Source organism: Bombina bombina, chromosome 5 (assembly GCF_027579735.1).
Source record: "Bombina bombina isolate aBomBom1 chromosome 5, aBomBom1.pri, whole genome shotgun sequence".
Classification (NCBI taxonomy): Eukaryota; Metazoa; Chordata; class Amphibia; order Anura; family Bombinatoridae; genus Bombina; species Bombina bombina.
Genome location: NC_069503.1, coordinates 512979684 through 513123862, shown reverse-complemented (window position 1 = coordinate 513123862; position 144179 = coordinate 512979684). Strand labels below are relative to the sequence as shown.

Sequence of the window (144179 nt, the reverse complement as noted above, 5' to 3'; positions counted from 1 at the left end):
TTTTGTCCTTTCTCCAGGAAGGTCTGGAGAAAGTTATTGTCAGTCAGTACTCTGAAGGGTTAGATTTCTGCATTATCTTTTTGCTGCATAAGCATCTGGCAGATGTGCAATCTTTTTGTCAGGCCTTGGTCAGAATCTGGCCTGTGTTTAAGTCTGACAATATTGCTATTGGCTTGCTTTTAAGGATCACTGTATATAGCCCTGGTTTGCAGTGGTATAATAATAAAGGACTTTGTTTTACCATATCATTGCCCGCATATCCTTAAGGAGTGAGTGTCACTACCATACCGCCGAAGTGGGGAGAGTGAGAACCGGAGAGAGCCAGCTGGTTAGCTCTAATAACCAGCCTGTGTCAACAAGCACATTGGTGTGCTCTTCAAAATTGTGAGTACCCTGCGCATAGATTACGGCTGTGCTAGTTGGAAATATCGCTACAGATACACACATTGGGCGCCTCTTTGTGTTTGAATTTTTGCAGATCCGCCATTCAGAGGTAGCACACAAGGACTCAGGCAGCACTCTCCCCTCTTCTATTAACATCATTTTGGAGACACTTTATCATGTCATCCTTACTATGAACTTTTAGATTTAAACTGGACATTAATTTTGAATTGTATTATTTTGGATTTATTATTTTTTAATGAGGTCCTACCATCCATCTATATATCAATGTCTAATGTTGATTGGTTAAAAATAGTTTTTTTCAAGGTTATATATGAAATGACACCAATTAATTATTTTGTGTTTATTTTATTTTTTGAATACTAGCGCCCTCTAGTGTCCATTCACAATTTCTAGCTGTGTTTAAGTCTGTTGCTCCTCCTGGGAGCCTTAACCTTGTTCTTAAAGTTTTGCAGCAGGCTCCGTTTGAGCCATTGCATTCCATAGATCAGTGCTGTGTGTCGTAACACATTAGTGTGTCAGCGGCAATGTGTAGGTGTGTCCGTGCTTCAGCACAAATTTTTTTCAATTTTGTTTTGGTTTCCGACATTCCGCCTGCCTGCTATACATATCACATGGTTGACACGTGATTGATACCTAGTGGATCACAGATCATCTTAACCTACTGGCGCAGCTCAGTGGGAACTGAAACTATTCGCTTTGGCGGCACATTGGCTCCTGACTGCACGTGTAGTCTCCTCAATCTACTGGTGACTGCATGTGTGGTCAGTGAGTGAGATAGCAGTGTGTTTGCAGCGTCGGCAGTAGTCAGTCGGACTTGCAGAGCTCTGAGGGCGGCAGCTTAAACACTGAGCTGAAGTCAGAAGTTAAAGTGTTGGGTTTTTTTGCAGCTAGCTCCCAGAAGTGCTCAATCCTATTGGCTGATTGGAACAGTCAATAGGATTTTAGCAGCTCTAATCCTATTGGTTGATTGAAATCTTTCAGCCAATAGGAATGCAAGGGACGCCATATTGGATGACGTCACTTGCATTGAATTTCCAGTTTACGGCGGCGACCATATGAAGAGGATGCTCTGCGCTGGATATGTTCAGGATGGACCCGCTCCGCGCCAGATGGATGAAGATAAAAGATGCCATCTGGATGAAGAATTCTCCGGCTGGATGAAGATGGAAGAAGCCGCCCGGATGATGACTTCGCCAGCTGGATGGATCCTTCAAGCGGGACTTCAATAACTGTAAGTGGATCGTAAAGTATAATTAAATAATTTTAGTAGGGTTAGGTTTTTATAATATATAATTTAGTTTATTTAGTTGCTAGTTTAATTAATTGTAGTATAATAGTTAGGGAAGGTTAATTAATAGTTTAAAATTAATTTAATTCTACAGGTAAGTTTAAATTTATTTCTCCAACATAGGTGTGTCCGGTCCACGGCGTCATCCTTACTTGTGGGATATTCTCTTCCCCAACAGGAAATGGCAAAGAGCCCAGCAAAGCTGGTCACATGATCCCTCCTAGGCTCCGCCTACCCCAGTCATTCTCTTTGCCGTTGTACAGGCAACATCTCCACGGAGATGGCTTAGAGTTTTTTAGTGTTTAACTGTAGTTTTTCATTATTCAATCAAGAGTTTGTTATTTTCAAATAGTGCTGGTACGTACTATTTACTCAGAAACAGAAAAGAGATGAAGAATTCTGTTTGTATGAGGAAAATGATTTTAGCAACCGTAACTAAAATCCATGGCTGTTCCACACAGGACTGTTGAGAGCAATTAACTTCAGTTGGGGGAACAGTTTGCAGTCCTTTGCTGCTTGAGGTATGACACATTCTAACAAGACGATGTAATGCTGGAAGCTGTCATTTTCCCTATGGGATCCGGTAAGCCATGTTTATTACGATTGTAAATAAGGGCTTCACAAGGGCTTATTTAGACTGTAGACCTTTTTTGGGCTAAATCGATTGATATTAACACTTATTTAGCCTTGAGGAATCATTTATTCTGGGTATTTTGATATAATAATATCGGCAGGCACTGTTTTAGACACCTTATTCTTTAGGGGCTTTCCCAAAGCATAGGCAGAGTCTCATTTTCGCGCCGGTGTTGCGCACTTGTTTTTGAGAGGCATGGCATGCAGTCGCATGTGAGAGGAGCTCTGATACTTATAAAAGACTTCTGAAGGCGTCATTTGGTATCGTATTCCCCTTTGGGTTTGGTTGGGTCTCAGCAAAGCAGATACCAGGGACTGTAAAGGGGTTAAAGCTTAAAACGGCTCCGGTTCCGTTATTTTAAGGGTTAAAGCTTCCAAAATTGGTGTGCAATATTTTCAAGGCTTTAAGACACTGTGGTGAAAGTTTGGTGAATTTTGAACAATTCCTTCATGTTTTTTCGCAATTGCAGTAATAAAGTGTGTTCAGTTTAAAATTTAAAGTGACAGTAACGGTTTTATTTCAAAACGTTTTTTGTACTTTCTTATCAAGTTTATGCCTGTTTAACATGTCTGAACTACCAGATAGACTGTGTTCTGAATGTGGGGAAGCCAGAATTCCTATTCATTTAAATAAATGTGATTTATGTGATAATGACAATGATGCCCAAGATGATTCCTCAAGTGAGGGGAGTAAGCATGGTACTGCATCATTCCCTCCTTCGTCTACACGAGTCTTGCCCACTCAGGAGGCCCCTAGTACATCTAGCGCGCCAATACTCCTTACTATGCAACAATTAACGGCTGTAATGGATAATTCTGTCAAAAACATTTTAGCCAAAATGAACCCTTGTCAGCGTAAGCGTGGATGCTCTGTTTTAGTTACTGAAGAGCATGACGACGCTGATATTAATATCTCTGAAGGGCCCCTAACCCAATCTGAGGGGGCCAGGGAGGTTTTGTCTGAGGGAGAAATTACTGATTTAGGGAACATTTCTCAGCAGGCTGAATCTGATGTGATTACTTTTAAATTTAAATTGGAACATCTCCGCATTTTGCTTAAGGAGGTATTATCCACTCTGGATGATTGTGAAAATTTGGTCATCCCAGAGAAACTATGTAAAATGGACAAGTTCCTAGAGGTGCCGGGGCTCCCAGAAGCTTTTCCTATACCCAAGCGGGTGGCGGACATTGTTAATAAAGAATGGGAAAGGCCCGGTATTCCTTTCGTCCCTCCCCCCATATTTAAAAAATTGTTTCCGATGATCGACCCCAGAAAGGACTTATGGCAGTCAGTCCCCAAGGTCGAGGGAGCGGTTTCTACTTTAAACAAACGCACCACTATTCCCATAGAGGATAGTTGTGCTTTCAAAGATCCTATGGATAAAAAATTAGAAGGTTTGCTTAAAAAGATGTTTGTTCAGCAGGGTTACCTTCTACAACCCATTTCATGCATTGTCCCTGTCACTACAGCCGCATATTTCTGGTTTGATGAACTGATTAAGGTGCTCGATAGTGACTCTCCTCCTTATGAGGAGATTATGGACAGAGTCAATGCTCTCAAATTGGCTAATTCTTTCACTCTAGACGCCTCTTTGCAATTGGCTAAGTTAGCGGCTAAGAATTCTGGGTTTGCTATTGTGGCGCGCAGAGCGCTTTGGTTGAAATCTTGGTCGGCTGATGCGTCTTCCAAGAACAAGCTACTAAACATTCCTTTCAAGGGGAAAACGCTGTTTGGTCCTGACTTGAAAGAGATTATCTCTGATATCACTGGGGGTAAGGGCCATGCCCTTCCTCAGGATCGGCCTTTCAAGGCAAAAAATAGACCTAATTTTCGTCCCTTTCGTAAAAACGGACCAGCCCAAGGTGCTACGTCCTCTAAGCAAGAGGGTAATACTTCTCAGGCCAAGCCAGCTTGGAGACCAATGCAAGGCTGGAACAAGGGAAAGCAGGCCAAGAAACCTGCCACTGCTACCAAGACAGCATGAAATATTGGCCCCCGATCCGGGACCGGATCTGGTGGGGGGCAGACTCTCTCTCTTCGCTCAGGCTTGGGCAAGAGATGTTCTGGATCCTTGGGCGCTAGAAATAGTCTCCCAGGGTTATCTTCTGGAATTCAAGGGACTTCCCCCAAGGGGGAGGTTCCACAGGTCTCAGTTGTCTTCAGACCACATAAAAAGACAGGCGTTCTTACATTGTGTAGAAGACCTGTTAAAAATGGGAGTGATTCATCCTGTTCCATTGAGAGAACAAGGGATGGGGTTCTACTCCAATCTGTTCATAGTTCCCAAAAAAGAGGGAACGTTCAGACCAATCCTAGATCTCAAGATCTTAAACAAATTTCTCAAGGTCCCATCGTTCAAGATGGAAACCATTCGAACTATCCTTCCTTCCATCCAGGAAGGTCAATTCATGACCACGGTGGATTTAAAGGATGCGTATCTACATATTCCTATCCACAAGGAACATCATCGGTTCCTAAGGTTTGCATTCCTAGACAAACATTACCAGTTCGTGGCGCTTCCTTTCGGATTAGCCACTGCTCCAAGGATTTTCACAAAGGTACTAGGGTCCCTTCTAGCGGTGCTAAGACCAAGGGGCATTGCAGTAGTACCTTACCTGGACGACATTCTGATTCAAGCGTCGTCCCTCCCTCGAGCAAAGGCTCACACGGACATCGTCCTGGCCTTTCTCAGATCTCACGGCTGGAAAGTGAACGTGGAAAAGAGTTCTCTATCCCCGTCAACAAGGGTTCCCTTCTTGGGAACAATTATAGACTCCTCAGAAATGAGGATTTTTCTAACAGAGGCCAGAAAGACAAAACTTCTGGACTCTTGTCGAATTCTTCATTCCGTTCCTCTTCCTTCCGTAGCTCAGTGCATGGAAGTGATCGGGTTGATGGTAGCGGCAATGGACATAGTTCCTTTTGCGCGCATTCATCTAAGACCATTACAACTGTGCATGCTCAGTCAGTGGAATGGGGACTATACAGACTTGTCTCCAAAGATACAAGTAAATCAGAGGACCAGAGACTCACTCCGTTGGTGGCTGTCCCTGGACAACCTGTCACGAGGGATGACATTCCGCAGACCAGAGTGGGTCATTGTCACGACCGACGCCAGTCTGATGGGCTGGGGCGCGGTCTGGGGATCCCTGAAAGCTCAGGGTCTTTGGTCTCGGGAAGAATCTCTTCTACCGATAAATATTCTGGAACTGAGAGCGATATTCAATGCTCTCAAGGCTTGGCCTCAGCTAGCGAGGACCAAGTTCATACGGTTTCAATCAGACAACATGACGACTGTTGCGTACATCAACCATCAGGGGGGAACAAGGAGTTCCCTAGCGATGGAAGAAGTGACCAAGATCATTCTATGGGCGGAGTCTCACTCCTGCCACCTGTCTGCTATCCACATCCCGGGAGTGGAAAATTGGGAAGCGGATTTTCTGAGTCGTCAGACATTGCATCCGGGGGAGTGGGAACTCCATCCGGAAATCTTTGCCCAAGTCACTCAACTATGGGGCATTCCAGACATGGATCTGATGGCCTCTCGTCAGAACTTCAAAGTTCCTTGCTACGGGTCCAGATCCAGGGATCCCAAGGCGGCTCTAGTGGATGCACTAGTAGCACCTTGGACCTTCAAACTAGCTTATGTGTTCCCGCCGTTTCCTCTCATCCCCAGGCTGGTAGCCAGGATCAATCAGGAGAGGGCGTCGGTGATCTTGATAGCTCCTGCGTGGCCACGCAGGACTTGGTATGCAGATCTGGTGAATATGTCATCGGCTCCACCTTGGAAGCTACCTTTGAGACGAGACCTTCTTGTTCAGGGTCCGTTCGAACATCCGAATCTGGTTTCACTCCAGCTGACTGCTTGGAGATTGAACGCTTGATTTTATCGAAGCGAGGTTTCTCAGATTCTGTTATCGATACTCTTGTTCAGGCCAGAAAGCCTGTAACTAGAAAGATTTACCACAAAATTTGGAAAAAATATATCTGTTGGTGTGAATCTAAAGGATTCCCTTGGGACAAGGTTAAGATTCCTAGGATTCTATCCTTCCTTCAAGAAGGATTGGAAAAAGGATTATCGGCAAGTTCCCTGAAGGGACAGATTTCTGCCTTGTCGGTGTTACTTCACAAAAAACTGGCAGCTGTGCCAGATGTTCAAGCCTTTGTTCAGGCTCTGGTTAGAATCAAGCCTGTTTACAAACCTTTGACTCCTCCTTGGAGTCTCAATTTAGTTCTTTCAGTTCTTCAGGGGGTTCCGTTTGAACCCTTACATTCCGTTGATATTAAGTTATTATCTTGGAAAGTTTTGTTTTTAGTTGCAATTTCTTCTGCTAGAAGAGTTTCAGAATTATCTGCTCTGCAGTGTTCTCCTCCTTATCTGGTGTTCCATGCAGATAAGGTGGTTTTACGTACTAAACCTGGTTTTCTTCCAAAAGTTGTTTCTAACAAAAACATTAACCAGGAGATTATCGTACCTTCTCTGTGTCCGAAACCAGTTTCAAAGAAGGAACGCTTGTTGCACAATTTGGATGTTGTTCGCGCTCTAAAATTCTATTTAGATGCTACAAAGGATTTTAGACAAACATCTTCCTTGTTTGTTGTTTATTCAGGTAAAAGGAGAGGTCAAAAAGCAACTTCTACCTCTCTCTCTTTTTGGATTAAAAGCATCATCAGATTGGCTTACGAGACTGCCGGACGGCAGCCTCCCGAAAGAATCACAGCTCATTCCACTAGGGCTGTGGCTTCCACATGGGCCTTCAAGAACGAGGCTTCTGTTGATCAGATATGTAGGGCAGCGACTTGGTCTTCACTGCACACTTTTACCAAATTTTACAAGTTTGATACTTTTGCTTCTTCTGAGGCTATTTTTGGGAGAAAGGTTTTGCAAGCCGTGGTGCCTTCCATTTAGGTGACCTGATTTGCTCCCTCCCTTCATCCGTGTCCTAAAGCTTTGGTATTTGTTCCCACAAGTAAGGATGACGCCGTGGACCGGACACACCTATGTTGGAGAAAACAGAATTTATGTTTACCTGATAAATTTCTTTCTCCAACGGTGTGTCCGGTCCACGGCCCGCCCTGGTTTTTTAATCAGGTCTGATAATTTATTTTCTTTAACTACAGTCACCACGGTACCATATGGTTTCTCCTATGCTATTATTCCTCCTTAACGTCGGTCGAATGACTGGGGTAGGCGGAGCCTAGGAGGGATCATGTGACCAGCTTTGCTGGGCTCTTTGCCATTTCCTGTTGGGGAAGAGAATATCCCACAAGTAAGGATGACGCCGTGGACCGGACACACCGTTGGAGAAAGAAATTTATCAGGTAAACATAAATTCTGTTTTTAAGATAGGGATTGTCACGGATACTGGACTGCAGGGTTTGAACCCCTACAACCTCACCCCTGTTGTTTCTCAGTGGTTTTGGGCTCCTCAGAGCAACCACAATCTCCGGAAGCTTTTTGTTTGCTTTTGTTGGCTTGTTTTTGTGTTAAGAGAAGAGCTGGTCTATGACCGGGAAAACCCTCCTAGGCTGGCCGGGCTCCTGGAACTCCCGGTCGGCCACAGGACATCCGCTAACATTACCCCTGGTCACTCCAGCGGCCCTTTGCCCCAGAGCTCCGCTCTTTTGGGGATTGGTAGCCCCTAGGGAGGACAAGAGCTGGGGGAATTATTGGAGGGGAGCTCCTTTGGGAACCAGGGGTTTTCGACACCCCTAACCCCATAACTTCAACGGACTGTAACTCCGGTCCCCAGTAACGAATCATGCTGATTTTTGGACTATGGCATCTGGGGACCGAGAGCTTTAAAATGACAATGGAAGTGCCGCCGCTCCACCGGGATCAACCCGAAACTGCCACCCCTGTGTCCTGGGACTGTAGCTGCTATGGAGGTGCCGGTCCGTCTGGAGGGGCGGGAAAATTGTGGGATTGTCCTTTGTCTTATCAAGATGAGATGTGTGTATAAAAAGAGTGTGTGTTTTCAATAAAATCAGTTCTTATTTCCCCTGAATGCTAGTCTGTCTAGTCATTTAGTTGGGCTCCTGCTAGAATCACTTTCTTGGGCTACATAGCAGCTTGTTCCAGGCAGCGGAAGGACCCGCTTGGCAGAGCTACCGAGCCGGGGTAGCTGGAGATCCGTCACAGGGATGTGGTAATTTTTTTTATTTTTTTTTCCAAAAACAATTTTTATTGTAAAATAAACTTAATAACAACAGCAGGTTCATCAATTTCTGTTACAATCATAGGTCTAATAATGTTCACTTGGTAAATACATCCGTGTCCTAAAGCTTTGGTATTGGTTCCCACAAGTAAGGATGACGCCGTGGACCGGACACACCTATGTTGGAGAAAACAGAATTTATGTTTACCTGATAAATTTCTTTCTCCAACGGTGTGTCCGGTCCACGGCCCGCCCTGGTTTTTTAATCAGGTCTGATAATTTATTTTCTTTAACTACAGTCACCACGGTACCATATGGTTTCTCCTATGCTATTATTCCTCCTTAACGTCGGTCGAATGACTGGGGTAGGCGGAGCCTAGGAGGGATCATGTGACCAGCTTTGCTGGGCTCTTTGCCATTTCCTGTTGGGGAAGAGAATATCCCACAAGTAAGGATGACGCCGTGGACCGGACACACCGTTGGAGAAAGAAATTTATCAGGTAAACATAAATTCTGTTTTTAAGATAGGGATTGTCACGGATACTGGACTGCAGGGTTTGAACCCCTACAACCTCACCCCTGTTGTTTCTCAGTGGTTTTGGGCTCCTCAGAGCAACCACAATCTCCGGAAGCTTTTTGTTTGCTTTTGTTGGCTTGTTTTTGTGTTAAGAGAAGAGCTGGTCTATGACCGGGAAAACCCTCCTAGGCTGGCCGGGCTCCTGGAACTCCCGGTCGGCCACAGGACATCCGCTAACATTACCCCTGGTCACTCCAGCGGCCCTTTGCCCCAGAGCTCCGCTCTTTTGGGGATTGGTAGCCCCTAGGGAGGACAAGAGCTGGGGGAATTATTGGAGGGGAGCTCCTTTGGGAACCAGGGGTTTTCGACACCCCTAACCCCATAACTTCAACGGACTGTAACTCCGGTCCCCAGTAACGAATCATGCTGATTTTTGGACTATGGCATCTGGGGACCGAGAGCTTTAAAATGACAATGGAAGTGCCGCCGCTCCACCGGGATCAACCCGAAACTGCCACCCCTGTGTCCTGGGACTGTAGCTGCTATGGAGGTGCCGGTCCGTCTGGAGGGGCGGGAAAATTGTGGGATTGTCCTTTGTCTTATCAAGATGAGATGTGTGTATAAAAAGAGTGTGTGTTTTCAATAAAATCAGTTCTTATTTCCCCTGAATGCTAGTCTGTCTAGTCATTTAGTTGGGCTCCTGCTAGAATCACTTTCTTGGGCTACATAGCAGCTTGTTCCAGGCAGCGGAAGGACCCGCTTGGCAGAGCTACCGAGCCGGGGTAGCTGGAGATCCGTCACAGGGATGTGGTAATTTTTTTTATTTTTTTTTCCAAAAACAATTTTTATTGTAAAATAAACTTAATAACAACAGCAGGTTCATCAATTTCTGTTACAATCATAGGTCTAATAATGTTCACTTGGTAAATACAATTAGCATGTCTACATGAACAATCAAAAGAGTATGGTATACATACATAAAGTCTCTCTAATTTAAGAGATCTTACAAGGTGAGCAAGAATTATCATATCTTAAATATAAAAATTGGTGTAGTGCAATACTCAAAGATATTAACTAGACCTTATAATGGTATCCATTGGCTGACTTTTCAAAGCCATTTAACATACGTCTTCCAGTAACCCAGCGGGTTAAACATAGTGCTCATCTCCAGGCGGGGAAGTCCGTTCCAGAAGAGGTGAGAGAAGAAAAGGATAAGGGGTGGGGCAGGGGGTAACCGGTCACATAATATAGTGAGGGGGAGGGGGGTAAAGAAGGAGGGGAGGGGGAGCACGTGCCAAAGTTTAAGAATAGGAGGGAGCAGATGGGGGTCCTTAACTAGGCAGCAGATTTGCATAAAATTTTGAAACTAAGCTTCACCGGGGGGGGTGTCTAGGGGTCTCCTCATATCTGCATGCTTGTCTACTGTCCTCCTGATAACTGAACCAGGGTTCCCAAATCTGCCAATAGAGTTCCTCCTTGTCCATACTAAAGTAAAGACTTTGTTCCATCTTGGCGTATACCTGCATTATAGAGGTGACAGCTGTAATATCTGGGGGTTGGGTCTGCTTCCATGCTCTCGCTATCGCCAGCTTCGTGGCTGCGAGAATAAAGATTATCAACTTAGACAAAGGAGTCGGAATATTTTGTGGGAACATGTGTAGTAAAGCTATCTCAGGGGTGAGCCTCTTAGTTCACATTCTCTCCAGCAGAGAGGGGATGCTGTAGGGAACATCTGCGTAGGGGTATAGTACCATTTCAGGAACAATTTCATATATGATTCTAGGGTGTTTGCACAATGTACAGTCTTCTTGGTTAAAGTCATAGCTATATGTAGGTCCTTGTCCGTAATTGGTCTGGATAAGTCTCCCTCCCAGGCCCTAAGTTGCCAGGCTCTATCCTTATTCGTGGACGTCTGTAGTAGATTATAGTGGAATTATATAAGTCTAGGAGTCTTAACATGGACCTGCCACAGTTTTTCTCAGTTGGTCAGGGGGGGATGTGGTAATTTTAATTTAAAGTTAGCGGGTTGTTAGGTTTAGGGGTTAATAGTGGTAGTGATGTGGGAGGCCAGAGGTTTAGGGGTTAATATGTTTATTTAGTGACGCCGGGGTCGGGGAGTGCAGGATAGGGGTTAATAACTTTATGTTGCGGCGGGGTCGGGGAGCGGTGGGATAGGGGTTAAACATTTTAGTATAGTGGCAGTGTTTACTAGTGACGTATAAATAAAGTTGGTAAAAAGCCGAATAGACGCGAGATCGATGACTGCTAGTTAACAACAGTCCAATGCTCATCGCCCCGTACTTTGTGCGCATCTTTTTTATAAATATGGAGAGCGTATTGAGATACGCGGCCGCATTGTTAGGTGAGTGTATTGGTGCCGGGCGAATGCAACAAAGTTGACGGCTTGATAGATATCACCCTAGGTTGTTATCTTGGAAGGTTTTGTTTCTAATTGCTATCTCTTCTGCTCGGAGAGTCTCAGAACTCTCAGCTTTGCAGTGTGATTCGCCTTATCTTATCTTTCATGCTAATGAGGTGGTTCTTCGTACTAAGTTAGGTTCCTTCCTAAAGTGGTTTTAGACAGAAGGAACAACAATTTCCTGATTAATATTTCTATGTCCTAGTCCTTCTTTTCATAAAGAACGTTTGTTGCACAACTTGGAGGTAGTGTATGCTTTAAAATTTTATTTACAGGCGACTAAGGATTTTCGCCAGTCTTCTGCCCTGTTTGTTTCTCTGGGAAACGTAAAGGTCAGAAAGCTTCTGCTACCTCTCTTTCTCTCTGGTTGAGAAGTATAATTTTTTGTGCTTATAAGACTGTGGGTCAGCAGCCTCCTGAGAAAATTACAGCTTATTCTTCAAGAGCTGTGTTCTCTTTTTGGTTTTCAAAAATTAAGCTTTTGTGGAGCAGATTTGCAAAGCTGCAACTTGGTTCTATTTGCATATTTTTTGTCTCTGGCCAGGCGTCTTTTGGGAGTAAGGTTATTTAAGCGGTGGTACCTTCTGTTAAGGTCTGCCTGTCTTGTCCCTCCCTATTCATCTGTGTCCTCTAGCTTGGGTATTGGTTCCCAACAGTAATTGATGAAGCCGTGGACTCACCATATCTTAGGGAAGAAAAGAAAATGTATGCTTACCTGATAAATTTCATTCTTTCCGGATATGGTGAGACCACGGCTCCCCCCTTTATTTCAGGACAGTTATTTTTTACTAAACCTCAGACACCTCTACACCTTGTGTTACTCCTTTTTTCTCCATTTCCCTTTGGTCGAATGACTGGGGATTGGGGGAAGGAAAGTGATACTTAACAGCTTTGCTGTGGTGCTCTTTGCCTCCTCCTGCTGGCCAGGAGTGATATTCCCAACAGTAATTGATGAAGCCGTGGACTCACCATATCCGGAAAGAAAGAAATTTATCAGGTTAGCATACATTTTCTTTTACCAGGGTCTACAATGACAACCAGTGGCGAGTATTGCGACAGTTGCCGGTGCAGCCTCTTATTGGTGTGACTCCTTGTCTGATTTAATTTCGGAGGAGACTAGCATAGAGGAGATCCAGAATATGATCAAGGCATGAAAGCTGACAAATACCTTTATCTGTGATGCCAGCATGCAAGTAGCTCGTTTGGGGGCACAGATTTCTAGCTTTGCCGTTCTATCTCGCAGAGCCCTATGGATAAAGTCTTAGTCGGCTGATATAACATCCAAGTCCAAGCTTCTGTCTCTGCCCTTTAAGGGTAAGACTTTATTTTATCGTGGTCTGGTGGAAATCATTTCCACAGTTACTGGTGGAAAGGGAGCCTTTCTTCCTCAGGGCAAGAAAGGTAGACCCAAGGGTCGCCAAAATTCAAATTTTCGTTCCTTTCGCAACTTCAAGGGACAGAAATCATCTCCTTCCTCTTCCAAGACTGAGCAATGCAAAAATCTCATGGAGGTCTAGTCAGCCATGGAAAAAGGGTAAACAATCCAAGAAACATTCCTCTGAGTCTAAGTCAGCATGAATGGGCTGCCACCAATCCAGTCTTGGATCAAATGGGGGGGCAGGCTTTCCTTCTTTTAGCAGGCTTGGTTTCCCAAAGTCCCGGATCCTTGGGCAGTGGAAGTAGTCTCCCAGGGATACTGGATAGGATTCAAATCTGGTCCCTCCAGGGGCAGATTTCTCCTGTCAAGGTTATCTGCAAACCAGGTAAAGAGAGAAGCTTTCGTAAACTGCGTTAGGGATCTAGCTTCTCTGGGAGTGATTGTCCCAGTTCCTCTGGTGGAACAGGGTCACGGATTCTATTCCAACCTATTTGTGGTTCCCAAGAAAGAGGGAACTTTTCGACCTATTTTAGACAACCAACAATTTTCTCAAGGTTTCGTCCTTCAAAATGGAGACTATCCATTCTATTCTCTTTAGTTCAGGAAGGTCAATTCATGACCACCATGGACCTGTAGGACGTGTACCTTCATGTTCCTATTCACAGGGAACATTTTCAATTCCTGCGGTTTGCTTTTAAAATTTGTGTCCCTTCCATTCAGCCTTGCCACTGCTCCTCAAATCTTTATGAAGATTCTAGGGGCTCTTCTTGCGATGGTCAGATCTCAGGGAAGATTACCTGGTCGATATCTTGGTTCAGTTGCCATCTGTTCATTCAGCAAATTCCCATATGGACTCTCTGTTGTCTTCTGTTGTCTTCTATGTTCCCACGGATGGAAGGTGAATCTGGAAAAGGGACGATCATAGACTTGATCTCCATGAAGATTTTCTTGACGGAGTTCAGAAAATCCAATATTCTTGCTTCTTGTCTGTCTCTTCAGTCCTCTGTCCATCCTTCAGTGGCTCTGTGTATGGAAGTCATTGGTCTAATGGTAGCTGCCATGGACATTATTCCTTTTGCTCGTTTCCATCTGAGACCTCTACAGCTATGCATGCTCAGACAATGGAACGGAGACCACTCAGACCTATCTCAGAGGATAATTCTAGACTCCCAGACGAGAGACTCTCTGTCCTGGTGGATCTCCCAGGATCATCTGTCCCAGGGCACATGCTTCCTGAGACCATCTTGGGAGATTGTAACCACGGATGTCAGCCTTTCGGGCTGGGGAGCAGTTTTGTGTCACTTAAGAGCTCAGGGACTTTGGTCTCAGGAGGAGTCCTTTTCCATACATATCCTAGAGTTGAGAGCCATCTACAATGCTCTAATAGCTTTGCCTCCATTAGCTTTGGTCCAGTTTTTCAGATTCCAATCGGACAACATCACCGGTGGTGTATATCAACCAACAGAGAGGAACTCTGAGCTCATTAGCTATGAAGGAGGTGACTCGCATTCTTCAGTGGGCGGAGTCTCAAAATTGTCACCTTTCTGCCATCACATCCCAGGGGGGGGGAACTGGTAAGTGGATTATCTGAGCAGGCAGACTTTTCATCCAGGGGAGTGGACCCTTCATCCGGAAGTATTCTCAATGATAATCCTCAGGTGGGGAGTTCCGGAGTTGGATCTGATGGCGTCTCATCTAAACGCCAAGCTTCCAAAGTACGGGTCAAGATCAAGAGATCCGCAAGCAGCTCTGATCGACGCTCTGGCGATTCCTTAGGACTTCGGTTTCGTGTACCTGTTTCCTCTGTCCTTGTTCCTTGGGTGATAGCTTGTATCAAACAGGAGCGGGCGTCGGTGATCCTAATCGCTCCAGCCAGGCATTGCAGAATCTGATTCACGGATCTGGTGAAGATGTTGTCCCTTCCCCCTTGGAAGTTGCCTCTGAGGAAGGACCTTCTACTTCAGGGTCCCTTCCTTTATCCAAACCTATATTCTCTGAAGCTGACTGCTTGGAAATTGAACACCTAGTATTGTTTAGGCGTGGTTTTTCGGAAAAGGGTGTGATTCAGGCTCGTAAGCCAGTAACTTGCAGGATTTACCATAAGGTGTGGTGTAAATACCTTTATTGGTGTGAATCTAGGGGTTTCTCTTGTGAGGGTTCCTCACAGGGATCTATTTCATAGGTTCTCTGTTATCGGTCGTAGAGATTCATCTCCTACCTCCCTACTCTCATATGCCATTCCCTCTACTGATAACTGTTTCAGTACTGGTTTGGCTATCTGCTATATGTGGATTATGTGGATGGGTGTCTCTTGGTAAGTATGTTTTTTATTACTTAAGACACTCTCAGCTATGGTTTGGCACTTTATGTATTTATATAAAGTTCTAAATATATATATTGTACCTATATTTGCCATGATTCAGGTTTCAGTATAATTCCTTTTGCAGAATGTCAGTTTCATATCTGGGAAATGCATTTTTTTAGGAAAATGTATTTCTTACCTGGGGTATAGTCTTTTTGCAATTGACTGTCATTTTAAATTCGCGGGCAGAATTTGTCTTGCGAGGGCGCAAAATGCCAAACTATATTGCGTCATTTTTGGCACAAAGTTACGTTTGATGACGCAAATTCATCATTTCCGGCGTCTTTGTCGACGCCGAATCCTTTCACAAGGTTGTGTCTTCAATGACGCGAGTGTGTCATTTCCGGATGTTTTTAGCGCCAAAATTTTTTCTCTGTTTGTGCGTCATTCTTGCCGCCAAATATTTTCATAATTTAAACCCCATTCCTATGTGCCTCTTGCCTTTTTTCTCCCTGAAACTGCCATATAAGGATATTGATCATTTTGCTTTTTTTTTTTTTTTTTTTTTTTTTTAAATGATTTTTATTGAAAATTAGTATAATGAGAAACAAGTGACATAGTTACAGTTCGTTTAGCAACGGTATAACAGCAGTTCACTATAATGATAGTCATCAACAATCAGTGACCTAATTTTCATAAGTATTTTCAATATTGGTTAAAAGTGTGAATGAGTCATAACAAAACATATCTCGTCATAGGGGGAAAAGGGAAAGGTACAGAAGGGTAAAAGAGAGAGAAAAGGGGAATAGTAATGGTAATAGTAACCCATCTGGTCCACCCCAACACAGGTGTAGTGGATCGAAATCATATCTCTAAAGTCTCTGGAAGAGAGTGATACAATGTTTACAGTTTTACGTGGAAGATGTTGGGCGAGCATTTTAGGTGTGAGCATGGGACCCCTGTTCCCATAAAAATTGAACATTGGATATTGTGTCTTGTTTACCTATATAGCAGTAGTGCATCTTTTCCAGCGTGAGGACATGATTCACTTCAGATTTCCATTGGGCAATGGTGGGTGTTTCACGTGTCTTCCATAATCGGGGGATTAATCTCTTAGCACATGAAAGCATTAAAAGCAGCAATTTCTTGCGAAAAGCGCAAGTGATTTTAGGGATAAGATTGAGAAGTATGATTTGCGGAGAAAGTGAAATATGTACGCCTAAGACACCAGCTATGTGCCACTCTATTTGGTTCCAAAAATTGGCTAAGTGTGGGCAAGACCACCATATGTGGACAAGGGTACCGTCCTCTCCACATCTCCTCCAACAGCTGGAGGAGGCGTTTGGGTATATGGTTCTTAAGCGTTCTGGGGTTAGATACCACCGAGCTAGTATTTTATAGTTCAGTTCAGATATAGTCAGAGATAAGGAAGAGGAGTGTGTATAACGGAAGCATCGCCTCCAAGTCTCTGTGTCAAGGTCAATTTGAAATTCGTCTGCCCATCTCATAAGGTATGTGGGTCTTCTCTCTGGGAAGGAGCCCCTGAGGATTTTGTAAGTCAGGGATAGATGTGCTCTGTCTATGTTAGGATTGATACATAGCTGCTCAAAAGTGGTTAAGGGTCTCAATATCGTTTCCTTGTGAGGGCTGTGGTTAATCGCGTGTCTAATTTGTAGGTAGGAATACCAGCAGTGAAAGGGAGGCCCCAACTCTTCGTTAAGCGTAAGTCTGTCTTTGACACCTGAGGTGTCAGCCACTAAGTAGATTGGCAAGGCCGTGAGGAGCTTATTAGCGGGATTGTGAGTAAAGAGATTGTGCTTGAGAAACAGGTGGTATCTGAGAAGAGGGGTTAAGGGAGATATTTGTGTTGAGACTCCTTTTGTGTGGGTGAGTACCTCATCCCATATAGCCAGGGTGGTTTTAACATAATCGCTGTGTTGTATAGAGTGTGGTCTGGTTTCTTTGGGGATCCAGGGTAGGTCTCTCATGTGTTCAACCTGAGAAAGGCAACCCTCCATTTGGATCCAGACTTTCGAGGGGTTGGCGTGGTTCCATGCTACTACCCTAGCCAGATGTGCAGCTCTATAATAATTAGTAAGATTGGGTACACCAAGGCCCCCGTCTTCCTTACTCAGGTACATAGTGTGTTGGGCTATTCTCGGGCGCTTATATGACCAAATAAAAGAATTGATCATTTTTTGTTGTGTTTGGAGAAATGGTTTCGGTATGGCCATGGGTAAGGTTTGGAATAAGTATAAGTATCTGGGAACTATCATCATTTTTACCGTGTTTATTCGCCCCAGCCAGGACAGATGTCCCTGTCTGTGCCATTTCTCTAATGAGGTCCGAACGTTATGTTGTAGGCTGATATAGTTGTCAGGGAGGAGTTTGTGCATATCTTTGGAGATTGTTAATCCTAAGTATTTAAGTTTATCGGATAGTATAAATTTTGTTTGCTGCGATATAGTCAGTGTTTCTTGGGGAGTTAAATTAATCAGCATTAACCCCGACTTCTCCATATTAATGGAGAAGTTGGAGACTTGTTTATATTCTTCCAAGATTTGTATGAGGGCAGGGAGGGAAGCGGATGGGGATCGTAAAGTGAAGATCACGTCGTCCGCAAACAAGAGGCATTTTTGAGTGATATTTCCAAAATTTAGGCCTTGAATATGTTGGCAGTGTCTGATTTGCAATGCCAATATTTCAACTGTAATAGCAAATAGCAGGGGTGAGAGCGGGCATCCTTGACGCGTGCCATTGGAAATGGGGAAAGGTTGGGATATGCTATTATTTACTTTAACTTTTGCGTTCGGGTTATGGTAAAGAGCCTTTATTCTGGCAATAAATAGCTCGGGGAAGCCAAATTTTGACAGAGTGGACCACATAAATTGCCAGTCCACCCTGTCAAATGCTTTCTCGGCATCTGTCGAGAGTAGTGTGAGAGGAGAAAGGTTATGCTGTGCTTGCTGCAATGAGTGGAGTAGTCTGGTGGTGTTATCTTTCGCCTCCCTTCCTTTAATGAAGCCCACCTGATCAGGGTGGATTATGTTGGGTAGTATCATATTCATGCGGTTGGCCAATATTTTGGCGTAGATTTTCATATCAACATTTATAAGCGAGATTGGCCTATAGTTACTGACCAATTCTGTAGCTTTGCCCGGTTTTGGGATGACAGTGATCACTGCTTCTAGGAGGGAGCTAGGAAAAACAACACCACGGTCTATGTCAGTGTAAAGTGATAGAAGTTGGGGGTTTATGTGTTGTTGCAAAAGTTGGTAAAACTTTGTTGTGAGACCGTCTGGGCCCGGGGATTTGCCATTTGGCAGGGATTTTATAACTAGGTTAATGTCTTGGAGGGTAATGGGGGAATCTAGGAATTGCTTGTTTTCTTCTGTAATAGAGGGCGTGTCAACAGTGGCTAAGTAGGATTCTAGTTTTTCTTTCTTATCCTGTGGTGAGGTGCCTGCTATATTGTATAGTTTCGTATAATAGGAAACAAATGAGTTGATAATTTCTTCGTTTTTGTGAGCGGCTTCGCCAGAGGGCTGTCGAATTGTCCTAATGAAATTGGAGAGTCTTTGTTTTTTAAGGGATCTGGCTAATAGTCGGCCTGCCTTATTGCTTTCTACAAAAAACTTGGACTTAGTGGTCAGCGCCCTCATATGGGCTTTTTGTATCAGAAATCTATTAAGGGCTGCTCTTGCGTCCGTCAACTTGGTGAGTTTAGTAATAGAAGATGGGTCTTTTTTAAGTGTGGCTTCACACGTGGCCAGATCTTTAGTCAGGGATGTAAATTGAGCAGTATGTATCTTGCATTGTGTGGCAGTATGCTTTATTATGACCCCCCTTATATAACATTTATAGGCCTCCCAGTTGTTTGCGGACGACGTGTCCTCAGGTTTGTTTAAGGTAAAGAATTCATCTGTGTGTTTTTTAATGTCATCGACTGTTTCCTGGTTAGTCAGTAAATGGTCGTTGAGTCTCCAGTTGTAGGTAGTGCGAGGTTTACTAGCCCATTTAAATTCAGTGGAGACCATACTGTGGTCTGACCAGGAGGTGTGTGTGATTTTCGAATGTACGAGAGTGGAAAGCAGGGTTTGGTCACACAGAATGTAATCTAATCTGGAGTACGTGCGTTGTGGATGTGAAAAAAAGGTGTAGTCTTTCCTATTAGTGTGTACCATGCGCCAAGTATCAAATAAATTAACAGATTGTAAGGCTGCGCAATTAGATCTAAGGGTGTTATTACGTATATAGGATTTTCCACTGGATGTGTCCAATATTGGGTTCATGGGAAAATTAAGATCTCCACCAACGATGATTGGACCTTTAGCCATATCTAATATTGTGTTAATCAGGGGTTTATAAAAATTGGGGGTGGGCCTATTTGGGGCATAGATATTTACCAGGGTAATTGGGGCGCCATAACACAAGCCAACTAGAATTAAGATTCTGCCCTCACTGTCAGAGTATTTTTGCAATAGTTCAAAGGGGAAGCTGCGCCTAAATGAGATGCCAATCCCATTTTTCCTATGTGTACCTGAGCTACAGTAATGTTGGTCAAAGTATCTCTTGGATAGGGTAGGTTCATGCTTTTTCTTAAAGTGTGTTTCCTGAGTCATGATGATATCAATTCCTCGCTTATAGAAATCATGAAACGCAATAGAGCGTTTTTCCGCTGAAAGGAAGCCTTTAACATTTTGTGTGGCAATATGTAGAGTTTCCTCTTTGTGGTGTGGGGTATGTGTCGTCATAATGTCCAGTGCCTAGAGCTGTTTTACTGATGTGTACGGAAGGACCAGATGGGACACTGAAAAGGGTTACGGGGGTTAGTATTGGGAGGGACAGGTGCTAATGAAACAAGCTGTTTAGGCGAGGATAGTCAAGGTGGGAGAGGAAAGAGGGAGAGTTATGACTTTAAAAAACAATATTAGAGCAAATAACAATGATTATTCAAATAGCATTGATATGTAGTACAAAATTTGAACTTAGAAAAAAGTATATAATAAATTTTTAAGTTTTAACTTTTAACTTGGAACTTGGGAGCTATTGTTACAGGCCGGGTGTTGATGTGAGGCAAGATGGTGTATAAGTAGTTTGTATTAGTATGGTGTTAGTCTGGTGCCTTGTGTCAAGGGGTTTGTGTCCCATGTGGGTTGTTTTAGTTTTGAGAACTCGGTCAGCTTTGAAGCACCTTACGTAGTGGTGGGAGGGGGTTAGTAGATAGTGTCAGGTAAATTTCTTACTTGGTTACTTAGTGTGAATGTATTACCGGTAGTGTTAGAATTTACACGTTACTTAGACTAATGGACGTGGGTTAGGGGTTGGAAAATCAAGGTCGTCTCCATGGACAATGCAATGTAGTATTATTCATTACCAGCATAGCCTCTAGTTTCATTAAAGAAAGTCCTTAAAGTGTGTGGATATAGCTCTATAGGGGCCGAATGTATTGATTCTAAGTGGGAGTTGCTAGGTAGTTCAGAGCTAGGTCAACTAGTGTAGCTAAGTATTCAGCGGTAATGCAATAGTATCTTGCGTTGCAATCAGGACTTATAAACAGTATAGAAATATTTGCAAGTGGGTGTAAATTGAGATAATATAAATAATACTATAACCTCAGTGCGTAACATAGCAGAACTTAGTTGGATAAAAGCATAACTTAATAACAACATGGTGTCTTCATATAGTGCAGGAGGTGGAGGATCTATAGGGCTCAAATCAATCCCCTGTCACCCTTAATTACACGGAAGGGAAAGTGGATGAGTTGAGCTCTAGTACAAGTAATCTTAGCACTTTAAATAATATATGGAGAACACCTTGGATAAGGGGTATAAAACCTAACGGACAAAATACATGGAGAAGAAACATTTGGTTAATCATAACTATACGATTTGAAACAGTCATATAAAGGATACTCAGAAGCCCATCTGTTGGGCTTGAAGCCAGCCTTATTGGATAATTGGAGAGAGCAGCAAAAATGAGTAAAAAAGAAAGAGGAAAGTGTCAAAGTAGTCTTAATTACTCATCTGACGGAGTCTGAGTCCATGGTGTCCATGCTGGTGGAGGATATTTGTCTCCTTTTATTCTGTCTGGAGTCGGTATCCGGATCTGGTCTTCGCTGAGACTTGGGGCTGCTTTGTCCATTTTGCTGTCTTTGAGAAGATTGAAGATTGGTTATATCTGGTAGGGAGATATTCAGAATGTTACAAAATCTGTGGATGTCAGACGGTGAAGAGCACTCTGTCTTCTTTCCGTTTTTCATAACTATTACTGAAGTGGGGAATCCCCATCTGTATGGGATATGAAGTGTGCGAAGGTGGGATGTCAAAGGTTGGAAATCCCGCCTCTTTTGTAGCGTTCTAAGGGATAGATCTTGGTAAATTTGAATTCTATGATCTTGGAAATGTATAACTTGCCTTTTCCTGGCAGCGTTGTATATCTCTTCCTTTTGTCTGTAGCTTTGGAAGTGGACTATAATGTCTCTTGGAGGGGAGTCATCTGGGGGTTTTGGGCGTAGGGCTCTATGGGCTCTGTCTAGGGAGACCTCAGTATTTTCAGGGAGATTGTCTCCTAGTATCTCAGTAAATAGAGCCTGGAGATAGTCACGAATATCATTATTTAGTACCGATTCTGGTATCCCCCTGAAGCGCAGGTTTCCCCTTCTGGTGCGATTTTCCAAATCGTCAATTTTGTCTTCTAATTCTGTGATATGTTGGCTTTGTTGTGTTTGGCTGGTTGAGAGATTTGCTAGCTTTTGTGCTACAACGTATTCATGTTCTTCTAGGGTATCCACTCTGTGGCTGAGGTCACTGAGTTCTTTTTTCAGATCAGCGCATTCGTCTTTTATGCATGTTTTAACTTGTTCAATCAGGGTTACTATGGCTTTGTAAGTTATTGGCGTGTCATCATCTTGGACTGTAGTTAAAGTTGTTGCTTCGTTAGTTGAAGATGAACTATTTTCCTGATCTTCTTCTGTATTGGTCAACAAAGGATTCATTCCTCTGGTCGTGGGTGGAGGATCTGTTTGTTTGAAAAAAGTGTGCACTGCAGCCTGGTGAGCTTGTGATAACTTTTGCGGTTTATCTTGGCGTGTGTTCTTTCTTTGTGACATAGTGCCTTGGAGTAAAGGTAGGCTTCTGTAGCTGTCTTGTGATACTTCAGCACACAATACCCCCCGGGGGGTTTACCCTCACAGGGCGATTACGGTGAGGGGAGAATGGGGTATGACCCGCTGCACCTCAGTACAGCGGGAAAGGGAGCAGGGGTACGTGCCTGAGCTGTGATGTAGCTAGAGTCACAATATTAGGAACAGATATATACAAATTGTGTGTTTTCCACCTTGTGGCGCTTGCAGGATGATGCGTCCTTTTAGTACAGGGTGTGTCGTACTTTTATTTTGTGTCTGAAGCCCAGAACTAAAGTATTAATAAAAATCAGGCTCTGGCTGTGCCACTGAAACAGATAGTGATGTTCTAATTTAGGTAATGTTCAATATCCAGAGTCGTGTGGGTATCCAAATGTTTCTTACTGTATTACGGCTACTTGTAAGGGGAAAGCAGCACGGATGGGGCTGCGTTGTTACCTGAGGTAATTTTGCCAATGATGTCGCAGCAGGAGATGTGCACACTTTAGTGTTCACGGCGTTACAAACTAGGACAAGTCCTTTATGCAAATGAAAAGTACATCGCCTTGAGTGACTTTTGACTTCACTTAAATAATATCTTCATATGTGGCTTAGGTGCGAGTGGGTCCCCTGTTAGTTAATAAATACATCTGTCTGTGATAGCCTGTCAGCGTGGTAGGACACAGTAGAACACAAAGCAGCACAGTAGTGAGTTGTTTTTAGCAATTGTCCCAAGTATGTGGCAGCAAAAATATGTAAAGATGTCAAGTGGACGACTTATGATGGTAGTGTGGTTAATCCCTTAAAAGTTTATCTCTTATCTGCCACGCTGCGGTAGCTGTCAGGGTAATATTAGGTAGGAGGCGATGTGTGCAGTGCCTGTATCTTACCGGGCGTTGCTGCGTATGATCTGATTCCGGATGATTCCTCGATCTGCAGGGTTGGTAGTTCTGTGTGCCGTGAGTTATATTAATTACTTTCTTGTGTCGCTTGTATGCGACCTCGGTCTCTGCCCCAGATCCGGTTTAATTCAGGGCTATGTGCGTCAGAGCTAGGATTGCTGTAACGCTTGTTGCGGTGAAGGCCTCATGCCTGAGAGACTGCTCCGGTTGTGCCCTTGGCTGGGGAATGAGCCACCGAGTCTCATAAACAGCTGCTTATGCGTTGTGTGCAGTCTGCGATTGTTTAAGCTGATCATTTTGCTTTTATGTTGTTTTTTCTCTTACATTTTGCAAGATGTCTCAATCTGTTCCTGTCTCAGAAAACACTGTTGGAATCCTGCTGACTGATAACAGTTCTACCAAAGCAAAGTACATTTGTTGTAATTTTATTGAGATTATATCTCCAGCTGTGGTTTGTAATAAATTGTCATGATAAATTTTTACATGCAGAGAATGTGTCCATCAGTAATAATAAATTGCCTGTTGCTGTTCTTTTAACATCTAATGTACAAGATATACCTGTGATATTATAAGAATTTTTTTTTGCTGTTTCTATTCAGAAGGCTTTGTCTGCCATCCCGCCTTCTAATAAATGTAAAGGTCTTTTTTAAACTTCTCATAAAGTTGATGAAATTTGAAATGACTGACAACATACTGAATTATCCTCTTCTGATGAGGATCTATCTGATTCAGAAGATCCTTCCTCAGATATTGACACTAACAAATCTAATTATTTATTTTAAATAGAGTACATTCGTTCTTTGTTGAAGGCGTTTTGATTATATTGGATATTGAGGAGACTAGTCCTCTTGATTTTAACGCTTGTAAACGTTTAAATTCTGTTTATAAACCTGTGGTTATTTCAGAGGTTTTTTTCAGCTCCTGATGCTATTTCTGATATGATTTCTAAGGAATGGAATAGGCCTGGTACTACTTTTATTCCCTTTTTAAGGTTTAAAAAATGGTATCCTTTGCCAGCAATTAGATTGGAGTTTTGGGAAAAGATCCCCAAAATTAATGGCGCTATCTCTACTCTTGCTAAACGTACTACTATTCCTACGGAAGATAGTATTTCTTGTTAAGATCCTTTAGATAGGAAACTTGTTTCTTATCTAAGGAAGGTTTATTTATTTTCAGGTCTTCTTCTTAGGCCTGCAATTTCTTTGGCTGATGTTGCAGCTGCTTCAACTTTTTGGTTGAAAACTTTAGCGCAACAAGTATCGAATCATGATTTGTCTAGCATTGTTAACTTGATTCAACATGTTAATAATTTAATTTTTAATGCCTTTTTTTGTTATCATCAAAATTGATGTTAAATCTCTGTCTTTAGCTATTTTAGCTAAAAGAGCTTTGTGGCTTTAAATCTTGGAATTCTGATGTAACTTCTAAGTCCAGATTGCTATTTCTTTCCTTCCAAGGTAATAAATTATTTGGTTCAGTTGGATTCAATATTTTCAACTGTCACTGGGGGGAAGGGAGGTTTTGTTTGCCTCAAGATAAAATCTAAGGTTAAATTTAGAGCTTCTATCCGTTTTTGTTCTTAAAAAAGGAACAGAAACCTAATTCTTCCCCAAGGAATCTGTTTCTAATTGGAAGCTTTCTTCAAATTGGAATAAATCCAAGCCATTTAAGAAGATCAAAGTCAGACCCTAAGTCTGCATGAAGGTGCGGCTCTTATTCCAGCTCAGCTGGTAGGTGGCAGATTAAGATTTTTCTAAGATGTTTGGATCAATTCGGTCCAAATTCATTGGATTCAGAATATTGTCTCTCAGGGGTACAGAATAGATTCAGAGTAAGACCGCCTGCGAGAAGATATTTTTCTCTCACGCATTCCAGCAAACTCGGTAAAGGCTCAGGCTTTCCTGAAGTGTGTTTCAGACCTGGAGTTATCTGGGGTAATCATGCCAGTTCCGTTTCAGGAACAAGGTCTGGGGTTTTATTCAAATCTATTCATTGTCCCAAAGAAAGTAATTTCATTCAGACCAGTTTTGGATCTAAAAATTTTGAATCGATATGTAAGAGTACCAACTTTCAAAATGGTGACTATAAGGTCTATTCTGCTTTTTGTTCAGCAAGGACATTATATGCCCACAATAGACTTACAGGATGCATATCATCATATTCCAATTCATCTAGATTGCTTTCAATTTCTGAGATTCTCTTTTTTAGACAAGCATTACCAATTTGTTGCTCTTGCTTTTTGGCTTAGCGACAGCTCTAGGAATCTTTTCAAAAGCTCTTAGTGTCCTACTCTCTGTTATCAGAAAGCGGGGTGTTGCGGTGTTTCCTTATTTGGATGATATCTTGGTACTTGCTCAGTCTTTACGTTCTGCAGAATCTCATACGATTCAACTACTGTTGTTTTTTTCAAAGACATGGTTGGAGGATCAATTTACCAAAACGTTCCTTGATTCTTCAGACAAGGGTCACCTTTTTAGGTTTCCAGATAGAGACAGAGTCATGGACACTGAATCTAACAGGCAAGAGACAATTTAAATTGGTTTCAGCTTGTCGAAACCTTCAGTCTCTATTATTCCCTTCAGTAGCTATGTGCATGGAAGTTTTAGGTCTCATGACAGAGCAAAGGAGATTGCGTCCGATGCTGCATTTTCGTATGAGACCTCTCCAGATTTGTATGCTGAATCAATGGTGCAGGGATTATACAAGGATATCACAATTAATATCCTTAAATCCCAGTGTTTGACTATCTCTGACTTGGTGGTTAGATCACCATCGTATAGTTCTAGGGGCCTCTTTGGTTCATCTAACCTGGACTGTGATCACAACAGATGCAAGTCTTTCAGGTTGGGGAGCTGTTTGGGGATCTCTGACAGCGCAAGGGGTTTGGAAATCTCAAGAGGCGAGATTACCAATCAATATTTTGGAAACTCTGTGCGATTCTCAGGGCTCTTCAGTTTTGGCCTCTGTTGAAGAGAGAACCGTTCATTTGTTTCCAGACAGACAATATCACAACAGTGGCATATGTCAATCATCAGGGTGGGACTCACAGTCCTCAAGCTATGAAGAAGTATCTTGGATACTTGTTTGGGCGGAATCAAGCTCCTGTCTAATTTCTGGGGTTCATATCCCAGGTATAGACAATTGGGAAGCGGATTACCTCAGTCGTCAGACTTTTATATCCGGGAAAATGGTCTCTCCACCCAGATGTGTTTTCTCAAATTGTTCAGATGTGGGAGCTTCCAGAAATAGGTCTGATGGCATCTCATCTAAACAAAAAACTTTCCAGGTATCTGTCCAGGTCCAGGGATCCTCAGGCGGAAGCAGTGGATGCATTAACACTTCCTTGGTGTTATCAGTCTGCTTACATTTTCCCGCCTCTAGTTCTTCTTCCAAGATTGATCTCCAAAATCATCATGGAGCAATGGTTTGTGCTGCTGGTAGCTCCAGTCCCTAACCTTGGCCACTTCCATAAAGGCCAGACCTCCTATCTCAAGGTCTGTTTTTTTCCATCAGGATCTCAAATCATTAAATTTGAAGGTATGGAAATTGAATGCTTAGTGCTTAGTCATAGAGGTTTCTCTGACTCAGTGATTAATACTATGTTGCAGGCTCGTAAATCTGTTTCTATAAAGATTTATTATCGAGTTTGGAAGACTTACTTTTGATGGTGTTCTTCTCATAAATTCTCTTGGCATTCTTTTAGAATTCCTAGAATTTTACAGTTTCTTCAGGATGGTTTGGATAAAGGTTTGTCTGCAAGTTCCTTGAAGGACAAATCTCTGCTCTTTCTGTTTTATTTCACAGAAAGATTGCTAGACTTCCTGATATTCTTTGTTTTGTGCAGGCTTTGGTTCGTATCAAGCCTGTTATTAAATCAATCTCTCCTCCTTGGAGTCTTAATTTAGTTTTGAAAGCTTTACATGCTCCTCCGTTTGAGCCTATGCATTCTTTGGTCATTAACTACTTCCTTGGAAAGTGTTGTTTATTTTGGACATCTCTTCTGCTAGAAGAGTTTCTGATTTATCCGCTCTCTCTTGTGAATCTCCTTTTCTGATTTTTCATCAGGATAAGGCGGTTTTGCGGACTTCATTTAAATTCTTACCTAAGGTTGTGAATTCTAACAACATTAATAGAAAAATTGTTATCCCTTCCTTGTGTCCTAATCTTAAGAATTCTTTAGAGAGATCTTTACATTATTTGGATGTGGTGAGAACTCTGAAATATTATGTTGAAGCTACTAAAGATTTCAGGAAGACTTCTAGTCTATTTGTTATCTTTTCTGGTCCTAGGAAAGGCCAGAAGGCTTCTGCTGTTTCCTTGACTTTGTGGTTAAGCTTTTGTTACATCAAGCTTATTTGGAGTTGGGTCAAGCCCCACCTCAGAGAATTACAGCTCATTCTACTAGATCAGTCTCCACTTTGTGGGTTTTTAAGAATGAAGCTTCAGTTGATCAGATTTGCAAAGCAGCAACTTGGTCTTCTTTGCATACATTTTCTAAATTCTACAGTTTTGATGTATTTGCTTCTTCGGAAGCAGTTTTTGGTAGAAAAGTTCTTCAGGCAGCTGTTCCAGTTTGATTCTTCCTTATATTTTAAGTTTTTATTTTCATTTATGAGAATAAACTTATATCTTGGGTTGTGGATTAATTTTTCATTGAAAAATGGCTGTTTTTATTTTATCCCTCCCTCTCTAGTGACTCTTGCGTGGAGTTCCACATCTTGGGTATTGCTATCCCATACGTCACTAGCTCATGGACTCTTGCCAATTACATGAAAGAAAACATAATTTATGTAAGAACTTACCTGATAAATTCATTTCTTTCATATTGGCAAGAGTCCATGAGGCCCGCCCTTTTTGTGGTGGTTATGATTTTTTGTATTTCCAAATTTCCTTTGTTGATGCTTTCTACTCCTTTCTTTATCACCCCACTGCTTGGCTATTCGTTAAACTGAATTGTGGGTGTGGTGAGGGGTGTATTTATAGACATTTTGAGGTTTGGGAAACTTTGCCCCTCCTGGTAGGATTGTATATCCCATACATCACTAGCTCATGGACTCTTGCCAATATGAAAGAAATTAATTTATCAGTTCTTACATAAATTATGGTTTGGTTTTGTTTTATTTTATTTAAAATTATCCCAACAATATACTTGATTCAAGGAGTAAAATGTTATATTATTATATTTAATGTAGAAGTTTTCATCTTTAACAACCAAAAATGATCATTTGGTTGATTTATATTGGACTTATGTTATGGTCTAAGAAGAATCTGGGTGATTCACATTGCTTCTGTATATTCTGTACATTACTATGAACATGTCTGTATTTATTTGGGACTTACTCAAGACACCCTGCAAGGTTTATTTGAGAACGCAAATGTGAACTGCTATTCTGTTTACACTGTTGGAACATAAAGATTTAAAAAAAAAAAAAAAAAAAAAAAAAAAAACAAGAGACATGTCTCTAAAGAATTTTCAGCCCTATAGAGTGCACATCTCACCAACAGTAGTAAGATGTGCTATCACTACAGGCCTCACTCTAGGACAGCGGTCGCCAACCAGTGGTCCATGGACCACTGGTGGTCCCCAAGAAGGGAATTAATCTACTCTGATGGTGTCACCCTCGTCTCGCTGCAACTCCCTACAGTGCTGCTCCCTACATACGTTGCGTAGTACTGTGCAATAGCCTCTCCGTTTCCAACTCAAAAGTTGGCACTCACCCTTCATCTGTCATTTGTAAGTATTCTCTAAGTTCTGTCATTTAGTTAGTTAATTCCCAAAAATTATTCTTAAAAATGTGTAAATATATACATAATGTAAACTTAGCTATGGTTATACTAGTTATGTACAGTGTGTGTGTATATATATATATATATATATATTATATACACATATATACACTGTATATATACACTTATACCTCACTTTACAGCGCTTTGTGGAGCTGAAGTTCAACCTCCAAGGATTTTTAAACAGTGCTGTAATCATTGTGAGATTGCGAGAAAAGTGACTGCACTGTAATGCTGTAAACAAAGTGAACTGCGCATAACAAAATGGTGACAATCTATGGGGCATATGTATCAAGCTCCGAATGGAGCTTGATGCCCCGTGTTTCTGGTGAGCCTGCAGGCTCGCCAGAAACAGCAGTTATGAAGCAGCGGTCACAAAGACCGCTGCTCCATAACCTGTCTGCCTGCTCTGAGCAGGCAGACACACATTGCCGGAAAGCAACCCGATCAAGTACGATCGGGTTGATTGACACCCCCCTGCTGGCGGCCTATTGGCCGCGAGTCAGCAGGGGGCGGCGTTGCACCAGCCCTTAATCAGGTCCGCCAGCCCTTAATAAATAGGGGCCAATGTCGCAATGTTATAGTCTGGCAAATTTTACTACAGTAATTGTCACTATTTTACAGGTACAGTATTAATTGAATACTGTGCTGTGCGAGTGTTAAACTAAACTTAGAGCTATTGCACCCCTAATATATGTTAGTTTAAACATGTTTTCAAGTTTTTAAGCACACTGGCAAGTGAAAAGAAAGCTAAAACCGCCTTGTTTTACTTTGACGGTTTTCACTTTACAGCGTGGCTCCGGTCTCTAACCCGCTGTATGAGCGGAGTATACCTGTATACACATTATAGAGGTTTGTACCTTTTAAAAAAAATCATGTTAGTGGTCCACGGGATTCAAAATTATGAGTTTAGTGGTCCCTGAGGTCCTAAAGGTTGGCGACCCCTGCTCTAGGAGATATTCAGAAATAGTGTGGCCTCACTACTGTTTGCGAGATCCGTGCTGTTAACCCCTTAGAGTGAAATTGACAGCCAACGTACAGGGTATGTTGGCTGTTGTAAAAAAAAAATTAAACACAGTTATATATTAATGAGCTAAATGCACAACAGAGCATCATGTTCCTTAATATTTTTTTTAATTCTACAGTGTATAACAATTTAAATGCATCAAAGAGACATTCAAAATTAAGCTTGTGCCACACTCCCAAGAGAGGCCAAAAGCAAATGCTGTAATCTGCAAATGCTACAAATTAAACAGATGGTAGTCACCAATCAGCAAGCGCGACCCAGGGTTCTGAACCAAAAATGGGCCGACTCCTAAGCTTTACATTCCTGCTTTTTCAAATAAAGATACCAAGAGAATGAAGAAAAATTGATAATATGAATAAATTAGTAAGTTGATTAAAACTGCATCCTCTATCTGATTCATGAAAGAAAAAAATGTGGGTTTCATATCCCTTTAATGCCTCCATTTGTATGGTTTTATTATTTTCTATCAAACACAGACGCTGATACAATTTTGTCTTTATTTTATTTATCAAAATGGATATCTTTGCACTTATAAAATTTCTTAAACATACATGTTAAGTTCCAAACCAGTTAATGTACAGAGCTGAACAAACATATTTAAACAGTTGTAGGAAATGTTAGACATTGCCATGTACGAAATCCAGGACTTGTGTGTTTATAAAAGTGATTTCCTCTGGTCACTACAAATGCAAACATTATTAGCTTAAGCATACTTTTTATGTCTGTATTATATTTTCACAGTCTTTTTTTTTTTTGGAAAATATTCTTCTGCTATGTATAAGGTAAAAAAAAAAAATCTCTTCTTATCTTTCCAGATTCATCATCTTTACGTTTATAAAATCTCAACAACAACGAAAAGATATATAAAAAGGCACAGAAAGGCTTTTCACCAGAACAGTCACATGCCCAATATTAACCTACTTAAAAAATATTTTACGAAAAACAGTTATTTAAAAAGGGCTAGATCACATTCCAGTTGTAAAGTTAAAGGGACACTGAACTCAAATTTTTTCTTTTGTGATTCAGATAGAGCATGACATTTTAAGTAACTTCCTAATTCACTCCTATTATCAAATTGTCTTCATTCTCTTGGTATCTTTATTTGAAATGCAACAATGTAAGTTAAGATGCCAGCCCATTTTGGTGAACAACCTGGGTTCTTGCTGATTGGTGGATACATTCATCCACCAATAAAAAAAGTGCTGTCCAGAGTTCTGAATAAAAAAAAAAAGCTTAGATGCATTCTTTTTCAAATAAAGATAGCAAGAGAACGTAGAAAAATTGATAATAGGAGTAAATTAGAAAGTTGCTTAAAATTGCATGCTCTATCCGAATCATGAAAGAAAAATTCAGTTCAGTGTCCCTTTAAGAAACAGTAGAAGCTGCACACAAACTTCTTCAAATGTTAATGGAGATTTCTATTACTGATTGCTTAATTAGTATATGATCTAAAAGTACCAAGGGTTGAGGAACATACGCAAACATTTATAGCCACCAAATCATACTATATCACATCCTGAGTACCTTACTGCCTTACACAGAGGTTCACCATTTTGTTCCCATCAGCCAAGAATATATGCTCACTTAAAAAAAAAAACAACTTTAAATGTAAAGGTTCTTAAAAAAAGGCAAACTTAATAAAACATTGTTGCTATAAGCAACATACAAAATGTATCTAAACCATTCCAACACTGTTCTCCCATTCAAATCAAAACATATCCCATTCAAATACTTACATCTTATTAGTGTCTAAAGTTTTTGTGTGTGTATATATATATATATATATATATATATATATATATATATATATATATATATATATATATATATTCATTCATTTATACCAATTTGAAACTCAGAGCTATGTAAATTAACAATTCATCTTCATTTTGTGAGATACAAAATTAGTCTATAATCTTTATAAGGCCTGGATAAATAATAAATGGTAGGTTAAGTGGTTTAAATTAAAAAATAATAATAAATAGAATAGAGTAAATTATGCAGCATAGCTGTAAAATGCTGACTAGGTAAAATCACCTGAACATCTCTATGTAAAAAGGAAGGCATTTTACTTCAAAATTTCAGCAGTAGCCACATCCCATTGTAAAAGTACTTTAAGTAGCCAATCAGGATGCTAGTTCTGGAACTTGCAATGGCGCGTGCATCTGGCATGTGCAGGCACAGTCATGTTATTTCCCTCCTCGGTTTAAGGAAGTTTACTATGACATCTCACAAGATTTCAGGGAAATCTTGTGAGAGCACCATAAAGCAAAGTGTGTCATATATATATATATTTATTTATTTATTTATTTTTATTTTTTTTTTTCAATCAACATACAGCTGACATTAGCTGAAGAATAACTATTCACAGAGCTCTTACCATTATGAGCTAAATAAATATTGAGGTAAAATATCTTGGCTAGGTGGTATATTCTAGTAGCTTTTTACAGTTATGCTGCATCACTTTCAATTGATTTAGCATAGCAGTATTATGTACCTTTAAATAGATGGCATTTTATAGACTGCTCTGTTAACGTGTGTGGCTTATGACAGCCTGTACTGTAAAAAGGATAGGTGTTTGGGTGGGATGTATTGTAAAAAGAGTGATGCATTGTGGGTTGGTCTGTAAGGAGGTGGGGCTTTTACAAAATGAGTTAAAATGGGTGGTGCTTTGAAAGAGGTGAAGAGACATGTTGCTATAGTGATCACTATAGTAATTGTTTGCAAGACAGAACTTAGATATTAAACTCTAAATAAATGCTAGACACAATGATGTATTCATAGCAGATTAGCCTTACATTAATATACAGATATATTTTTGAAAACATTAGTTGTTTAAATACTGAAGAAATGTGTAAAGTTTTAGTCTCAGTAATGGGCACCTTCATGTTGTAACCTAGGTTTAAAAGCAAGTTATGTATTCTAATATCCTACAGACACAAGTTATAAATTGGTTACTGATGTAACAATCTCAGTGTTAAATACCCCATTACTGCTAGACTGAGGTCCTTATTTCATACAGAGCATATGAACTAAATTGCACTAACCATATTTTCCAAACTAAGCAATCCTTGATAGCTTTCCCTTTAGTAAGGTTTTATATAACAATTTATGGCACTAACTTTTATTTTGGTTGTACAGTGTACTTGATTAGTGTAGGATGTATTAGCACGTCAAGCAGCATCTATATCCACTTTTTACTGTTCTCCTTGACAAACAAGTTTAAAATGTGCAGGTATTTTTTTTATTACTATTTTTTTTTTATACAGGACAGTATGAATTTCCTCACTCATGTAAAGGCACTGACAGTTGCAAGGGAAGGCACACAACACTGCATCTAAACCGTAAAATACAGCTGATGTGTTAAAGGGACAGTCTACACTTTAGTAATCTTAAAGTCTTACCTTAGATTAAGCTGCAAATAGCCCCCATGCACCCCTTTCTATATCATGAAGCAGTAAAAAAGTTTTTTTTTAAATGAATTTTGTTTCAAGTCCATTTTGAAATGGCTGACGAGCTCCGCCCACTGATGATATCACAAACTGGGCTGCATCTAGGCACTCTGCTTATTAGCATTGACAGTCTGTTGAATCCAACTAGTGAGTCTTTTGTGATTGGACAACATATGCAGGCCAGATTGTGATGTCATAAGTGTGCAGAACTTGGCAGCCATTTTAAAATATTCATTGTAAAATAACTTTTTTACCGTTCCTGCTGCATGATATAGAAAGGAGTGCAGGAGGCTATTTGCAGCTTAATCTATGGCACTGGTTTTCAAACTTGTCCTCGTGCCTCCCCAACAGTCCAGGTTTGCTGGATTACCTCGGATGAGAGCAGGTAAAATAACCATGTATACTAAAAAAGCTGATTATTTCACCTGTGCTCAAGTTCAGATATCCTCAAATTGTGGCCTGTTATGAAGGCCTGAGAACAGGTTTGAAAACCAATGATCTAAGGTAAGACTTTAATATGACTAAGGTGTAGACGACTGTCCCTTTAATAATGAAAATAAAGACCGAGGTTTAGATTACTACAAACTGATTACATTAAAGGACAGTAAAGTCAAAACATTTATTTTCTTGATTTAGATAGAATAACATTTCATTTTACTGTCCCTTTAAATGGACCCAATCCCAGCAACTCTGGAATAATTACAGCAGCACAGTTTCTATAGAGTTAGACTGTAGAAAGTGCTTGCTGGAGATTGCTATTCTTTCAGCATATTCAAAAGCGTGTGTGTCTATTTAACAACCACAATAAATATGTGATATAACAAAGAATATTTTGAGATAACTATGCACATTTTAGAACTACAAATAGAATACTTTATGTTTTAGGAGTAGGAGATGAATTACTACTTTATAGAACTACTTATAACTAAGCTAGGTTGTAGTTTAAGGAGGAGGGGGTATACTTGTGAATGTTTTACTAATTAAAGGGGCATACAAGTGCAAAAAGAAAATGCTCTATGTTGTTATTGTACATTTGCTTGCATACAACTATGTATTTAACAGATGCAAAAGGGTTAATAGTTATCAGCTCCAGAACAGCAAGGCACTACTGGGATCTAGCTGAACACATCTGGTTAACCAATGACGAGGCATATGTGTGTAACCACCAATTACGAGCTAGCTTCCAGTAGAACATTGCTGCTCTTGAACTTTCCTAAATATGCTTTTCAACAAAAGGATATTAATAATTCAAAGTAAATTAATAGAATTAAACTGATAAATCTCTAAAATCTCAGTCTCTTTAATAGTTCTTCAATACATTTAATATACACAACCTAAAAAAATGTAGTGATAAATGCACAGATACTATTGTTTCACAAATCCAGGTAGCTCTCATTTTACATTGGTTTGATTTACACAAATGCACATTAACAAGTTACAGCAACGACAGCATGCACTCAAAAGTGAGACATAAGGAAAATACATATTGCATTTTGGGCTCAATTTATCAAGCCCCTTTCTCCCCTTTGACTGCAGGTTCGCACAAGCAGGATTTATCAAGCAACGGTTATTAGACAGCTGCTTCCCTGCCCTGTTCTCCACATCTTAGGTGGAGAATTTCAGTCTCCCTAGTCTCCTCTGATTGGGGAGATGGACAGCTCCTGCCCGAGCGTGATTGGCTGTGCTCGGGCTGGGGGCGGGGTTGCATGCGAACGCACAGGAGCATTTGTGTGAAATGGTAAATGTGGCCAGCAGATTGATGCCCGCCAGAGGCAAATATTTACGACCCTGTCTGCCCGTGGATGATAAATCAGGCTCTTTATGTGAACATTTTTTAAAATGATAAATAACCAGCAATACATAATAATGTGAAACTGGAGACTATTAAGGTATTTTAACTCAGGAATTGAAGAGACTTTGCATGAGTATTTCAACATTTAGTGTTTTGGGAAACCACTTATTTATACATTTTAAGTATATTTAAAGTATGTAGCTAACCGTTTAAAATGTTATCACAAATGAATCATTACATTCATAGTATGCATTTTAGAGCTTTAAATATAATATATTCATTTTTTTTGAGAGAGGTCTGGAATACAATTATGTGGACTGTCAATGAGTTATATTATATAAGTAGATAGATTCATTTTACTGTAGTTGTTTTTGTGTTTGTTTTAAAGGGATGTTAATTAGTCATAATACATATTAGTATAGCCAGCTACAGTCATGTTGAAAGGAGAACTCTTACTAAACCGTGCCAAATACAATAATGTCTTAGATTTGAGTTTTCTTTATTAATAGTTCATTAATGCCCCATTATCTTATAGAGGACTGCAGCTTTCTATAATTTACATGACCTTACATAATATGAAATGTTAAATTATGAATAGTAAACACAAATTCTATACACTTCTATTATTTATTTTGCTTCCTTTAGCTTTAATTTAACTCTAAAAATGTAAGGGCTTTACAAGCCTAAGCCTGCTATATATCTGTCCAAAACTCACCTCAGCAGAAGTGAAAAGAGAAAAAAAAAACTGCAAATGCAAAACAATGCAAGTAAAAAAAGGCTACCCTGGTCTACCTCAGTCCAGATAGGCTTCTCCAAAACATGGCAACTGAAGTTTGGTCACTGAGAAGCAATTGCAATTTGCAGCACACAAAGTGTTAATGTATTCAAGGAGTGTTCACACTTGACTGCATTGCTGATTATGTTTAAGTCTATTTAAAGGTACATTCCAGCCAAAACTGAAATCCAAATAGAAGCATTTTTGTAATATACATGTATTTGCAAAAATGCTTCTTATATAAGCTATAGCTGTTTCAAAAGTCTATTTAAGTATGCACCGTGCACCAGCATTTTAAACACAGCACTTGCTCAGAGAACCTAAGGTGCTTGTACCATCTGGCAATGACTACATTTGTTAATTTCTGATGTGATACAAGCCCCACTGGCACTCTGAGCAGCTGCAGTATTTAAAGTTCTGGTGCACTCAAAATATCTAGCTATGTTTCACATGCAGAGAAATATGTTACAAAAAATATCACTGTCTTAGAAACATACTTGCAATATACATGTATTAACACTATTTAAAGATGTAATTCATATATGTGTATTTAAATTTTGACCGTAATGTCCCTTTAAGGGCAGATTTAAATGTTTATGAAACACTTCTTTTGCAGATCTTGTGGCTCCTTTTTTACATTTACATTGTTTTCATGTTATACACATATTAAAATGACTTTCCCTTTAAAGTTTCAGGCTCAAGGGTTTATACAAAGAGAACACTGTGTACCGTTGCCTATATAAGCAAAGTATTAACCTATAAGTATAGAATGACATGGCCTTAACACTTATTTTAAAAAGGGACCTGAAACCCAAAATTATTACTTTCCTGTTTCGGGCAGAGCATTCAGTTTTAAAGAACTTTCCAATTTACTTCTATTATATAATGTGCTTTGTTCTTTTAGTATCCTTTGTTTAAAATAATAGGTAGGCTCAAGAACAGCAATGTACTACTAGCAGCTACCTGCTGATTGCGTCATTGGTTCACCTGTGTTCAGCTAGCTCCCACTATTACATTGACACTCCAACAAAGGATACCAAGAGAATAAAGCAAATTTGATAATTGAAGTACATTGGAAAGTTGTTTAAAATTATATTCTTTATCTTATTCATAAAAATAAACAAATTGGTCTCATGCCCCTTTACATTTAAATAAAAGTGAAACTATCACTGTACACAGAAAACATTCTTCACATCAATTGCACAGTTTTACTATTTAGAATATTGTTTTCTTCAGTAATTTAGGCTGTTATCCCTTTTAAAACCCCTTTGTGGCGGGAATAATAGTGTTCACATTGGAACATAGTTCCGATGTAAACACTATTAGTAAAAATGAAATAACGCAAATTGCGTGATTTCAAGGCCGGGATCGGATCATGGGGGACTGTCTAAGCTGCTAGGCACGCCCCCCGTCCAGGCCGATCCTTGGCTACGTCAAAGGGGGAAGCTGCAGGATGCCTTATATGGTAGGACATTCCATTTTGTCCTAACGGAATAAAGCAGTTAAGGGCTCACTGTTGTAGTTGTTATTCTGAACACCTGGTGGTAATAAAAATCTTCATTTTTATTTATGTAGAATATTCTTGCTATTATTAGGTAGTCAAAATTACAGCTACAATAGTGACCTGGTTTAGTACTCATAAACAACAGAGACTTACAGTCAAGGGCAACCATCAGTAAGAAGAGTTCTGCTGAAGAATTTTCATTTTGAAAAATAATACACCATGTATACAAACCTATTTTTAACTTTTATAATTAACTAATTCTAGCCTGCCTATGTATCAAAAACTAGTCCCAAAGTTCCTTCCAGCATATAGATTTCAACATAAAATCTATTTAAAGTTATAATTCATATTTGTACTCAAATACACCGCTGGTACATCTCATTTGATTAACATAAAGGAAAATCATGTTTTTATTTAAAGACATTATGTACAACATACTTTTCTTATTGTGTGAAGTGAAAATGTGGCTTCCCTGATCTATCGAGTTGAAAATAGTTTGTCAATAATTTATGCTTAACCACTAAATGGTTCTATCAAAATATTATTTTTGGCTCTGGAATACAATGATATAAAATTCAAGTCTGGCCGCAAGTTCAATATATTTTTTTGGTGATTTGACAATACAAATTTGACCTGTGAAAAAAAAATGTTTAAATAAAGTCCAATATAATTTTAGAAGTGTTTATGTGGAAACAGTTTGACTAGATCATCTGACATCTGAATATACTGCAACATCTTCTATGCCAGACTGTTCTGTACTGGAGAGACCAACAGATCTAATACTGATCGCACACCTTTTTCTTCTCATTTATATATCAAGTCACTTAAATGCTCACACGTATCAGATGCACTCAAGTTAATCAATTCATAGGCAAATTTACAGCTCGTCGTGCCTTTCTTTGTCCTCTTGGTCTTTAAGTTTGAATTCTTGTTCTGTGATTTTACCATCTTGGTTTCGATCCTGATTTTGAAACATGTTATCTATGATCTTTGCTGAATCAAAACCAGGGGCTAGCTTTCCTTTTCCTGCATCAACCTGGGCTAAAATATATTCAGAAAACTGTAGAAAAAAGAAAACACATAAAAAGTTTGATGACGTGGTTATGCCCGTATTTATTTAATAAACATGTATATTTTTTCATATGTCATAATTTAATGTTTTGATTTTCTTTTTATTAACAAAATAAAGTTCCATCATGCTCCACCTTTTGTATCTGTGATCCTTTTTCAGACATGTTAAGGAAGAGGTGAAGGGAAAGGGAGAGAGGAATTCCAGTTTTTATTGGGAAATAATACAGCAATAATAAAATGCACTAACACATTAAAGAGAAAGTATTAAAGGGACAGTCTTCTCCAAAATTGTTAATTGTTTAAAAAAAAAGATAGATAATCCCTTTATTACCCATTCCCCAGTTTTGCATAATCAACACGGTTATAGTAATATACTTTTTACCTCTGTGATTATCTTGTAACTAAGACACTGCAGACTGCCACTTATTTCAGTTCTTTTCACAGACTTGCATTTTAGCCAATCAATGCTGACTCCTAGGTTACTCCGCATGTTATTTATATGGTACACATAAACTAGTGCTATCTAGCTGTAAAAAAACTGTAAGAATGCACTGAGATAAGAAGCGGCCTTCAAGGGCTTGGACATTAGCATATGAGTCTACCGAGATTTAGCTTGCAACAAAGAATACCAAGAGAACAAAGCAAATTTGATGATAAAAGTAAATTGGAAAGTTGCTTAAAATTGCATGACCTATCTGAATCACGAAAGTTTAATTTTGACTAGACTGTACCTTGAAACTTTTATGTTACACACAGAGCATGCAATTTTAAACAACTTTCCCATTTACTTCTATCAACTAATAGGCTATGTTCTCTTATCTTTTGTTGAAAAACATACCTAGATAGGCTCAGGAGCAGCAATGCATTACTGGCAGCTTGATGAACAAATCGAATTAGCCAATGACAACAGGCATATATACACAGCCACCAATCAGAAGCTAGCTCCCAGTAGTGCATTGCTGCTCCTGAGCCTACCTAGGTATGCTTTTCAATAAAGGATACCAAGAGTACAAAGAAAATATAATAACAGATGTTTGCCTTTACTGTCTCTTAAAAGTATTCTAATTTAATGAACATATTAATAATAAATATTATTTGTATTAATATTAATAATTGCAACTGATCAGGTACACTGGTATGGGCTCTTCATTCAGGCACATAATGGATCTATTATTAGCTCTGCCAGATATAAGTGCACAAGTTCATATATGCATGGAAAATAGGTATCATTAATCTACCGGACCTTAGCTTGCAAAACCTGAATGTAAGGTTATAACAGCTACATAACACTAGTGGGAATGAAGCCAAAAAGAGGGATGATAGCTTCACAAATAGAGGCCTAAAAGTTTAACACAAAAACCCAGAATAATGCACTTACCTCCTCTAAAAACACCTCTTTGTTTTTATCCTTGTCAATCTCCTCAAAAAGCTCTGGAGAAACGTCTCCGTTCCATACAAACATGTAGCCATCAGGAAGGCCTGGTACTAGCTCCAACAGCTCAATGTCAAACACTAGAACGGCACTGCCAGGTACTTCTCCCTCTGTAAAACAAGAAATTAATTTGTCTATATGCAAAATAAATTGCTTCAACTACTTCTTATCATTGCATTAGAGAGTGCCCATGTTTCTCACAATAAATCTCAAAGTTTTAAAGTGATAGGAAATCCTAGCGTTTTTGAAATGCTAGGATTTACCAGTGCGACAAATAAAGGGGACTTTCAGTCATGAAGTATAAAATACTTTATGCTGAAAGTTCCTTTATTTGTCTGCAGCGTTCGCCATGCTGAGTGCCTCAGGCAGCCCGCGACAAAACACTATTTCACCTCACTAAAAAATAGCATTCTGCTGAAGGTGCAGACAAATAAAGGAACTTTCAGCATGTTAGTAAATCCTAGCGTTTGTGAAACGCAAGGAACAATCACTTTAACATCAATGCTTTTGGACTATAATGTTTTTAGATATTTATGGTAAGAGGTTGGTTGCCAATTAAAATGACCACATCTGTACTAAAATAAAATAAAACACTACATGTGTAAACTTGAGGTGTTGCTTTGATCCTACTCCCTATTTTATTCATAACATTAAAATAGGTTTCCTTAAAAAAAACATTTCAATGTTTATAGTCATAATTATTTAGTGCTGTCTATTTGAGTGGTTAATGATATATGCTACGGTGTTAGATATTTTTTGAAAAATCTTGAAAAAGGCTTCCCAGCCGAAACGCGTAGAACCTGACAGAACGATTGGATTACATGGAGAGCAAAGTGAAATACTGCTCGTGGATACCAAAGGCTGAAAAAATAGCACTCCATAACAGAACCAGAAACGGAATGTAAGAGCGTTCCAAGGAGAAACCATAGACAAGCACCGTATGAGGATTTACATCCGACAAGTTATCACAGATAACAGAAGCAAAGGAGCCACGGGTCAGGGTATCAGAGACCAATACCGATACATCTGAGCAGGACATGCTTTAAAGAATCGGAGACTACCCCGACACATCTTCTCAGTGCACTGTGAGTATCCAAATACAGAACAACAATTCAGTTCACTTTGGGCCAAATTGGTTGAAGATTGATTCTATCTAAATAACAACCAAACTGAGCTCCAATGGACATATATATCAAATGTATCTAACAACCTCATTTAAAAAAAACAACAATTGATGAACATTAGGATACATATGTTTAAAGGGACTCTGTACCCAAAATTTTTCTTTCGTGATTCAGATTGAGCATGAAATTTTAAGCAACTTTCTAATTAGCTCCTATTATCAAATTTTCTTCATTCTCTTGGTATCTTTATTTGAAATGCAAGAATGTAAGTTTAGATGCCGGCCCATTTTTGGTGAACAACCTGGGTTGTCCTTGCTGATTGGTGGATAAATCCATCCACCAATAAAAAAGTGCTGTCCAGAGTACTGAAACCAAAAAAAAGCTTAGATGCCTTCTTTTTCAAATAATGATAGCAAGAGAACGAAGAAAAATTGATAATAGGAGTAAATTAGAAAGTTGCTTAAAATTGCATGCTCTTTCTGAATTACAAAAGAAAAAATTTGGGTACAGTGTCCCTTTAAGTAATCTAATCATCCGAAAACAGCTATATTTGATATATGATTTTAGTATTATTCATGTATTATTAGTACATATATTTACATTTTAGAAAGGCAACATATACTATTTCAATCGGTCACAGAACTGATTGTCTTTTGTTTTTAGTATTTTAGTTATTCAGTTTTTTAGTATTTATATTCTGGCCAGTATATACAGTTTTGAGACACCAGTGGCATTAGTGGTACTAGTCATTTTATGCGCAAAATTGCTTTGTATATTACACATATTATATTTAATAAATATTTAATGTATTATATTCTTTTACCTTAGTTCTGTGCATTATTCTAGTATCGTGACCACTTATATTATTGCATTCTATTAACTTCTATAATAAGCAATATAAGCTTAATATTACCGAGTGTATTTACACTTTTTACTTCACTATTTTTTATTGGGAATCAGCATTTAGCGCCACCTTAGTCTTTTGTATTAGATATTTTTTTCTTCTACGTAACATTATTTTTTTGGTAACTGTTTTCTTCTGAAATGCAAACATTGATAAAATATAGTAAATAAAAAAAAAACACTATAAAACCCTTGTTATTTTTTCAAGTGGTTTGTATGTTTTTACTTTAGTTTTATACTTGCTGGGAGGCTTGTATTAATTAGCACTTATTAAGTGCTTTATACTTGTGAGGGAGTTATTCTTATGATTTGGATGTGGGGAACAACTAATAAATATTAAAGGAGCATGAAACCTAAGGTTGCCACCTCAGCCATGTTTTCTGGGACACTTATGAGTTACACATGCTGCAGGGTGTGCAGGGAGGAACATGTATTGTGTTTCTGGACAGCACTATTTATATTCCTCCCTGCACACCCTGCAGTATGTGTAACTTATAAGTGTTCTGTATTTTAAGGGACGGGTGACAACCCTAATGAAACCTATACATTTTCTTTCATAAATCAGATAAACAATACAATTTTAAACAACTTTCCAATTTACATGTATTATCAAATTTGCTTCATTCTCTTTGTATCCTTTGTTGAAGGAGCAGCAATGCATTACTGTGAACTAGCTAAACGCATCAGGCAAGACAAAAGGCACATATGCCAATCAGCAGCTATCTCCTTGTAGTATATTGTTGCTCCTGAGCCTACCTACATATACTTTGTAACAAAGGATACTAAGAGAACCAAGAAAATGAGATAAGAGAAGTAAAATGCTCTATCTGAAGAATGAAGAATGTGTCTCAAATGTGAATACAAAGAACCACATTATTGACTTTTTTTTTTATTATTGCAAAACCACCTATGCAGTATTTTTGTTAACATACATCTGTGTGACTGTCTATATGTAGGAAAAACTACACAAGGAAGTCAGAACCAGATTTGGTGAACACATAAGGAACTCTACAAACTCTGATTCTGCTGTGGCTAATCATTTCAACAACTGTCAGTTTACACTTTGAAAGCAGACGTGTCAGTACAAATAATAGATGTAGCCAATGTGCCACCTAGAGGTGGAAATAAGAATATCATGTTAGAGAGGAAGGAATTATACTAGATTTCAAAATTACAAACAGGGATCCTATTAGGCATGAATAAAGAATGGAACATCTGTAACTTGTTTAAAGGAATAGTCTTGTCTAAATTAAACTTTCATGATTCAGATAGAGCATGCAATTTAAAGCAACTTTCTAATTTACTCCTATTATTTTTCTTTATTTGAATGTAATCTTAAGAGCCGGTCCATTTTTGGTTCAGCACCTAGGTAGCGCTTGCTGATTGGTGGCTACATTAAGACACCAGTCAGAAAGTGCTACCCAGGTGCTGAACCAAAAATGGGCCAGCTCCTATGCTTACCTGCTGTTTCAAATAAAGATATCAAGAGAACGAAGAAAAATTGATAATAGGGGTAAATTTGAAAGTTGCTTAAAATTGCATGCTCTATCTGAATTATGAAAGTTTAATTTTGACTAGACTATTCCTTTAATTGTCTTTCTTTCCTCTAATAATGGGTTTGTAAATGCAATTGCATTGGCATTGCTTAAAAGGTGGATTATCAATTATTATAACCTCATGATAGCACCTTGCCTCTTATCATTGTGGAAGTTTTGCAGAATACTTGCATCAAGTGGCATTTATTTTAAGATGTTTTTAAATGACATGAAAGGGTTAATGTTCCTTTGCTATAAAAGTATGATGGAACTAAGGTAGGACATACTATGAGTAACCACCAATAGGGGGCGCAAAACACGTCAGACATTTCCTCTCTTAGATGTTGTAATTGTCTGTATATTGTTTTTAACATTTGCTCAAATAAAGTCTTGGATTTTAATCACAGCAGACCCTGTAGTGCTTGTTTATACTTGTGTCCTTTTTCTTGTCAGCAGCTTGACCAGCCGCAGTAACAGTGTTCTGGCAGATCAGCCAACCTCTCAGATTAGCCAACTACATCTCTTCTGGTGACGTTGAATCAGCTGTTCAGAGTGCATGCACTTCATCAAACATATATACGATGCACTGCAATTCCCCCATCTTCACTATCTTTTTTGCCTCCGCCCCATTGTAAACCTCATTCCCCAAAGTTCACTTGGGGTGGATGACAGAGGATCGGCGGGGTGCCCCCGCAGGTGGAGGCAAAGAAAATAGTGTAGATGGGGGAATTACAGTGCATTTTATATATGTCGGCTTAGCAGGCAGTTCCATTGTCGAAATTTGCTTCTGCTGTGTAGCGCATGCGCAGTGATTCAATTTTTGATCAGACTTGGCTGATCTGACAGATGTGCAGCAACTGGAATGTGGTTATGCGCTGAAGAATGCGGTGACGCAATGGAGCACATGCGTGGTGAAGGAATTTGCAGAAAGACAGCCGATTCCACATCACCGGAAGTAACATGATTGGCTAATCTGAGGAATTGGCTGATCTGTCAGAACAACGGCACTCCTAGCTAAGGGATCCTGTACACTGATGCTCTTCCGGTGACCAGAACTTAGTACAGCCTGGAGCCTGCGGTGTATGTGTTTAAACACAGATATATAGTTTACCTAGTATTTGCTTATGCTCCTTTAAATACTCTGTTATATATTCTGCAATCAGAAACAGTCCTAATTCTAGAACATAAGAAAAAGATTCACTGAATGGTTTTAATTTTTTTTTATGTAAAAAAACATAATTTATGTAAGAACTTACCTGATAAATTCATTTCTTTCATATTAGCAAGAGTCCATGAGCTAGTGACGTATGGGACACACACTCCCACCAGGAGGGGCAAAGTTTCCCAAACCTCAAAATGCCCACAAATACACCCCTCACCACACCCACAATTCAGTTTAACGAATAGCCAAGAAGTGGGGTGATAAAAAAGTGCGAAAGCATATAAAATAAGGAATTGGAATAATTGTGCTTTATACAAAATCATAACCACCACAAAAAAAGGGCGGGCCTCATGGACTCTTGCTAATATGAAATAAATGAATTTATCAGGTAAGTTCTTACATAAATTATGTTTTCTTTCATGTAATTAGCAAGAGTCCATGAGCTAGTGACGTATGGGATAATGACTACCCAAGATGTGGATCTTTCCACACAAGAGTCACTAGAGAGGGAGGGATAAAATAAAGACAGCCAATTCCTGCTGAAAATAATCCACACCCAAAATAAAGTTTAACGAAAAACATAAGCAGAAGATTCAAACTGAAACCGCTGCCTGAAGTACTTTTCTACCAAAAACTGCTTCAGAAGAAGAAAATACATCAAAATGGTAGAATTTAGTAAAAGTATGCAAAGAGGACCAAGTTGCTGCTTTGCAGATCTGGTCAACCGAAGCTTCATTCCTAAACGCCCAGGAAGTAGATACTGACCTAGTAGAATGAGCTGTAATTCTCTGAGGCGGAATTTTACCCGACTCAACATAGGCAAGATGAATTAAAGATTTCAACCAAGATGCCAAAGAAATGGCAGAAGCTTTCTGGCCTTTCCTAGAACCGGAAAAGATAACAAATAGACTAGAAGTCTTACGGAAAGATTTCGTAGCTTCAACATAATATTTCAAAGCTCTAACAACATCCAAAGAATGCAACGATTTCTCCTTAGAATTCTTAGGATTAGGACATAATGAAGGAACCACAATTTCTCTACTAATGTTGTTGGAATTCACAACTTTAGGTAAAAATTCAAAAGAAGTTCGCAACACCGCCTTATCCTGATGAAAAATCAGAAAAGGAGACTCACAAGAAAGAGCAGATAATTCAGAAACTCTTCTAGCAGAAGAGATGGCCAAAAGGAACAAAACTTTCCAAGAAAGTAATTTAATGTCCAATGAATGCATAGGTTCAAACGGAGGAGCTTGAAGAGCTCCCAGAACCAAATTCAAACTCCAAGGAGGAGAAATTGACTTAATGACAGGTTTTATACGAACCAAAGCTTGTACAAAACAATGAATATCAGGAAGAATAGCAATCTTTCTGTGAAAAAGAACAGAAAGAGCAGAGATTTGTCCTTCAAAGAACTTGCGGACAAACCCTTATCTAAACCATCCTGAAGAAACTGTAAAATTCTCGGTATTCTAAAAGAATGCCAAGAAAAATGATGAGAAAGACACCAAGAAATATAAGTCTTCCAGACTCTATAATATATCTCTCGAGATACAGATTTACGAGCCTGTAACATAGTATTAATCACGGAGTCAGAGAAACCTCTTTGACCAAGAATCAAGCGTTCAATCTCCATACCTTTAAATTTAAGGATTTCAGATCCTGATGGAAAAAAGGACCTTGTGACAGGTCTGGTCTTAACGGAAGAGTCCACGGTTGGCAAGAGGCCATCCGGACAAGATCCGCATACCAAAACCTGTGAGGCCATGCTGGAGCTACCAGCAGAACAAACGAGCATTCCTTCAGAATCTTGGAGATCACTCTTGGAAGAAGAACTAGAGGCGGAAAGATATAGGCAGGATGATACTTCCAAGGAAGTGATAATGCATCCACTGCCTCCGCCTGAGGATCCCGGGATCTGGACAGATACCTGGGAAGTTTCTTGTTTAGATGGGACGCCATCAGATCTATTTCTGGAAGTTCCCACATTTGAACAATCTGAAGAAATACCTCTGGGTGAAGAGACCATTCGCCCGGATGCAACGTTTGGCGACTTAGATAATCCGCTTCCCAATTGTCTACACCTGGGATATGAACCGCAGAGATTAGACAGGAGCTGGAATCCGCCCAAACCAAAATTCGAGATACTTCTTTCATAGCCAGAGGACTGTGAGTCCCTCCTTGATGATTGATGTATGCCACAGTTGTGACATTGTCTGTCTGAAAACAAATGAACGATTCTCTCTTCAGAAGAGGCCAAAACTGAAGAGCTCTGAAAATTGCACGGAGTTCCAAGATATTGATAGGTAATCTCACCTCCTGAGATTCCCAAACTCCCTGTGCCGTCAGAGATCCCCATACAGCTCCCCAACCCGTGAGACTTGCATCTGTTGAAATTACAGTCCAGGTCGGAAGCACAAAAGAAGCCCCCTGAATTAAACGATGGTGATCTGTCCACCATGTTAGAGAGTGCCGAACAATCGGTTTTAAAGATATTGTTTGAGATATCTTCGTGTAATCCTTGCACCATTGCTTCAGCATACAGAGCTGAAGAGGTCGCATGTGAAAACGAGCAAAGGGGATCGCGTCCGATGCAGCAGTCATAAGACCTAGAATTTCCATGCATAAGGCTACCGAAGGGAATGATTGTGACTGAAGGTTTCGACAAGCTGCAATCAATTTTAGACGTCTCTTGTCTGTTAAAGACAGAGTCATGGACACTGAATCCATCTGGAAACCCAGAAAGGTTACCCTTGTCTGAGGAATCAAAGAACTTTTTGGTAAATTGATCCTCCAACCATGATCTTGAAGAAACAACACAAGTCGATTCGTATGAGATTCTGCTAAATGTAAAGACTGAGCAAGTACCAAGATATCGTCCAAATAAGGAAATACCACAATACCCTGTTCTCTGATTACAGACAGAAGGGCACCGAGAACCTTTGTAAAAATTCTTGGAGCTGTAGCTAGGCCAAACGGCAGAGCCACAAACTGGTAATGCTTGTCCAGAAAAGAGAATCTCAGGAACTGAAAATGATCTGGATGAATCGGAATATGCAGATATGCATCCTGTAAATCTATTGTGGACATATAATTCCCTTGCAGAACAAAAGGCAAGATAGTCCTTATAGTTACCATTTTGAACGTTGGTATCCTTACATAACGATTCAATATTTTTAGATCCAGAACTGGTCTGAAGGAATTCTCCTTCTTTGGTACAATGAAGAGATTTGAATAAAACCCCATCCCCTGTTCCTGAACTGGAACTGGCATAATTACTCCAGTCAACTCTAGATCTGAAACACATTTCAGAAATGCTTGAGCTTTTACTGGATTTACTGGAACACGGGAAAGAAAAAATCTCTTTGCAGGAGGTCTTATCTTGAAACCAATTCTGTACCCTTCTGAAACAATGTTCTGAATCCAAAGATTGTGAACAGAATTGATCCAAATTTCCTTGAAAAAACGTAACCTGCCCCCTACCAGCTGAGCTGGAATGAGGGCCGCACCTTCATGTGGACTTAGAAGCTGGCTTTGCCTTTCTAGCTGGCTTGGATTTATTCCAGACTGGAGATGGTTTCCAAACTGAAACTGCTCCTGAGGATGAAGGATCAGGCTTTTGTTCTTTGTTGAAACGAAAGGAACGAAAACGATTATTAGCTCTGCTTTTACCTTTAGATTTTTTATCCTGTGGTAAAAAAGTTCCTTTCCCACCAGTAACAGTTGAAATGATGGAATCCAACTGAGAACCAAATAATTTGTTACCCTGGAAAGAAATAGAAAGTAAAGTTGATTTAGAAGCCATATCAGCATTCCAAGTTTTAAGCCATAAAGCTCTTCTAGCTAAAATAGCTAGAGACATAAACCTGACATCAACTCTGATAATATCAAAAATGGCATCACAGATAAAATTATTAGCATGCTGAAGAAAAATAATAATGTCATGAGAATCACGATGTGTTACTTGTTGCGCTAAAGTTTCCAACCAAAAAGTTGAAGCTGCAGCAACATCAGCCAAAGATATAGCAGGTCTAAGAAGATTACCTGAACACAGATAAGCTTTTCTTAGAAAGGACTCAATTTTCCTATCTAGAGGATCCTTAAACGAAGTACCATCTGACGTAGGAATAGTAGTACGTTTAGCAAGGGTAGAAATAGCCCCATCAACTTTAGGGATTTTGTCCCAAAATTCTAATCTGTCAGACGGCACAGGATATAAATGCTTAAAACGTTTAGAAGGAGTAAATGAATTACCCAATTTATCCCATTCTTTGGAAATTACTGCAGAAATAGCATTAGGAACAGGAAAAACTTCTGGAATAACCACAGGAGCTTTAAATACCTTATCTAAATGTTTAGAATTAGTATCAAGAGGACTAGAATCCTCTATTTCTAAAGCAATTAGAACTTCTTTAAGTAAAGAACGAATAAATTCCATTTTAAATAAATATGAAGATTTATCAGCATCAACCTCAGAGACAGAATCCTCTGAACCAGAGGAGTCATCAGAATCAGAATGATGATGTTCATTTAAAAATTCATCTGTAGGGAGAGAAGTTTTAAAAGATTTTTTACGTTTACTAGAAGGAGAAATAACAGACATAGCCTTCTTTATGGATTCAGAAACAAAATCTCTTATATTATCAGGAACATTCTGCACCTTAGATGTTGAGGGAACTGCAACAGGCAATGGTACTTTACTAAAGGAAATATTATCTGCTTTAACAAGTTTGTCATGACAATCAATACAAACAACAGCTGGAGAAATAGCTACCAAAAGTTTACAGCAGATACACTTAGCTTTGGTAGATTCAGCACTTGACAGCGATTTTCCTGTAGTATCTTCTGGCTCAGATGCAACGTGAGACATCTTGCAATATGTAAGAGAAAAAACAACATATAAAGCAAAATTGATCAAATTCCTTAAATGACAGTTTCATGAATGGGAAAAAATGCCAAAGAACAAGCTTCTAGCAACCAGAAGCAATAAAAAATGAGACTTAAATAATGTGGAGATAAAAGCGACGCCCATATTTTTTCGCGCCAAATAAGACGCCCACATTATTTGGCGCCTAAATGCTTTTTGGCGCCAAAAATGACGCCACATCCGGAACGCCGACATTTTTGGCGCGAAATAACGTCAAAGAATGACGCAACTTCCGGCGACACGTATGACGCCGGAAACGGAAATAGAATTTTTGCGCCAAAAAAGTCCGCGCCAAGAATGACGCAATAAAATGAAGCATTTTCAGCCCCCGCGAGCCTAACAGCCCACAGGGAAAAAGTCAAATTTTAAGGTAAGAAAAAATGGTCAAATCAAAATGCATTATCCCAAATATGAAACTGACTGTCTGAAAATAAGGAAAGTTGAACATTCTGAGTCAAGGCAAATAAATGTTTGAATACATATATTTAGAACTTTATAAACAAAGTGCCCAACCATAGCTTGGAGTGTCACAGAAAATAAGACTTACTTACCCCAGGACACTCATCTACATATAGCAGATAGCCAAACCAGTACTGAAACGAGAATCAGCAGAGGTAATGGTATATATAAGAGTATATCGTCGATCTGAAAAGGGAGGTAAGAGATGAATCTCTACGACCGATAACAGAGAACCTATGAAATAGACCCCTTAGAAGGAGATCACTGCATTCAAATAGGCAATACTCTCCTCACATCCCTCTGACATTCACTGCACGCTGAGAGGAAAACCGGGCTCCAACTTGCTGCGGAGCGCATATCAACGTAGAATCTAGCACAAACTTACTTCACCACCTCCATCGGAGGCAAAGTTTGTAAAACTGAATTGTGGGTGTGGTGAGGGGTGTATTTGTGGGCATTTTGAGGTTTGGGAAACTTTGCCCCTCCTGGTGGGAGTGTGTGTCCCATACGTCACTAGCTCATGGACTCTTGCTAATTACATGAAAGAAACTAATAATGCTCAATGTTTGCTGTATATTATCAGATTATCTCACCTACTCCAGCTTCGCCATAACCCATGTGTGGAGGTATAATAACTGTACGTCTTTCACCAACGCACATGTCTTGCAGGCCAATGTCCATTCCCATTACTACCTGTCCAGATCCCAGAACAATGTTGTAGGTTTTGCCATATTGATGCCTATAAAATAAGAAAATCAGAGTGAGCAGTTTATTATTATTAAAAAGGACAGTCATGTAAAAAAAACTTTAACAATTCAGAAAGAGACTACCATTTTAAACAACTTTCCGGTTTATTGCTATTGTCAAATTTCTTTTGGTATCCTATATATATTCATATTACAGAAAATAGTATCCCCACTCACTAAACTTCTTCTGACGTTTCGGGGAGCACAGTAATAACATGGTACAATAAATAACCCAAGCTCTACCCCCAGTAAAAAACCGTCACTGGTGGTTGTTATAGCAACCATATATACAAATTGACAGACGTTTGCCCATAATGAATGAAAATATGAAGCTAGGTACCACACATATCTCTACACATCCAAAAAACATAAGCTTTTATTGAGAAATGTAAACATGCACCGAAAGGAGAGCATGATCGTATGCGTTTTGCTCTACTAGAGAACGCTTAGTTATAGATAATTAACAGACCCAAAACACCAATAATTGAGACATCCTCCAATCATAATTCTAAACGTCAAACTACAAGTCAAACGTAATCTTAAAGGGGACAATCTTATTAAATAAATAAATTATATATCTATCTATCTATCTATCTATCTATCTATCTATCTATATATACATATACATACACACGGCTTGAAATTTCTAGTGGTCCAGGACAACTTACAAATTTGCCTTTTTTTCCTATCTTTATCATTGAGTGGACATTTTTGTGTGTGTATGTATATGTATATATATATATGTGTGTGTGTAGTATATGGGTGTATATTGAAGTATATGGGGAGTTTAATGCAGTCATGCTATCCAAAATCCTGAAGTTAGCACACATTATGTTTTGCTCACTTGCAAACAATTTACTTTCAACTTGTAATACGTGCGCTTACCCGCCAGCATTAAAAGTTTACTTTGAACAGTGAGTGTGAGCACAAATAAAAAAAAATTAGCACTCCACTTAATCTGGCTTTTATTGTTTTCCTGCACACAATTAGCATGTCCTCCACCCTTCCTTTTTCATTTAGAGATGTCAGATGTTTGGTCAGATGCAATTAGCTAATTCTTAAAGGCAGCTGTGTTTAGACTATTTGCATCTTTTCTTCTGTCAAACAAAGTTTAAAATAGGAAAGAAAGCTATTTACTAACACCACGTATTAGTTACATCTCACTAGTAAACAATATCTGCAAACAGACCGGCTATTTGAACAGCTGTGATGGCTTCTGTGTTCGCTTATATGCGTAAGGCGACATTCCGCCAGAAACTGAAATGCACATTAATGCAATACATTTGTATGTGCAAAAAAGCTTCTCTCTAAAGCTATCGCTGTTTTCAATTAAAACTTTCACAGTGTATATGCACATGAAGCATATCTAGATATGCTCCATGCACCACATTTTAGCTTGTTCATGCTAAATAAGGGAAGCATAGTCATATGACAATGACAGAATATTTTTTAAAACAAATTCAGTGTGTTTGTGTAGAGGAAGGAGTGGAAACACCACAATTTACGGAGGTAAAAAGTGGGCCAAATAAATAATAAAAGTATATTGCACGCAATGTGTCCTTGTGTTGTGTCATAAAGCTAATGTAGATAAGCTGTAATATTTTAAAGGGACACTGAACCCAATTTTTTTTCTTTCGTGATTCAGATAGAGCATGAAATTTGAAGCAACTTTCTAAATTACTCCTATTATCAAAACATGTTTCATTCTCTTGATATCTTTATTTGAAATGCAAGAATGTAAGTTTAGATGCCGACCCATTTTTGCTGAAAAACCTGGGTTGTTCTTGCTGATTGGTGGATAAATTCATCCACCAATAAAAAAGTGCTGTCCAGAGGTCTGAACTAACAAAAAAAGCTTAGATGCCTTCTTTTTCAAATAAAGATAGCAAGAGAACAAAGTAAAATTGATACTAGGAGTAAATTTGAAAGTTGCTTAAAATTGCATGCTCTATCTGAATCACAAAAGAAAAGGGTTCAGTGTCCCTTTAAATGCACAGCACAAAACAAAAAGGGTTTACTTATGCTAAAATATGAATAGAGTCCTGCTACTGCATACAACTGCAGGCTGCAATTGCTGGATGCTGCACACTCACAGCCAATACGGACCTCTCCCTGTACTTACGTTGAATCCAGCACAGTGCCGTCCATCAGCGTGGCATTGTAGTGGTACTTTAGGTAGTCTCCTTTTTTACTCAGTACAGTGCAGTTGCTGGGCTTTATGGTTGATGTGATGCTCACAGAATCATCAGGATTGTGGAAATCAATTATATGAATATCGAACACCAGTACAGCAGAGCCTGGGATCTTCCCTACAAAAGGAAAATCATCTCTTGTAAACCATTTTTGAGTAATAAAACTGTGGATCAGAGAGGTGATAGTAGCAAATATGTTTATGTAAGCGCTACGGAATTTGGCGGCGCTATACAAATAAATGATAATAATAATGTAAGTGTAAAAATACTTAATAATTATGTCTTGTTGCAACTACTATGCAAAGACAAGATTAACGGGACATACAAATGCAAAAACCAAAAGCTCTAAAGCATTTTATTATTGTACATCTGTTTGCATATAACTATGTGTTTATCTTCAGTAAAGAGGTTACACAAATAGTTAAAAAGGTCACAACTACAGTAGTGTTTTTACTATTCAGCCTGCTATTTTTATTTAAACCTCTCTCCTATTTAATACCTTGAAGGAAAAATAACGTCAAAATTAAACTCCAACTTCGGATAAAACGTGCAATTTTAGACAACTTTGAAGTTTACTTCAGTTACCAAATTTGCTTCATACTCTTCTTATCCTTTGTTGAAAAGTAAACCTAGGAGCAATAGTGCACTACTGGGAGATAGCTGAACACATTGGGTGAGCCAATAAAGAGAGACATATGTCTGTGCAGCCACCAATCACCAGCTATCTCCCTCTAGTGCACTGCTGCTTCTAAGCCTACCTAGGTATGCTCTTTAACAAAGGATACAAAGAAAATAAAGCGTAAACTGGAATGTTGTTTACATTTTTCCTGCTCTGACTGAATCATGAAAATATAAAGGTGCCAGATACTGAATCTCTACCTCTTCATTCTAAAGGTCGTCAACTTGGAGCACAGGCATCACAGCACGCCCTGTGACAAAAGTGTTCCTCATTTGTAAATCAGTGAGCTTTTTGACGACTGTACCATGCACATGAGGGTTTGCACGCATAATACAGAGCAGATGGGTGGTAGGCGGGGCCCTTATGCACCCTCAACCTCTGACCCTCAGGCAGAGACCAATTGCCTTTGAGGTCAGTGTGCCCCAACACAAAAAGGTGCAAGTTGTCAGAAAAACAGTACCCAAATACTTATTTTACATAAACACAAAAAATACTGTTTCCAGCTGAACAGGAGCTTTCCTGTGAGATGTTCAAACTGTTCAGATAACATTTGGGCTTCATTTGCAACTTCAGATTTATTATTCAAAGAGTAATGTTTGCTTCAGGAAGATCAGTTATTTATTGATAAATCTTTACATTTGTCATTTCCAGTGATGAGAACTGGCAAGTAGATTTTCCTATTGGGAATATGGCTTACCCCTGGTATGATAATCTGACTCCTAGATATTACTTTAGCTCATACTAGTGCCCACACCAGGCAAGGAAGTTATGGTAAGCTAACAAATACAACCAGAGAGATTCTTGTCAGTAGGGGAGAACATTTGTTTTTCCAGCATTAAAAGCACATGTAATATAAAATGTTTGGTTTTGCTTGGTAAAAAAAACAAAATATTTACATATAAACGCATTATTTATGTTGCTTTTGTTTTAGCAATGAAACCCTGCTTTTGTGTAAAAGTTGTGCTTGCCGCACACTCTTTAGAGAGACCAAAAAGAAAAATTCTGTAACCTAGGTTCAAAATTCTACAAATTGCCTAAATCAGCTACATACTAAAGAGTGATTGCTTAGAACAGTGACCAAATTCATTGACAGTTAGCCCTAATTGGAGGACACAAAAAAGGAAGATAAATATACTAGCAGAGTTGTCAGCCAGTTTTGCAAATCATTTTAAAATAGTGTTCTCTGATAAATCATTTTCTGCTATCCAAAGCACAAATAAATTGCAGAATTTAACAAATGTATTTAATGATAATGTATTAAAAAAAATAGAACATTTTTAGTATTAGCTAATTTTAGTTTAATATTGGCTAAAATTTTAGCCGGGTGTCAGAAAAATCAGCTGGATGCTGCATCTACTAAAAAGGTCCTGGGGAGAATACTGTTAAAAATGAATTTTTTATATGCTTCTAAAACATTTTAATTGTAGGTCTTTTGTAAGACAGTAGTAAATTGCTGATCTAAGCTATGCATATAAAAATGGACTTGTACCGTTAAACTGTAATGATTCAGATAGAGCATGCAATTTTAAACAACTTTGAAGTTTACTTCTAGTATCTAATTTGCTTTGCCCCCTTGGTATCCTTTGTTAAAAAGCATAAAGCTACTGATTGGTAGCTACACACATATGCCTCTTGTCAATGGCTCACCTTATGCATTTAGCTAGCTCCCAGTAGTGCATTTCTGCTCCTTCAACAAAGGAAACCAAGAGGATGAAGCAAATTTAATAACAGAAGTTAATTGGAGAGTTCTTTAAAATTGTATGCTCTATCTGGATCATGAAAGAAAAAAACTGGGGTTAATGTCCCTATTAAATATATACTTGTAGCACTTTGACTAGTAAGCCAGACTGTATATTTAACGGATAAGTTAAATTGCTACTTACCCCTCCCTTCTTCTCCATAACCAAGATGAGGTGGGATGGTCACCCTTCTCTTTTCTCCAACACACACTCCTAACAAACCTTGATCCATTCCAGCGATCACATATCCCTTACCTATATAGGTATCGTAAGTGTGGCCCCTTGAGTAACTAAAATTGAAAGGAAAGGAACTTAGATGAATTGCAAATTTAAGAATCAAATGGATAAAATTAGAAATAAATACTAAGATAAATGGGGGAATTAATTACTCCTCTAGCAGAAAATAGTGAATACGTAGACCCATTTGAGTGTAATGTCACTCAAAACTAAACAAACAAAGAACAGCTTTATGATGTAAAGAAGCTGAAAAACATGAATAGTTTTGAGAGAAACTTAAAGGGACATAAAAGTGCACAAAGAAAACTGTCTGTTTTAAGAGCATTGTATTATTGCACTATTGATTACATATCTCTGCTTTTAATAAAGGTTATAACTATTTTTCTGCGGCATATGCACCAGTATTAAAACATCACGCCTTCTCAGAGAGTCAGCAGTAGTTTGTATGGCACAAATGACGTCTTCAGAAGCAATACACACGACTGCCAGCTCTCTGAGTAGGTGTGGTGTTTAAATACTGGTGCACGAGCGTGGGTGTTATTACCGTTTACAACACTTTCAAATTTGACTACAATCAGGAATAAAGTATGCACACATTTTAGCCAAATATATACTAATAAGATAGCTGCAATAACTTCAGAAATTTCAGATCAAGCATATACATAGTGTTGTTTAGGTATGTGGTATCACAGCACTGGGTCTTGGGAAAAAAAAGTTTGAAGAACCTCTGGTCTAGGTCTCAGCTGGCTATTTAGTGCTACTCTCTGTTTATGGTTTTATGAAAGAACACCAAGAAATGTGTAAGTATGAATGTATCTTATCAATCTTATCAAAAGGATTCATTAGTTTCACAGCAAATGTTAGAAGTAAAACTAGTTTGTTTGTTTTTTAAATATATAAAATTACTAATTAACCTGGAATCAAAGAAAGTTCCATCTAGCAAGGACCCATTATAGTGGTATCTGATGAAGTCCCCAACTTGTGTTTTTCGCTCACAGTCCTCTGGTACATATTGAACTTCCACACTGATCCCATCTTTCGGATTGTGCAAATCCAGCAAAACTACATCGAAGACCAGAGTAGCCTGGGAAGGTATATCCTTGCCTAGTAAGATAAAAAGAGTATTAATATAGCTAATATATATATTACCAGAGTATTGTCAAATGATTGATGGATACTGACAAGTTGCTGAATGAACAAAAAACAAACGCAAAAAGAATATAAGAAAATATGAAGAAACATCAGCAAACGCTTGGTATATAATAAAATATTAGTAGATGTTTCTTAGGTAATAAAAGAGAAATTGATTTAAAGGGGCAATGTATCCTAAATGTTTCTCCCCTTTAATTTCTTCCCAGTGATCCATTTTACCTGCTGGAGTGTATTCAATTGTTTACAAATAGCTTTTACCTTTATATCGCCATTTGAAATAGCTGCTTTTGCTTGTGGTACAATACCGATGTGTAAAGTGTCTATAGTATAAGCTAAAGAAACACCAGCAAAATAATGTACACTCCCAGTGGGAGGTAGGAGAGATATGTAATAAAATGTTTATTTTCAATTGTTCTCTCTAAGTATTGGGTTTTTCTATACAGAGATAATATAAGGAAGCATGTGTGTACAGAAAGTGATAAAAGGAGATCTAACATGCCTGCAAGCTCAACCCATTTTAAATAGGATGTAGTTTCAAAGAACAAAACAAGCTATTTCATATACAAAAATAAATATAAACACACAATTTCTCATACATTTTATACTTGGCAGGTGGTATAAAAAGTAATTGGAAACACGTTAAGCGAAAAAACTATTTTACGGTATACTAATGTTAAAGTAAAAAAACCAGTGGAAGTTTCCAGTACCAAAATGTTTCCAATTGTAATGTCCAGACAAATAAACATAACCATGAAACTAAATAAACATACCTGCTAAACTGCACTTTAATTATTAGAATTGCTGAAAGGGGACAGGATAAATTTGGGCAACATTTTAGATAGAAGTCTCGGACATTAGCACCTGTGAAATCTGCTGCATGTGTCTAATTGAATGTTGTCGCTGACTAACTGCACTCCTCTGCCTTTCTACTCTTGTATGCTGATATTAATGCCTTATTAATAAATTAATTCAAAACCCAAAGATAAATAATGCGTCTATAGTTTAATCACTGCCTTGCTTTATAAGCTGATTCCTTTTAATGCACATTTATACTGCATTCTTTGGTGTTTGGTTCCCTTTTACAGTACAATTTTAACATCTCATTTGTATTTGTGCCAGGGAATAACATAACACATAATACAAATTGTTTAAACCAGCTATTTGATTTGCAGGTAACAGAATAATTCGAAGTATAGTTGATTGAATAACTGTAAAACAAATCCATATAAAGACGCATCAATACAGTACCATGAATTCAAGTCTATAATATTACCATCTCCATCTTCTCCATATGCAAGAAATGGAGGCACTGTGATAATACGTTTTTCCCCCACGCACATTCCTAAGAGACCACTGTCCATACCAGGGATGAGCCAGCCAATTCCCACGTATGTGTCGTAAGTTCGCATGCGATTGTGACTGTAAGAACAAACACCAGAAAGACAAGGCTTTAAAAACACACAATTGTCTGAGAGATTAAGAACAATACAGGGTTTAAAATATCAAACCAAACTATTATATCGTGCATATAAAAGAGCACTTATTTTTGCATAAGTTTGAGTTTACTATCTCCCTATTTTAACTTCTATGTTTATTATCATATAATTATCCACAGCATACCAATACAACATCATTTTGGTCCATTATTACTAAAGAAAGGTTTGTACAGATTTTCAAAAACTCTCCAAGTGATTGATCATAAAAAACACTCTAGAAAATAAATTATACAATTGTTTTTCCCTATTTGCCTTATAAAGCATGGACTGGAAAATCTGATATTTTAAGAGGTACATTTTGCCATCATGATTTGGATAGAAAATATTATAATAATATTACAAATTTATAAAACTTTCTAATTTATTTACATGATTCAATTTATTTAATTCTCTTTGTTGAAGAGCATAACTACATGACTTTCATGATTCAGATAAAATAGGCAATTTGAAACAACTTTCCAATTTATTTCTATTATCTAATTTGCTTGGTTCGCTTTGTATCCTTTGTTGGCTTTGTATTCCTTGTTGAAAAGTATAAATTACCAAGGTAGGCTCAAAAGCTGCTGATTGGTGGCTGTGCATATATGACCATTCAGCTAGCTCCCAGTAGTGCATTGCTGCTTAGTCAACAAATTATATCAAGAGAATGAAGCAAATCAGATACCTTTAAGGGCTTTTCAGGAGATATCAGAGGGACAGGTTGTCCATAGTCGGATTTGTATTTCCCCAGCTTAAAGGGACATGAAACCCACATTTTTCCTTTCATGATTTAGAAAGAGCATGCAATTTTAAACTACTTTTCAATTTACTTCTATTATCTAATTTGCTTAATACTCAATAGCCTTTGTTGAAAACCATATCTAAATAGGCTCAGGAGCTGCTGATAGGGACGTTATGTGATTGGCTCACCTACGTGCACTGCTATTTCTCCAACAAAGGATATCTGAAGAATAAAGCAAATTAAATCATGGAAGTAAACTGAAATGTTGTTTAAAATTGTATTCTCTATCCGAATCATACAAAAAAGGGGTTTCATGTCCCTTTTAAAGACCTAGAAACGATTCAGCCACACCAGGCTAAATTTTAGGTGCGGCTGGAGGGGTAGTAGGGCCAGCAATGGATGTTTTGGGGGCTCTAACCCAGGGCGCCAGGGATCCCTATCTATAAAGTGGGTACATTCCAATTCTCAAATAACAGTTTGTCTGAAATATTACTTGATTGAAAAACTATATTAACAGGGCTGGAAAAGTATCACAATAGTTAACTAGTCAGGAGGGGGGAAGAGTTACTAGTCCACTCGGTATTGATGGGGATGAAAGTCAAAATTAAACTTATTCAAATAGAGCATGTAATTTTAAAAGACTTTTCAATTTACTTCTACTAAATTTACTTCACACTCTTGGTATCCTTTGTAAAAAAGCATATCTAGGTAGGCTAACGAGTAGGGATGGGCGAATGTTTCTAAAAATTTGAAATTTAAAACAAATTTTGATACATTCGTTCGTTTGAATCGAATTTCAAATGTTTATATAACATTCTAACATTCTATTTTCAAATTTTCGTTTTCGAATTTTTTAATAAAATTCGAAAATTTTCGTTCGAATAATAGAATGATTCAATTTCGAAATGTAATATTCGAATTTGAATGTGACATTCAAATTTGAAATAGTATTTCTAGTCTACAACTGTGTTTAATAAATGTAATATTCGAATTTGAAATAGTATTTCTAGTCTACAACTGTGTTTAATAAATGTAATATTCGAATTTGAATGTGACATTCGAATTTGAAATAGTATTTCTAGTCTAATACTGTGTTTTGAATGTATTATTCGATTCGAATGTGACATTCGAATTCGAAATAGTATTTCTAGTCTAATACTATGTTCTAAATATTATATTCGAATTCGAATGTGACATTCGATTCGAATGTGACATTCGAAATAGTGTTTCTAGTCTACAATTGTGTTTTATAAATGTAATATTCTAATTCGAATGTGATATTCGAATGTAACATTCGAATTCGAATGTGACATTCGAAAACTGTAAATAACATTTGAAAATCGAATTTTTAAGAATATTCGTTCTTATCAACATTCTATTATGTAAATCGAATTTCTACAATAACATTCGTTCTAACATTCGAATTAGAATATAAACACATTCGCCCATCCCTACTCACAAGCAGCAATGCCCTACTGGGAGCAAACTGCTGATTGATAATTGCACACATATGCCTCTTCTCATTGGCTCACTAGATGTGTTCTGGAGCTGACTTTACACACAGTTATATACGAGCAACAGTACAATAATAAAATGATCTAAACATTACAGCATTTTATTTTTGCACTTTTGTGACCCTTTAACACTGTAAATTTTTAATCACTATTTACAAAGCTTTGCAGATCAATAGCAGTTCAGGATTACACGTCACAGATTGCAGCATTTTCTTTTTTTAGCACTTTTATGTTTCTTTCAAAAATAGGTAAATGCTAAATGTACTATTTGACCACTACAATGTCCTTCTATTCTGGGACTAGTGGATATTTCTATATTTTTATTTTTTTTTGTATATGAACAAATACCTGGAGTCAAAAAGAGTTCCGTCCATCAAAGTTCCATTGTAATGGTAGCGAATGAAATCTGACACTTCTACTGTACGGGAGCAGTTTTCAGGCTTGTAATAAGTCTCCACCTTGACGGTGTCATCTGGATGCCAGATATCCAACAAAAGAACATCAAAGTGTAGTATGGCATCTGGTGGAATGACACCCTCTGACAAGAAAATATTAAATTGACATTAAACACAATATTTGATTATATATATGTTGTATTTAAAAAAAAAAAACACTTTATAGTGTACTTTTACTATGCATATTGCCTGCTTTTCCTGTAATTTAAAAGGGACAGTTTACTCAAAAATGTTCTCCCCTTTAATTTGTTCCCAATGATCCTCTTTACCTGCTGGAGTGTATTAAATTGTTTACAAGTATTTCCATTACCCTTATATTGGCATATGAAATAGTTTATTTAGCCTGTGGTATTCCCCACCCATCCTGAAAGTTTTTGGCCTCAAGGCCAAGCTATGTTAACACAGCCAGTAGAAGAAATTACACTCACAGTGGGGTATAGAAGAGATAAAGTAATAATCCATTGTTCTCTCCAAGTATTGGTGATTGGTTTATGGACAGATATAAGATAAAGAAGCAGGTATATTTACACAATGTGATAAAGAAATGAGATCTGATTATACCTACAAGCTCAACCCATTTTATTAGGTTGTGGCTTCAAAACACAAAATCAGCTAAATTCATATACACAAATAAGCTTTACAAAGCAAATCTCATACATTTTATACTCTGCAGCTGGCAAAAAAAGTAATTGCAAACACATTAAAGTGAATGTAAACTTTGATGAAATAGTGCCTGTTTTTTAAAAGTACCGGTACTGTTAAAAACAGGGGCACTTTCATTCTTTAAAGTTTACATTGCACCGTATTTTACAAATACTTACCTTCTTCTTCTGCCAAGCCGGATCGCCGATCCCCCCTGTCTGCTTCTTCTTGCTGTACTTACACAGCAATGACAAAACCGGCTTCCTCCAATCACGACGTGGCATCACCAGATGGACGCTCTGGGGGGGAAGCCGTGATTGGAGGAAGCCGGTTTCATCATTGCTGACGTAGTACAGAGGACCTGCAGGCGGGAGATCGGCGATCCGGCTTTGCAGAAGAAAAAGCTTAGTATTTGTAAAATACGGTGCAATGTAAACTTTGATGAATGAAAGTGCCCCTGTTTTTAATAGTATTTTTTATAAACCGGGCAATATTTCATCAAAGTTTACATTCACTTTAAGGGAAAAACAATTTTAAAGTATATTATCCCTTTAACACTAAAGATTGTGGTGTTTTCACTGCCCCTGGACAGGCTGAAGTGCATCTTGCAACATTTAATATGGTGGCTGCCTGATCAGTGCAGAAATGCATTAATATTGTCCCTAATTTGCCACAGCAAATTAAAGAAGATAAAAGATTCTCAAAAGACTTTCCAAGGGTATGTGATTGGACTACAAAACAATGAAAAGTTTGTTAACCAAACTAGTTTTAAATGTTTCTAAAATATTTGTGTTGTATACAGATCTTTTGTAATGCGGTGCTACATTGCTGATATGCATGATCAGGGGTATTAAAGTCATGTTGTAGATATGTATAGCATATGTCAAGGTTTTGGAGTATGTGTTATAAAATACTGTAATTAATTTAATGATAATCATTTGTTCCAGGGTATTACTAACTGGGATAGAAGTTGCTTTTCAGCCATTAATAGGAATATGATGCTCTGAAGATTGCAAAGAACCAGAAGGTCTGCAGTAGAGGATTTGACTTTTTAGTAAACTAATTAAAAAAAAATACTTTTGTAAGAAAATAACAAAAGTGATGTGAAGATGATACCTTTAATAGCTAACTAATAGTGGATACAATTGCAAGCTTTCAGGGTTTTTATTTTCTTTGAATACACTGGCTAACACGGTACTGCCCTTTTTCTAGTAAAGGAATCTGAAATAAATTTAAATCAATCTTAAATTATTCATATGTAATTTGCAAAATTTAAAAAAAACATTATTGTACCTGGTACCCTTTTGATTGGGTTATACGCATATTGGTCTCACCTGACTTTTACATTTATTCAAAGTGTTTCTTCTATTTCTAAATAAATGACAAACTCAACAATATTTGAATCTGACAACTCCCTTTGAATATTTGATATTCACATTTTAATGTTTGTTTTCATATGCAAAATAAACATAAATTATCAATTTCTCAAACATGAGTATTAGGATTTCATGCTGTTTTGGAAGGTAACAATTCCCAGCTTATTTTACACATAGCTCCTTTATCTTTATTTAAGGTTATTTGAAATAGCTGTTTTGCCCATAGTATTCCCACCTATACAGAAAATGTCAAAGTATTGGCTATAGAAAAGCTATGTAAACATAGCCAACAGAAGAAATTACATGAACAGTGGAGGTAGGACAGTAAAATAGTTCTCTCTGAGTATTGGGCTTTTATATTTAGCAGATATTAGGTAAGGAACCATTTGTGTATATAGAAAGTGCTATAATAAGGAGATCTTATTTCCCTGCAAGCTCAGACCATTTTAAACATTAAGGGAAGAAAATGTTACAATACACTGTCCCAAGACATTTCAGCTTTTCTATAGAATAACATATCAGTTAAAGTGAAGATAAACTTTGATGAATGAAAGCCCGTTTTTTAAAAATACTATTAAAAACAGGGACACTTTCATTAATCAAAGTTTAGAAAGCAGCCGTTTTGATTAAAAAAAAAAAAAAAAAAACTTACCTTTGTTTTTCTCACAGCCAGAGCAGCTTCCCCCACACGGAAATCCTCTCTTCACACATCATTAATGACTAATCCGGATTCCTCCAATCACGGCATGGCCTCAGGCAATGACTCCCCTGGGGGGAAAGCCGTGATTGGAGGTAGCCGGATTAGTCATTGCTGACATGTGAAGAGAGGATCTCCGGGTGGGGGAAGCTGCTCCGGCTGTGAAAAGAAGAAAGGTAAGTTTTTAAACAAAACGGATGCTTTCTAAACTTTGATTTATGAAAGTGCCCCTGTTTTAATAGTATTTTTAAAAACCGGGCTTTCATTCATCAAAGTTTACCTTCACTTTAAGTCTTCTGTTTTTAAAACAAATTAACATCCTTTTTACTGCAGATGTTTTTCAATAGCCAAACTCCACCACCCATTTGATTTATTTGGAGAAGCCAATTCTGGGCTTTAGTCAGCAGGCAACAAGGCACCCTACAAAATCATTGCAGGGATGGGGGAAGGAGGGGGGGGTCACTACACCACAGAAAAAAAAAGTATTAATAAACGAAAACACACTTTATGCAAATTAGGCATTATTGTTTGAAACTTATAAAGTTACATGGGGGCACATGGGACTCTATAATACTAGTACCGGTAATAAATGATTTAAAAAAGGGGCAATTACTTTATCTCATTATTATATAATATAGGGAATAATTCAGACTATAAAAAATATCTTGATAAAGGGATTGCACAATGGAGAGAACTGCACTTTGATAACCTTAGTGAACAAACAGTATTAAAAAGCATGGAGAGAGTAGAGGAAGCATCATTGTCGACACTTATGTGAGAGCAGCAGATTAAGATTATCTGGATGCCATTACATTACACCAAAAAAGATCTCCAAGTGGGGGGCACTAGGGAAGGAACCTTCTGTGGGAAATGTAGACAGAACAGAGCAAATCTCTTACATTGCCTTTGGCTGTGTCCAAAGAAACAAACATTTTGGAGAATGGTCAATGTTTGGATCAATAAGATTCTTAATATTCAATTAAATTTACAAGGGGAGCATATTTTTTTTTTTTTTTTAATTTTGGCTCTAATTATCGTCAAATTAGGACATTTTTGACCATGCTAATTTTGATTGGAAGGAATCTTATTTTAAAAGGATGGAAGAGTGTGACTGCACCATCCTTCAAACAGGCCATATATAAACAATTTCTCATAGAACAATATGATATCTGGTTCAAATTAGAAATGAATATCGAAAGGTTTTTTTGAAAAGTGGGAAAATGGATTAAAACCTTAGATTTAGAGGAACAAAAATTATTAATTAAAACATTTGAAAACACATTATATATTGATAATTGTAGGCTAAGAGGAGAATGGCTTTTTATTTCCTGATGGGGAGATGGGGAGGGGGAAGAAGGTGGAAGAGAGAAACCTCATTCTTCTCTAAATCCTTCCCCCCCCCCCTTTCTTCTTATTTTTGTTTTTTCTGAGCGTTGTGATATCTAAAACATAACGTAATAACTAAAAATAAGCTCTTCAATAATTTATGAGTATAAGGTATTAACAATCTGCTTTACGAGGAATAAGATAATATGTTTATTTTATTCTTTTTTTAATGTTACTTTCTAACATTAAAATACTGGAAACCCTGGGATAGGGTTTATCTATATGCTGGAACCAAATGCTATGAGTGTTAAATATAAGGAAACTGTATATTGATTTATCAAAATGAAGGATAGATGAGGAATTGTAATAATGATGTGTTTTTTTTTTTTCTCTTTTTTTATTTATGCTGTGACTACTCTAGAGGGGATTGCCCTTTATTCTTGTTTATCTTGTTCACAAGATAGGCAAGGTGTCCGTACACGGACGCTGGTGTCCGTGACTAGCCTTTGCAGTGTCTGCCACAACCTTAGTATATCTTTTCTTTCTGATTAAATAATAGGAATAAAAAAAAAAAATGTAATGTGAATAAAGTTAGTGGCTTGTCAAGAGACTGCTAGTGATATTGGGTGATAAGTTATGGAATAAATAAAGCCTGAGTGAAATACTGGATGTGTATCTGCATCTGTATAATAACACCCAGCACTATATAATGACACAGTAGTGACACTGGCTCATGGGTATAGCCAAAGGAGGGCTGGTTATAGGGTCAGTGGTATCTGCATCAGTTTAATAACACCCAGCACTAAATAATGACACAGTAGTGACACTGGCTCATGGGTATAGCCAGAGGAGGGCTGGTTATAGGGTCAGTGGTATCTGTATAATAACACCAAGCAATATAAAATAATGTTTTTAATTTAAAATGTACCTTGGTGTCCTTTACTAAGGTCTGTACTTTGTAAAATGTCCGACACAGCCTTTGTCTGTGCCTATCCCTGCTTGTTCATTGCTTATTATATATATGGAAAATAAAAAACTTTTTGAAAAAAAAAAGCATCCTTTTTACTGCAGATGTTTTTCAATAGCCAAAATCCACCCACAATTTGACTTATTTGGAGAAGCCAATACTGAGCTTTAGTCAGCAGGCAATAAGGGACCCTACAAAATACCTACAAAATTATTGCAGGGATGGGGGGCACTACACCACAGAAAAAAACATAATTTATGCTTACCTGATAAATTTATTTCTCTTGTAGTGTATCCAGTCCACGGATCATCCATTACTTGTGGGATATATTCCCTTCCCAACAGGAAGCTGCAAGAGGATCACCCACAGCAGAGCTGCTATATAGCTCCTCCCCTCACATGTCATATCCAGTCATTCGACCGAAACAAAACAAGAAAGGAGAAACCATAGGGTGCAGTGGTGACTGGAGTTATAATTAAAATTTAGATTTGCCTTGAAAAGACAGGGCGGGCCGTGGACTGGATACACTACAAGAGAAATAAATTTATCAGGTAAGCATAAATTATGTTTTCTCTTGTTAAGTGTATCCAGTCCACGGATCATCCATTACTTGTGGGATACCAATACCAAAGCTAAAGTACACGGATGATGGGAGGGACAAGGCAGGAACTTAAACGGAAGGAACCACTGCCTGTAGAACCTTTCTCCCAAAAACAGCCTCCGAAGAAGCAAAAGTGTCAAATTTGTAAAATTTTGAAAAGGTGTGAAGCGAAGACCAAGTCGCAGCCTTGCAAATCTGTTCAACAGAGGCCTCATTCTTAAAGGCCCAGGTGGAAGCCACAGCTCTAGTAGAATGAGCTGTAATTCTTTCAGGGGGCTGCTGTCCAGCAGTCTCATAGGCTAAGTGTATTATGCTACGAAGCCAAAAGGAGAGAGAGGTTGCCGAAGCTTTTTGACCTCTCCTCTGTCCAGAGTAAACGACAAACAGGGAAGAAGTTTGACGAAAATCTTTAGTTGCCTGTAAGTAGAACTTCAGGGCACGGACTACGTCCAGATTATGCAAAAGACGTTCCTTCTTTGAAGAAGGATTAGGGCACAATGATGGGACAACAATCTCTTGATTGATATTCCTGTTAGAAACTACCTTAGGTAAAAACCCAGGTTTAGTACGCAGAACTACCTTGTCTGAATGGAAAATCAGATAAGGAGAATCACAATGTAAGGCAGATAGCTCAGAGACTCTTCGAGCCGAGGAAATAGCCATCAAAAACAGAACTTTCCAAGATAAAAGCTTAATATCAATGGAATGAAGGGGTTCAAACGGAACACCTTGAAGAACTTTAAGAACCAAGTTTAAGCTCCACGGAGGAGCAACAGTTTTAAACACAGGCTTAATCCTGGCCAAAGCCTGACAAAAAACCTGGACGTCTGGAACTTCTGCCAGACGCTTGTGCAAAAGAATAGACAGAGCAGAAATCTGTCCCTTTAACGAACTAGCAGATAAGCCCTTTTCCAAACCCTCTTGTAGAAAGGACAATATCCTAGGAATCCTAATCTTACTCCATGAGTAACTCTTGGATTCGCACCAATATAAGTATTTACGCCATATCTTATGGTAGATTTTTCTGGTAACAGGCTTCCGTGCCTGTATTAAGGTATCAATAACTGACTCTGAGAAGCCACGCTTTGATAGGATCAAGCGTTCAATCTCCATGCAGTCAGCTTCAGAGAAATTAGATTTGGATGGTTGAAAGGACCTTGTATTAGAAGGTCCTGCCTCAGGGGCAGAGACCATGGTGGACAGGACGACATGTCCACTAGGTCTGCATACCAGGTCCTGCGTGGCTACGCAGGCGCTATCAGAATCACTGATGCTCTCTCCTGTTTGATCTTGGCAATCAGTCGAGGCAGCAGCGGAAACGGTGGAAACACATAAGCCATGTTGAAAACCCAAGGGGCTGCTAGGGCATCTATCAGCGCCGCTCCCGGGTCTCTGGACCTGGATCCATAAAGAGGAAGCTTGGCGTTCTGGCGAGACGCCATGAGATCCAGTTCTGGTTTGCCCCAACGATGAATCAGTTGAGCGAACACCTCCGGATGAAGTTCCCACTTCCCCGGATAAAAAGTCTGGCGACTTAGAAAGTCCGCCTCCCAGTTCTCCACGCCTGGGATATGGATCGCTGACAGGTGGCAAGAGTGAGACTCTGCCCAGCGAATTATCTTTGAGACTTCTAACATCGCTAGGGAACTCCTGGTTCCCCCTTGATGGTTGATGTAAGCCACAGTCGTGATGTTGTCCGACTGAAATCTGATGAACCTTAGTGTTGCTAACTGAGGCCAAGCTAGAAGAGCATTGAATATTGCTCTTAACTCCAGAATATTTATTAGGAGGAGTTTCTCCTCCTGAGTCCACGATCCCTGAGCCTTCAGGGAGTTTCAGACTGCGCCCCAACCTAGAAGGCTGGCATCTGTTGTTACAATCGTCCAATCTGGCCTGCGAAAGGTCATGCCCTTGGACAGATGGACCAGAGAAAGCCACCAGAGAAGAGAATCTCTGGTCTCTCGATCCAGATTTAGTAGAGGGGACAAATCTGAGTAATCCCCATTCCACTGACTTAGCATGCATAATTGCAGCAGTCTGAGATGCAGGCGTGCAAATGGCACTATGTCCATTGCCGCTACCATTAAGCCGATTACTTCCATGCACTGAGCCACTGACGGGCGTGGAATGGAATGAAGGACACGGCAAGCATTTAGAAGTTTTGATAACCTGGACTCCGTCAGGTAAATTTTCATCTCTACAGAATCTATAATTGTCCCTAGGAAGGAGACTCTTGTGAGTGGTGATAGAGAACTCTTTTCCACGTTCATTTTCCACCCATGCGACCTCAGAAATGCCAGAACTATCTCTGTATGAGACTTGGCAATTTGAAAGCTTGACGCCTGTATCAGGATGTCGTCTAGATACGGAGCCACCGCTATGCCTCGCGGTCTTAGAACCGCCAGAAGTGAGCCCAGAACCTTTGTAAAGATTCTCGGGGCCGTAGCTAACCCGAAGGGAAGAGCCACAAACTGGTAATGCCTGTCTAGAAAGGCAAATCTTAGGTACCGATAATGATCTTTGTGAATCGGTATGTGAAGGTAGGCATCCTTTAAGTCCACTGTGGTCATGTACTGACCCTCTTGGATCATGGGTAGGATGGTTCGAATAGTTTCCATTTTGAATGATGGAACTCTTAGGAATTTGTTTAAGATCTTTAGGTCCAAGATTGGTCTGAAGGTTCCCTCTTTCTTGGGAACCACAAACAGATTTAAGTAAAATCCCTGCCCTTGTTCGGTCCGCGGAACAGGGTGGATCACCCCCATTACTAGGAGGTCTTGTACACAGCGTAGGAATGCCTCTTTCTTTAACTGGTTTTCTGATAACCTTGATAGATGGAATCTCCCTCGAGGAGGAGAAGCCTTGAAGTCCAGAAGATATCCCTGAGATATGATCTCCAACGCCCAGGGATCCTGGACATCTCTTGCCCACGCCTGGGTGAAGAGAGAAAGTCTGCCCCCCACTAGATCCGTTTCCGGATAGGGGGCCGTTCCTTCATGCTGTCTTAGGGGCAGTAGTAGGTTTTCTGGCCTGCTTGCCCTTGTTCCAGGACTGGTTAGTTTTCCAGGCCTGTCTGTAACGAGCAACAGTTCCTTCCTGTTTTGGAGCGGAGGAAGTTGATGCTGCTCCTGCCTTGAAATTTCGAAAGGCACGAAAATTAGACTGTTTGGCCTCTGATTTAGCCCTGTCCTGAGGAAGGGTATGACCCTTACCTCCAGTAATGTCAGCAATAATTTCTTTCAAGCCGGGCCCGAATAAGGTCTGCCCCTTGAAAGGAATATTAAGTAATTTAGATTTCTATTTCTATGGGGCTCCACACTGGCCTTCAAACATAATGAACAAACAGATTCATCTGTGTCAGACATGTTTAAACAGACTAGCAATGAGACTAGCAAGCTTGGAAAACACTTTAAAATAAGTTTACAAGCAATATAAAAAACGCTACTGCGCCTTTAAGAAGCACAAAACCTGTCTCAAGTTGAAATAACAATGAACCAAATCAGTTACAGCAACCAAATTTTCACAGTAAATGTATTAAGCTAGCAGAGCATTGCACCCACTTGCAAATGGATGATTAACCCCTTAATACCCAAAACGGATAATCAATAGAGAAAAAAACGTTTTTAACACAGTCAAACACACTGTCACAGGTCTGCTGTGACTGATTACCTCCCTCAAAATGACTTTTGAAGTCCCTTGAGCTCTCTAGAGACGTCCTGGATCATGCAGGAAGAAGCAGGAAGACTGACTCTGAATTTTTACTGAGCAAAAAAGCGCTAAAATAGGCCCCTCCCACTCTTATTACAACAGTGGGAAGCCTCAGTTAACTGTTGTTTCTATGCAGAAAATAAGTCAGCCATGTGGAAAAAATTATGCCCTAATAAGTTTTATCACCAATGTACCTAAAAAAAAAACGATTAAACATGCCAGCAAACGTTTTAAACATCCTTTTTTAAAGAGTATGTATCTCTTATTGATAAGCCTGATACCAGTCGCTTCTACTGCATTTAAGGCTTTACTACTTTACTTCAGTATTAGCAGCATTTTCTTAGTCAAATTCCATTCCTTAGAAAATTATTTTACTGCACATACATTAATAAGCCTGATACCAGTCACTTTTACTGCATTTAAGGCTTTACTTACATTACTTCGGTATCAGCAGTATTTTCTTAGTCAATTCCATTCCTTAGAAAAATATTTTACTGCACATACCTTAGTTGCAGGAGACCCCGCACGCCATTCCCTTTCTGAAGTTACCCCACTCCTCAGAATGTGCGAGAACAGCCAGTGGATCTTAGTTACTTCTGCTAAGATCATAGAAAACGCAGGCAGATTCTTCTTCCAAATACTGCCTGAGAAAAAACAGCACACTCCGGTGCCATTTAAAATAACAAACTTTTGATTGAAGAATTAATTAAGTATAAAACACCACACTCCTCTCACGACCTCCATCTATGTTGAGGGTTGCAAGAGAATGACTGGATATGACATGTGAGGGGAGGAGCTATATAGCAGCTCTGCTGTGGGTGATCCTCTTGCAACTTCCTGTTGGGAAGGGAATATATCCCACAAGTAATGGATGATCCGTGGACTGGATACACTTAACAAGAGAAAAAAAGTATTAATAAATAAAACAAAAACACACAATACACTGGGTACTGGTAGACAGGGAGGTGGGAGGGATCACTACACTGCAAAAAAAATAAAATAAAAAAACAAACAAAGCCCTAAACTGCATACTGGCAGACTGTCTGTCAGTACCTAAGATAGTGGTGAGGAGTGTGGATGGGGGAGACAACTGTTTGGAAGAGACCAGGAAGGTGGGAGATGTCAGATGGGAGGTTAATCCCTACACTACAATACTATTACACTTACCAGCTAACTAATAATCCCCTTCACTACCGGAAATTTTAGTAGTGTGGTGCGCAGCTGCACTTTGCAGACTTTTAATTACCAAAAAGCAATGCATGTCTGCTATTGCTGAACAAAAGGGATCCCAGAGAAGCTTTTACAATCATTTGTGTTATTACTGCACAAGCAGTGTGTAAATAATTTCAGTGAGAAACCAAAAGTTTGTGAAAGAGTTAACAAGTTTTTTTTTTTTTATATATATGATCGCATTTGGTGGCGCAATGGTGGCATGAAATGGGCCTAGATCAATACCTTTGATTGTCTACTTAAAAAATATATTTATATGTTTTTTATAGGTAAATAAAAACAAAGGCTGTATTTCTTTTTAAATGAAGTGACAGCAAAACTGCTAAAATTTCTCCAGTGCTTTGGGAAAGTTTTTCCTCTGAAATTCCTGGTACCAAAGGGATTAAAGAGACATAAACCAAACTAAATCAGGCCTGAAAACTAGAACTGTTTAATATTTTGTTGTCCCTCCAGACATCTAAGCAAGAAGAAAAGTCAAGAGATTACTTACCTACTCCTTCACTCCCGTAGGCAAGACTTGGTGGAATTTTTACCAGTCGTCTCTCATTAACACACATTCCAATAAGGGCTTTGTCCATTCCTGCAATGATCTGTCCTTTTCCAACAAACACATTGTAAGTTGACCCTCGGTCATAGCTGCAGAAAAAGCAGTATGGATTAATCAATACATTTGTACTGTAATACTTTTCTTTTTAGATGGCTAAATTAAACATTTCTTTAACTAAGAAAATATGTTAGGTCTCCCTACTTATGATGTGTCTATGCATTACATATTTTTTCAGAATCCCTATTTTATTAAATTTGCAAAAAGTCACAGCGAATTGTAAATGCACCAACCAAGCTACCCGACTGTAGCTAAAGTTCTGAATGAAAAATACAAAGGTACTGAAAGATAGAAAATAACAGCAGTAATTTAAACTTCTGATTGCCTGTAACACACACAAAAGTGATGACCCTGGTCACCTATGACAGGTTACATTGTCTCCCTTTAATAAATTCAATGGGCAGAACTAAAAGGAAGTTGAGGTAAAACTAGAAGAGTGCTGCCACATGAATTAGCGGCTGCCAGCAGAAATAATAAACAGTTGTGCCAGTGTATGCCACAAGGGGGAGGGTAGTAGAATTGGAGTTCTGTTGGAGTGGCAAGGGTTTTTTTTTATGCCCAGCATTGGTTTAGTTCTTCATGCAGGACAAGCAGTTTTCAACTGTCAAAGGTTAAAGGGACATGAAACCCAATTTTTTTCTTTCATGATGCAGACAGAGCATACAATTTGAAACAATTTTACAAATTACTTCTATTATCAAATTTGCTTCATTCTCTTGAAATCCTTTTTTGAAGAAGAAGCAATGCACTACTAGGAAACTCTGAAAACATCTGTTGAGCCAATAACAAGAGAAAGATTGTTGCTACTGAGCATAGGTACATATTCTTTTAACAAATGAAATCAAGAGAACAGAGCACATTTGATAATACAAGTAAATTGCAAAGTTGTTTAAAATTGCAATCGGAATCATTAAATTTGTCTTTTCTCTCCCTTTAAGCACTAAATAAATGGAAGGTAGAGTGATGGATTCAAAACAAAGATTGACCTGAGAATAATACACAGACTATTTTTTTTTCATTTATATTAGTTGCTGAAACAATAAGTGTAACTTGTTTATCTCCATAAAGCAATTGGGCACCACCATGTTGTAACCTAGGTTTCCATCTCTGCTGCAGCCAATTAGGGACATTTATAAATGGGTTACTAGAGAGTGCAACCAATGACTGTGTTGACTATAGCAGTGGTAAGTTTCCCCTTTAAACAGGAATCGGAAAGCTCATAATTTTCAGAATAAATTAGATCTGTAGACATCAGAAAAGTATTTCTTTATTTGTATTACAGTATATATAGATTATAGACATTTGTAATGTATTTTGCAATATATATATATATATACACACACACAAATATACACACACATTAATATATCATTGAATAAATATGTGAAAGTTTCCAGGGATATTTGAACACCATGAAAATAGCCAAATGTACATTTATTTGCCAATAATTACAAAAGTAGGGCCCATAACTATTAGAAGGCTAAATGTTTGCTCCTCTTTAGCCTCAAATTAAAACCACTAACTGCAGCTGCAATGTTGATGTCATAAGAAGCTTTAAATTGTTTAGTCATGCAACAGCTCATTTCAGAACTGCTTTGTAGGAGGTATGTTTTTGATTATTTTCATAGTGAACTGACTTTTTTAAACATGCTAATGTACATTTTTGTTGAGCTAATGTTTCACATGTCTCTGAGAGAATTTACTGCATAACAAAGCAGCCTTGAAATAAGCAACACCTATATCTGTAAGTCACAGGCACATGTGGCAACGTGGATGAACTGCAAGCATCAGGTTTCAGCTTGCCTTTAATAAAGACTATACTGCCTGCAGATGCAAGTTTGGAGCTACATTCACTCTTATTACATTTCTTAAAAAATTAGATCAAAAATATACCCCTGTGTGTCCTATAAAGTGTCAGGATAGCACATAGATATGGCCATATACCAGGTATACATTTCTAGAGTGAAAAGCTTAAAGGGACAGTAAACACCAGAATTTTTGTTGTTTAAAAAGGTAGATAATCCCTTTATTACTCATTCCCCAATTTTGCATACCCAACACAGTTATAATAATATATGTTTTACCTCTGTGATTACCTTGTATATATGCCTCTGCAAACTGCCCCCTTATTTCAGTTCTTTTGACAGACTTGCATTTTTAGCCAATCAGTGCTGACTCCTAGGAGCTTCACGTGCCTGAGCTCAATGTTATCTATATGAAACACATGAATTAACACCCTCTAGTGGTGAAAAACTGTCAAAATGCTTCCAGATTAGAGGCGGCCTTCAAGGTCTAAGATATTAGCACATGAACCTCCTAGATTTAGCTTTCAACTAAGAATACCAATAGAACAAAGCAAAATTGGTAATAAAAGTAAATTGGAAAGTTGTTTAAAATGACATGCCCTATTTTAATCCTGAAAGTTTTTTTGAGTTTACTGTTCCTTTAAAGGGATGTCAAACAGTAAGTACCTACTAGACATACTGATGTATTCAAAATATCAACCTTACAATAATTGTTAGATGTATATAGTTTTAGATTTGTTGTTTAAATATTGAAAGTGTAAAGGTTTACTTTCTATAAAGTTCTTTAGTCTTCATAAAGTAATGAACACTGCCATGTTTAAACTAGTTTTCGATTTATCTCTATGCAAACAAAACTGTTTGCAAACCATTTTAGATAATCCTATGTTCCATACAGCCTGTTTTATATCTGTCACTAATAGTCCTCAGCATGAAAAACAGATAATGGAAAAGTTAAGTTAAAACATGGCAGCACCTAATAATTTATAGAAACTCAATGGAATTTAGAAAACCAACATTTTTCTGAGTTAAATTACAGGAAAATGAGACAAAATAAATCATGAACGTATATTGCAAAGTGTTTCAACTACACATAAGCATGGGGAGACATACTTAGGAGACCAAGCTACAGATCCAATCTGCAGCGCTAGTTGTTTGAATCAGATGTGGAACTAGCGCTGCTGATTGGATTAGTATCGTTTTCTGCTCTCGGTCAACAGTGCTCTGCGAGTCCTAAGCAGTATTTCTACTGTGTGTTTAACCCCTTTAGCGGGGTTAAACACACAGTAGTCAATAGTCTTAAAAGGACATGCTCTAACGGATTAGAACATGTATTTTATATACTATAATGGCCCTTTAACATGGCCTATTCTTTTAACCAAACATACATTTTAAATATATTTTTATATCGACCCACAACGTAAAAAAGGAAAAGGAGAACAAGGAATATTATAAGGTGAATGGCTCAGGTCTACACACTTATAAACCAGCACCTGGCAAATTTCAGGCACAAGGTAACCATGACTCATAAAAAGTATTCTTGCTAATGCCTACATTTTAAATGTATTTGTTAAAGGGACATTCAACCCACATTTTTTCATTTATGATTCAGAAAGAGAATACCATTTTGAACAACTTTCTAATTTACTTCTATTGTCTAATTTGCTTAAATCTTTTTATATTCTTTCCTGAAAAGCATATCTAGATAGGCTCAGTAGCTTCTGATTGGTGGTTACACATAGATGCCTCATGTGATTGGCTCACCAATGTGCATTGCTGTTTCTTTAACAAAGAATATCTAAAGGTTGCAGCAAATTAGATAATAGAAGTAAATTAGAAAGTTGTTTAAAATTGTATTCTCTATCTGAATCATGAAAGAAAATGTTTGGGTTTAATAGCCCTTTAAGCCCTGTAATAGATGAAGGGATTTCCATACAGTATTGCAAACATGATAAAATAGAGCAAACATAAAAATTGAAAGGGATAAAAAGGTCAAAATTGAAATGTGTGTGGGTAAATTTCAATTTTATATGAAAGCATTTTTTCAATATACTTCCATAAGCAAAAATTACTTCTAGTAAATTTATTATTTTTCAGACGCAAACACACATATGCTGTGAGGGTTTGAGATTGAGTACCAGTAGTCAAACACAACATCATCTCAGATAGTCAGCAGGGCCTTGTAAGACACAAATTAAGTCTTCACATACACTATACACACCACAGCCAGCTCTCTGAGCTTAACCTTTTACCGCCATTATGGCGCTGTATTGGGTGCAAACGGAAATACGTCATAGCCGTTTGGCTGTCCTGCAGCCCACGGCGCTTTCCTGGATGTGAATGCGGTCTGGAGGGCGTGCCTAGCATCATAGGGACATCTCTCTGACCCGATCCAATAATTGAAATCTCGCGATAGCGTGCTCAGTCGCGGGATTTCAATTTGTCTACATCAGAATGTTGTTCCGATGTAGACATTGTGACCCTGTCATTAAAGGGTTAAATACTGGTCCACTGGGCCCTCACAGCCACACCATATGTGCATATGCTGGTGAAAAACAGTCATAACTATTACAAAAAGCACTATACTTCCATTAGCAAAAATGCTTCTTTTAATAGTTAAGACTGTTTTTTAACAGCATACATACACACATGCACATTTCAATTTTGACCTTTCTATCCCTTGAATGAATAATGAAAATTCTTAATGAGCAGTTACAAAAGACAATCTGATAGGCCAAGAAATAAAGTATTACACTGGAGTAAGGTAGGTTTAAAGTGAGTGACTGCTATTTCACTCAGCTAAGTCAAATGAATGAATGGCAGAATGAATTATTTCACTCAGCTAAGTCGAATGGCAGAATGAATGGATATCTAGATACTGAAGATATTCTAATACATAGGCCAGTGGCATCCATTTACCATTTGACTTGGGGTACAGGTAGGCAGTGACATATAATAAATTATTTTCCATCAAGGGATATATTACATATATTGGTGAAAATCGATAAATCATTTAATATCAGGTTTCTACAACGTGTGATTATTAATACAAATAGACTCCCTGTGTACTTTAGTTACCCATCCACATTGGGTTCTCTCCATTTGCATCACACAGAGGAAATCTGCTATGTAGTCTGCTCATTCCCCCCTCACTAACTTGCAGAAGAAAAGTTTGGTTGATGTTGCCATTTTGTTTCAATTAATAACAATGCCAACTGGTCTGTGATTCTATAATTCAGTGAGCGAAAAGGATCGTTTTTATACTGAAGAATCATGAATTCCATTAGAACATTTAGCAGTCAGAGGTAAATGATTTATAAGTGTAAGCTACAAGACTTCTGCAGTTGTTCCACAGGAACACACTGATTTTGTTGCACATAAGAACAACGGTAACTCGTGGCTCCCCTTTACTACTGTCCTACCTGGAGTCAAACTTGGTTCCGTCCGGGAAGGTTCCGTGGTAGTGGTACCGCACATAGTCCCCCTCTTTAACGCTACGTGGACAGAGCTCGGGCACCCAGCTCTTGTCTATGTGCAGCTGGTCACCGGGAACCGGTGGAGCATCATTGCACGTCACGAAACTGACCAAGAAAGCGGCCTGCAGGGCAAGCACTGGCCACCGGCTGAACGTCATGACGGGAAGAACTAGTCTACGGGGCCCAGATTTCTTGATAAGGCGCATGCCGATGTGCAGTCACCAGGACTAGTGCCAGATAGGGCTATAGGGGGAAAGTGGCAGTGCAAGAGGGGAAACTGATCACACAGTGATGGGAGGCTGGAGACAGACAGAAAGGGGAGGTACCAGCAATACTAAGTATTGTAACTTTGCAGATGTGTGTATAGTGCACCGAGGGTCCTCTATACTGTACTCATAGTAAAACACAGGCGGCCTGGGGCCAGTGTCAACAGAAAGGCCTATGGGGAGACATACTTAGAAAACTATGTTACAGCTTGTACAGGCAGGCATGACATAGCATGGGAAGTGAGAATGGGAAGTCCGCGAACAGTGATTTGCTTAAAAAAAAATAAAAAAAATGCACATACAATAATGTGTGACCTCTGTGTAATCATAAAGAAACAGCTTTTGTGTCTTAAAGACCATAACCGATTGTTCCCTATGCAATACTGGTTTGAAATACACAATTTGACAAATGTGCATCAGTGGCGGGGTGGCACATAGGTGTTGAACAATTGTGGTTTTCACATTCCGACCAGTTTTCACTTAGGTAACAAATCCATTGGTATTTATTTTCTGTCGCAGAAATGTTGTATACAAAAGTTACACTCGTCATTTGAAAGCAACTGATTGCAAAAAGAAAAGCGTAATATTACATTTACAGATGTGCAAATAAATGTGTGCATTTAATACTTGTAATAGCCCAGTAGTCAGCCTGTGTTTCTGTTTATTTACGGTGCCAGTCAAAGCGATGAGGAAATTATACAGCAAATGATATGTGTTTATAATAAAATATAATAATAGACGATCGTTTATAGGGGGGTCTTGTTTAGGGGGAAGGAGGAGGAACAAAGTGTCTGAAACAGATATTTTCTTTTCCAGATACTAAAAAGTATGCACACGTGGAAAATAAATCCTGCAAAATAATTTGACCAATCCTGTATAACCAGGGCCCCAAGGCATGTAAAAGAAAGGGAGGGGGCAGGCATCATGGGAAGAAGGCGATACATCTCCGCCCTGATGTAAAGATTTTGAGATAGAGAAAATGTTTAAATTTTGTGCTTTTTTTCCCCTGATTGAAAAATTACACTTTTAAAATGTAAACATGTGAACTTTATTTTGAGAAAGTGTTTGCTCTTATGAAATCTGCTAGAGCTCTGCTGATGAGAAGAATCACACTGCGTATCCTACGTGGCTGTACTGTTGGCACGGAGTATGGGGGTTTTACTTACTGGGAGAGGGGGAGTCACTGAACTGTTTCCTTCACTCAAACTGGTTATAGTAAGTGCTGGATGTTATAGCAAAAAATACAATTTAGATCCCACCCAAATAATGACAAGACAAAAATCTCTCAAGAACAGTTAATATATATAATTATTGATTCGTTTAACCCAAATTGAATTTCTATATAAAAATAGTAACCAGGAAATGCATATATGTAAATAAATTATATATATATATTTTATAGGCACCCATTATCTGTGGCACCATATGAAATATGATTTATTTACAGATGTGATTTGCTCCACTTATAAACATTCTGGCTTGTTTTGACCCTATATTACATTAGAGGGGCAAACATGAAAAAATATCCTCTAAAACATTTTTTAATACCTAATATTTTAGTGCAAGAGGAGTAGTATTGACTCCTGAAAAAAATAGCTGTATCTATAGGTCCTGATATGGTAAGCTGTTGAGTGAGCCAAAATTATTGAAGCAGTCAATTTGTTTTAATATTTCTGGTGTAATACATAAGTAATTCATGCATTTAAAGCCTTGTGTGTATGCCAGGGAAAGAACATTAAAGTGATGGTAAATGTTGTGTATACCTCATTGAATATTTATTTTGTTTGAATAATAACTAGCATATTCACATAATTATTTTTTTTATTTGCTTTTCATTATCATTACTTGTTGGTAAGCCTGCCCAGAGGGCAGTCTATGTCTTGTAAATACAAAAAAAAAAATAGAACTACAGAAAAAAAAACACATCCAGAATAAAAAAATTCAACCTAATCCCTATGAAAATAAAAAAGCCCCTCAAAAATAAAAACACTCCCTAATCTAATGCTAAACTACCAATAGCCCTTAAAAGGGCTTTTTGTAGGGCATTGCCCTAAGTTAAACAACTCTTTTGCAGTTACAGAAAAATCTAAGTCCCCCCTAACAGTAAAACCCACCACCCACCAAACCCCTCAAAATAAATAAACCTAACACTAAAAAACCTAAACTACCCATTGCCCTGAAAAGGGCTGGTCATTCAGCTCTTTTGCTGCCCTTAAAAGGGCATTCAGCACTTTAAGTAACCCTAATCTAAAAAAAACAAATCCCCCAAAATTTTTTAAAAAAAACCTGTCTAACCCCCAGGTTGGTACTCATGGTTCCTGAAGTCCAGCGGTGAACAAAAAGTGATGTCAAAACCCCTACAATTATAACAAGCATTTAATTATGTAAGTGAAAAGGTATAGGAAAACTTACTAATTGATTAAAATTCACTTCAACTGGCAACATTTTATTTTATTAATATTTAATATAAATATTTTTAACTTTGACTTTATCACTGAGTCTTATTTAGAGTTAGACAGTAATATATAATTGGACATATAACTATATATAACTAATATATAATTAATATATAACTGGACCCTCTAACTGATGAGACAAAGCTGCTGGCCACTATCCGAGTAAACACTGAATCGTAACAAAAACTATGATTCAGTGTTTACAATGTAGTGATTAATCCGGATATCTGTGAATGGAGATCACAAAATAGAGGGCACCTCCTAGTATAATACTGCGAGTGTAACCAACAACGGCAAATCTTGAGAGAGAAAATATTCTCACAAAATGAGCAGCACCAATGTGCTAAGTGACGCAAGCTGAGATATCACAGTTTCCCAGCGAACTGATCCTCAAGAGGATGTAGGGGCTCTGATAAGGTCCAATAAAACTCAGGCTTCCATAAAGTTCAGCAAACTTTTATTAAAACCAATAGTATAAAACCAATGGGTATGTACATTACCCAAAGTGTTTAAAAGCAAGGTTACCAACAGATTGCAACGCGTTTCTCAGCTGTGCTAGCTGTTTCATCAGGCATCTGTTGACATGATGGAAGCTCTGACTTTTATGTCTCTCTTACCTAATCCCTAATAGAAAGAAGGGTGAATGCTGGTGATCAGCAAAAACTTTGCACACCATGTTAGTTATATATCACAGCATTGCAGCATCGTTACAATGTCTATATTTGTTAAGTTTGTCATCCACATATTATAGCATTGCAAATATATCTGGCAAAGTTTTATCATAAAGGTTTAGCAGGCTTAGCTTAGGGTTATATCTTCATACATATATGTAAGGAATAATGTAAGGATCATACAATCTAGGTAAACAATGGACTATATTGTTATCTGATGTCGACTTATGATATAGCAATTATCAACACTGTATTTTGATTTTAGTGTATGTATATATATATATACAATATATATATATATATATATATATATATATATACATACTTCTCCAAATAAATGCACTCACAGGTCTTTTTAGAAGTGAACAAAAAAACATAATTTATGTAAGAACTTACCTGATACATTCATTTCTTTCATATTGGCAAGAGTCCATGAGCTAGTGACGTATGGGATATACATTCCTACCAGGAGGGGCAAAGTTTCCCAAACCTCAAAATGCCTATAAATACACCCCTCACCACACCCACAATTCAGTTTAACGAATAGCCAAGAAGTGGGGTGATAAGAAAGGAGCGAAAGCATCAAACAAGTAATTGGAATAATTGTGCTTTATACAAAAAAATCATAACCACCACAAAAAGGGTGGGCCTCATGGACTCTTGCCAATATGAAAGAAATGAATTTATCAGGTAAGTTCTTACATAAATTATGTTTTCTTTCATGTAATTGGCAAGAGTCCATGAGCTAGTGACGTATGGGATAGCAGATACCCAAGATGTGGAACTTCCACGCAAGAGTCACTAGAGAGGGAGGGATAAAATAAAGACAGCCAATTCCGCTGAATAAAAAATCCACATCCCAAATCAAAAAGTTTTAATCTTATAATGAAAAAAAATGAAATTATAAGCAGAAGAATCAAACTGAAACAGCTGCCTGAAGTACTTTTCTACCAAAAACTGCTTCAGAAGAAGAAAAAACATCAAAATTGTAAACTAGAAGTCTTTCTGAAATCTTTAGTAGCTTCAACATAATATTTCAAAGCTCTTACTACATCCAAAGAATGTAAAGATCTCTCCAGAGAATTCTTAGGATTAGGACACAATGAAGGGACAACAATTTCTCTACTAATGTTGTTAGAATTCACAACTTTAGGTAAAAAATTAAATGAAGTCCGCAACACCGCCTTATCCTGATGAAAAATCAGAAAAGGAGATTCACAAGAAAGAGCAGATAACTCAGAAACTCTTCTAGCAGAAGAGATTGCCAAAAGTAACAAAACTTTCCAGGAAAGTAATTTAATATCCAGAGAATGCATAGGTTCAAACGGAGGAGCCTGTAAAGCCCTCAGAACCAAATTAAGACTCCAAGGAGGAGAGATTGATTTAATGACAGGCTTGATACGAACCAAAGCCTGTACAAAACAATGAATATCAGGATGATTAGCAATTTTTCTGTGAAAAAGAACAGAAAGAGCAGAGATTTGGCCTTTCAAGGAACTTGCAGACAAAGCCTTTTCCAAACCATCCTGAAGAAATTGTAAAATTCTAGGAATTCTTAAAGAATGCCAAGAGAATTTATGAGAAGAACACCAAGAAATGTAAGTCTTCCATACTCGGTAATAAATCTTTCTAGACACAGATTTACGAGCCTGTAACATAGTATTAATCACTGAGTCAGAGAAACCTCTATGACTAAGTATTAAGCGTTCAATCTCCATACCTTCAAATTTAATGATTTGAGATCCTGATGGAAAAATGGGCCTTGAGATAGAAGGTCTGGCCTTAACGGAAGTGTCCAAGGTTGGCAACGCCATCCGAACGAGATCCGCATACCAAAACCTGTGTGGCCATGCTTGAGCCACCAGCAGTACAAACCAACGCTCCATTAGGATTTTGGAAATCACTTTTGGAAGAAGAACTAGAAGGGGAAAGATATAAGCAGGTTGATAATTCCAAGGAAGTGACAACGCATCCACCGCTTCCGCCTGAGAAACCCTGGATCTGGACAGATACCTGGGAAGTTTCTTGTTTAGATGAGAGTCCATCAGATCTATTTCTGGAAGTCCCCAGATTTGAACAATCTGAAGAAATACCTCTGGGTGAAGAGACCATTCGCCCGGATGTAACGTCTGGCGACTGAGATAATCCGCTTCCCAATTGTCTATACCTGGTATGTGAACCGCAGAAATTAGACAGGAGCTGGATTCCGCCCATACAAGTATCCAAGATACTTCTTTCATAGCCTGAGGACTGTGAGTCCCACCTAGATGATTGACATATGCCATGGTTGTGACATTGTCTGTCTGAAAACAAATAAACGATTCTCTCTTCAGAAGAGGCCAGAATTGAAGAGCTCTGAAAATCGCACAGAGTTCCAAAATGTTGATTGGTAATCTCGCCTCCTGAGATTCCCAAACCCCCTGCGCTGTCAGAGATCTCCATACAGCTCCCCAACCTGAAAGACTTGCATCTGTTGAGATCACAGTCCAGGTTGGACGAACAAAAGAGGCCCCTTGAATTAAACGATGGTGATCCAACCACCAAGTCAGAGAAGATTGAACATTGGGATTTAAGGATATTAATTGTGATATCTTTGTATAATCCCTGCACCATTGGTTCAGCATACAAAGCTGGAGAGGTCTCATGTGAAAACGAGCAAAAGGGATCGCGTCCGATGCAGCAGTCATGAGACCTAGAATTTCCATGCATAAAGCTACCGAAGGGAATGATTGAGACTGAAGGTTTCGACAAGCTGAAACCAATTTCAGACGTCTGTTTTCTGTTAAAGACAAAGTCATGGACACTGAATCTATTTGGAAACCCAAAAAGGTTACCCTTGTCTGAGGAATCAAGGAACTCTTTGGTAAATTGATCCTCCAACCATGTCTTTGAAGAAACAACACAAGTTGATTCATATGAGATTCTGCAGAATGTAAAGACTGAGCAAGTACTAAGATATCGTCCAAATAAGGAAATACCGCAATACCCTGTTCTCTGATTACAGAGAGAAGGGCACCGAGAACCTTTGAAAAGATCCTTGGAGCTGTTGCTAGGCCAAATGGAAGAGCAACAAACTGGTAATGCTTGTCTAGAAAAGAGAATCTCAGAAACTGATAGTGATCTGGATGGATTGGAATATGAAGATATGCATCCTGTAAGTCTATTGTAGACATATAATGCCCTTGCTGAACAAAAGGCAGAATAGTCCTTATAGTCACCATTTTGAATGTTGGTATCCTTACATAACAATTCAATATTTTTAGATCCAGAACTAGTCTGAATGAATTCTCCTTCTTTGGTACAATGAACAGATTTGAGTAAAACCCCAGACCCTGTTCCAGAACTGGAACTGGCACAATTACCCCAGCCGACTCTAGGTCTGAAACACATTTCAGAAACGCCTGAGCCTTTACTGGGTTTACTGGAATGTGTGAGAGAGAAAAATCTTCTCACAGGCGGTCTTACCTTGAAACCTATTCTGTACCCTTGTGAAACAATGTTCTGAATCCAAAGACTCTGAATCGAATTGATCCAAACATCTTTGAAAAATCGTAACCTGCCCCCTACCAGCTGTGCTGGAATGAGGGCCGCACCATCATGCGGATTTGGGAGCTGGCTTTGACTTTCTAAAAGGCTTGGATTTATTCCAGACTGGAGAAGGTTTCCAAACGGAAACTGTTCCTTTAGGGGAAGGGTCAGGCTTTTGTTCCTTATTTTGACGAAAGGAATGAAAACGATTAGCAGCCCTATATTTACCTTTAGATTTTTTGTCCTGAAGCAAAAAAGCTCCCTTCCCCCCAGTAACAGTTGAAATTATTGAATCCAACTGAGAACCAAATAATTTATTACCTTGGAAAGAAAGAGAAAGCAACGTTGACTTAGAAGTCATATCTGCATTCCAAGACTTAAGCCATAAAGTTTTTCTAGCTAAAATAGCTAAAGACATATACCTGACATCAATTCTAACGATATCAAAAATGGCATCACAAACAAAGTTATTAGCATGTTGAAGAAGTTTAACAATGCTATAAGCATTATGGTCTGACACTTGTTGCGCTAAAGCCTCCAACCAGAAGGTGGAAGCTGCAGCAACATCAGCCAAAGAAATAGCAGGTCTAAGAAGATTACCTGAACATAAATAAGCCTTCCTTAGAAAGGATACAAGCTTCCTATCTAAAGGATCCTTAAAAGAAGTACTATCTGCCGTAGGAATAGTAGTACGTTTAGCAAGAGTAGAGATAGCCCCATCAACTTTGGGGATCTTTTCCCAAAACTCTAATCTATCAGATGGCAAAGGGTACAATTTCTTAAACCTTGGAGAAGGAGTAAATGAAGTACCCAGACTATTCCATTCCCTAGAAATTACTTCTGAAATAGCATCAAGAACTGGAAAAACTTCTGGAATAACTACTTATTAAGAACAGGCAGCATCTTTTCAGAAGTAGATTCTGATCCAGGGTCAGATAGTGACATCTTGCAATATGTAATAGAAAAAACAACATATAAAGCAAAATTATCAAATTCCTTAAATGACAGTTTCAGGAATGGGAAAGAATGCAAAACAAAACAAGCCTCTAGAAACCAGAAGCAACTAAAAAGTGAGACTGAAATAATGTGAAAAAACTGGCGCCAAGTATGACGCCCACATTTTTGCCGCCAAGTAAAAACGCTCACATTTTTGGCGCCAAGAATGACGCCCATATTTTTTGGCGCCAAAAAACGTCTTCAACACACATACGTAAAAAATGACGCAACCACGTGAAAACTTCTGGCGTCAACTATGACGCTGGAAATGACGAAATTTTTGCGCCAAAAAAATCTCGCGCCAAGAATGACGCAATAAATTAAAGCATTTTCTGCACCCGCGAGCCTAACAGCCCGCAATTTAGAAAAAAAGTCAATTGGAAATTTTTAAGGTAAGAAAAAATATAATTCATATGCATTTTCCCAAAAAAATGAAACTGACAGTCTGAAAAAAGGAATACTGATTATCCTGAATCATGGCAAATATAAGTTTAACACATATATTTAGAACTTTACATATAAAGTGCCCAACCATAGCTTAGAGTGTCATGAATATAAATAAGACTTACTTACCCTAAGACACTCATCTACATAAAGTAGATAGCCAAACCAGTACTGAAACGAGAATCAGTAGAGGTAATGGTATATAAGAGTATATCGTCAATCTGAAAAGGGAGGTAGGAGAAGAAATCTCTACGACCGATAACAGAGAACCTATAAAATAGATCCCCTAGAGGAAGATCATGGTATTCAAATAGGCAATACTCTCTTCACATCCCTCTGACATTCACTGCACTCTGAGAGGAAAACCGGGCTTCAGCCTGCTGCGAAGCGCATATCAACGTAGAAATCTAGCACAAACTTACTTCACCACCTCCATGGGAGGCAAAGTTTGTAAAACTGAATTGTGGGTGTGGTGAGGGGCGTATTTATAGGCATTTTGAGGTTTGGGAAACTTTGCCCCTCCTGGTAGGATTGTATATCCCATACGTCACTAGCTCATGGACTCTTGCCAATTACATGAAAGAAACCTTGTTTTAATGGAACGTTTTCGGGGAAATGTTCCCCTTCATCAGCATAACAAAAGTGGACAGGAGTGGGGATCGCAACAAGGCCCTGCTTAGATGTGAGGCGGAATGGATGTACCTGTTGGGGACTGTGTACTCAGGGGGTTTAAACTCACCACCGGACTTTAAGGCACTCATCTAGATTGGAGCCACAGTCTTGGGGTACGATCTCGGGTGTAGTGCACAATCACATCGGGCTGGTGGGGGTTCTGGCCTTGTATGAGGTAGATCTTCCACCGTAAACCCATGTCCTGATTAGGAGGGGGACTCAGTAGGGTTCCACCCCTATCTGGGGGTAAGACACTCACCGGGTCAGTTACCAGTATTCTTTCTCCAGAATCTAATGATGTGGGATGCCGGTTGGAGCACTGTATTTACCAAGGTCTGGACACTATTTACCAAGGTCTGGACATTATTTACCTAGGTCTGGATACTGTTACGTATGCATGAAGATGTTTCTAGTGCAAGAGCAATGCCATACATCACTGGTTATTACTATACTCTATACACCTCTGAAAAGAGGGCGAATACTGGACATTGCAACAAAATGTCACCAGCAAGTTATTTGTATCCCTTATCAAATAGAGCTTGAGTCTAAAGGGATATATATGAATGGGGATATTGTAGCTGGGTATAGCATGATGCATCTCTATAATAAATAATCAGTATAATGGTTACATGGAGATGTGCAAGGGGTCTATTAGCTATAGCCTAACATTTCATTTTCAATTCAAGATGTAAAATATAAGGTCTGATTTTTTGCGTAGAGAACCAGATGAAGTGCATATTTCAAAGGAAGACGTAATGTAACTTGAATGCTATATTTATCGTATGCTGGTATTCTGGCATTTGACATGGGTTTGATTTTAGTTTTTTTATGAAAAAGGTGACTAAGAGCCAATTGTTAGTCTTATATTTGGGGGTTACTGTATGGTGAATGGATGCTCAGCACTTGTGACGTAAGGCAGTCGGCATGTGTTTACCTTTGAAATGGACGCCACTGACAGCTCAGCTGTGTTTGTTTTGTTCTGAGTTGATACGTCAGCTCCGAGTGGAGTTGGTTACCATGGCAACTGCCTTAATCGAATGCGGCATCGGGATGGAGGTATGGGGAGGTAACTTACCCAATAAGGCTGGCATAATACTCAGACATAAGGTGTTAGTGAGTGTAGATTAAATACGTTATAAGTATGATGTTTTATTTTTGTTATGTTGTTTTCTGCACACTCAATACACTGTAATATGATAAGGTTGGTGAAATCAGCCAGCAGGCTGTTTAATACTTATTTAAGTTAGTTGCACAAGATTGGCTAAGTATAAGCCTTAAGAGCAATGATTGTACTTTATTATCAGAAGTATACATTATGTTCATATATTTGGTTGTACGAATATACCGGATGTGACTTAGGGTGCATCACTTCCGGTTTACACAGTCTGGAACGCATGGCGTGCGTTCCAGCATGATACTTTGGTGCTCTCACTGAGTTAACACAGGTATTTGTAATTTAGCACTTCACATGTGTGTATATAAGGTATGTATTTGTGACACTTTTGTTATGCTGATGAAGAGGAACATTTCCCTGAAAACGTTCCATTAAAACAAGGTTTTTGTTCACTTCTAAAAAGACCTGTGAGTGCATTTATTTGGAGGAATATTTATTACATTTCTGCACCCAGGCGGATGTCTCTAGCAGGGTCAACACTGTAATTTGGACAGTATTATATATATATATATATATATATATATATATACATACATACACAGTATCTCACAAAAGTGAGTACACCCCTCACATTTTTGTAAATTTTTTATTATATCTTTTCATGTGACAACACTGAAGAAATTACACTTTACTATAATGTAAAGTAGTGAGTGTACAGCCTGTATTACATTGTAAATTTGCTGTCCCTTCAAAATAATTCAACACACAGTCATTAATGTCTAAACCATTGGCAACAAAAGTGAGTACACCCCTAAGTGGAAATGTTGAAATTGGGCTTAATTAGCCATTTTCCCTCCCCAGTGTCATGTGACTTGTTAGTGTTACAAGGTCTCAAGTGTGAATGGGGAGCAGGTGTGTTAAATTTGGTGTTATCTCTCTCACACTCTCTCATACTGGTCACTGAAAGTTCAACATGGCACCTCATGGCAAAGAAATCTCTGAGGATCTGAAAAAAAGAATTGTTGCTCTACATAAAGATGGCCTAGGCTATAAGAAAATTGCCAAGACCCTGAAACTGAGCTGCAGCACGGTGGGCAAGACCATACAACAGTTTCACAGGACAGGTTCCACTCAGAACAGGCCTCGCTATGGTCGACCAAAGAATTTGAGTGCACGTGCTCAGTGTCATATCCAGAGGTTGTCTTTGGGAAATATACGTATGAGTGCTGCTAGCATGTCAGTGCTCAGACCATACGCAGCACAATGCATCAAATTGGTCTGCATGGCTGTCGTCACAGAAGGAAGCCTCTTCTAAAGATGATGCACAAGAAAGCCCACAAACAGTTTGCTGAAGACAAGCAGACTAAGGACATGGTTTACTGGAACCATGTCCTGTGGTCCGATGAGACTAAGATAAACTTATTTGGTTCAGATGGACAAGCTTGTGTGGCAGCAACCAGGTGAGGAGTACAAAGACAAGTGTGTCTTGCCTACAGTTAAGCATGGTGGTGGGAGTTGTCGTATATACCTCTCTAGTCTAAGGGCTGTCACTAAATGAGTGTTTAGCAACAGATGTATATGTATGATTCTCGCAAAAGAAGATAAAAATGAGATGCTTGTAAGAATTATTCTTAATATGGTTTAATTTCGCCTTGGTTAGACAAAACCCTAACTATAGACAAATATTTAATCTGGGTTATCTAACAGATTAAATTAATACTCATATTTATCAAATATTAGTTGACATAAACTATTTATTAATCACAGCAAGATTAATTAAATACCTTGAGATCTGAAGGCAGAAGATAACAATAGCCTTATACAAATGCAAAGCTTATATACAGATTTTAAGCCAATGAAATCAAAGCATACCATAAATGAAAAGGCTATCTTTGTATATTTTAACTTCCTTAAAAGACTTTATAATTTTGGCTGACATATAGAAAATACTATTTTAACTTGTTCATGCGCAGTGCATTAGAGTGTTAATAATATTATGTGTCTAGCTAGCAGTATAGGTGTTTTGATTGACAACAGCAACTGAATGTAAATGTCACAGTTTTAAATACATTGTCTTTAAAACACTATTTAACCCATTACTAACTAAACTGACTAATCCTATCTAAGTTAATTTAATTTATAACTCTTCCATATTCTATATCTTAATTTATATCTAAATGTTTTATCTATGAATAACATATTTAATGTGTAATTCTTTGAAATTGTATATTTTTCTAATCATGATTTTATAATTTATTCTAATCATGATTTTATAACTCCACAGGAGTGTCATGGTCGGGGCCTGCATGAGTGCTGCCGACACTGGGGAGCTACAGTTCATTGAGGGAACCATGAATGCCAACATGTACTGTGACATACTGAAGCAGAGCATGATCCCCCTCCCCTCAGAGACTGGGCCGCAGGGCAGTATTCCAACATGATAATGACCCCCAACACACCTCCAAGACGACCACTGCCTTGCTAAAGAAGCTGAGGGTAAAGGTGATAGACTGGCCAAGCATGTCTCCAGATCTAAACCCTATTGAGCATATGTGGGGCATCCTCAAACGGAAGGTGGGGGAGCGCAAGCTCTAACATCCACCAGCTCTGTGAAGAGGACTCCAGTAGCAACCTGTAAAGCTCTGGTGAACTCCATGCGCAAGAGGGTTAAGGCAGTGTTGGAAAATAATGGTGGCCATACAAAATATTGACACTTTGGGCCCAATTTGGACATTTCCATTTAGGGGTGTACTCACTTTTGTTGCCAACGGTTTAGACATTAATGGCTGTGTGTTAAGTTATTTTGAAGGGACAGCAAATCTACACTGTTATACAGGCTGTACACTCACTACTTTACATTTTAGCAAAGTGTAATTCCTTCAGTGTTGTCACATGAAAAGATATAATAAAATATTTACAAAAATGTGAGGGGTGTACTCACTTTTGTGAGATACTGTGTATATATATATATATATATATATATATATGTGAGATAGGTAATTTCATGATATGTGTTTTACTGATAATTGCACCTGTCTAATTAGGGAGTGGGAGGAACCAATTAGGGATTAGATAAGAGAGACATAATGTCAACAGATGCCTGATGAAACAGCTAGCACAGCTGAGAAACGCGTTGCAATCTGTTGGTAACCTTGCTTTTAAACACTTTGGGTACTGTACATACCCATTGGTTTTATACTATTGGTTTTAATAAAAGTTTGCTGAACTTTATGGAAGCCTGAGTTTTATTGGACCTTATCAGAGCCCCAACATCCTCTTGAGGATCAGTTCGCTGAGAAACTGTGATATCTCAGTTTGCATCACTTAGCACATTGGTGCTGCTCATTTTGCGAGTATATTTTCTCTCAAGATCTGCCATTGTTGGTTACACTCGCAGTATTATACTAGGAGGCGCCCTCTATTTTGTGATCTCCATTCACAGATATCCGGATTCTTTGCTTTTGTTTTGAGAGGAGCTGCCGAGACCACAACACTGGCTTCCACTGCTGAAGCACGACTGTACCATCACAGAAGACCACTCTGGGATTTCTCTGACCCACACAGTGCTATCCACTAAGGGCTCAGATAAGACTCTATATTGATTGTCAATTGTACACTGTGATTACTATCATTATTTAGTGTTCATTTATATCATCTCATTTATATAATTTGGTGTTCTTACGTGATTGTGCAGATTCAGTGATCATACTAGTCACCACATTTGTGTTTATACATCTAAAGTATTTTTTAGCTCTCTAAGCGCCCCCTAGAGTTGGACACGTGAGTGCCTCAGCAGGTTTGGTTAATGTTGTGATTAAGAAACTCCCCTTGGAAGTAATGCGTATGTCTATGGACATCGTGAACTCGCATGGTGACAACAGGTGTTTGAGAACGATTACGCGACACAGACTTTCGCGCATACAAGGAAGAAAATGAAGGCTACTATAAAATGCCTGTCAACTGACACGGATCGCAATAGGGCTAAAGCGATGCGGACATAGGAAAAAAAATAGAGTTTGGAGCGTGGAAAGAGGATAAACGTCGGAATAGTATATTTGCTGGCATATATTTATAAATAGAAGGTATGTTAAAAACACAAAAACAGTAATAATGATTCTAAATCAGTTACTTTCAGATGGCACTTAGTGATAGTCATGTGTTTACCATCACTTTAACCCTGAGCCACTTCTACCCCTGTTCTGAGTTTTGGATTTTTTTAGATGCTGCTCACATTTAAGCCTCACTGTTGATATTTTTTTTCCAGTGAGAAGATAACACATAAACACACATACACACACACACATATATATAAAATTAAAATTTTATGAAACAAGGTTCAGAACACCATATAGTCAAAAGAAGGTGTTATCCTCATCAGGGCCGGACTGGGACCAAAAAGAGGCCCGGGCATTTTAGGGCAAAGAGGCCCACTCGCCACCACCCTTCACTCACCATTTCTAATTTAACTGTATACCAAACATGGCAATCATAGGTATTAGCTGAAGAAGGCTTGTGCAAAGTTAAATGCCAAATAGTATTTGCGTCATTCTGAGGGTTCATGATTCAGATAGAGCAGGGTTCTTCAAACTATGGGTTGGGACCCATTACTGGGTCGCAACACCATGCTTACTGGGTCACGGCTTGTGTGTGTGTGTTGTATGAGAGCCTATGTGGTGTGTGTGTTGTATGAGAGTGTGTGTGGTGTATGAGAGTGAGGGTGTGTTATTACGTTTTACAACTTTTTAAAGTATGACTACAATCAGGAATAAAGTACACACATATTTTAGTCACTTTACCAAAAATTGCAGCTATCAAGTTGTATATTACTTACTAATATTTTCAAACCAAGCATAAAAATAGGGTCGCAAAGGTTTGTGGTATCATGGCACTGGGTCTTGGGAAAAAAAGTTTAAAGAACCCTGAGATAGAGCATGCCATTTTAAACAACTTTCTAATTTACTCCTATTATCAATTTTGGTATCTATATTTGAAATATCAGGAATGTAAAGCTGGCCCAATTTTGGTTCAGAACCTGGGTAGCACTTGTTGATTGGTGGTGCTACCCAGGTACTGAACCAAAAATGGGCCAGTTTCTAAGCTTACATTTTTGCTTTTAAAATAAAGATACAAAGAGAATGAAGCAAAATTAATAATAGGAGTAAATCTAGATAAGTTGTTTAAAATTGCATCATGATTACTAATGGCAGACTCAGAATCTATAAAACTGGTTGTAGCTAGCCTAATTCAACAAAAAGTTTTATAGATTTGAGTCTGCCATCAGTAATCAGTATAGTATGTATACTGAAAGGAAAACACAACAAACTTTGCTTTATATCATTCACACTCCAATCTTGAATATATTCTGGAACAACCTAAATCAGAATATCAATAGTTAATACCTTTCTGTATACTTGTTAATTGAAGTTATTCCAATATTTATAGGTCACAAAGTGGATGTCACATAACACACATTTAGGGGTAGCTATAGTGCACAACGTATATGTCACATAACACATTCAGCTGTAGCTATAGTATAGGGCACAAGTATATTGTAACATAAAACACATTCAGCTGTAGCTTTAGAGCACAAAGTATATGTCACATAACACATTCAGCTGTAGCTATAGTATAGGGCACAAAGTATATTGTAACATAACACACATTTAGTTGTAGTTATAGGACACATAGTATATGTCTCATAAAACACATTCAGCTGTAACTTTAAAGCACAAAGTATATGTCACATAACACATTCAACTATAGCTATAGGGCACAATTTAGTATATGTCACATACCAGACAGTTATACATTTAGTTGTAGCTATAGTATGATCTCTTCAAGCGATTAATTATGATCAACCCCAAGCCAGCAAAAACGATTGAATTATGAATCAGAATATATCAGTATATGAGTGACTGGTAAGAATTCATTAGAAGTTCTGATAATCAATCATTAGGAAATAGGGATTATTGAGCCAGTCCAGCAATACTTTAACTAAACATCTCTCACCTGCTGATCTGTAGACTTCACTTAGTTATAATAAATAACTTTATAACAGTAGGTAGTAGTCACTGTCAGGAGAAGACTCACTCACTCATAGTCACTGAGTGCTGCTGCCTGCGTCACTTGGATCCTTGTCTCTGGTGCTGCTGCTGCAGCCTGAACTAGCCAAGAGGAGATTCGGCGCCGGTGTGTGACATGGGGCACTCCCCATGTGTCTTCCTCCTAAACGGCTGCAGAGGTGTAAACTGGGCCGGTGTTCGCCGTTTTCTCGGAAAGGCCCAGCTCTGTGCCTCATCTGCTGAATATGATCTCCTGTTTCAGTCAGATGATCGTCACATGGACACGGCATGCGGCATTGGTGTAGTGCGGCTGCATGCCATGTGTGTCACTCTGTCTCCACCAGATGGTGTGCGGCTGGCCCAGGTACTAGAATATGGCAATTTTGGCTAAACAGACATTTGCAGTAATAAACACAATGTCACAATGAACATATTTACAAAAATGTATTATTCATTACTCATGAAAACATACTTTAATACTTATACATATAAAATAATGGGGTAGTGGTGGGTAGGGCATTTGCCCGGTATGCCTGACGTTCAGTCCGGGCCTGATCCTCACATAAATAAGGACTTTGGGCATATTGATATTGTGCATGTGAGGCCTCTACTTAAATAAATGCATAATTATTCATACAATGTGATCACTATTACCACACTGATCACATGGATTTTAAAGCATATAGGGCCATATTACAAGTGGAGCACTAACAGTTACACACAAGCAATAAGGGGTTTATCGTGGGTGTCTTTGTGTGTCGGGTAATTCACTAAAATTATAAGTTGAAAGTAAACGCGATCGTTTGAGCGCAACTGAAGTTGAGGACCATCAAGAATTAATTTAGTTGCTAAAAATGTATTTATATAGTATAAAACTTGATGCCAGAACTTATGGAGTATTGGGCAGGACCAAAACACATATATAAGGTCCACTGCAGGAGCACTGCACTTTGGGCATACTTTCTCCTCCTTCTCAGACCATTTGGCCATTGCCCTTGGGGTCAAATAAGATCTGTTCATAAGCCTCATATGAGATTCCCTTAATTAGGTGGCATTAGTATAGCTTAAAGCAACCAAAATACTCCTTCTGAATGCTTCAAACTCTAAGTCTTCAAAATCATGAGACCATTTTTGATATAGACGTATCAGAATTGGGAGTTCGGCTTGTTCTATTAATGTTTTGTACGTTATAGAAATAGAATGCAGTCCCATACTATAGCGACTTATAATAGACTCAAAAGGTCCCAGAGACCAGGCAGAATCCCCCCCCCCCCCCATAACTAAGTTAGTAGTATAATGCCTTACCTGTAGATAAGTAAAAAAGTAGCATGTATTCCTCCGAAAAGGTGATTAAATGTTTTAATAGTTTTAGACTAAGGTTCTATCAGATCTGATATATATTTAAGGCCATTCTGAGACCAAAGTTTAAAAACATATAAATCGATATCTGGTTTAAAGTCATGGTTACCTTTAATTGGTAAATATTTGGAACTAGAATTGTCCACCCCTAAAATTTTGCAAAGTTTCATCCAGGCTTGGATTATATTTTGAAATGTGAACCGAGGGATTTAATTTTTGGGTAATGGTTATTTCAATTTGTGTAGCAGTGCTTTAAGGGAATAGGGTCGGATCATTGCCTCTTCCTCCTCATATTTTGTAATGTAGTTAGCTTCAGTAAGCCAGTCTAGTGTACCTTTTGACATAAAAAAAAGCCCAGTTATAAAATTTTACATTTGAAAGTGCAAGGCTGCCATTTTCCTTACTGTGGGAAAGTTTAGATATAGAGATATGTGGTTTCCCTTTTCCCCATAAAAATCTGGAACAGGAGGAGTTGACATTTTTAATATCTCTGCTGTGTAGAAAAAGATGATCATTTTAATTAGAGTAACTTTAGCTGTCAAATAAGTGGAGTCTTGACCACATTCTGAAGGATGTAGAGAATTTCTGGATAAAAATATTCCCAAATATTTGATTTTCTTATCTGCTAGGGCAAAATAATTATCTAGAAACTATCTTTCCTTAAAGTAATCCATAAATTTCTGATTTATTTAAATTGATATTGTAACCTGAAAAGGTACTATATTCTGAGTTCAAGAAGGCAAGGGATATTCTTTTTTGTGTTGCCCATATAAAATAGTATGTCATCTGCGTACAGTGAGAGAACAAATTTCCTTTTACCTTATACTATCCTGTCTAATTATTTTCTGTATCTAACTGCCAAAGGTTCTAAGGCTATGTTGAATAGTAGGGGGATAAGGGGCACTCTTGTCTAGTGCCCTTCTTCAGAATTACATTAGATGAGAGAATGCCATTAATACTAAGGGAGGAAATTGGCTCATCATAAATAAGCTTAATGAAATGAAAAAGTTACCTGTAAATCCAAATGTATTTAACGTAGTAAACAGATGGTCCCAGACAATAGAATCAAATGCCTTTTCAGCATCTACCATGATTAGAGCAAAGAATACAGAACAGGTGTGAGAGTATGCGCTAAAAAAGCTTAAAATGCCAAATGGATATCTAAGTAATAGCATAAAAGTGTTTAATACAATCATAAAAACTATGTTTCTTAAAACAACAACAATACAACACATGGATCCATGTTTAAAATAAATACAACGATATCATAAAACCAATAATTGCAGTGGTGAGAGAGGGTTGACAGATTAGTGACAACTCAATAATGGGTAATATCTCTAGATAAAAACGAGTGAAATACAGTTGACGCTCTAAATTGTGTGTAGGGATGCAAAAAACGTGATAGAGATCACATTAGAACTATCCAAATTACAAAAGCGATAACAAATACAACAATGCAAAGTCACAGTGAAAAGTATGATCTTCCAAATAATGTGTGGGAATAAAATGTACATTCATCCAAACTCCAAGTGAAATGAAAATCCTCCGAACAGAAATCCTCTTAGGGGGTGTAGAAGAAGGACTTGTGAGAGTGTTGGTATGACAAAGAAAAAATTGAAGATATAAAAAATATATAAAAATAAGTGTCCAATAAATCTAAAAAATGTGAACTGGGTGGTGAATATCCTCAATGAGAAAAAATATATAACAAAAATGTGGCCAAAGGTTAAAGTGATATCTGTGGCAAGTGTCCAAATAAAAACAAACAATCAGGTATCCATATTGACAGACAACAAAGAACCTGTGGATAAAAAGAAGGAAACAATAGTGCAAAACTGTATGTACACAGTGGATATAGATTGGAAATAAGCTCACCAGTATGTCAACGCGTTTCGGCCTTAATTAGGCCTTGTTCAAGACTATACTGTGGAGTGTTATCTGGGAGCTTATATAGGGTATTGTGTGAAGTGATTGGGATAGGTTTTGGCGACAAAAATGTTGTTCCGCCCTTTCCTGTGATCTCAATGCATTTTGGGAAACTAATTTTTTTTGGTAATATTCTCTTGGTAATAGTGTCCTCTAGGTACCTAAATCCTAATATAGTTGAGTAAAGATTATATAACGAATACTCAGTTCCTTTTATTTGTAAAATGTCAGTATTTTTGAGATTGTCAGTATTTATTTACAAACCGTATTATTTACAAAAATACTGACATTTTACAAATAAAAGGAACTGAGTTTTCGTTATATAATTTTTACTCAACAACTATATTAGGATTTAGGGACCTAGAGGACACAATTACCTACAGAATATTACCAAAAATAATTAGTTTCCCAAAATGCATTGGGATCACAGGAAAGGGCAGAACAACATTTTTGGCGCCAAAACCTATTCCAATCACTTCACACAATACCCTATATAAGCTCCCAGATAACACTCCACAGTATAGTCTTGAGAAAGGCCTAATTAAGGCCGAAACGCGTTGACATACTGGTGAGCTTATTTCCAATCTATATCCACTGTGTACATACAGTTTTGCACTATTGTTTCCTTCTTTTTATCCACTGGTTCTTTGTTGTCTGTCAATATGGATACCTGATTGATTGTTTTTATTTGGACACTTGCCACAGATATCACTTTTAACCTTTGGCTACATTTTTTGTTATATATTTTTTCTCATTGAAGATATTCACCACCCATTCCCCTTTTTTTGGACACATAGGCCTAGATTTGGAGTTTGGCGGTAGAAGGGCTGTTAACGCTCCGCGGGCTTTTTTCTGGCCGCACCATAAATTTAACTCTGGTATCGAGAGTTCAAACAAATGCTGCGTTAGGCTCCAAAAAAGGAGCGTAGAGCATTTTTACCGCAAATGCAACTCTCGATACCAGAGTTGCTTACGGACGCGGCCGGCATCAAAAACGTGCTCGTGCACGATTCTCCCATAGGAAACAATGGGGCTGTTTGAGCTGAAAAAAAACCTAACACCTGCAAAAAAGCAGCGTTCAGCTCCTAACGCAGCCCCATTGTTTCCTATGGGGAAACACTTCCTACGTCTGCACCTAACACTCTAACATGTACCCCGAGTCTAAACACCCCTAACCTTACACTTATTAACCCCTAATGTGACGCCCCCGCTATCGCTGACCCCTGCATATTATTATTAACCCCTAATCTGCCGCTCCGTACACCGCCGCAACCAACGTTATCCCTATGTACCCCTAATCTGCTGCCCCTAACACCGCAGACCCCTATATTATATTTATTAACCCCTAACCTGCCCCCCACAACGTCGCCAACACCTACCTACACTTATTAACCCCTAATCTGCCGAGCGGACCTGAGCGCTACTATAATAAAGTTATTAACCCCTAATCCGCCTCACTAACCCTATCATAAATAGTATTAACCCCTAATCTGCCCTCCCTAACATCGCCGACACCTAACTTCAATTATTAACCCCTAATCTGACGACCGGAGCTCACCGCTATTCTAATAAATGTATTAACCCCTAAAGCTAAGTCTAACCCTAACACTAACACCCCCCTAACTTAAATATAATTTACATCTAACGAAATAAATTAACTCTTATTAAATAAATTATTCCTATTTAAAGCTAAATACTTACCTGTAAAATAAACCCTAATATAGCTACAATATAAATTATAATTATATTATAGCTATTTTAGGATTAATATTTATTTTACAGGCAACTTTGTAATTACTTTAACCAGGTACAATAGCTATTAAATAGTTAAGAACTATTTAATAGTTACCTAGTTAAAATAATAACAAATTTACCTGTAAAATAAATCCTAACCTAAGATATAATTAAACCTAACACTACCCTATCAATAAAATAATTAAATAAACTACCTACAATTACCTACAATTAACCTAACACTACACTATCAATAAATTAATTAAACACAATTGCTACAAATAAATACAATTAAATAAACTATCTAAAGTACAAAAAATAAAAAAGAACTAAGTTACAGAAAATAAAAAAATATTTACAAACATAAGAAAAATATTACAACAATTTTAAACTAATTACACCTACTCTAAGCCCCCTAATAAAATAACAAAGCCCCCCAAAATAAAAAATTCCCTACCCTATTCTAAATTAAAAAAGTTACAAGCTCTTTTACCTTACCAGCCCTGAACAGGGCCCTTTGCGGGGCATGCCCCAAGAAGTTCAGCTCTTTTGCCTGTAAAAAAAAACATACAATACCCCCCCCCCCCAACATTACAACCCACCACCCACATACCCCTAATCTAACCCAAACCCCCCTTAAATAAACCTAACACTAAGCCCCTGAAGATCTTCCTACCTTGTCTTCACCATCCAGGTATCACCGATCCGTCCTGGCTCCAAGATCTTCATCCAACCCAAGGGGGGGTTGGCGATCCATAATCCGGTGCTGAAGAGGTCCAGAAGAGGCTCCAAAGTCTTCCTCCTATCCGGCAAGAAGAGGACATCCGGACCGGCAAACATCTTCTCCAAGCGGCATCTTCGATCTTCTTCCATCCGGTGCGGAGCGGGTCCATCTTGAAGCAGGCGACGCGGATCCATCCTCTTCTTCCGATGTCTCCCGACTAATGACGGTTCCTTTAAGGGACGTCATCCAAGATGGCGTCCCTCGAATTCCGATTGGCTGATAGGATTCTATCAGCCAATCGGAATTAAGGTAGGAATTTTCTGATTGGCTGATGGAATCAGCCAATCAGAATCAAGTTCAATCCGATTGGCTGATCCAATCAGCCAATCAGATTGAGCTCGCATTCTATTGGCTGTTCCGATCAGCCAATAGAATGCGAGCTCAATCTGATTGGCTGATTGGATCGGCCAATCGGATTGAACTAGATTCTGATTGGCTGATTCCATCAGCCAATCAGAAAATTCCTACCTTAATTCCGATTGGCTGATAGAATCCTATCAGCCAATCGGAATTCGAGGGACGCCATCTTGGATGACGTCCCTTAAAGGAACCGTCATTAGTCGGGAGACATCGGAAGAAGAGGATGGATCCGCGTCGCCTGCTTCAAGATGGACCCGCTCCGCACCGGATGGAAGAAGATCGAAGATGCCGCTTGGAGAAGATGTTTGCCGGTCCGGATGTCCTCTTCTTGCCGGATAGGAGGAAGACTTTGGAGCCTCTTCTGGACCTCTTCAGCACCGGATTATGGATCGCCAACCCCCCCTTGGGTTGGATGAAGATCTTGGAGCCAGGACGGATCGGTGATACCTGGATGGTGAAGACAAGGTAGGAAGATCTTCAGGGGCTTAGTGTTAGGTTTATTTAAGGGGGGTTTGTGTTAGATTAGGGGTATGTGGGTGGTGGGTTGTAATGTTGGGGGGGGGGGTATTGTATGTTTTTTTTTACAGGCAAAAGAGCTGAACTTCTTGGGGCATGCCCCGCAAAGGGCCCTGTTCAGGGCTGGTAAGGTAAAAGAGCTTGTAACTTTTTTAATTTAGAATAGGGTAGGGAATTTTTTATTTTGGGGGGCTTTGTTATTTTATTAGGGGGCTTAGAGTAGGTGTAATTAGTTTAAAATTGTTGTAATATTTTTCTTATGTTTGTAAATATTTTTTTATTTTCTGTAACTTAGTTCTTTTTTATTTTTTGTACTTTAGATAGTTTATTTAATTGTATTTATTTGTAGCAATTGTGTTTAATTAATTTATTGATAGTGTAGTGTTAGGTTAATTGTAGGTAATTGTAGGTAGTTTATTTAATTATTTTATTGATAGGGTAGTGTTAGGTTTAATTATATCTTAGGTTAGGATTTATTTTACAGGTAAATTTGTTATTATTTTAACTAGGTAACTATTAAATAGTTCTTAACTATTTAATAGCTATTGTACCTGGTTAAAATAATTACAAAGTTGCCTGTAAAATAAATATTAATCCTAAAATAGCTATAATATAATTATAATTTATATTGTAGCTATATTAGGATTTATTTTACAGGTAAGTATTTAGCTTTAAATAGGATTAATTTATTTAATAAGAGTTAATTTATTTCGTAAGATGTAAATTATATTTAAGTTAGGGGGGTGTTAGTGTTAGGGTTAGACTTAGCTTTAGGGGTTAATACATTTATTAGAATAGCGGTGAGCTCCGATCGGAAGATTAGGGGTTAATAATTGAAGGTAGGTGTCGGCGATGTTAGGGAGGGCAGATTAGGGGTTAATACTATTTATGATAGGGTTAGTGAGGCGGATTAGGGGTTAATAACTTTATTATAGTAGCACTCAGGTCCGCTCGGCAGATTAGGGGTTAATAAGTGTAGGCAGGTGTCGGCGACGTTGAGGGGGGCAGATTAGGGGTTAATAAATATAATATAGGGGTCGGCGGTGTTAGGGGTAGCAGATTAGGGGTACATAGGGATAACGTAGGTGGCGGCGATTTGCGGTCGGAAGATTAGGGGTTAATTATTTTAAGTAGCTTGCGGCGACGTTGTGGGGGGCAAGTTAGGGGTTAAGAAATATAATACAGGGGTCGGCGGGGTTAGGGGCAGCAGATTAGGGGTACATAAATATAACGTAGGTGGCGGTCGGCAGATTAGGGGTTAAAAATTTTAATCGAGTGGCGGCGGTGTGGGGGGACCTCGGTTTAGGGGTACATAGGTAGTTTATGGGTGTTAGTGTACTTTAGGGTACAGTAGTTAAGAGCTTTATAAACCGGCGTTAGCCAGAAAGCTCTTAACTCCTGCTATTTTCAGGCGGCTGGAATCTTGTCGTTAGAGCTCTAACGCTCACTTCAGAAACGACTCTAAATACCAGCGTTAGAAAGATCCCATTGAAAAGATAGGCTACGCAAATGGCGTAGGGGGATCTGCGGTATGGAAAAGTCGCGGCTGAAAAGTGAGCGTTAGACCCTTTAATCACTGACTCCAAATACCAGCGGGCGCCCAAAACCAGCGTTAGGAGCCTCTAACGCTGGTTTTGACGGCTACCGCCGAACTCCAAATCTAGGCCTTATTTTTTTATATTTTCATTTTTTTCTTTGTCACACCAACACTCTCACAAGTCCTTCTTCTACACCCCCTAAGAGGATTTCTGTTTGGAGGATTTTCATTTCACTTGGAGTTTGGATGAATGTACATTTTATTCCCACACATTATTTGGAAGATCATACTTTTCACTGTGACTTTGCATTGTTGTATTTTTTATCGCTTTTGTAATTTGGATTGTTCTAATGTGACCTCTATCACATTTTTTGCATCCCTACACACAATTTAGAGTGTCAACTGTATTTCACTCGTTTTTATCTATAGATATTACCTGTCACGAAAACCTCAGGATTTAGCTAAGAAGGGGTTAATTCTGTGTAGCTTGAACTCAAAACAGTTATTTGTTTTTCAAGAAGAATTGTGACTTGTGTTTTCTTTGAAGTGCCAGGAGCCTCCTAAATAGCCCCACCAAATGTTATTGTGTATGCATTGAGTCATAAAGCCACTCAAGCTCTTAGTTTCAGAAAATACACAGGAAAGGGTTTATGGCTTAGGCTGTCAATAGAATGCATGATGCAAAACAGGGCCTCCATCACAAAAACTGACCAGGTCACTGAAAGGACATTGGTATATTATGTACATATGTGTGTTAAAACTGTTATAACCTTAAATGAAGGTAAATATGACAACCTATGGCATATTTGATATCAAACCGATTCTCCCAATGAAACTAAGAGGTTCCCGATATGTAAATATAGAAATAGTTACCTAGCAGAAATTATAATGGATTGTATAATTTCAGGCAAGAACTTAGTCTATTGAAGGGCATAAAGACAGAGGGGTTTCTTAGCCCGCCCAGGAGGGTGTGGTCAGGCAACCTGATCTCTGGAAAATGGTATAAGAATCTTATGTTTTTAACAATAAGGTGTCATTCTTACAAGGGAGGCTGTGACAACACAGAGTAAGGACCCAATTGCTTCATGCCATCTCTCTGGTAACAGATTCCAAAGACTAGTACAGTGTAAGGTTTCTAATTTTCTTCTTTTTATTTTGAAAAACTGTTTGCGTGTGTAATTTTATTTGTAACAACTTTCTTTATTAATAATGCATTGTGCATAATATTTTTGGCATAATAAATAATTCCTTTATTAAGTTTGGCCTTTGTCTAATAATTGAACCACGTTACTGAAAGAGACTGGAATATTAGAACTGTATAATTTAGGTTATTTTCTGCTAAATTGTATTTAGAGAGTTAATGTGTAAAGTCTGGGTTTTTTCTTAGGATTTTCCCTTTAATACATTTTAAGTGGTGGCAGTATTGGAGCTATAGGATTTATAGTTTATTGTGGGTGGCATTAAAAGGGAGTTTTGGGCATTTCTCTTACGTCTAGTACAGACTAGGGAGTGTGGTTAACTCTTGCACCCACTAAACTGAATCACAAGCTTGCCTGGTGTAGCTAGATTGTGACCTATTGGTGACAGTGAAAGGGGGCTGAAAACCCTTTCTGTGCCAAATAAGTGACTGGCGCAGGGTTGGATAACCTTAGTTCATCACATTACCCATTATTGAGTTGTCACTAATCTGTCAACCATCTCTCACCACTGCAATTATTTGTTTTATGATATTGTTGTATTTATTTTAAACATGGATCCATGTGTTGTATTGTTGTTGTTTTAAGAAACATAGTTTTTATGATTGTATTAAACACTTTTATGCTATTACTTAGATATCCATTTTGCCTTTTAAGCTTTTTTTAGCGCATACTCTCACACCTGTTCTGTATTCTAGTTTTTGTTAGTCTGCTAGAAGGCTAATCTGTGAGTAAGCTTAAGGCACACCCCTGTGTTAGCGCTCGGTCGCCCATCTTTCTACATGATTAGAGCAAAATCAGGTTGTGTCTTCTTGAGTCTATTATTCCACTGGGAATGTTTAATTAGAGTCATAGCTGTTCTTATATTTTTCAGGGATGTTCTACCTGTCATGAATCCTGATTGGTCAGGGTGAATTATACCTCCTAGTATTTTTTTAAGTCTATTTGAAATAATAGTCGTTAGTAGCTTGTAATCGGAATTTAGAAGGGAAATGGTCCGATATGAATCCATCGATTTTGGATTTCTGTCTTTTTTAAAAATAAGTATAACATTTGAGGCCGAAAAGTACTTGGATGGTTTATTTTGAGTAAGAAAATAGTAATTAAATAATACTTCCAGCATAGGAGTAACTTGTATTTCCGGAATTTTGTAAAATTCAGAGGGCAGAAAGTCTGGGCCAGGCGCCTTACTATTAGCTAAATTATGTATTACATTAGAAATCTCTTCAGCTGCTGAAATTTTAGGTAAAACCACCTTATTCCAAAACTCATTCCAACCCTTTTTATTAATTTCTTCTGATGAATATAATTTTTGGTAGTATATCTCAAACTGCGTCAATATATCTTGAGGAGCATTATATCTTGTCCCCCTCGAAAGAATAGATCCTATGTCATTTTTCTTTTTCTTACTATTAGCTAAACTGGCTAGATATTTAGTAGATTTTGGGCTAGCTCTATCAAAAAGAGCTCTATTTTTGAGAAGCTTGAACTGCTTGCTGACTTAAAAAGATCTCTCTAGCTTCTTTTGCCTACTGATATTCCTGCCAGTGGGCTCTGTCAAGTTTCTTGATATACTCTGTATATTTCATTTTCAGATAGTTAGATACTTGCAGTTCTCTTTTTTTCAGTTTCTTTTCTTCTATTTATCATTTAGGCCCTAGTTTCCCCCCTTAAAAAGGCCATTGCCGTTTCCTAAAATATTTCTACTTTAAGGATATATTCTTTATTAAGATTTTTAAATTCCACCCATTTGTTTATTATCCAGTTCCTGAATTTAATGTTCTAATAAAGATGTGAAGGGAAAAAGAATTTCCCACATTTTTTCTTCCCAAAGGGGGAAATTGACATGAATAGGGAAATAACCGCATGATCAGAGATAAGAATCTTTTTTTTATGTCGGTTATAATGTCTAAATGCAGCAAAGATTCACTGATAAGGAACATATGGATCCTAGATAGAGATTTATAGGCCTTGGATTCACAGGTAAAATCACGAGAATCTGGATTCTGCACCCTCCAAATATCTTTCAAAATAAGATTTTTAGCAAAACTAGAAAGTACTTTAGCTTCACTATTAAGTCTACTCTAATAAGTTTAGAATATAGATTTTCCAAAAAACTTGGTTGAAGCTCATTGGGGACTTAATGTTACACAGAATGAAAGAGGAGCCTTGTATTTCAATTTCTAAAAACCTCCCTTCTGTATCTTTAACACAGGATATAATGGAATATTCTATATTTTTATTAATTAAGATTGCCACTCCTCTCTTCTTGTTTATTGCTGGTGAATAAATTACTTCTCCAATCCAGTTAAATCTCAGTTTTTCAGATTCAGAACTATTCTCTTGTATAAAAACTATATCTGGACTAAAACTTTTAAGATAGTGAACCGTTTTCTCTTAACTGGGGAGTTAAATCCACCCACATTCCAGGATAGTATATTTAACTGATCTAACATTTAATAGCTGTATATAAAATGATAAAAGCTGAAAAAATAAACAACAAAAACATTTTTTTTAAAAAGAGAAAAAAAACAAGAGACAACTTCCGTGCAAATAAAAAAGAGGAACCAGCCAGCTCCGTCTAATATCATAGATCTTGATGCTCTCACCATTAACCCAACTATGAAAGCTGTTGAAGGAGTTTTTCATCTTTTAACCTTATCAACAACATTTTTAACGTCCTCTATTTTATCCAAAATTAAGATTTTAGAGTCATAAAATATTTTCAGTTTTGCAGGATATTAGAGAGTAGCCTGTACAGTATGGAGCAAACTCCCGCCTCTTACTGGAGGTTTCTGCTGAGAAATCTTGGAATATTATGACATGCTCTTTATTGAGTTCAAAAGGGATTTTTCTTCTATAATGAGTCAAAGTGTTAAATTTGTCCTTGAAATTCAGGTACTTAATCATTATTGGTCTTTTTTGGTTTATTTTTTGATCTTGATATTTACTGAAACCAATTCTATGAGCCCTTTCTACTGCCAAAGGCAGTATTCCCGTTGGCATACCTAGGGCTTGTGGAAGGGTTAAAGTTGCAAATTTCATTAGGTCTGTGTAGTCTGAGGATTCTGGGAGCCCCACTATGTTCAGATTATTTCTGCGGGACCTGTCTTCTAACTAAAATAGACGAGATTGTAGAGATTGTATACATTTAGATTGGGAATCAATGGTGGCCTGTTGGGTATTCTGTATGTCGTCTGTCAGAAATTCGGTTCTTCACCTCAGTAACCCTATTAGCAATTTGTTTTAAATCATTGGAGATTAAAGAGAACTCTTTTTTCATACTGTCAAATTGAGGTATGAAAATATCTGAAATTTGTTTGACCAGACTATTAGTGTCAATACCCAACTATGTAGGATGTGGATTTTGTATTACCCCAGCTTCAGAATTTTGTAGGCTGTTCCGAGTTTTTTTGTCTTTTTTAGGGGGCATAGCTGAAGATCTAGTCTTACCAATACCAAAATGATTATCCATATACAGAAAACAAACCGGATAAATATGTGAAATAGTAAAGCCAGTGACAACACAATTATATATGTAAAATAAAACAATAACAAAAAACAGTGCAAATTGAGTGTGTATGTGAGTGATAATGTATGTGTACGTATATATGTAAAAATAGAACAGAAAATGTCTTTTTGTTTTTGCCCCTCCCTCCTCCCCCAAAAAAGTGGTGGAGGAGGGGTCACAGTAGTGAAGATTTATTAAGGGGGCAGAAGAATCTGCTCCTGGTGATCAAGTATGAGAGCGTGTGAAAAACCAAGGGCGGAGGTACTGGTAGACTTACACAATAATATTTGCTCCCTAATAACCAGTATGACCTAAATTATGTTGAAGAAACCTCAATAGTACAGACAATAATACATTTTAAATGACCTTAGCTTATTCTATAACTTTTGTGCGACAAATATGCAAAATACAGGCTTAGTTACTCTGATATCTGTCTTAATAACAGATCTCTAACTCAAGTTAAATATAACAGGTTAAAAAATAAACTGAAAGTTAACATAGCCCTTTCTTTTGCTATCTATATCAACAAAAAAGAAAAAAAAAAGAAAAAAAATATTCTGAAAGGCAGTAAAAGGGTTAATGCATAAACATATTTCCTTTATAGGGTATAGCAAATCTTCCGGAGAGTCACCATGAATACATTCCTTGTTATTTTGAGTTTTAATGAAATTTATAATAATATCTAGGATGGAAAGTTTGTCCCAGGTATTTAAAGGGACAGTCTAGTCAAAATTAAACTTTCATTATTCAGATAGGACTTTTTGAAAACAAAACCTAGGTAGGATCATATGCTAATTTCTAAGCCCTTGAGGGCTGCCTCTTATCAAATGTTTTTTTAAATTCCTTTTCACAACAAGAGACTGATAAGTTCATGTGGGTCATATAGATAACACTGTTAATGCACAGGGAGTTATTTAAGAGTAAGCACAAGACAATAATACTAAATTCAAGTCAATAGATAATAAATATTCACAGTTTTGTGATCAGGGGGCTGGAAGAAGGTTCTTAGATAAAAGGTTATCACAGAGGTAAAAAGTATATTAAAGGGATAGTAAAGTCCAAAAAAAACTTTCATGTTTCAAATAGGGAATGTAATTTTAAACAAGTTTCCAATTTACTTTTATCACCAATTTTGCTTTGTTCTCTTGGTATTCTTAGTTGAAAGTTAAACCTAGGAAGGCTCATATGATAATTTCTAAGCCCTTGAAGGCCGCCTCTTATCACATGTTTTTTTCTTTGCTTTTCACAACAGGGCAGAGCTAGTTCATGTAAACCATATAGATACCGCCGAAACGTTTATCAATTATCAGTCAATATGGATCCTTTTCGGGTTATAAGGTGAATACTTCAAAATCAGAACTCCTTTGGTTAAGGAAAAATAAAGACTCACCACTAAATATACCTTTTAAGATAGTTACTGAATCACTTAAATATCTGGGTATCTTAGTGCCATCTAATATGGATAATCTATATCATCTTAATATACCTCCAATACTTATGGATATTAAGCAAAGATTGAAAAATTGTCAAAACCTCCCCTTATCTATCTCAGGTAGGATAGCTTTATTTAAAATGATTCTACTCCCGAAATTGCTATACACTCTACAAAATGTTCTGATAATACTTAAAGAGAAAGATATTCGAATGCTTAATACTGGTCTTAGAAATTTTATCTGGCAAAATAAAATTTCAAGAATTGCTTTGTCTAAATTACAACTATCCCGAAATCATGGGGGGTTTGCGATTCTACAATTATGCTTTCTTAGCACGTATAGTGGCAGACTGGATTTTCCATAAAAACTATGTAAAAAATAATGAACTAGAAAATAATATATGCGACCCATTTCTGCCGGTTGCCTTAAAACACTAACGGCTAGATTTAGAGTTCTGCGGCCAAAGGGGTGCGTTAGCTATGCATGCTTTTTTTCCCCCGTACCTTTTAAATACCGCTGGTATTTAGAGTCCACAGAAGGGCTGCGTTAGGCTCCAAAAAAGGAGCGTATATCATATTTACCGCAACTGCAACTCTCAATACCAGCGTTGCTTACGGACGCGGCCTGCTTGAAAAATGTGCTCGTGCACGATTCCCCCATAGGAAACAATGGGACAGTTTGAGCTGAAAAAAAACCTAACACCTGCAAAAAAGCAGCGGTCAGCTCCTAACGCAGCCCCATTGTTTCCTATGGGGAAACTCTTCCTAAGTCTGCACCTAACACCCTAACATGTACCCCGAGTCTAAACACCCCTAACCTTACACTTATTAACCCCTATTCTGCCACCGCCGCTATCGCTGACCCCTGCATTTTATTATTAACCCCTAATCTGCTGCTCCGTACTCCGCCGCAACCTACGTTATCCCTATGTACCCCTAATCTGCTGCCCCTAACCCCGCCGACCCCTATATTATATTTATTAACCCCTAATCTGCCCCCCTCAACATCGCCGCCAGCTACCTACAATAATTAACCCCTAATCTGCCGACCGGATCTCGCCGCTACTCTAATAAATGGATTAACCCCTAAAGCTAAGTCTAACCCTAACACTAACACCCCCCTAAGTTAAATATAATTTAAATCTAACGAAATAAATTAACTCTTATTAAATAAATTATTCCTATTTAAAGCTAAATACTTACCTGTAAAATAAACCCTAATATAGCTACAATATAAATTATAATTATATTGTAGCTATTTTAGGATTAATATTTATTTTACAGGCAACTTTGTAATTATTTTAACCAGGTACAATAGCTATTAAATAGTTAATAACTATTTAATAGCTACCTAGTTAAAATAATTACAAAATTACCTGTAAAATAAATCCTAACATAAGTTACAATTAAACCTAACACTACACTATCAATAAATTAATTAAATACAATACCTACAAATAACTACAATTGAATAAACTAACTAAAGTACAAAAAATAAAAAAGAACTAAGTTACAAAAAATAAAAAAATATTTACAAACATTAGAAAAATATTACAACAATTTTAAACTAATTACACCTACTCTAAGCCCCCTAATAAAATAACAAAGACCCCCAAAATAAAAAAATGCCCTACCCTATTCTAAATTTAAAAAGTTCAAAGCTCTTTTACCTTACCAGCCCTGAAAAGGGCCATTTGCGGGGCATGCCCCAAATAATTCAGCTCTTTTGCCTGTAAAAAAAACCATACAATACCCCCCCAACATTACAACCCACCACCCACATACCCCAAATCTAACCCAAACCCCCCTTAAATAAACCTAACACTAAGCCCCTGAAGATCTTCCTACCTTATCTTCACCATGCCAGGTTCACCGATCCGTTCTCCGAAGTCTTGATCCAAGCCTCCGAAGTCTTCATCCAAGCCCAAGCGGGGGCTGGCGATCCATAATCCGGCTGAAGTCTTCTATCAAGCGGCGGCTGAAGAGGTCCAGTAGAGGCTCCACAATTGTTGTAATATTTTTCTAATGTTTGTAAATATTTTTTTATTTTTTGTAACTTAGTTCTTTTTATTTTTTGTACTTTAGTTAGTTTATTTAATTGTAGTTATTTGTAGGTATTGTATTTAATTAATTTATTGATAGTGTAGTGTTAGGTTTAATTGTAACTTAGGTTAGGATTTATTTTACAGGTAATTTTGTAAATATTTTAACTATTTTAGCTATTAAATAGTTCTTAAATATTTAATAGCTATTGTACCTGGTTAAAATAATTACAAAGTTGCCTGTAAAATAAATATTAATCCTAAAATAGCTACAATATAATTATAATTTATATTGTAGCTATATTAGGGTTTATTTTACAGGTAAGTATTTAGCTTTAAATAGGAATAATTTATTTAATAAGAGTTAATTTATTTAGTTAGATTTAAATTATATTTAACTTAGGGGGGTGTTAGTGTTAGGGTTAGACTTAGCTTTAGGGGTTAATACATTTATTATAGTAGCGGTGTGGTCCGGTCGGCAGATTAGGGGTTAATAATTGTAGGTAGGTGGAGACGACATTGGGGGCGGCAGATTAGGGGTTAATAAATATAATATAGGGGTCGGCTGTGTTAGGGGCAGCAGATTAGGGGTACATAGGTATAATGTAGGTTGCGGCGGTGTACGGAGCGGCAGATTAGGGGTTAAAAAAAATATGCAGGTGTCAGCGATAGCGGGGGCGGCAGATTAGGGGTTAATAAATATTATGTAGGGGTCGGCGGTATTAGGGGCAGCAGATTAGGGGTACATAGGGATAACGTAGGTGGCGGCGGTGTACGGAGCGGCAGATTAGGGATTAAAAATTTTTTATAGAGTGGCGGCGATGTGGGGGGACCTCGGTTTAGGGGTACATAGGTAGTTTATGGGTGTTAGTGTACTTTAGAGCACAGTAGTTAAGAGCTTTATAAACCGGCGTTAGCCCAGAAAGCTCTTAACTACTGACTTTTTTCTGCGGCTGGAGTTTTGTCGTTAGATTTCTAACGCTCACTTCAGCCACGACTCTAAATACTGGCGTTAGAAAGATCCCATTGAAAAGATAGGATACGCAAATGACGTAAGGGGATCTGCGGTATGGAAAAGTCACGGCTGCAAAGTGAGCGTTAGACCCTTTCCTGACTGACTCTAAATACCAGCGGCCGGTAAAAACCAGCGTTAGGAGCCTCTAACGCTGGTTTTGACGGCTACCGCCAAATTCTACAAATTAGGACAGCTCCATATCATATGAACAAGGTCGGCAAGTCTAAATTAATACCTCAAGAATTGAAAACACTAAAAACCATATACAACCCTATCCAGAGTTGGTGGAAAATAGGTAAACTTATGACTCTGGACTGTAATGTATAAAAATTTGTCCCGTTTCTAGGTAACCCTAAATTTATAGCGGGTATACATTCAGCACCGTTTCAGAGATGACACAGCTTAGGGTTAGACAGGGTTGTTCAATTTATTGATAAAGAGAATCACTGTGTGAGAACCTTTGAGTCACTTAAGCAAGAATTTAAACTATTAAATAAAGAATTCTTCGCGTATCTACAGGCTAGACATTATGTAGTAGAACTATTGAAGGAGGCAAATTGGGCCTGGTCTTGGGGGAACCTGGAAGGGTGGTTAAACATGGTGGAAAATGGGCATATGTCTATATCTCCATGTTACCATCTTCTTATCTCCCTTAAAGGGAGGTCGAATCTTGAGAAACTTTCAGAAGATTGGAATATTATGATACCTGATACAAACATCAATGCACAGCTTGTGCAGGGCTCCATCCCAAGAATAGCCCAGACTACACTATCCTCTACTTGGAGGGAGTCACACGTTAAACTTTTGTACAGGGCATATTTCACTCCGGAAAAAGGCCATAGGTGCGGAAATGTAGATTTTAATAAATGTCCAAAGTGTTCAGAATCCGTTGCCGACCTTGTTCATATGATATGGAGCTGTCCTAAAATTAGTCAATTCTGGATGAAAGTGGAATATTGGATAAAAAATTCCCTTAAGATCCTTCCTTTAGAACTATCTTTGAGTTACAATCTGTTCTTAAGGAGGGATAGGGAAAAATTACACCCACAACATAAATTAATTAAAATGACTATTATTGCAGCTAGATACTTAATATTTAAAAAATGGAAGACGAAGGTAGTCCCAACTGTTACGGAGGTTAACAATTGTTTGAAAAAGCAATGCATTTTGGAGCATATAGATACTAACATGAACGATGGAGTTATTAGAAATTTTTTCACAAAGTGGTCATTATTCATCAAGACCCTTTCCATAGCTGAAATTGACTCTTTGATTTTTCCATTTAGAAATTCAGAGTTAATACTGCTGGGAGTGAGGTAAAAGTATAGGCTAACCTATCTACCCCATCAGTATAAGAGGGGGGGGGAGAATTTGTGTGTCTTTTTCCCTTTTTTTTTTGTTTTTGTTTTTTGGAAGGGGTGGATGGGACTGTGAAGGGGGGAGGAGGTTGGGGAAAGAAAAAGGATGAATCAAGGCTAACTGAAACTTATTAATATAAGGATCTAAAAATTGAAGTTATGTGTTATGTTAAACTTAAAAAATAATCAATATGTGTAATGTTTATGATTTTAAGTGATGAGTGGATCATGTTACGAAAATTAAACTGTGACATAGCCTTGGATATGTTTAGTAGGTCGAAAGCTGACATTTTTGATTTGGATATAACTAACATTGGTAATTGTAAAGATGGTGTTATAATATGGAGTTTATTTTGTATTTTTTCTTTTGTACTTTGAAATGTTTCATCAAATAAAAAAAAAAAAAAAAACATATAGATAACATTGTGATCACGCCCGTGAATTGTGGCAGACACTGCACTAATTGGCTAAAATGAAAGTCAATAGATAATAAATAAAATGTCATGTGATCAGGGGGCTGTCAGAAGATGCTTAGATACAAAGTAATCGCAGAGGTAAAAAGTGTATTAATATAACTGTGTTATGTTATGCAAAACTGAGGAATGGGTAATAAAGGGATTATCTAGCTTTTAAAGGGACAGTCTACACCAGAATTGTTATTGTTTTAAAAGATAGATAATCCCGTTATTACCCATTCCCCAGTTTTGCATAACCAACACAGTTATATAAATATACCTTTTACCTCTGTAATTATCTTGTATCTAAGCCTCTGCAAACTGCCCCTTTATTTCAGTTCTTTTGACAGACTTGCAGTTTAGCCAATCAGTGCCTGCTCCCAGATAACTTCACGTGCACGAGCACAGTGTTATCTATATGAAATACGTGAACTAACACCCTCTAGTGGTGAAAAACTGTTAAAATGCATTATGAAAAGAGGTGGCCTTCAAGGTCTAAGAAATTAGCATATGAACCTCCTAGGTTAAGCCTTCAACTAAGAATACCAAGAGAACAAAGCAAAATTGGTGATAAAAGTAAATTGGAAAATTGTTTAAAATTACATGCTCTATCTGAATCATGAAAGTTTATTTTGGCCTAGACTGTCCCTTTAAAACAACAAAAATTCTGGTGTTTACTGTCCCTTTAATATAAATGTGTTGGTTATGCAAAACTGAGGAATGGGTAATAAAGGTATTATCTATCTTTTAAAACAATAAAAAATTCTATTGTATATGTGAATATATTCTTATATACAGATAGAACAAAAGATTTGATATTTAATCACAAACGTTCTGCTATTTTGGGGATCCTGGATTGTATAAAAAGCCCAAATATTTAGAAACCATAAGAAGATGGACAGAAGCCTTCAGAGCATCACTTTCTTCGCCACTTTTAAAGCCTGTTTTATCCAAGCAATCTTTCATTCTTGATTTACCATCAGATACAAAGATAGGAAAAAACAAAGATTTATTACTTATCTATGTTCTGAAAGCATCAGGCCATATTCTCTGTAGATCACTCCAGACTTTTTCCCCTTTTTCGTTTTCACCTTCCAGCATTCGTTGACCAAAGAAAGCAAAGAGATTTATTAACCCCACAACAGCTGATACTTTGAAAATTTGTAATCCAGATCTTGGAAACAAGTGGGACGGAAGCTTATTTTGGAGTCACACTTAATTCTCACTTCTACCAAAAAATACCACACAGCTTAGTATTGATTGGCAGGACTGCCAACGATAATCCTCAATACTGGCACATTACTCCTATCCCTAGAGCAGGTGTCCCACGAGCAGCCAAGAAGACTGGCCCTAGAACACTCATTTGGGGTCCTGGGAGGTTGCTCCAGTACTACCTTGTGCTAGCGATTTAGAAGTTGTGGATTTACCACTAATCACAGAGATTGTAGCGTGGTTGTAGCGGCGGCTCCGGCTCCACACCTCATCAGATTGCCGACTCGTTCAGGATCCGGATAGGAGGCTGCATCCTGCTCCGACGGGCCGCTGTGCTGTGGCACAAGCGATTTGGCCCAAATGGCTTGCAGCAGACTTACGATGAGGATCTCTTCACTCGCAAAAAAGTGCCCGGTGAAGATTTAGATTTGCCCCTTGCCTAGGTCAGCTTTTGAAGAGACAATGGAATGGTGCTGTTTCCAGAGACGCTAGTTTCACGCGCCTCCTTCGGCTCCTCTCAGACCAGAAGTCCAGCTATATACATGTATTTTTATGTAAATAATTAAAAAGAGAGAAGCGCTCAACCTGGGAACGAACAACGGCATAATAGCTTGTTCTATGGCTTGTTACCACCCAAGAAGCAGCCTTTTTTTGCTCAATATGTGCCTTTCACAGAGAAGAACTTTCCTGAAGCATATCAGTCTGATCCTGACTTCACAGTACAGTCCAGCCCTGAAATACCAGGCAATCCCTCTCTGAAAGAGAGAAACAGCAAAACCCCAGACGTACGTTTCGGCTTATTGTGGGCCTCGTCAGTGAGGTGCAGCCATATCCCTCTAGGCACACTGAGCAACGGGTCCACGTCTGGATTCCCGCATCACACTTAGAGAGACTTCCCTAGAGTGTGCAGTGCCAGTGAGATAGGCGTGGACTTCCGGTGGGAGGAGCTGTCCAGAGCAGAGCACGCCGAGGTTGGCGTGGAGTGTTGATTATCGGCAGCTTGATTCAACTACCCCTCCAGCCGTTTCTCCCGTTGTTGGTGTGCAAGCATCCTATGGAGCTGGGCAATCTCATCAAAGCCCGGGCAGGAAGTCCGCAAGAGCTAGAATACAGGCTCCATCGCCAGAGCCGCAACTTGACCACTTTACAAAGGACTTGCAGGTCTCTTCGCCAGAGCTGTAAACCGGCCACACTACAAGGGTACAGAGAGTGCCTTTCTTCCTGACCCTCCTGTTGTCGGGTTGTACTGCATCATAGGGAGCCGGTCAGCCACTAAAAAAAATTCAAAGCAGGAGCATCGCAAAAGCTGAATTATACACCTACTGGTGAAGAACTTCAACTAAGTCAAGCCATACGGACCGGGACAAAATTACCCGTTGTGGGGTGGTAATGCCTCCTAGGGTATTGTTTGGTTCTTAGTTTTCTCGTCTATTCACAGGAAGCAGAAAATTCAGAACGCTTCGGGCAGGTTGCCGGGCCAGGAAGCGTTAAACCTGATAACACATGTGAATGCTGACACAGCATCGCTTCTAACATCCGCTGGCTCTACCGTTCTGGAAAACCACAGCTCTGGTAAATCACCCAACGAGCTTCTTAAGAGAGTGACCCTCAAGTGCTGTTTGGTTTTATCTGAGTCAGCAAGAGCCCAAATTGCAGTCATCTCATCGACTATGCTACCATCTAAAAGCGCAAGTACCTGGGCGACAAGGGGGACACTTACAACACATTATATGCAGGCTGTTTCTTTTTCTAGTGCTGCGTTTATTCTATACATGCTGCAAAGTTATACAAGTTATTTGTCTGGACTGCCTCATATATTCTAAAGTCTAAGTATCTTTTGATTAATTGTAATCTGTTTTTTGATATTTCCCTTTCAAATGCTAAAGCTGTTTTTTACTGCATGTTCACAAGCTGAGTTGATTAAGGGACTAGTATAAGGTAAAATATGTTACCAGCACAGGAATCACTTTTGGCATGGAGTCTCCTATAGTGTTCCTGTTGTTGTCCTGAAATGTATCACATTGAATCTCTGGATATATGTCATTAGGGAATTGAATTATCTTGACATGCTTTAGCTTTAGGGGCTGGCACTATAGATTTTGTGTTATATAATTCTAGTTTTCTCTGTTACCTTGCTGTATATAAAACTCTGTGAAAGATTTTAAAATTAAAAATATGCAGCTACGCCTGGAGGACCTGGAGAATCGCTCCAGGCGTAATAATATTAGAATAGTTGGCTTGCCCAAATTACCTTAATATGACGATTTAATAAAATTTACTTCTACCACACTTCCCCATTCATTAGGGATGCCACTACAGCTATTACCACTTACAATTGAGAGGGCACACAGGTTGGGGCCTAAGAAATCCGGTGCAGACGGAGTTATAAAGAATAGAATGTGTCTATTTAAACTTTTAAAATTTCAAGATAAAGTAGAATTACTGAAATTATTTAAAAAAGCGGACCCTCCGGTATTCGGAAATAATAGGGACTTATTATTTCAAGATTTCTCCAGCGAGACCTCTACTAAAAGAAGATTAATGGCCCCTTATTGTACACAATTAAGAAAGGAGTTAAAGCTCGCTTGGTATACCCGGCGCATATCATAGTTGAAGATAGGGGTGTTAAACTCTCTTTTAATGATGTCACAGAAGTCAAAGAATACATAGGTAGTGAATAATCCTACAGAATCCAATACAGGGAATATGCATCATGATAAAGACCTTTAAAAGGAAGGATAGGGTTACAGCATTTGTTAGTGTTGTTAAGTTGATCAAATATATATGTTTTGTTTCTGTCTCCCCCCTTTTTTTTTTTCTTCCTTTCCCCTCTCCTTCTCTCCCCCCCTCTCGCGTCTCCCCTTTTTAATTTGAATATGTCAATAATGAGGTATGTTGGAAGGAATTAGGATATTATAGTGGAATATTGGGGGAATATCTTCTTCTATCAAGTGTAAATTAGTTATTAAAACTCTAGCTCAATATAAACCAGATATCGTCTTTCTTCAAGAGACGCACCTTAATGAACAAGAAGCAGCCAAATTAAAAATAAAATGGGTGGGGGAAGTTATTTCTACTTCTGGGAACCATAGAAAATGTGAGGTAGCCATTCTCCTACACAAAGATTTGGAGTATAAGGTTATCAAGATAGAATTAGATCATGCAGCTAGATTTATCCTTCTTCAAATTCAAATAAAAAATATAAAATTTGTCTTATGTAATATATATGCCCCTAATAATTTCTCTATAGAATTTTGGGAGAAAATTAAAATTTAAAATATATCCTTATATCTCCGAGAAATTAATAGTAGGTGGAGATTTTAATGCAACGCTATGTCCAGTATTAGACGGGTTTTCGAATAAAAATAGGTCGCAAGACTTCCGGTTGGACGGCTCTCTAAGATGGTGGCAGGTTTCTTTTGCTCCGCAGAAAAACTTGGATTAGTTAGAATAACTGCCACTATCCCCTGCCATTCGTGTCTCCCTTGACAGACTAAGCTGTCCGGGAACCTCATACGAACAGAAGAAAATCCATCTCTTCTACCCCGGAAGGCACATCAAAGAAACATTTAAGACTTTACCGTGTCAACGGTACTCACCGCATGTACCCGCCATAACCATGCAGTGTGCAGCGGAACCATTGCTGACTAAAATCTCGGACATTTTCACACCCTTATTTGATTCCCTCACTGCTCAATGCTCAAGCCTAAGTGAAGTAATTCGGCAGCAACTGGCCCGGACCCCTGATGGCGGGGCTCGGCGATGTGCTGGGAAAGAGTTGGCGCCAACCCTGGAGCAAGAAGCAGTGAACCCCATCTTGGATGATGGGAGAGCAAGTAGCACGTCAAACTTCACACAGGAGCTGTTAGAGCCTGCAGCTTCTTGTACTACAGTTGCCGGTACTGCTCGAGGAAACAGTGGAATTTGTCCTACGCTGCCTTACTCTGCTGACCCGCTGCAGCTCCATCACTCAGGACATTGCACTAAGCTGACCCCGATATGCCCACCTACCTACAACATAGGCGAAAACAACGCACTTACACGCGCTCATCAATGTCCACAGTGTTTTTTCTCAAGGGGATTACTTTTCCCAGGCCGCCCTGTGTTGTGTGTTAGCTGGCTGCAGTGCTGCTGGTGGAAGCAGAATCGGGTACGGCTTGCTACAGGATTAGTTTGATTAACAATCTGTTATGCACCGGTCAAGGGACACACTGCTTTGGAGTCCCAGTTTGGGGCATGTGGAGTAGTGTAAAGTCAACCAGGTCTTTTTGTCCGGTAACGACTAAGGTTTGACAGATGACCATAGGAGCTGCGATCCAAATTAACTTGAGCTCTGAGGACTACACATCACTGGGATCATGGGCTTGTCTGATCATACTATGTTCCTGCATGACTCTAGATGTCATTGGGTCGCGGCACATTGGAGATCAGCTGCACCCCTGATCGGTTTATTAGTACACATTGCTGTCCGCTATTCTTGGACTCCCTTGGGCTAACTACGAAGCTACAAGTACTTTTATAACTAAAGCTGTCCACAAGCAAAAGAGACTGTTACAAAGAACCCTGTATGATGATAGCTTGAACAGTTGTATCGGACATACAGTGCATCACACAGCAACTAGTGTTGAGCTTAACAGTCTGTTCATATTTCTAGAGTGTGTTGAGGTTTATTTCCTTGTTCTCCATATAGATATTTTTACCACCTGGTTAGTTGTTTTTTTTGCTCTTAGAATTCATATGTTTCATGCAAGTAACACCATTATGCTGCAAATTGTACAGTTTTCATGTAAACCACCATCATAGCAAGGAACCGTTAGGAATTTGTACGCCATGTAATCTCTCTGTTGGGATTTCTAGCCCTGTGTCTCTGGGTAAAGTATTTCTAGCCAGCTAACAGGTCATCCTCAATTCAGACCCCTTAAAGCACTCACTGGTTATATTCGTTGATAGTGATATTACACATAGCCGGTTAGGAAGCATGAATATTTCCCCACCTCCAATATTTATCTGTCTTCAAATTCTAAGAGACAAACCTGACCCCACTGTTTATCTCGCTATTAGTCCGCATGGTATATCCAACACAAAATGCCCAGTGAAGGTATATTGGACCTTGAGATGGTGTGTCTCCACCTGGGCAATATTAAGATATCTCACTTTCATACTTATATATTAGGCATATCGAGTAGAATATAGCTCTGAAGATATTGTGATCCCACGGCCCCTAACAAGAGGTATTTATTAGCTTAACCAATAGAAGCTACAAGCCTGATCGTAGATAGCGACAACACACATATTTAGATGTGATGCATAGAGATTTCCTAACCGTCATTATTTTCTTACACCGCATATCAGATGACAAAAATGCATAGGAGTAGGGAGAACTCGCTAACTAGTGACTTCTTGTGCTAATGATCTGCTTAGTTCTCGATGTGCTAATATTGTTGCTGCCTACTTATTGTTTAGTTGTTTCTTCTCCCCCTAGGGGAGGCGGTGGGTGGGATGGTGAGAAATGTAGAAATACACAATCGAGCATGCCAAGCTCTGCGATTATTTGAGGGGTCAAAACACGCTGCATAAGTAACTTTTAAATCTGTAGCCGCATTATACCCCAGTCAGCGCTTAGAGAACACTGCAAATACCAGTAACTTTAAATGTGAGCAACCTCTCAATAATGTATAGCGATATCACAGATAGTTTATGGGTTTCCACACTCAGGATATCGCAAACTCTTATATACATATGTTAATCCGTAGACATCTCCACTTTTAAATGTGGAAAATTAAATATCAACGGGAGCTCCAATGTATCTTTTACGCTGACCAGGAGAGCTATTAATTTTTTAAATATGTCTGCCAGTATGGTTAATTTATGTAGCCCAAATACATGTGTAGCATCCTGATACGCTATTCCTATACACACTCACTATGTCCCCCCCATTCCTCACCGCTCTACCCCTCCCGCTCTCCTGACCTCCCCTTCCTTGCCTCCTGTCTCTCCTGTTTTATGTCCTAGGTCCTATGTGTGTTTGTCCCCCCCCACCCATTACCAGTCTACCCTTCCCTTTCCCCGGTTTTCCTCTCCCTGCCCCCCCTCTTTGCCCCCCCTGTTTTGTGAAGGTTTGTTTATTTGTTAATAATGTTAAAAACCCCAATGTAATGGTGCAAATCCATATCCATTAGAGCACTGGTTTACCTACTGAAAAATTTAAAAGTTGCATATCTATTACTGTATGAAATCACAGCTGCCTGTATTGTTATATCTGCCTTCTTGGCGCACCCTGCGAGGTGGGCTGGAGAGGCTTCTTGTAACTTTGCACCCTTTATGGGTTATAAATAAAAGTAAAAAAAAAAAAAAATAGGTCGCAATATAATAAAAATGGTAAGTTTTTAAAACAATTTTGTTTTATATTAAAACTGGTAGATATATGGAGGGTCAAAACCCTGATGCACAATTATATTCAAGCAAGTCTAAAGCTCATAGAAACTTTTCTAGAATAGATTTATTCTTAATTTCGGAAATACTTTCTATTCAGAAATTAGAGATTGAGATGGGAGAAATCATATCAGACCATGCGATTATTTCTTTGCTTTTCCCTATACTCAACAAAGATAGTACACAAACACTTGTTTTTTCTTTTCCTCGATACCTATATACCAATCCTAAATTTGTTAATTGGTTAAAATCTATATGGCAGGAGTATTATTCTTATAATGGGAATTATCTTAACCCCTTAACGACCGAGGACGTGCAAGGTACGTCCTCTAAAGGATGTCAGTTAACGACCAAGGACGTACCCTGCACGTCCTCAGTCTGGAAAGCAGCTGGAAGCGATCCTGCTCGCTTCCAGCTGCTTTCCGATTATTGCAGTGATGCCTCGATATCGAGGCATCCTGCAATAACACTTTCTGGCCATCCGATGCAGAGAGAGCCACTCTGTGGCCCTCTCTGCACCGGACATTGATGGCCAGTATCGTTGGTGGGTGGGAGCCGACTTGGGAGGCGGGTGGGCGGCCATCGGTGAGCTCTGTAAGGTGGAGGGGGGCGGGATGGGGGGCGGAGCCTTCGGGGGCGCGCACGGGAGGTGGCGCGCAGGCGCGTGCACGGGGCGGGAGCGGGTGGGAACCGCTACACTACAGAAAAAAAGTTACAAGTAAAGTGTAAAAAAAAATGAAATAAACTTTTTTTTTAAAAAGCATCTAAGGGATCTGGAAGGGGTGGGGGGTTGGTCTTGGGGGGGGGAAGCTACACTACAGAAAAGGGACATTTTTTTTATAAAAAAAGCATATTTTTCACTAAAATGGGTACTGGCAGACAGCTGCCAGTACCCAAGATGGCGCACATTAAGTCAGAGGGGGAGGGTTAGAAAGCTGTTTGTTGGGGGATCAGTGAGGTTGGGGGCTAAGGGGGATCCTACACAGAAGCATATGTAAATATATAAATAAATGCACAAAAAAGCCCAAATTTTTCTTTTATTTTAGTACTGGCAGAGTTTCTGCCAGTACTTAAGATGGCGGGGACATTTGTGGGGTAGGGGAGGGAAGAGAGATGTTTGGGAGGGATCAGGGGGTCTGATGTTTCAGGTGGGAGGCTGATCTCTACACTAAAGCTAAAATTAACCCTGCAAGCTCCCTACAAGCTACCTAATTAACCCCTTCACTGCTAGCCATAATACACGTGTGATGCGCAGCGCCATTTAGCAGCATTCTAATTACCAAAAAGCAACGCCAAAGTCATATATGTCTGCTATTTCTGAACAAAGGGGATCCCAGAGAAGCATTTACAACCATTTGTGTCATAATTGCACAAGCTGTTTGTAAATGATTTCAGTGAGAAACCTAAAATTGTGAAAAATTTAACGTTTTTTTTAATTTGATCGCATTTGGTGGTGAAATGGTGGCATAAAATATACCAAAATGGGCCTAGATCAATACTTGGGGTTGTCTACTACACTACACTAAAGCTAAAAATACCCCAAAAAGCTCCTTACATGCTCCCTAATTAACCCCTTCACTGCTGGGCATAATACACGTGTGGTGCGCAGTGGCATTTAGCGGCCTTCTAATTACCAAAAAGCAATGCCAAAGCCATATATGTCTGCTATTTCTGAACAAAGGGGATCCCAGAGAAGAATTTACAACCTTTTATGCCATAATTGCACAAGCAGTTTGTAAATAATTTCAGTGAGAAACTGAAAGTTTGTGAAAAAATTTGTGAAAAAGTGAACGATTTTTTGTATTTGATCGCATTTGGCGGTGAAATGGTGGCATGAAATATACCAAAATGGGCCTAGATCAATACTTTGGGATGTCTTCTAAAAAAAAATATATGCATGTCAATGGATATTCAGGGATTCCTGAAAGATATTAGTGTTCGAATGTAACTAGCATTAATTTTGAGAAAAAAAAAAAATGGTTTTAAAATAGCAAAGTGCTACTTGTATTTATGGCCCTATAAGTTACAAAAAAGCAAAGAAGATGTAAACATTGGGTATTTCTAAACTCAGGACAAAATTTAGAAACTATTTAGCATGGGTATTTTTTGGTGGTTGTAGATATGTAACAGATTTTGGGGTTCAAAGTTAGAAAAAGTGTGTTTTTTTCCATTTTTCCTCATATTTTATAATTTTTTTTATAGTAAATGATAAGATATGATGAAAATAATGGTATTTTTAGAAAGTCCATTTAATGGCGAGAAAAACGATATATAATATGTGTGGGTACAGTAAATGAGTAAGAGGAAAATTTCAGCTAAACACAAACACCACAGAAATGAAAAAATAGCCTTGGTCCCAAACGGACAGAAAATGGAAAAGTGCTCTGGTCACTAAGGGGTTAATAAACCTGAAATTTTTTGGGAAGCTTTTAAAGCGGTGCTCCGGGGAGAAATACAGGTTTATATTAGTATAAGAAAGAAAAAGAGCAGAGTATGGGAAGCTCACATTGCTAATAAGGTACAGAAAATATTTTATAAACCGTACAGTAACAAACTGGGAAAATATCAAGAAAATAGGAAAGAGAGATCTCTTCCTAAAACAAAAAATCATTAGAGGAAGAAGCAAGAGTAAATCTGCAATTTAGAGGATTTCACGGCTGCTCAGCAAAATATTTAGCTAGACTCACTAAAATTAGAAAGAAGAAAAATCTTATTCCTGCTATTCAAACTAGTAATGGTAGCTCTACGGAGACTAAAGAAATTGCTGAGGTTTTTTTTGCTTATTACCAGCAACTTTATTCCAGAATAGAACCAAATGACCATAATCAAGATATTTTCAGGACTAAGATAAAGACACCTCAATTACATATTGAGGATTTAACTGTAGTTAATGCTCCGATCTCTACACAAGAAATAAGAAAAGCTATAGATAATTTAAAATTGAATAAGGCAGTAGGCCCGGATGGGCTGCCAGCAGAGTTTTATAAATGTTTTGGTGAAAACCTTCTTCCAATATTGGAAAATCTTTTCAATTGCTATTATGGTACGAAGAATCCTATTTCTAGCTATTTTTCAGCAGCAAATATTTCACTCATCTTAAAGAAAGGTAAAAATCCAGAAGATCCGGCCTCATATAGGCCGATCTCAGTGCTAAATACAGATTACAAAATACTAATGGCTATTATTTCCTTAAGACTTTCCTCATGTCTGCACGAAATTATTCATCCAGATCAGACAGGGTTCATGGTAGCTAGAAATTCTGCAAAAAATATTTGTAAACTTATTAACTTCTTGGACTATGCTTGAAACATAGATCAAAATAAGAAGAAGCCTCGCTGGCAAGATGTAGCTATTCTTTCTCTGGACGCAGTCAAAGCATTTGACTCGATTGTATGGGACTATTTATTTAAAGCATTAAAGAACTTCGGGTTTAAAGGAAAGTTTGTCCAATTTATACAAAGATTATATCACAAACCAATATCTTATCTACTTATCAATGGGACTCTATCTCCCAAAATAGTATTACAGAGAGGCACCAGACAAGGGTGCCCTCTGTCTGCCTTGTTTAACATTGCACTCAAGCCCTTAGCAATCGGATTTAGAGATATATTAATAGGGGTGAAGCTTGGCTCCCAGCGTCTTAAAACATTGCTATATGCAGATGATGTGTTGATCTTTCTAGTTAATATCCAGCAGTCAATATCGGTTATCTTGCAAGCTCTCAAAGAATTTAGCTCTTTTTCAGGCTACAAGATTAATCCAGAGAAGAGCGAATTAATGTGCATAAGCAATACTCCTTTAGTATTACCCAATAGCCCGTTCAAAGTGGTAGACACTATTAAATATCTGGGTCTAGTTTTGCACAAAAACCCTAAGCACTGGTACAAGTCCAATTTTGAAGCATTGTTCCAAAAGATTGGATCAGATCTGCAATTGTGGGCAGCGTTTCCACTGTAAATTACGGCAAGGGTTAATTTAATTAAATCAATTCTATTTCCCCGTCTTTTGTACCCTCTCCAGAATCTGCCATTATTTATATTAAATAAAGATCTGAAGAAAATCTATACACAATTTTCGAAATGTATCTGGAATAATAAGAAGCCTCTAATTTCTCTTTCAAGATTAATGCAAAATTTTGAATCGGCCGGACTGGCACTTCCTAATCTTAAATGATATAACTTGGCCGCGATGGTTAAAACGACGATAGATTGGCTTGCTGGAACAAATATAGTATCGTCAGAGGATTTAGAAATAGGTTTAATTATACCGTTTTCTTTAAAGCTGCCTCAAAATATTATATGTCTTATCTCAGTTAAAAACATACGCCTAGATTTAGAGTTTTGTCGGTAAAGACCCGCGTAGCTAACGCAGCTTTTTTTCCCAACGCACCCTTAAAACAACGCTGGTATTTAGAGTTGTCTGAAGGGCTGCGTTAGGCTCCAAAAAGGGTGTGTTGTGCCGAATGTACCGCCACTTCAACCCTCAATACCAGCGTTGCTTACAGTAGCGGTAAGCTGGAAAAACATGCTTGTGCACGATTCCCCCATAGGAAACAATGGGGCAGTTTGGGATGAAAAAAACACCTGCAAAAAAAAGCAGCGTTAAGCTCTCAACACAGCCCCATTGTTTCCTATGGGGAAACACTTTCTAAGTCTGCACCTAACACCCTAACATGAACCCCGAGTCTAAACACCCCTAACCTTACACTTATTAACCCCTAATCTGCCGCCCCCCGCTATCGCTGACACCTGCATTATACTATTAACCCCTAATCTGCCGCTCCGGACAACGCCGCAACCTACATTATACCTATGTACCCCTAATCTGCTGCCCCTAACATCGCCGACCCCTATATTATATTTATTAACCCCTAATCTGCCCCCCCCAACGTCGCCGCTACCTTACCTACACTTATTAACCCCTAATCTGCCGACAAGACCTCGCCGCTACTCTAATAAAGTTATTAACCCCTAAACTGCCGCACTCCTGCGTCGCTGCCACCTAACTTCAAGTATTAACCCCTAATCTGCCGACCGGTCCTCGCCACTACTCTAATAATAAAGAGCTGGTTACTTTTTAATTTAGAATAGGGTAGGGACCTTTATTATTTTGGGGGGCTTTTTTATTTTATTAGGGGGCTTAGAGTAGGTGTAATTAGCCTAATATTCTTGTAATCTATTTTTATTTTTTGTAATTTAGTTTAGTTTATTTAATTGTATGTAATTGTAGGTAATTTATTTAATTAATTTATTGATAGTGTAGTGTTAGGTTTAATTGTAGGTTAGGATTTATTTTACAGGTAATGTTGTAATTATTTTAACTAGGTAGCTATTAAATAGTTAATAACTATTTAATAGCTATTGTACCTAGTTAAAATAAATACAAAGTTGCCTGTAAAATAAATATAAATCCTAAAATAGCTACAATATAATTATTCGTTATATTGTAGCTATATTAGGGTTTATTTTACAGGTAAGTATTTAGTTTTAAATAGGAATACTTTCCCTCATCGCTTCCAGCTGCTTTCCGGTTATTGCAGGATGCCTCAATATCGAGGCATCCTGCAATAACAATTTGTACCCCTCCGGTGCAGAGAGAGCCACTCTGTGGCCCTCTCTACACCGGACATGGATGGCCGCAATCGTTGGTGGGTGGGAGCTGCAGTGGGAGGCGGGTGGGCGGCCATCGATGGCTTCAGAGACACAGAGGGGGGCGGGAGAGTCAGGGGCGCGCACAGACATGCGCGCGTGCATGGGGGATGGGCGGGCGCGTGCACGGGGAGGGAGCTGGTGGGAACCGCTTACACTACAGAAATAATCCTCTATAAGTGGGAGGAAGAGGGGGAATAAATGCCCCCAAAAAGTAATCTAAGGGATCTGGGAGGGGGTGGGGGTAGGGGTTGGTCGTGGGGAAGCTACACTACAGAAAAATGTAAAAAATAAAATAAAAAAGAGAAAAAATATTGTTAACTGGGTACTGGCAGACAGCTGCCAGTACCCAAGATGGCCCCCCCAATAAGGCAGAGGGGGGGGGGGTTAGAGAGCTGTTTTGGGGGGGATCAGGGAGGTTGGGGGCTAAGGGGGGGATCCTACAAAGTAGCATATGTAAATATGCTAAAGATTTAAAAAAAAAAAAAAAAACACTTTTATTTTAGTACTGGCAGACTTTCTGCCAGTACTTAAGATGGCGGGGACAATTGTGGGGTGGGGGAGGGAAGGGAGCTGTTTGGGAGATATCAGGGGGTCTTGATGTGTCAGGTGGGAGGCTGATCTCTACACTAAAGCTAAAATTAACCCTGCAAGCTCCCTACAAACTACCTAATTAACCCCTTGACTGCTAGCCATAATACACGTGTGATGCGCAGCAGCACTTAGCGGCCTTCTAATTACCAAAAAGCAACGCCAAAGTCATATATGTATGCTATTTCTGAACAAAGGGGATCCCAGAGAAGCATTTACAACTATTTGTGCCATAATTGCACATGCTGTTTGTAAATAATTTCAGTGAGAAACCTAAAATTGTGAAAAATTTAGCGTTTTTTTAATTTGATTGCATTTGGCGGTGAAATGGTGGCATGAAATATACCAAAATGGGCCTAGATCAATACTTGGGGTTGTCTACTACACCACACTGAAGCTAAAATTAACCCTAGAAGCTCCCTACATGCTCCCTAATTAACCCCTTCACTGCTGGGCATAATACACGTGTGGTGCGCAGTCGCATTTAGCAGCCTTCTAATTAGTAAAAAGCAAACCCAAGCCATATATGTCTGCTATTTATGAACAAAGGGGATCCCAGAGAAGCATTTACAACCATGTATGCTATAATTGCATAAGTTTTTTGTAAATAATTTCAGTGAGAAACCTAAAGTTTGTGAAAAAAAATGGTGAAAAAGTGAACAATTTTTTTTATTTGATCGCATTTGGCGGTGAAATGGTGGCATGAAATATACCAAAATGGGCCTAGATCAATACTTTGGGATGTCTTCTAAAAAAAAATATATACATGTCAATGGATATTAAGGGATTCCTGAAAGATATCAGTGTTCTAATGTAACTAGCGCTAATTTTGAAAAAAAGAGGTTTGGAAATAGCAAAGTGCTACTTGTATTTATGGCCCTATAACTTGCAAAAAAAGCAAAGAACATGTAAACATTGGGTATTTCTAAACTCAGGACAAAATTTAGAAACTATTTAGCATGGTTTTTTTTTGGTGGTTGTAGATGTATAACAGATTTTGGGGGTTAAAGTTAGAAAAAGTGTGTTTTTTTTCCATTTTTTCCTCATATTTTATAAAATTTTTTATAGTAAATTATAATATATGATGAAAATAATGGTATATTTTGAACGTCCATTTAATGGCGAGAAAAACGGTATATATTATGTGTGGGTACATTAAATGAGTAAGAGGAAAATTACAGCTAAACACAAACACAGCAGAAATGTAAAAATAGCCTTGGTCCCAAACGGACAGAAAATGGAAAAGTGCTGTGGTCATTAAGGGGTTAAAAGGACACTGTACCCAAATTTTTTCTTTTGTAATTCAGAAAGAGCATGCAATTTTAAGCAACTTTCTAATTTACTCATATTATCAATTTTTCTTCGTTCTCTTGCTATCATTATTTGAAAAGAAGACATCTAAGCTTTTTTTTGGTTTCAGTACTCTGGACAGCACTTTTTTATTGGTGGATGGATTTATCCACCAATCAGCAAGGACAACCCAGGTTGTTCACCAAAAATGGGCCAGCATCTAAACTTACATTCTTGCATTTCAAATAAAGATACCAAGAGAATGAAGAAAATTTGATAATAGGAATAAATTAGAAAGTTGCTTAAAATTTCATGCTCAATCTGAATCACGAAAGAAAATTTTTAGGTACAGTGTCCCTTTAATAAGATTTAATTTATTTAGTTAGATTAAAATTATATTTAACTTAGGGGGGTGTTAGGGTTAGACTTAGCTTTAGGGGTTAATACATTTATTAGAGTAGCGGCGAGGTCCAGTCGGCAGATTAGGGGTTAATACTTTAAGTTAGGTGGCGGCGACGTTGGGGGGGGCAGATTAGGGGTTAATACTATTTATTATAGGGAGTGCGGCGGTTTAGGGGTTAATAACTTTATTATAGTGGTGGCGCGGTCCGGTCGGCAGATTAGGGGTTAATAAATATTATATAGGTGTTGGCGATGTTAGGGGCAGCAGATTAGGGGTTCATAGGGATAATGTAGGTGGCGGCGGTGTGCAGTCGGCAGATTAGGGGTTAAAAAAATGTATTATAGTGGCGGGACCTCGGTTTAGGAGTACATAGGTAGTTTATGGGTTTTAGTGTACTTTAGAGCACTGTAGTTAAGAGCTTTATAAATCGGCGTTAGCCCATAAAGCTCTTAACTACTGACTTTTTTTGCAGCTGGAGTCTTGTCGGTAGAGGGTCTACCGCTCACTTCAGCCAAGACTCTAAATACCAGCGTTAGGAAGATCCCATTGAAAAGATAGGATACGCAATTGGCGTAAGGGGATCTGCGGTATGGAAAAGTAGCGGCTTGAATGTGAGCGTTAGACCCTTTCCTGCCTGACTCTAAATACCAGCGGGCGGCCAAAAGCAGCGTTAGGACCCCTTAATGCTGCTTTTGACGGCTAACGCAGAACTCTAAATCTAGGTGATAGTTTTAGCTTGGCAGAAATTCTGTGCAAGTCTAGATATAGATTTTACATTTTCTGAGATTTTACTGATTACAAGTAACCCAGGCTTTTTACCAGGATTATATCAGAAAGTATTCAAAGATTGGAGTCAAAAAGGCTTATATTTTGTAAAACAGCTACTAGATGCAAACCATCAAATGCTTACGGCTGAAATTATCTTTAATAAATATGAGTTACCTAGGTCTAACTTATTTGCTTACTTTCAAATTCGACATTTTATATCATCACAAAAACAGAATTTATGCTTACCTGATAAATTACTTTCTCCAACGGTGTGTCCGGTCCACGGCGTCATCCATTACTTGTGGGAAATATTCTCCCCCACAGGGAAAGGCAAGGAGAGCACACAGCAAGAGCTGTCCATATAGCTCCCCCTCTGGCTCCGCCCCCCAGTCATTCGACCGACGGTTAGGAGAAAAAGGAGAAACTATAGGGTGCCGTGGTGACTGTAGTGTATAAAGAAAAAAATTTCAACCTGATTAAAAAACCAGGGCGGGCCGTGGACCGGACACACCGTTGGAGAAAGTAATTTATCAGGTAAGCATAAATTCTGTTTTCTCCAACATTGGTGTGTCCGGTCCACGGCGTCATCCATTACTTGTGGGAACCAATACCAAAGCTTTAGGACACGGATGAAGGGAGGGAGCAAATCAGGTTACCTAAACGGAAGGCACCACGGCTTGCAAAACCTTTCTCCCAAAAATAGCCTCCGAAGAAGCAAAAGTATCAAATTTGTAGAATTTGGCAAAAGTGTGCAGAGAAGACCAAGTCGCTGCCTTACATATCTGGTCAACAGAAGCCTCGTTCTTGTAGGCCCATGTGGAAGCCACAGCCCTAGTAGAGTGAGCTGTGATACGGTCAGGAGGCTGCCGTCCGGCAGTCTCATAAGCCAAGCTGATAATGCTTTTCAGCCAGAAAGAGAGAGAGGTAGCAGTAGCTTTTTGACCTCTCCTCTTACCTGAGTAAACGACAAACAAAGATGAGGTTTGTCTAAAATCTTTTGTTGCTTCTAAATAGAACTTTAAAGCACGAACAACATCTAAATTGTGTAATAAACGTTCCTTCTTTGAAACTGGATTCGGACACAAAGAAGGAACAACTATTTCCTGGTTGATGTTCTTGTTGGAAACAACTTTTGGAAGAAAACCAGGCTTAGTACGCAAAACAACCTTATCTGAATGAAAAACCAGATATGGTGGATTACACTGCAAAGCAGATAATTCAGAAACTCTTCTAGCAGAAGAAATAGCAACCAAAAACAGAACTTTCCAAGATAACTTAATATCTATGGAATGTAAAGGTTCAAACGGAACCCCTTGAAGAACTGAAAGAACTAAATTTAGACTCCAAGGAGGAGTCATGGGTCTGTAAACAGGCTTGATTCTAACCAAAGCCTGAACAAAAGCTTGTACATCTGGCAAAGCTGCCAGTCATTTGTGCAACAAGACGGATAATGCAGAAATCTGTCCTTTTAGAGAACTAGCTGACAACCCTTTATCCAAACCTTCTTGGAGAAAGGAGAGAATCTTTGGAATTTTAATCTTACTCCAGGAGAATCCTTTGGATTCACACCAACAGATATATCTTTTCCATATTTTATGGTAAATCTTTCTAGTCACAGGTTTTCTGGCTTGGACCAGAGTATCTATCACAGAATTTGAAAACCCACGCTTGGATAAAATCAAGCGTTCAATTTCCAAGCAGTCAGCTGCAGAGAAACTAGATTTGGATGTTCGAATGGACCTTGTACTAGAAGATCCTGTCTCAAAGGTAGCTTCCATGGTGGAGCCGATGACATATTCACCAGGTCTGCATACCAAGTCCTGCGTGGCCACGCAGGAGCTATCAGAATCACCGAGGCCTTCTCCTGTTTGATCCTGGCTATGAGCCTGGGAAGGAGAGGAAACGGTGGAAACACATATGCTAGGTTGAACGACCAAGGCGCCACTAATGCATCCACTAGAGTTGCCTTGGTATCCCTGGATCTGGACCCGTAGCAAGGTATCTTGAAGTTCTGACGGGACGCCATTAGATCCATGTCTGGAATGCCCCATAATTGGGTTAACTGAGCAAAGACCTCCGGATGGAGTTCCCACTCCCCCGGATGGAAAGTCTGACGACTTAAATAGTCCGCCTCCCAGTTGTCTACTCCTGGGATGTGAATAGCAGATAGATGGCAGGAGTGATTCTCTGCCCATTGGATTATCTTGGTTACTTCCTTCATCGCTAGGGAACTCTTTGTTCCCCCCTGATGATTGATGTACGCAACAGTCGTTATGTTGTCCGACTGAAATCTTATGAACCTGGCTTCCGCTAGCTGAGGCCAAGCCAGGAGCGCATTGAATATAGCTCTTAGTTCCAAAATGTTTATCGGGAGAAGCGACTCTTCCCGCGACCATAGGCCCTGAGCTTTCAGGGAGTCCCAGACCGCGCCCCACCCCAAGAGGCTGGCGTCGGTCGTGACGATGACCCACTCCGGTCTGCGGAAACTCATTCCCTGAGACAGGTGATCCTGGGTCAACCACTAGAGAAGTGAGTCCCTGGTTACCTGATCTACTTGAATTTGGGGAGACAAGTCTGTATAGTCCCCATTCCACTGATTGAGCATGCATAGCTGTAATGGTCTTAGATGAATTCGAGCAAAAGGAACCACGTCCATTGCTGCGACCATTAGTCCTATTACTTCCATGCATTGAGCTATGGAGGGTTGAGGAATAGAATGAAGAACTCGACAAGCTTTTAGAAGCTTTGCCTTTCTGACTTCTGTGAGAAAGATCTTCATTTCCACAGAATCTATTATTGTTCCCAGAAAAGGAACCCTTGTGGACGGTGACAGTGAACTTTTTTCTATGTTCACCTTCCACCCGTGATATCTGAGAAAGGCCAACACAATGTCTGTATGAGCCCTCGCTTTGGAAAGGGACGACGCTTGGATTAGGATGTCGTCTAGATAAGGTGCTACAGCGATGCCCCTCGGCCTTAGGACCGCTGGAAGGGACCCTAGCACCTTTGTGAAAATTCTGGGAGCGGTGGCTAAACCGAATGGAAGAGCCACAAACTGGTAATGTTTGTCCAGAAAGGCGAACCTCAGGAACTGATGATGAGATTTGTGGATTGGGATATGCAGATACGCATCCTTTAGATCCACGGTAGTCAAAAATTGACCCTGTTGGATTGTCGGTAAGATTGTCCGAATGGTTTCCATCTTGAAGGATGGAACTCTGAGGAACTTGTTTAATATCTTTAAATCCAGAATTGGCCTGAAAGTTCCCTCTTTTTTGGGAACCACAAACAGGTTTGAGTAAAAACCTAGACCTTGTTCCCCGGAGGGGACTGGGTTTATCACTCCCATCTTTGATAGGTCTCTTACACAATGTAAGAATGCCTGTTTCTTTATCTGGTCTGAAGATAAGCGAGACAGGTGGAACCTTCCCTTTGGAGGAAGTCCCTTGAATTCTAACAGGTATCCCTTGGAAACTCTCTCTAGTGCCCAGGGATCCAGAACATCTCTTGCCCAAGCCTGAGCGAAGAGAGATAGTCTGCCCCCTACCAGATCCGGTCCCGGATCGGGGGCTACCCCTTCATGCTGTCTTGTAGCAGCAGCAGGTTTCTTGGTTTGTTTACCCTTGTTCCAGCCTTGCATGGACTTCCAAGCGGGTTTGGGCTGGGCCGCGTTACCTTCTTGTCTAGCGGCAGTGGAGTTATTAGCCGGTCCGTTCCTGAAATTGCGAAAGGAACGAAAATTAGACTTGTTCTTAGCCTTAAAAGGCCTATCATCCTGTGGGAGGGCATGGCCCTTACCCCCAGTGATGTCTGAAAAAATTTCCTGCAATTCCGGCCCAAAAAGGGTCTTACCCTTGAAAGGAATATTCAGTAACTTAGTCTTGGACGACACATCTGCCGACCAGGATTTTAGCCAAAGCGCCCTCCGCGCTACTATAGCAAAACCTGAGTTTTTCGGCGCCAATTTCGTTATTTGAAAGGCGGCATCCAATATAAAGGAATTAGCTAACTTTAATGCGTGAATTCTGTCCATGACTTCTTCATAGGAAGTCTCTTTCTGGAGCGACCTTTCTAGTTCTTCGAACCAAAAGGACGCCGCTGAAGTGACAGTAATAACACACGTAGCTGGTTGAAGGATGAACCCTTGCTGAACAAAAATCTTTTTAAGCAATCCTTCCAATTTTTTATCCATAGGATCTTTGAAAGCGCAGCTGTCCTCTATAGGAATAGTTGTGCGCTTCGCTAGTGTTGAAACAGCTCCCTCAACCTTCGGGACCGTTTGCCATGCGTCCCTTCTAGGGTCTACTATGGGAAACATTTTCTTAAATATAGGAGGTGGGGCAAAGGGTACACCTGGCTTCTCCCACTCCTTTTCCACTATGTTCGCTACCCTCTTAGGTATTGGAAAAGCGTCGTCGTGCACTGGGACCTCTAAAAATGTGTCCAATTTGCACAACTTCTCTGGTACTACCATGGAATTACAGTCATCCAGAGTAGCTAATACCTCCTTAAGCAAAGCGCGGAGATGTTCTAGTTTAAACTTAAATGCCACTAGATCAGGTTCTGCCTGTTGAGAAATTTTTCCTGAATCTGAAATTTCACCCTCAGACAGCCCTTCCCTTACAGCCAATTCCGATTGATGCAAGGGTAAAATAGATAAGGCATCGTCAGCGTCTGATTGTTCATCCTTTTTATCTGTATTTAAAACTGAACAATCACGCTTTCTCTGAAAAGCTGGCAGTTTGGATAAAAGATTTGCTATAGAATTATCCACTACTACTGATAATTGTTGCATAGAAATAAGCACTGGCGCGCTAGGTGTCGCCTGCGCGGGCAAAGCTGGTGTAGACACAGAAGGAGAGGATGTAGAGCTATCCCCACTACCTTCATTAGATAAATCATCTTGGGCAACATTATGAAAAATAACAGCTGTCCTGATTTTGTTTGGACGCTATGGTGCAATTATCACAAACACTCGAAGGGGGAACCACATTTGTCTCTATACACACAGAACATAGGTTATCTGATGGAACAGACATGTTAAACAGATTTAGGCAGGCAAACAATGCAATAAAAACGATTTTAAACAAAAACGTTACTGTCTCTTTAAATAATAAAATGACACATTTATTTCTTAATGTTCAAAAAACTATGAAGGCAATATCCGATTTTTCTGAAATTTGGACCCCAGTGTCTTAATGCTTAGAAAGTATTGCACAGCAAATATGGAAACTCTAGCTCTTAAAACAAGCAAACCGGAGCTAATTGTTGGATTTAACCGTTTTTATACACTACAATCCCTGCTACAGCCTTGTTGCAGCTTTTTACCTTCCTTAGGGGTCACCATTCACAGAAAAAAGCCTTTTGGAGTCACTTTCTGAGCCACAGGACCCTATCTGCATGCACTGCCTTGTAAATCAAGTGTGCAGCTGAAGCACCAAAATGAGGCTTCCTCCCTCAGTACACTAGAGTGAAGGGGCCTTCCTGACTAGATTTAGGTGTCTAAAACAAGCCAGATCAATAAAAAACGTTCCCCAGTGTATGTGAGCTTATAAAATATTTCAAATGGTATCATATTGTAATAAAAACCAATCGATTTTGCCCCTAACAGTGTCTACTAGCATAAAAAACAAAAAGGGGAAGCCTGTTATCTTTTTTGCTGAGGTGAAAGAAAAATGGCTTACCTTTTCCCCTGAGGGGAAATATGACTGTCATCTAGCATTAGCCTGTGTTGTTAGAAGGAGACCAGTCATACCTGAAGCAGATGAGTCTGCAAACTGTTACCCCCAACTGAAGTTCTCTTGTTTCAACAGTCCTGCGTGATAACAGTAATGGATTTTAGTTACTGTCTGCTAAAATCATAGCCCTCTTAAACAGAAATCTTCATCACTTTTCTGTTATAGAGTAAATAGTACAAGCCAGCACTATTTTAAAATAACAAACTCTTGATAGAAGAATAAAAAACTACAACTAACACCACAAACTCCTCGCCATCCCCGTGGTAGATGCTACTTGTTCAGAGCGGCAAGGAGAATGACTGGGGGGCGGAGCCAGAGGGGGAGCTATATGGACAGCTCTTGCTGTATGCTCTCCTTGCCTTTCCCTGTGGGGGAGAATATTTCCCACAAGTAATGGATGATGCCGTGGACCGGACACACCAATGTTGGAGAAATTGGCATTTTCCTCCCCCAATCGCATGGTCTGATATCAGGCTTTGTATACAAAAATTTACATCAGGGGATTCCTCGATCTCGCTGATATACGATATTATGTTGACTAAACAAAGCCTGCTCTATTTGGATAATATCTGTATTTACTGGCTACCAGCAATCCCCTAAGTAGATCATAAAAGAATTAAACTGAGTTTTGACTCACTTTGTAAGTGCAAAGTATCTATGGGTTGGAAGGAATCACATAAAACGGATCAATAATTTTAATTTATCTCCATTTAAAATTTAAAGGTTTCATAAAACATCGTCCAGTGTCTGTCCCCGCTGTTCAAATGATAAAGCAGATACACTCCATGTGTTCTGGACATGCCCTAAAGTCAGACAATTATGGCTGAATATTTTTTGGTTTAATAAACAGTATAAAACGACGATAGGGCTGTCATCAGAGGATGTTATTTTCTTAATCTCGCCACAAGATTTTATTAATATTTAAATAAATAGTTTAAATACCATCATCCTTGCAGTTAGATATTGTATACTTAAAAATTGGAAGGCTAGTCGGGCGCCGGGGGTATCTATGGTTCTTAAAAATATTCAAGATCAAATATTGTTTGAAATATATCACCTCCAAGATGCCTCAGAGAAAAGGATTAAGAATTTCTTATGGGGATGGACACCAGTTATCCTAACTTACCCAAGATCACTCCAGAAACGGATTCTTTCTCCATTCTTGTCATCTGTTAGCTTTGCGGAATTGACCTTATTTAATGTTTTCCCGCAGGCATGGAATGATAATTTTGGAGTGGTCCATTGAGGGGAGATGCGGGGGGGGGGGGGGGGGGGGGGAAGAGAAGTGAGAGATTTATCTATTTTTTTATTCCCCCCCCCCCCCTTTTTTTTTCTTCCCCCCTCTTTAATGTAAACCAAAATATATATGACTTTGAATCTTGATACAGAACCACACATTAAAAGTATATGGTATAGACGAAGATTGGGAGCTGTGTCTCCGCTGAATCATATTGTAATTTTGGAACCAGTGACTTCACAAATATATGTCTGTATTAGCTATGTTCGCTTTAAATGTTTCCCACTACTTTTTTTTTTTTCTTTGTTGATGATGTAAACCAAAATATATGATTTCAATTATTATAGTATAACCTTATATCAAGGTATAAGGTACAGGTGAAGATTGGGAGCTGTGACTGTTGAATTTATTGTTATTACGGAAGCTGCATCTTCACAAACTCTTGGCTGCATGTTTTCATGTTTATTTTTTTTATTTTTAGGTGTCTTGTTATGTGTAAGAAAAGGAAAATAAAGAGATTTAGAAAGACTTCCCTAAGTGTCATAATTTGCATAATGTTGTCAGGGTACAGGTGAATGAATATATATATATATATATATATATATATATATATATATATATATATATATATATATTTATTAAGACAAAGGAAGTTGTTTATGTATGAAGCCATATTGGTATCAGATATTATTGGAAAAGGGTTGCAGTTCTAATGTCAGGATTTGACTCAAAACCCCCATGATTTGAATACACATCTAAAGGCTCAAATACAGACAGGATGTCCCAAGAAATTTCAAAAGGCAACATTTGCTCCCTAGCTGGAGGTGAAAAACTTCAAGGAAAAGCAATTTGTTTAAAAAGGAACTGGTAATTAGCACAGGCTTGTAAAATGACTGTTTATTTAACTATATACATAGTTTTATGGTTTGAGATAGTACAAGGACCATTGAACCATTTCAAAGATACCCCTTAGTTATTTGGAGTCAATAATCTTTGTGACTTGAAAAGAAACATCTGCTAGCAGAGACACATGTTTTAAATTGTACTCTTGGAACCATTGTTAAAAGGCAACATCAAAATAAATACATTGTGCAAAAGGACTTGGTATGCCGATCTGGTGGACATGTCATCTCTGCCTCCGTGGAAGCTTCCATTGAGGCAGGACCTTCTCATTCAGGGACCCTTCCATCATCCAAATCTAATTTCTATGCAGCTGACTGCTTGGAGACTGAACGCTTGATTTTATCTAAGCAAGGGTTCTCTGATTCAGTCATTGATACCTTGATTCAGGCATGCAAGCCTGTTACTTGAAAAATTTACCATAAGAAATGGCGTAAAACATAATTTATATAAGAACTTACGGTTTACCTGATAAATTCATTTCTTTCATATTAGCAAGAGTCCATGAGCTAGTGACGTATGGGATATACATTCCTACCAGGAGGGGCAAAGTTTCCCAAACCTTAAAATGCCTATAAATACACCCCTCATCACACCCACAATTCAGTTTAACGAATAGCCAAGAAGTGGGGTGATAAGAAAGGAGCAAAAGCATCAAAAAAATAAGGAATTGGAATAATTGTGCTTTATACAAAAAAATCATAACCACCACAAAAAAGGGTGGGCCTCATGGACTCTTGCTAATATGAAAGAAATTAATTTATCAGGTAAGTTCTTACATAAATTATCTTTTCTTTCATGTAATTAGCAAGAGTCCATGAGCTAGTGACGTATGGGATAATAAATACCCAAGATGTGGAACTTCCACACAAGAGTCACTAGAGAGGGAGGGATAAAAATAAAGACAGCCAATTCCGCTGAAAAATGAATTCACTACCCAAATCAAAAAAGTTTCAATTTTTATAATGAAAAAAAATGAAATTATAAGCAGAAGAATCAAACAGACAGCTGCCTGAAGTACCATTCTACCAAAACTGCTTCTAAAGAAGAGAAAACATCAAAATGGTAGAACATAGTAAAAGTATGCAAAGAAGACCAAGTAATTGCTTTGCAGATCTGATCAACAGAAGCTTCATTCTTTAAAAAGGAAGAAGTAGAAACTTACCTAGTAGAATGAGCCGTAACCCTCCGAGGCGGGAATCCACCCAACTCCAAATAAGCATGATGAATCAAAAGTTTAAGCAAGATGCCAAATAAATGGCAGAAGCTTTTTGACCTTCCTAAAACCAGAAAAGATAAAAAATAGACTAGAAGTCTATCTGAAATCTGAATAGCTTCAACATAGAAAGTAAGAATCTCACCAAAGAAGTCTTAGGAAAAGAATAATTCCTCCCTAATGTTTGTTAGAATTTACAACTTTAGGTAAGAATTGAAATGAGGACAGCAAAAACCACCTTTTCCTGATGAAAAAAATCAGAAAAAAGAGATTCACAAGAAAGAACAGATAATTCAAAAGCTGTTCTAGCTGAAGAGATGTCCAAAAAGAACAATACTTTCCATGAAAGTAATTAATGTCCAGAGCAAGCATATGCTCAACTAGAAGAGCCTGAAAAACCTTCAGAACCCAGTTAAGACTCCAAGGAGGAGAAATTGGCTTAATGACAGGTTTGATACGAATCAAAACCTGAAAAAAATGATGAATATCAGGAAGTAACACTGCCCTATCCTGATGAAAAATCAGAAAAAGATATTCACAAAAAAGAGCAGATAACTCAAAAATTCTTCTAGCAGAAGAAATAACCAAAAGGAACAATACTTTTCCAAGAAAGTAATTTAATGTTCAGAAAATGCATAGTTTCAAAACGGAGGAGCCTGTAAAGCCCTCAGCACCAAATTGAGACTCCAAAGAGGAGAGATTGAATTAATGACAGGCTTGATACGGACCAAAGCCTGAACAAAACAATGAATATCAGGATGATTAGCAATCTTTCTGTGAAAAAAGAACAGAAAGAGTAGAGATTTGTCCTAACAAGAACTGCAGACAAAACCTTATCCAAACCATCCTGAAAAAAATAATAAAATTCTATGAATTTTAAAAGAATGCAAAGAAAAGTAGGTCTTCCAGACTCAATAATAAATCTTTCTAGAGACAGATTTACGAGCCTAAAACCAAGCGTTCAATCTCTATCCCTTCAAATTGAATGATTTGAGATCCTGATAGAAAAAATGGGCCTTGAGAAAGAAGGTCTGGTTTAAACTGAAGTGTCCAAGGTTGGCAACTGGCCATCCGAATGAAATCCGCATACCAAAACCTGAGAGACCATGCTGGAGCCACCAGCATAACAAACAAATACTCCATAAGAATTTTGGAAATCACTTTGGAAGAAGAACTAGAGGCGGAAAGAAATAGGCAAAAAGATAATTTCCAAAGAAATGTCAATGCATACACTACTTCCGCCTGAGGATCCCCGGACCTGAATAGGCCCCTGGGAAGTTCTTTATTCAGATGAGATGCCAACAGATCTATTTCTAGAAAAGCTCACATCTGAAAAATTTAAAAACATATCTGGGTATGAGAGACCATTCTCCCGGATGTAAAGCTTGATTAACAGAGATAATCCGCTTCCCAAATATCTATACCTGGGAAAAAAAACCACAGAATTTAGATAGGAGCTGGATTTAGCCTAAGCTAATATACGAGACACTTCTGTCACAGCCTAAGGACTGATAGTCCTACCCTGGTGATGATTGACATACACCATAGTTGTGATATTGTCTGAAAAACAATAAACGTCTCTTCCTCAAAAAGAAACTAACTGAAAAACTCTGAGAAAACACAGAGTTCTAAAATATCAAATGGTAATCTCGCCTCCTGAGATTTCCAAACCCCTTGTGCTGACAGAGATCCTCAGACAGCCTCCCAACCAAAAAGACTCACATCTGTAGAGATCATGGTCCAGGTTGAAAGAAACGAAGAGACCTGTAGAACTAAATGATGGTGATCTTAACCACCAAATCAAGAGAGATAAATATTAGGATTTGAAGATTTAAAATGCGAAATCCTAGAATCCCTGCAACATAATTCAGCATAAAAGACTGGAAAGGTTCTTTCTATTGAAAATGAGCAAAGGGAATTGAATCCAATGCTGTGGCCATAAGACCTAAAACTTCTATGCATATATAGCAACTGAAGGAAATAATAGAGACTAAAGGTACCGACAGAAAAAATTTCCAATTAAAAACATGTTACTTGGGAAAGATTTCAGGAATTCATTCCATAATAAGAACAACCAAACTAGTATAAGCTTAAAGTTTTTAGTCTTAGAACTCAATCTTGAAGCCCAGAGTAACAGTTAAGAATTGAATCCAATTATAAAACAAATAATTGATTATCTTAGAACAAAAGAAATATGGATTTTCAGAAATCACAAAATTCTTCTAGCTCAAACAGCTAAAGACATAGATTAAACCTCATTTGCGAAAATATTCAATAAAATGAAGACACAAATGAAATTATTAGCATGATAGTCCAGTTAAAGGACCAGACAATACAGTGGTCTTGCATAATCAATAAATGCAAAACAACAAGACAAATGCAACAGCACCTAGTCTAGTAAATTTTGTCCCTTTAACAATGCTAAAATAAATCATAATCTGATACTTGAACTTAAAGTAAACAGAAAAAATGAAGCAATTGCAACATCCAAATAAATCACAGGTCCAAGAAAAGTACCTGAAACTAAATAATTTTCCATAAATAAGATACAACCATCTAAAGGAAAATAAATACTATTTTGCTATAGAAACAATAGCATAATTAGTAGGAGTAGAGATAGCCCCAATAAATTTGAGAACCCTCCAAATTGAATTAAACTGCCGGCAAAGAGTATAGTTTAAAACCTTTGAAGAAGGAATAAAAGAAAATTCTCAGCCTATTCCATTCCCTAGTATAAGGAATTGGAAAAAAACCTCTGAAAACACAGAAGAATAAATAAGCAGAAATAGTGTTAGCTAGTCTTGAAAAAGAACTAGTTACCTTAATGTCCAAAATAATCAACACCTTTTCAACAAAGAACAAATGTACTTTAATAAAAAAGTAGATTTGTTAGTGTCAATATCTGATGAAGAAAATTCTGAATGAGAAAAAACATCATCAGAGAAGGATAACTCATTTGGTGATTTGAAACTTCAATAATTAAAAAAGAAGTTTGAAAAAGACCTAAAAATTTTATTAGAAGGCACAAAGTCAGACAAAGCCTTTAAAATAGAATCAGAAAAATATTTCTTAAAAATCTTCTAAATATTTCTAGTACATAAGATGTAAAAAGAATGGCAATATATAAAGCATAAATACTAATGGATTCTGCATGTAAAAGTTTATCATGATAACCCATTACAAACCATAGCTAAAGATAAACATTCATAACATTTAAAATAAATAAACTTAGCTTTGGTAGGACTGAACTCAGTCAAGCGTTTTTCCAGAAGTAGCTTCTGATCCAGGGTCAATCTGAGACATCTTGCAATATGTAATAGAAAAAACAACATATAAAGCAAAATCTATCAAATTCCTTAAATGACAGTTTCAGGAATGGGAAAAAATGCCAATGAACAAGCTTCTAGCAACCAGAAGCAAATAAACAATGAGACTTAAATAATGTGGAGACAATAATGACGCCCATATTTTTTAGCGCCAAAAAAGACGCCCACATTATTAGGCGCCTAAATGCTTTTGGCGCCAAGAATGACGCCACATCCGGCGACGCCGACATTTTTGGCGCAAAACGTCAAAAAAATGACGCAATCACAAACAACTTCCGGCGACAAGTATGACGCCGGAAATGACAAAGAAAATTTTTTGCGCCAAAAAAATCAGCGCCAAGAATGACGCAATAAAATGAAGCATTTTCAGCCCCCGCAGGAAAAAAAGTCAATTTTTAAAGGTAAGAAAAAAAATTAATTATTCATATGCATTATCCCAAATAATGAAACTGACTGTCTGAAATAAGGAATATTGATCATCCTGAATCAAGGCAAATAAATGTTTTAACACATCTATTTAGAACTTTATATAAAAGTGCCCAACCATAGCTTAGAGTGTCACAAAAAAACAGAATTTATGCTTACCTGATAAATTACTTTCTCCAACGGTGTGTCCGGTCCACGGCGTCATCCATAACTTGTGGGAATATTCTCTTCCCCAACAGGAAATGGCAAAGAGCACAGCAAAAGCTGTCCATATAGTCCCTCCTAGGCTCCGCCCACCCCAGTCATTCGACCGACGGACAGGAGAAAAAAACTGGAGAAACTATAGGGTGCCGTGGTGACTGTAGTTAAAGAAAGAAATTCATCAAACCTGATTAAAAAACCAGGGCGGGCCGTGGACCGGACACACCGTTGGAGAAAGCAATTTATCAGGTAAGCATAAATTCTGTTTTCTCCAACATTGGTGTGTCCGGTCCACGGCGTCATCCATAACTTGTGGGAACCAATACCAAAGCTTTAGGACACGGATGAAGGGAGGGAGCCAATCAGGTTGCCTAAACGGAAGGCACCACGGCTTGCAAAACCTCTCTCCCAAAAATAGCCTCCGAAGAAGCAAAAGTATCAAATTTGTAGAATTTGGCAAAAGTGTGCAGGGAAGACCAAGTCGCTGCCTTACATATCTGATCGACAGAAGCCTCGTTCTTGAAGGCCCATGTGGAAGCCACAGCCCTAGTAGAGTGAGCTGTGATGCGTTCAGGAGGCTGCCGTCCGGCAGTCTCGTAAGCCAATCGGATGATGCTTTTCAGCCAAAAGGAAAGAGAGGTAGCAGTAGCTTTTTGACCTCTCCTCTTGCCAGAATAAACGACAAACAGAGAAGACGTTTGTCTGAAATCCTTTGTTGCTTCTAAATAGAACTTTAAAGCACGAACTACATCTAAATTGTGTAACAAACGTTCCTTCTTTGAAACTGGATTCGGACACAAAGAAGGCACAACTATTTCCTGGTTAATATTCTTGTTGGAAACAACCTTTGGAAGAAAACCAGGTTTAGTACGCAAAACAACCTTATCTGAATGAAACACCAGATAGGGCGGATTACACTGCAAAGCAGATAACTCAGAAACTCTTCTAGCAGAAGAAATAGCAACCAAAAACAGAACTTTCCAAGATAACATCTTGATATCTATGGAATGTAGAGGTTCAAACGGAACCCCTTGAAGAACTGAAAGAACTAAATTCAGACTCCAAGGAGGAGTCAAAGGCCTGAAAACAGGCTTGATCCTGACCAAAGCCTGAACAAAAACTTGAACATCAGGCACAGCTGCCAGTCGTTTGTGTAATAAGACAGATAAAGCAGAAATCTGTCCCTTTAGAGAACTCGCTGATAATCCCTTATCCAAACCTTCTTGGAGAAAGGAAAGGATCCTAGGAATTTTGATCTTACTCCATGAGAATCCCTTGGATTCACACCAACAGATATATCTTTTCCATATTTTATGGTAAATCTTCCTAGTTACAGGTTTTCTGGCTTGTATCAGAGTATCTATTACAGAATCCGAAAACCCACGCTTAGATAAAATCAAGTGTTCAATTTCCAAGCCGTTAGCTGAAGGGAAACTAGATTTGGATGTTCGAATGGACCTTGTACTAGAAGATCCTGTCTCAAAGGTAGCTTCCATGGTGGAGCCGATGACATATTCACCAGGTCTGCATACCAAGTCCTGCGTGGCCACGCAGGAGCTATCAAGATCACCGAGGCCCTCTCCTGCTTGATCCTGGCTACCAGCCTGGGAATGAGAGGAAACGGTGGAAATACATAAGCTAGGTTGAAGGTCCAAGGCGCTACTAATGCATCCACATCACCGGATGGAATGTCTGACGACTCAGATAATCCGCCTCCTAGTTTTCCACTCCTGGGATGTGGATCGCAGATAGGTGGCAGGAGTGATCCTCCGCCCATTTTATGATTTTGGTCACTTCTCTCATCGCCAGCGAACTTCTTGTTCCCCCCTGATGATTGATGTAAGCAACAGTCGTCATGTTGTCTGATTGGAATCTTATGAATCTGGCCTTTGCTAGTTGAGGCCAAGCCCTGAGAGCATTGAAT

The 144179-nt window shown here is 38.6% G+C and overlaps 1 protein-coding gene across 1 annotated transcript; it reads right to left on the bottom strand.

Moving 5' to 3' along the window:
* Window positions 1-30423: 30423 nt before the first annotated feature.
* On the bottom strand, window positions 30424-77816 carry FKBP9 (FKBP prolyl isomerase 9). Its single transcript, XM_053714428.1, has 10 exons — window positions 77380-77816; window positions 72042-72187; window positions 60898-61087; window positions 58092-58237; window positions 56581-56770; window positions 55574-55719; window positions 52942-53128; window positions 50667-50812; window positions 39913-40076; window positions 30424-38523 (listed from the first exon to the last, which is right to left on the bottom strand). The coding sequence occupies exons 1-10, from the start codon at window positions 77637-77639 to the stop codon at window positions 38341-38343; spliced, it is 1758 nt and encodes a 585-aa protein (XP_053570403.1). The 5' UTR covers window positions 77640-77816; the 3' UTR covers window positions 30424-38340.
* Between the last annotated feature and the right edge of the window lie 66363 nt (window positions 77817-144179).

Excerpts from the sequence above, each read along its gene's own strand:
- FKBP9 (XM_053714428.1), bottom strand. The coding sequence starts at position 77,639 with ATGCGCCTTATCAAGAAATCTGGGCCCCGTAGACTAGTTCTTCCCGTC. Across the intron at positions 72,188-77,379 it reads GGAACCAAGTTTGACTCCAG|CTATGACCGAGGGTCAACTT; the intron begins GTAGGACAGTAG and ends CTTTTTCTGCAG. Across the intron at positions 53,129-55,573 it reads TTATGGAGAAGAAGGGAGGG|GGAAGATCCCAGGCTCTGCT; the intron begins GTAAGTAGCAAT and ends TTCCTTTTGTAG.